General features: G+C 37.4%; 6 protein-coding genes and 4 long non-coding RNA genes across 13 annotated transcripts; 7 read left to right on the top strand and 3 right to left on the bottom strand.

The window, feature by feature from the left end:
• Positions 1-49,502: 49,502 nt before the first annotated feature.
• Positions 49,503-52,373, bottom strand: LOC110888838. Its single transcript, XM_035980166.1, has 10 exons — positions 52,233-52,373; positions 51,880-52,147; positions 51,695-51,791; positions 51,266-51,393; positions 51,082-51,166; positions 50,842-50,980; positions 50,546-50,757; positions 50,128-50,440; positions 49,947-50,024; positions 49,503-49,851 (listed from the first exon to the last, which is right to left on the bottom strand). The coding sequence occupies exons 1-10, from the start codon at positions 52,371-52,373 to the stop codon at positions 49,684-49,686; spliced, it is 1,629 nt and encodes a 542-aa protein (XP_035836059.1). The 3' UTR covers positions 49,503-49,683.
• Positions 52,374-61,589: 9,216 nt separating this feature from the next.
• LOC110891170 (putative receptor-like protein kinase At5g39000) lies at positions 61,590-67,634 on the top strand. Its single transcript, XM_022138842.2, has 3 exons — positions 61,590-62,633; positions 67,424-67,483; positions 67,629-67,634. Exons 1-3 carry the CDS (start codon positions 61,704-61,706, stop codon positions 67,632-67,634), a joined length of 996 nt encoding a protein of 331 aa, XP_021994534.2. The 5' UTR covers positions 61,590-61,703.
• A 3,202-nt stretch (positions 67,635-70,836) lies between these two features.
• On the top strand, positions 70,837-72,164 carry LOC110888839 (probable serine/threonine-protein kinase PBL20). The gene is made up of 2 exons (XM_022136342.1): positions 70,837-70,998; positions 71,751-72,164. Exons 1-2 carry the CDS (start codon positions 70,837-70,839, stop codon positions 72,162-72,164), a joined length of 576 nt encoding a protein of 191 aa, XP_021992034.1.
• A 51-nt stretch (positions 72,165-72,215) lies between these two features.
• LOC118484183 (probable serine/threonine-protein kinase PBL28) lies at positions 72,216-73,706 on the top strand. The gene is made up of 3 exons (XM_035980167.1): positions 72,216-72,740; positions 73,036-73,647; positions 73,692-73,706. Exons 1-3 carry the CDS (start codon positions 72,216-72,218, stop codon positions 73,704-73,706), a joined length of 1,152 nt encoding a protein of 383 aa, XP_035836060.1.
• A 489-nt stretch (positions 73,707-74,195) lies between these two features.
• Positions 74,196-75,661, top strand: LOC118484184 (putative F-box protein PP2-B12). Its single transcript, XM_035980168.1, has 4 exons — positions 74,196-74,288; positions 74,381-74,487; positions 74,643-75,015; positions 75,491-75,661. Exons 1-4 carry the CDS (start codon positions 74,196-74,198, stop codon positions 75,659-75,661), a joined length of 744 nt encoding a protein of 247 aa, XP_035836061.1.
• A 72-nt stretch (positions 75,662-75,733) lies between these two features.
• Positions 75,734-76,401, top strand: LOC110887365 (F-box protein At2g02240-like). The gene is made up of 2 exons (XM_022135051.2): positions 75,734-75,820; positions 75,914-76,401. Exons 1-2 carry the CDS (start codon positions 75,744-75,746, stop codon positions 76,371-76,373), a joined length of 537 nt encoding a protein of 178 aa, XP_021990743.1. The 5' UTR covers positions 75,734-75,743; the 3' UTR covers positions 76,374-76,401.
• A 2,080-nt stretch (positions 76,402-78,481) lies between these two features.
• LOC110891171 lies at positions 78,482-83,651 on the top strand. 4 transcript variants are annotated; one of them, XR_002565068.2, is made up of 11 exons: positions 78,482-79,141; positions 79,325-79,439; positions 79,567-79,661; positions 79,887-79,951; positions 80,207-80,290; positions 80,383-80,490; positions 80,570-80,671; positions 80,780-80,842; positions 80,985-81,071; positions 81,150-81,251; positions 83,378-83,651. It is a non-coding gene; the product is annotated as an uncharacterized LOC110891171 (long non-coding RNA). The 4 variants fall into 4 exon arrangements; XR_002565067.2 differs by lacking the exon at positions 83,378-83,651 and having other exon boundaries at positions 81,150-81,734; XR_004872963.1 differs by lacking the exon at positions 83,378-83,651 and having other exon boundaries at positions 78,486-79,141; positions 80,367-80,490; positions 81,150-81,734.
• Positions 83,652-85,754: 2,103 nt separating this feature from the next.
• On the bottom strand, positions 85,755-89,796 carry LOC110887366. Its single transcript, XR_002563256.1, has 3 exons — positions 89,674-89,796; positions 86,413-86,500; positions 85,755-85,941 (listed from the first exon to the last, which is right to left on the bottom strand). It is a non-coding gene; the product is annotated as an uncharacterized LOC110887366 (long non-coding RNA).
• Positions 89,797-105,633: 15,837 nt separating this feature from the next.
• Positions 105,634-109,218, bottom strand: LOC110887367. Its single transcript, XR_002563257.2, has 3 exons — positions 109,080-109,218; positions 107,694-107,778; positions 105,634-106,593 (listed from the first exon to the last, which is right to left on the bottom strand). It is a non-coding gene; the product is annotated as an uncharacterized LOC110887367 (long non-coding RNA).
• Positions 109,219-140,564: 31,346 nt separating this feature from the next.
• On the top strand, positions 140,565-140,878 carry LOC110887368. Its single transcript, XR_002563258.2, has 2 exons — positions 140,565-140,625; positions 140,701-140,878. It is a non-coding gene; the product is annotated as an uncharacterized LOC110887368 (long non-coding RNA).
• The last annotated feature ends 3,301 nt before the right edge of the window (positions 140,879-144,179 follow it).

Here is a 144,179-nt window from a genome sequence, read left to right on the forward strand (position 1 = left end):
TTATCCCTTGCATCAATGCAAAAATACTTGACAGTCATTATCAATGCTAAATGGTATAGGACGTACCTATTGCTATTATCGATGTGCACTGCCGCAGGTATTCAACCGATAGTCTAGGCGGTTCCTTTCTTATCCTTTCCAGACCTAGCTGCTCCTTTCTTGGCAGCCTTAGGGCAATTAGTACTGATGTGCCCCTTTTCACCACAGCTGAAACAGTTTGCATCCTTCATGTCCCTACATTCGTGGGACTGGTGGCCAGTTCTTTTACAGATGCCACATTGCTTTCTCTTTTGGCTTAATCGACACTGCCCCCAATGTCTTCTTTTACAGGTTTTGCATGTAGGCTTTTTGTTGGAATCCTGTTGGTTATTGTTGAGCTTGGATTTGCTCTTCTTAGGATTCTGAGAGTTATCCTCCTCCCTTTGTCTTTTGTCATTAGTTTCCTTCATGAACGACTTTTGTCTCACTACATCTAGAGTGAGAGACAAGGATAGATCTACAGCTGATCTGTAGTTGATTGGCCTTGAAGCCTTAACATCCCCTTTTATTTCTGGTGCTAAACCACCGATGAAACGCGCAATGCGTTTTGGTTCCGGGGTAATTAAGTAGGGTACCAGTCTAGATAGGGAGTTGAAGTCGGTAACATATTGCTGACAATTTAGGTTTTTCATTGTGAGATTCAGAAAATCTGTCTCCACCTTTTCCACTTCGTGTTGTGGACAGTAGTTCTCTTTGATAAGGTCCGCAAACTTGGACCATCCCATAAGGTATAGGGGAATTTTCCCCGTGGACTGCATCATGGCCTTCCACCATACAAGAGCCTCTCCTTTAAAAGATTGTGAAACAAATTTTACCACGTCCTTATCAGCACAATCGCTGATGTCCACAACCGTTTCCATTTCCTCAAGCCATTCCATAGCATCAATTGCTCCTTTTTCGCCATTGAAATCTCTGGGTTTGCATGAGACGAAATATTTGTAGGTGCACCCGCCCTCAGTTGAACGGGGCTTATCATAGAGTACTAACTCCTGAGGTTCGCTCTTTTCATCTGAAGAGTGAACGGAGCTCTCCTTACGAGCCGATGTATGCGTTTCCGTATGGATCTTTGAGTGAGTGACACTTGGTTCCTTTTTGTTCTCAAGGACCTTATCCACAACTTCACTAATTGCTGCGCTAATCAAGGCCTGAAGAGTAGCGCCATTAACATTTATATTTATACTTGCATTCTTGTTTTTAGCCGCTGCACTGCTGTGCGCTTCGTCGGAAACCTCCATTCTGGAGCTTTGGTACTAACACCAAAAATAACGTATGCTTAGATGCAAGTTATTATGAGATCATCGTAATGGATGATTTATAAAGTCATGGTATTACTAAACCATAATGGCTGTTTGGTTTATAACTTCCTTATAGTATGCTACTAGAAAGTATATCAATTATATTTAGCCTAGGTCAAAAAGGACCATCAATTTTGTTTATGGTTCGGACCGAGTCCATTACCTTTTGACTGGGGGTCACAATGTCACAACTGTCCTTGTCATAACGTCAATCTTTAGATAGTTGGAAGGCTTGCCATGAAGGACATTGATAATCATAGGCCCGAAGGCCTTGTCACAAGGGACATACAAAATATGGCACTTAAGGTATTAATATAAGCTGCAATCTTATTGGATCAGAGATCCTAAGGTTCGAACATAGTTCTTTACCCTTGGGCAGAGAGTCAAAGACTACAACCGTCATCTTGTGGAAGATAATTTATTTTGCCACAAAGGCTAGTCAATGTACATCATTTTGACTAACTAGATGATTGTGAGTCCCAGAGAAGTCAGCCATGGTGAAGCTTTGAAGGCCAACTAACCATGATGTAATAGCTTACTTAATTATAGGGAATTGTCGAACTTGATAATTTAAATAGCCATGGTGCATACAAACCATATAGGCCAATAGATAGTATTTAGTTTATTTGATCATGTTTTGCCTAGATTTTTAAATAAACCATCTTTGGCGTTTAAATGGAATAAATCCTTTATACTTACTAGACAGGGGACATAAGTCACGACTGTCAATGTCATAGCGACATCTTATATAGCACAACGGCTTGTTCCATAGGACTCTTCGATGGCACAGATGCCTTGTCACTAGGGAAATTTTTTATACATAATCAATGATTCCTCTGGATCGGAAAATTTCATAATTCATTGTCTTGACAAGAAGTTATGAAATAAAACTATCGTTTTCATGTATGCATCTTTGCCCGTAGGTATACATCCCAGGTGGATGTTTAGATGTGTACATCATGTTCGACGTTTATTAGCCATGATTCCTATCGATCATATAGGCAAATTAAGGGGTTTGGAAGTTCCTAATATAAAGGTGACAATCGTGATTTTATCGCATCACTGTTGTCGGGAGTGTTAACACGTTTTCAAGTGTTAATCAGGATCTGAATCTCTTCTAAACAGGTCTTACCATCCTAGCCAGGTCCCTAACGACATTCAAGCTAGGTTATACCCCTTTGAGACTCTTTTTTAATATAAATACTGGCAGGAAAGGAATGATATTTATTTTATTCAGGATTATAATTATCCCAAATTTATTGAAAATTTAACGTTGGCATAAAAGCCTAGTCACGTAGACAAGTTTAATTTATAACCCATGATCGTCTGGGATCGAGGCATTTAGTAATAGCACAAAAGGCTTAGTCACGTGGACAAGTTTAATTTATAAGCCATGATCGTCTGGGATCAAGGCATTTAGTAATAGCACAAAAGGCTTAGTCACGAGGACATTTATAAATTATAAGCTAGGATTTCAGAGAATCGAAGCCTTGAGGTTTGAACCTAGTTCATTACCTTTTTCTGACAGGGAGTCATAGCTACCACTGTATTTATTAAAATTTCTGGCCCGTGGGCCTATCAATTAACATCTCGTAAGATGTTAAGACATATAGTCATTGTACTGATGATACGTTCAGCGGTCAAAGTAATGACATGACGTCATGATCAGTGTCATTAATTTAATCAACTGTCGTTCAGTGGTCATAATGATGACATGACGGCAGGATTAGCACTTAATTTATATCAACTGTCATTCAGTGGTCATAATAATGACATAGCGACAGGATTAGTACTTAATTTAAATCGAATGTCATTCAGCGGTCATAATAATGACATGACGACCAGATTATCGTCTAGAGTGCTTTTGAGCATAGCTCACCCCCTTAGGACAGGGAATCTCAAAAGATTCACAACTGTCGATGTCGCAATCGGACAGTGTATTATAGCTCGTGGCACTTCATCCTTAAGGGATGATTATTTTACTTACAGGGAATTTTAAATAAATCCCAATTTTCAAATTTATTACCCGTAGGCACTTCATCCTTAATGGATGGCTATTTTACTTGCAGAGAATTTTTAAATGAATCCCAATTTTCAAATTTTATTACCCGTAGGCATCAAGTCATTATCAGACTTGTATACAGATATAATCTGCAGATAATTTTAAAAAAAAAAGTGGCTTGTGTGATTTTACAGTCACGCTTAGCCAGGAGTGTTAACATGTTTACATATGTTAACAGAGATTTGAATCTTTTCAACCAGGTTTTACCATATTGGCCAAGCCTTTTATTAAGACATTCAAGCTAGGTTTTGCCTTACTAAGATTCTTGTTAAATGGCAAATCAAATAAAAATTGATATTTTCCATTTATTTAATATTTCTTATTTAGAATGAAAGTCCAAACGTAATCATTCCATTATATAAAAGTAAAAGTATAAAGTTGCCCTAAGCGGGACTTGAAAGGAATAATGTTGTCCTCGCAGGGACTGAAAGATAAATATGTCCTTATAACGACTAATAAGGAAACGATCTTCAGTAAAAAGGAGCTTCTTCTTCATTTTATTTTTGGATGCTTTCTCCTTGGATGTTCATTTCACTTTAGCCGTGGCACGAAGCTCAGCATCTCGGGACTCCGGGTGTGGAGAACTCCTATTACGGCTCCTTCGCTTGGCGACGTATCCAATATATAAAATAATTGGAAGCAGTAAATTCCATATTAGAATTGGGAGTATTCCTATGTTAAGTCTAGACTCAGAAGGTTAAGGAATGTGCTATTGTGTCATTGAGATTAAACACTAAAGGCAAGTGTTTAATTCACTCAATGTTGGCTCTGATACCAACCTGTCACACCCCGAATTTCCACGTGTCACCGGTGGGCCCGGTGGGGGTAACGTGACGTAGTTGATAACATCATAGTCAAACAACACAATATATAAATGCACAGCGGAAGCAGAAATAGATTCATTTCAACTTTACATAAACGTAATATTTAATATCACAAGTAGTTGAAACGGATCCACAGGCGGATCAAATAAAATAAGATAAATGTTCAACAGACTTTAGACGCCTAGAACTTGCAAGATTCCTTACTAACGCCCTGAGCAGCTTCCAGCCTATTACGTACTTGTACCTGTCACTTAGACTTTGGAAAATACGTCAGTTTTCACTGGTAAATACACTCAACTGACTCATTTGAAAAGAGTTTATGAAAATTGGTTTAGGCGCACAAGGCACAAAACTATTTTGACACTTGATTAAGATGCACAAGGCAATATTAATCTTTTATACTTGGGACAAACTATATCTCATGTTATCAGTTTTACATAACTTGCTCTACATACGGGGCCCGGTCCTATGCCGGTTCAAGATTAACCGACACACCACTATTCCCTTATTGGGAATCCCATAATGGGTATAATCAAGTAATAAGCATGAAGCATCTGTCAGGTGTATGCCTACACCCCGTGCTTAGGTCGTGGCCATTGCAATTTAATGAGTCAAGGATATCCAGGACACGGTCGCATTAACCCCCAATGTTTCAGTCAAGCAATACGAATTAAAACAGGTTATTTGAATTTCCCGACACATTGGTCTTCGAATCCCATACCTGACCATGCGGTATTTATATTACCGTATCCCAAGCCCGTAATAGGGAAAATAAGTTAAGAGTATTTACCTGGGCTAGCTCCTGTCTTAAGTAGCAAGAATTATAATAACTCAGCCGTATTCACTTAAGTAAGCGTAGGTACAATTTACCGGAAGGCTCTAGTCTGGAACGATGGTATAAATAACCAATTAGAATACTAACGGGTCTTTAATTAAGCATAAGCTTAGACCGGTTAGTTTTAAGGAAATATACGGTTCAAGCGCAAGATTAAGCGAAGACCGGATAGAACGTGATTTAGACCCGACAAGTTTGAATACTTGTATAATATGGGTATACAAAATACATTCTGGATTTTGAGACAAAAATAATAACGTTTGACCCGTTTCGGTCAATTTACACAAACTAGTTACGTAAACCGAACCGAACGCGAAAAGGGCGATACGGGTAGACAAATGATTCAAATGCAAGTTCCCTGATATAATAAGCTTTAAATATGATATAATATCAGTAAGTTATGTTCTATATTGCCCGGAATAATTTTAAACTCAATTTATGCCTTAGAAGGGCATTTTGGTCTTTACAAGATAAAAAAAAGAGTAAAATTAGAAATCTGAGTTCCGGGTCTGGTTCATACAGTAAATATACTTAATATAACATATTATATCAGTAGGGTATGACCCATATACCAAATTTATCATTTAAAACCAAACTATGCACCGTAGGGGTATTTTAGTAAATTCACAAGGGCTAAAACTGCCAAAAACTGGAAATCTGAGATCATATACTTATACTTACTGTTATTATATGAAAATAGGCTAGTTACATCAGTAGGTATAAGTCTTACATGTTTAAAACAAGTATAACGCTTACTATGCGCTTAAAACGCTAAATATGCGATCTAAGGGCGTTTTCGGGTTTTCAAATTAAATCTGAGATTTTTATATTTCCAGAATACTTAAAATAATTTATTCTTCATATAAAATCAGTAGAAAAAGGTTTCGGGTCAAAAGGATGTGAAAAACTCATTTTATGGCTAAAACGGTCAAAACCGACTTAAGCCGAAATGACTAGGCGATCTAGGATCCGTTCAGCCAAAAATTAATTAAAAATCATCAAAATTCCCAGAATATTATATTACATCAGTTGGTAAAAAGTTTTATACCAAAACGTGGCCAGAAATAGGTCATATGCGAAAAGGGCCGTTTATGTAAATTTATAATATAGTTTTACGCTAATGGCCATAACTCACAATCTGGACCACCAACTGATCCGAAATTTTCGGTGCAAGTTTATATATTAGAAATAAAGATTTCTATCCTTTCACTTTTCCAAAAATCACGTTTTATATCAAAAAGGGCAAAATAGTCAACTTTATGCATAAATCGCAAACATGCATTCGAATAGGCTAAGCATAGACCCAATCAAAGAAAATTCCAGAAAGTTTAACTAAAATAAAAATAGTCAAAAATACTTTCCAATACAGATCTCAAACATGCATGTACGAATCCGAATCGATAGTCTACGAAATAATCGTTTTACAAGACTTTCGGTTCCGATTCGTGGCTATACTATAGATTGTCGAGTTGATGATGATTAAAACACATTCTTATATGTGTTACAAGTTATTTATAATGATCAATCAGATTGCATGTCTAATATATTAACATTCAAGCTTATTTTTGCGAAAATCAATTCTGTTGACTTTTTAGAAACATGTTTGACTCGACAATTAGCATGCATATAGTGGGATTCAGATAGTGCCCTTTAGAGGGTTTGTTTCCCACATACATACCAATCTATAACAGGTTTCAATTCGAGAAATGACTGAAAGAAATCCGTTTAATCAGAAAGTCAAAGCTTATGAACAACCAGTTTGACTTTTAGCAATAATCACTACAAGAACGGATTAGGGAACGAATTGAAAGCTTACAAAGGTCCTATAGGTGTTTAGTGAACACTAGAATTCGTCCTTGATGATCAGATTAACTCCAGAAAGCTTGAGAGAGTTCTTGAATGTAGAGAGCTCCTTGTTCACAACTTCAAGTGCCAAGAACAATGATGTTTGATCTGATTTATGGTGTAATTAGATGGTTGGAGTAGGCTACTGTTGATGTAGGCATGCAAGGGCACGTATTGGAGCATTTGGGAGGCAAGACCAGCTGTTTACAACTCAATTTCGGACCCAAATCAGCCCCAAATACGATTTTTGTCGCTGGCAGACCCACGCGGCCCGCTTGGGCTTTACCAGGCGGGTCGCCTGACCCCTGGTTCAGCCAAACAAGTTTCAGTTTTGGCAGATTTGGTCCCTGGTCTTGTACGCGATGTTTCGGCTGCTTTTCTCGACCCGTAAACCCCCAAACTTGGTTTCTAAGAACCTTAGGACTTTTGCCAACATGGAAATGTCCTCGGAACATTTTGCGCTCAACCGAAAAGCCCTGAAATTCGACGTTGACGCTTTTAGTCCTTCAAGTACGGTTTTGGCCATAACTTTCTCATACGTTGACGAAACTTCATGAAATTTTTACCACATATTCTAGTGAGTATACTTTAGCTTTACAAAGCTTCGGGTCTGCCAAAAAGTTCACTCAGAGGTATAAATTAAACATGTTGACACTTTTGGCCCCTATAGTTTGCAATACTTCACTTTTGTGCAATTTCCGCGTCGTATGATCCATGAACCATCCGTTTAAGGTTATAAACATTATGTAAGGTTATCATAGAGCCTATTTATCCATTGTTGACACTTCGGACCCTTACGTTCCATAGTTTCCAATGTTTGTCACTTTTAGTCCCTCTAAAGTATGTTTTCACATACCGAAACCTTATGACACGTGTCAAGACATTATTGGACGAAATTTTTTCGAGGTGTTACAGTTAATGGCACTACTCTTCAGGCCTTGATTAGCGCAGCAATTAGTGAAGTGGTGGATAAGGTCCTTGAGAACAAAAAGGAACCGAGTGTCACTCACTCAAGGATCCACACGGAAACGCATACATCAGCTCGTAAGGAGAGCTCCGTTCACTCTTCAGATGAAAAGAGCGAACCTCAGGAGTTAGTACTCTATGATAAGCCCCGTTCAACTGAGGGCGGGTGCACCTACAAATATTTCGTCTCATGCAAACCCAGAGATTTCAATGGCGAAAAAGGGGCAATTGATGCTATGGAATGGCTTGAGGAAATGGAAACGGTTGTGGACATCAGCGATTGTGCTGATAAGGACGTAGTAAAATTTGTTTCACAATCTTTTAAGGGAGAGGCTCTTGTATGGTGGAGGGCCATGATGCAGTCCACGGGGAAAATTCCCCTATACCTTATGGGATGGTCCAAGTTTGTGAACCTTATCAAAGTGAACTACTGTCCACAACACGAAGTAGAAAAGGTGGAGACAGATTTTCTAAATCTCACAATGAAAAACCTAAACTGTCAGCAATATGTTACCGACTTCAACTCCCTATCTAGACTGGTACCCTACTTAATTACCCCGCAACCAAAACGCATTGCGCGTTTCATCGGTGGTTTGGCACCAGAAATAAAAGGGAATGTTAAGGCTTCAAGGCCAATCAACTACAGATCAGCTGTAGATCTATCCTTGTCTCTCACTCTAGATATAGTGAGACAAAAGTCGTTCATGAATGAAACTAATGACAAAAGACAAAGGGAGGAGGATAACTCTCAGAATCCTAAGAAGAGTAAATCCAAGCTCAACAATAACCAACAGGATTCCAACAAAAAGCCTACATGTAAAACCTGCAAAAGAAGACATTGGGGGCAGTGTCGATTAAACCAAAAGATAAAGCAATGTGGCATCTGTAAAAGAGCTGGCCACCAGTCCCACGAATGTAGGGACATGAAGGATGCAAACTGTTTCAGCTGTGGTGAAAAGGGGCACATCAGTACTAATTGCCCTAAGGCTGCCAAGAAAGGAGCAGCTAGGTCTGGAAAGGATAAGAAAGGAACCGCCTGGATTACCGGTTGAATACTGAGACAGTGCACATCGATAATAGCATTAGGTACGTCCTTTACCATTTAGCATCGATAGTGACTGCCAAGTATTTTTTTACATTGATGCAAGGGATAATAAAACCTTTAGCAAACCATAAGCTTAGCAAACTCTGGATTACATTCATAAGGACTCCATATATTAGATATGAGGTATAATTTACCAATGGAATCTTTAATGACCTCTCTCCCATCCTCGGAGATAATCCTTTCATAAGAATCTGGAGTACTCTTCCCCAGAAAGAGGACGACAATATATATTATTTATTTTATTTTATATTTTCTCATTGTTTTCTATCGTCTGCGAATGCCAAACTATGTTTGATAAAAGTACCATATGAGGATTTGCGTATCCTAGTGTGTCCCATAGATTGCTTCCATGCCTGATCAGTATGGAGGTTTAATGCATGGGATCCCCGAAGATATCCCAATGGTCATATTGTACTAAAGTCGACTAGTAGTATTCAAAGGAGATATCCAATATAAAAATGTCCTTATAAGTATCTCTACTTAGGGCATCTTTGCAATGGTAAAGGGAATGTGTCATTTATCTGACACCGAAGGCGATAGATGAGCCAAAGCCTGAGAATGCGGAAATCTCTGACATCTCTATGTGTCATAACTAGCTTCTTTATAAGAATTACCATGTTTACCTTCTGAGAGGCAAGAGGATGTTAGGACAAACATCCCGCTTAGGGCTGCAGTTATTGTAAGAATCTTACATCTGTTATTACCAACGAAATAGGAAGAACTAAGAGCCAAATAAATAAGTTTTAGATAAGGTTTCGTAAAGCCAAAATTCAAAGTTCTAAGAACTCCGGTTTTTAGTAAATAAGAAAGACGGTTCATTTTGCTTATGCATTGATTATCGCAACCCTAATTAGGCAACAAGTAAGAATTTCCATCAGCCGCCCAGGATCGTCGATTTATTCGACTGTCTGAAGGGATTAGCTATCCCTTAAGATTAGTTCTAAGCAGTGATTGGAATAACCATCACGCCTTAAGATAAGCTTTTCGATAATAGTTGTTATATAAGTATCAATGCTGCTCCTTTGGGAGACCTTGTATAGATAAGATATTAAACATCTATTGCTAGGCAGAGAATTGGTAAGTCCAATTATCAGGATCTAAAAGTTGCCTTGGAAACAACGAATAAGATCGAGCAAATCCATAACCATCTATAAGTTGCCAGTATTCGGCAGAGAATCAAGGATTCATGGAAATAGCAAACCTCCTAAGTTCTTGTTAAGAAATAAGGTTCAACAAAAGATATCACCCTGGAAAGGTGTGCCAATCTGTTAATTGTCAGGCTAGTAAGCTCTGAATATATGAAATCATTCGAAGTAATCGAATATATCAAGATCAAATAACTTATGAGCTAAAACCTATTTAAGGAGCTTGGTGGAGCTCGCAATGTATTACACCCTAAGGATTAAAGGATATGTTTCGCCAATAAGTCAAGAAGCACTATCACATAACGGTTGGCAGACAGACGGACAGAGTGAGCGTACCATCCAAACATTGGAAGACATGCTTCGAGCATGTGTGATTGATTTAGGTGGCAGTTGGGATAACCACCTACCCTTGATAGAGTTCTCCTATAAAAAAAAAATAGCTACCATACTAGTATTAGGGCTGCGCCTTTTGAGGCCTTATACGGTAGGAAGTGTAGATCGCCTATATGTTGGGCAGAAGTTGGAGATGTCCAACTATCAGGACCAGAAATCGTTCTCGAGACGACGGACAAGATCGTTCAGATTCGCGATCATTTGAAAGCTGCCAGGGATAGGCAGAAAAGTTATGCGGATCCAAAGCGCAAAGATTTTCACTTCGATGTAGGTGATAAAGTGTTACTTAAGGTATCGCCCTGGGAGGGGGTGATGCGATTTGGTAAGAAAGGCAAGCTAAGCCCGAGGTACATAGGACCCTTCGAGACTGTTGAGCGTATCGGATCAGTTGCTTATAAGTTAAACTTGCCTGAAGAACTTAGCGCTATACATAATGTGTTCCGCATCTGTAATCTGAAGAAGTGTTTCACTGACGAATCACTGGTTATACCGCATACAGATATACACATAGATGAAAGTTTGAAGTCCGTGGAAAAACCATTGTCGATTGAGGATCGACAGGTGAAGAAGCTTCAAAGGAAGCATGTGCCTATAGTTAAGGTCAAATGGGATGCCCGTAGAGGTCCCGAATATATGTGGGAAGTGGAATCCACGATGAAGGAAAAAAAATATCCTCATTTATTTCAGTAAATCTCGAGGTCGAGATTTCTTTTAAGGGGGTGAGGATGTAACACCTCGAAAATTTACGTCCATTAATGTAATGACACGTGTCATAGACTTTGCATATGCGAAAAACATACTTTAGAGGGACTAAAGTTGACAAACAGTGAAAACTATGGAACGTAAGGGCCCAAAGTGTCAACAATGGATAAATAGACTCTATAATAACCCTACATGGTGTTTATAACCCTAAACGGATAGATCATGGATCATACGAAGCGGAAAATGCACGAAAGTAAGGAATTTCAAACTACAGGGACTAAAAGTGTCAACATGTTGAATTTATACCTCTGAGTGATCTTTTAGCAGCCCCAAAGCTTTGTAATGCTAGAATATACTCACTAGAATATGTGGTAAAAATTTCATGAAGTTTCGTTATCGTATGAGAAAGTTATTGCCAAAACCGTACTTGAGGGGTTAAAAGCGTCAACGTCGAATTTCATGACTTTTCGGGTGAGCGCAAAGTTAACCGAGGACATTACCATGTTGGTAAATGTCCCAAGGTTCTTAAAAATCAGATTTGAAGGTCTAAGGGTCAAAATAAATAGCCAAAACCTCGATTGCGAAGAACAGGGACCAAAACTGCAACATTTGAGCAAAGTTTGGGACTGCAGACCCCAGGCGGCCCGCCTGGGCTGCCTTAAGCAGGCCGCGTGACCCTGCCAGCATCAGAAATTCGCAAATATCAGATTTTGGGTCAGTTTTATGAGTTGATGACAGCTATTTTGCACCTCCCAAACCCTCCAATCAACTCTTATGCATGTAAGGACACTTGTGAACATCTCACAACATCAGAAACACCCTTAAATCTGATCAAAATCACCACAATTGAGTTCTTGAGTTATAAAACAAGAACACTTGAAACTTCAAAAATTTACAAGGCAACTCCTGGAGTTTTCTGGACATCAAGGCACCTTCATAGTGATCCCTAAGCTTCATTACGACTCTTGTAAGCATCCATAACCTTCTCTAATTCGTTCCAGCTTTGATCATTAGCCAAAAGTCAATCCGTCATAGTTATAGTTTGACTTTTCGATTAAACGATTATGGCTCAGCCATTTCTCAAATTGAAAGTACCTATAAGTTGGTATTTATGTGGGAAACAAACCCTCAAAAGGGTATTCTCTGATTCCCACTCTAAGCATGCTATTTGTCGAGTCAAAGTTGTTCTTAAAAAGTCAACAGGAAGTGTTTTTGCAAATTATAGTATAAATGGTAATGTAGATGACATGCAATCAGTTTGATCATCAAAAATAACTTTATAATAAATGTAAGAATATGTTTTATCATGATCAACTCGACAATCTTTAGTATAAACTCGGATCGGAACCGAAAGTCTTATAAAACGACTTTTTCTTTGACTATCGATTCGGATCCGTGCATGCATGTTTGAGATCTGCATTAGAGCTTATTTTGAACCATTTATATTTATGTTTAACTCTCTGGAATTTTACATCTTGAGTCTATGCTTAACCGATTCATATGCATGTTTCTGATTTATGCTTAAAGTTGACTATTTTGCCCTTTTTGATATAAAACGTGTTTTATGGAAAAGTGAAAGAGTAGAAATCTTTATTTCTGATTTATGGACTTGCACCAAAAATTTGATATCAGTTGGAGGTCCGGATTTTGAGTTATGGCCGATATCGTAAAACTATAGCTTTATGTTAAATAAACGACACATTTAGCGTATAACCTATTTAAGGCCACTTTTTGATATAAAACTTTTTACCCACTGATGTTATATAATATTTTGGGATTTTTGAAGATTTTTATTTAATTTTTGGCTGATCGTATCATAGGTCTCTAAGTTTGATTCGGTTAATACCGGTTTCGACCTTTTAAGCCATAAAATGAGTTTTATGCATCCTTTTGACCCCAAACCTTTTCCTACTGATTTTATTTGCTAAATAAATTATGTTGAGCATTCTGGAACTATAAAAATCCTAGCTTTCTTTTGAAAACCCGGAAACGGCTCTAAATCGCCTTTCTAAGCGTTTCTAACGCATAGTATGCGTTATACCCATATTAAACATATAAGGATTATACCTACTGATGTATTTAGCATATTTTCATATAATAACAGTAAGTATAAGTTTTTGAACCCAGGTTTCCAGTTTTGACATTTTAGCCCTTGTGAAATTACTAAAATACCCCTACGGTGCATAGTTTGATTTTAAATGATAAGTTTTGTATATGGGTCATACCCTACTGTTATAATATGTCAAATTAAGTATATTTACTGTATAAATCAGACCTGTAACTCAGATTTCCAATTTAATTCTTTTTAATCTTTTAAGTGACCAAAATGCCCTTATAAGGCATAAATTGAGTTTAAATTTATTCGGGGCATAATAGAACATAACTTGCTGATATTACAACACATTTAAAGCATATTATCTCAGGGAACTTGCATATGACTCTTTTGGTTACCCGTAACGCTCTTTTAGCGTTCGGTTCGGTTTATGTAGCTAGTTTGCATAAATTGACCGAAACGGGTCAAACGTTATCATTTTTGTCTCAAAATCCAGAATGTATTTAGTATACCCATATTATACAAGTATTCAAACTTGTCGGGTCTAAATCACGTTCTATCCGGTCTTCGCTTAATCGTGCGCTTGAACCGTATATTTCCTTAAAACTAACCGGTCTAAGTTTAGGCTTAATTAAAGACCCGTTAGTATTCTAATTGGTTATTTATACCATCGTTCCAGACTAGAGCCTTCCGGTAAATTGTACCTACGCTTACTTAAGTGAATACGACTGAGTTATTATAATTCTTGCTATTTAAGACAGGAGCTAGCTCAGGTAAATACTCTTAACTTATTTTCCCTATTACGGGCTTGGGATACGGTAATATAAATACCGCATGGTCAGGTATGGGATTCGAAGACCAATGAGTCGGGAAATCCAAAATAACCTGTTTTAATTCGTATTGCTTGACTGAAACATTGGGGGTTAATGCGACCGTGTCCTGGATATCCTTGACTCATTAAATGCAATGGCCACGACCTAAGCACGGGGTGTAGGCATACACCTGACAGATGCTATATGCTTATAAATCGATTATACCCAATAATGGATTCCCAATAAGGGAATAGTGGTGTGTCGGTTAATCTTGAACCGGCATAGAACCGGGCCCCGTATGTAGAGCAAGTTATGTAAAACTGATAACATGAGATATAGTTTGTCCCAAGTATAAAAGATTAATCTTGCCTTGTGCATCTTAATCAAGTGTCAAAATAGTTTTGTGCCTTGTGCGCCTAAACCAATTTTCATAAACTCTTTTCAAATGAGTCAGTTGAGTGTATTTACCAGTGAAAACTGACGTATTTTCCAAAGTCTAAGTGACAGGTACAAGTACGTAATAGGCTGGAAGCTGCTCAGGGCGTTAATAAGGAATCTTGCAAGTTCTAGGCGCCTAAAAGTCTGTTGAACAATATTTAAGTTTTAAGATCCGCCTGTGGATCCTCTACTTTCCGTTGTAATACTGGATATTACTTTATATCGGTTTGTAATATATTTATCCTTTGCTTCCGCTGTGCATTTAAATATTGTGTTGTTTGACTATGATGATATCAACTACGTCACTATACTCCCCACCGGGCCCACCGGTGACACGTGGAAATTCGGGGTGTGACAGGTTGGTATCAGAGCCAACATTGAGTGAATTAAACACTAGCCCTTAGTGTTTAATCTCAATGACACAATAGCACATTCCTTGACCTTCTGAGTCTAGACTTAACTTAGGAATATTCTCAATCCTAATCTAAATTTTTGCTTCCAAATTTTTGTTGGATATGTCTCCAAGCAAAGAAGCCGTAATAGAAATTCTCCACGTCTGGAGCCTTGAAATGCTGGGCTTCGTACCGCGACCAGGATTAACGTACGACCAAGGAGAGGACATTCAGAACAAAAATGAAGAAGAGACTCCTTTTACTGAAGATCGTTTCCTTAAAAGTCTTTATAACGATATTTATCTTCTGGTCCCTTTGAGGACAACATCATTTCTTTTAAGTCCCTTTTTGGGCAATTCTATACCTCTTTTAAAACCATTGGGATGTTTTATCTAAATTTCATTTATATCATTATATATGAATATAATATATGAAGTAAATTAAAATAACAATTCTGTTATAAGATCTACCATTAGAATAAAATGGAAAAATCTAAAAAGGACAAGACCTAGCCTCGTGTCATATTAAGACCGGCCAAGATGGCAGTTCCTCAATTTAGATTCAGATCCCTAAAAACAGTTCAATTTAGAAATTGTTCTGCGATAAATATTAAAAGAATCTTAAGAGTGAAACCTAGCCTGAGTGTCATTATAAAGACCTGGCCAAATGGTAAGACCTGTTTAAAAGATTCGTATCCCAGTTAACATCTGAAAACATGTTAACACTCTCGGCAGATGTGATTCGTTGGAAATCACACACGTTATTAAGGATTCTTCAAAAGATTCCTAACCCAGTTTAATGATCTCTGAATCCTGGGTTTACATCATCAACTAAGATGATCATACCTTAACCATACGCGGTAATATAGTGCCTACGGGCCCTGCTCATTTCTACATGAGCCAAAATACAGTGGTAGCTATGACTCCCTGTCAGAAAAAGGTAATGAACTAGGTTCAAACCTCAAGGCTTTGATTCTCTGAAATCCTAGCTTATAATTTATAAATGTCCCTGTGACTAGGCCTTTGTGCCACCTTAATATCCGTAATGTTTTATAACTAGGATAAATTGTAATGCCTCGATTCTCAGAAATCATGACTTATAAATTAAACTTGTCTACTCGACTAGGCCATTTGTGCTATTACTAACTTATAAATTAGGATTCATGATAAAAATCCTGAATAAAATAAATACTATTCCTTTTCTGTTAAGTGTATGTATTAAAAGAGAATCTTAAAAGGTTTGACCTAGCTTGAATGTCATTGAAGACCTTGCTAAGATGGTAAAACCTGTTTAGAAGAGATTCAGATCCTGATTAACACTTGAAAACGTGTTAACATTCCCGACAATAGTGATGCGATAAAATCACGCTTGTCATCTCTATGTTAGGAACTTCCAAACCCCTTAATTAGCCTATATAATCGCGGAATCATGGCTAATAAACGTCGAACATAATGTACACATCTAAACACCCACCTGGGATGTATACCTACGGGCGAAGACGTATACATGAAAAAGATAGTTCTATTTCATAACTTCTTGTCAAAACAATGAGTTAGGAAATTTTCCAATCCAAAGGAATCATTGATTATGTTTTAAAACTTCCCTAGTGACAAGGCGTCTGTGCCATCAAAAAGTCCTTTGGAACAAGCCTTTATGCTATATAAAGTGTCGGTGTGACATTGACAGTCATGACGTATGTCCCCTGTCTAATAAATATGAAGGATTATATTCCGTTCAAACTCCAAAGATGGTTTATCTAAAAACCTAGGCCAAGCATAATCAAATAAATTTAATACTATCTATTGGTCCATATGGTTGAGTTACACCATGACTATTTAATCGCCACGTTCGACAATTCGCTGTATAATTAAACAACTATTATTACATGGTTAGTTAGCCTTCAAAGCTTCACCACGGCTGACTCCTCTGGGGCTCACAATCATCTAGTTAGTCAGAATGATGTACCTTGACTAGCCTTTGTGGCAAAATAAATTATCTTCCAAAAGATGACGGTTGTAGTCTCTGACTCTCTGTCCAAAGGTGAAGAACTATGTTCGAACCTTAAGATCTCTGATCCAATAAGATTGCAGCTTATAAATTTATTCCTTAATGTAACACCTCGAAAAATTTCGTCCAATAATGTCTTGACACGTGTCATAAGGTTCCGTTATGTGAAAACATACTTTAGAGGGACTAAAAGTGACAAACAGTGAAAACTATGGAACGTAAGGGTCCAAAGTGTCAACAATGGATAAATAGACTCTATGATAACCCTACATAATGTTTATAACCTTAAACGGATGGTTCATGGATCATACGACGCGGAAATTGCACAAAAGTGAAGTATTGTAAACTATAGGGGCCAAAAGTGTCAACATGTTGAATTTATACCTCTGAGTGAACTTTTGGCAGACCCGAAGCTTTGTATAGCTAAAATATACTCACTAGAATATGTGGTAAAAATTTCATGAAGTTTCGTTAACGTATGAGAAAGTTATGGCCAAAACTGTACTTAAAGGACTAAAAGCGTCAACGTCGAATTTCATGGCTTTTCGGTTGAGCGCAAAGTTATCCGAGGACATTACCATGTTGGTAAAAGTCCTAAGTTCCTTAGAAACCAAGTTTGGGGGTTTACGGGTCGAGAAAAGTAGCCGAAACATCGCGTACAAGTTCAGGGGTCAAAGCTGTCAATATATGAAAGTTGTTGGCTGATCAGGAGGGTCAGGCGACCCGCCTGGGAAAGCCCAAGCGGGCCGCGTGGGTTGCCCAGCGACAGAATTCGCAAAAAATGGATGGTTTGGCCCGAATTTGATGTTGGTAACAGCTGGTGGCACCTCCAATTTACCCAATAACATTCCTTGCATGGCTATGACTACAGTAAACCTAAAAATCTCAGCTTTAAATCCAAATTGATCACATTTTTGATCATTTACAATTGAAGAACAAGAAGCTCTCTACCAAGAACTTTCAAGCAAGCTTTCTGGAGAAAATCTGATCAACAAGGCCGATTCCTAGTGTTCACTAAACATCTATAGGACCTTTGTAAGCTTTCAATTCGTTCTTTAATCCGTTCTTGTCGTGTTTATTGATAAAAGTCAAACTGGATGTTCATAACCTTTGACTTTCCGATTAAACGGATTTCTTTCAGTCATTTCTCGAATTGAAACTTGTTATAGATTGGTATTTATGTGGGAAACAAACCCTCTAAAGGGTACTATCTGATTCCCACTACATGCATGCTAAATGTCGAGTCAAACCTATTTCTAAAAAGTCAACAGAAGCGATTTTTGTGAAAAATGACATGATTAATGATATAGATGACATGCAACCTGATTGATCATTAAAAATAACTTGTAATACATATAAGAATGTGTTTTAATCATCATCAACTCGACAATCTATAGTATAGCCACGAATCGGAACCGAAAGTCTTGTAAAGCGATTATTTCATAGACTATCGATTCGGATTCGTACATGCATGTTCGAGATCTGTATTGGAAAGTATTTTTGACTATTTTTATTTTAGTTAAACTTTCTGGAATTTTCTTTGATTGAGTCTATGCTTAGCCGATTCGAATGCATGTTTCCTAGTTATGCATAAAGTTGACTATTTTGCCCTTTTTGATTTAGAACGTGATTTTTGGAAAAGTGAAAGGATAGAAACCTTTATTTCTAATATATGAACTTGCACCGAAAATTTCGGATTAGTTGGTGGTCCAGATTGTGAGTTATGGCCATTAGCGTAAAACTATATTATAAATTTACATAAACGGTCCTTTTCGCGTAGAACCCGTTTCTGGCCACATTTTGATACGAAACTCTTTACCAACAGAAGTAATATAATATTCTGGGAATTTTGATTATTTTTAATTAATTTTTGGCTGAACGGATCCTAGATCACCTAGTCATTTCGGCTTATGTCGGTTTTGACCGTTTTAGCCATAAAATGAGTTTTACACATCCTTTTGACCCGAAACCTTTTTCTACTGATTTTATATGTTAAATAAATTATTTTAAGTATTCTGGAAATATAAAAATCTCAGATTTATTGTGAAAACCCGAAAACGCCCTTAAATCGCATATTTAGCGTTTTTAACGCATAGTAAGCGTTATACTTGTTTTAAACATATAAGACCTATACCTACTGATGTGTTTAGCATATTTTCATATAAAAACAGTAAGTATAAGTATATAAACTCAGACTTCCAGTTTTGGCATTTTTAGCCCTTGTGAATTTACTAAAATACCCTTACGGTGCATAGTTTGGTTTTAAATGATAAATTTGGTATATGGGTCATACCCTACTGATATAATATGTTATATTAAGTATATTACTGTATGAACCAGACCCGAGACCCAGATTTCTAATTTTGCCCTTTTATTATCTTTTAAATGACCAAAATGCCCTTCTAAGGCATAAATTGAGTTTAAAATTATCCCGGGCAATATAGAACATAACTTACTGATATAATATCATATTTTAAGCATATTACATCAGGGAACTTGTATTTGAATCATTGGCCTACCCGTATCGCCCTTTTCGCGATCGGTTCGGTTTACGTAACTAGTTTGCGTGAGTCGACCGAAACGGGTCAAACGATATCATTTTTATTTCAAAATCCAGAATGTATTTAGTATACCCATATTATACAAGTATTCAAACTTGTCGGGTCTAAAATCACATTCTATCCGGTCTTTCGCTTAATCGTGCGTAAACCGTATCATTCCTAAAACTAACCGGTCAAAGCTTAAGCTTAAATAAAAGGCCGTTAGGAATCTAATAGGTTAATTATAAACCTTGTTCCAGATTAGGAGGCCCGGTAAAAGCTACCAACACTTATCATTTGTGACTTATACTTACTCAGGTAAATACATTTTGACTTATTTTCCCTATACGGGCTTGGGGTACGGTATTTAAAATACCGCTTGATCGGGCGCACAAGTCCTGCGCCTTATAGGTGTACAGTCTTGAATAGCTTGTGCGACTTCGTTTAAACAGTTTTGTCTTACTTAAAGGCTTTGGGGGGTTTTTGACCGTGTCCCGGATATCCTTGGCATTATCTTACGAGATGGCCACGACCAGAGCACGGGGTGTAGGCGTACACCCGACGTGTATAACTCTTTAATGTGGTGTGTCATTTAATCTCTAGCCCGGACAGTAGATCCCGGGCCACCAGAGATAAAAGTGCATGTAAATCGTTCACAAGTTTATATTATATAATTATCCCAAGTTAATAAAAATATTTATGCCTTGTGCATTTAAATCAATTTTCAATCATTTTCAAAATGAGTCAGTCGATTTGTATTTACCAGTGTAAACTGACGTATTTTTCCCAAAAGGTTAAGTGCAGGTACTATACGGAAATAGGCTGGTTGTTTCCTAAGAGCGTCCGCTATAGTCTCGCAAGCTCGGACGACAATATATCTGTTGAACTATTTTTATCTTATTTTATTTGATCCGCCTGTGGATCCATTTCAACTACTGTGATATTTATTATTGCACTTTATTTAAAGTTGAAATGTTTCTATTCTGCTTCCGCTGTGCATTATTATATTGTGTTGATTGTCTATGACGATGCCAACTACGTCACTGTACCCCACACCGGGCCCACCGGTGACACGTGGAAATCGGGGTGTGACAGGTTGGCATCAGAGCCAATGCTGAGTGAATTAAACACTATCCTAATGTGTTTAATCTCAGTTACACAATTGCACATTCCTCGATTTTCGAGTCTAGACAAAGAACTTAGGAAATGTTCAACATTTCGTTTAATTTATTTTTAATTATTATTAGCTTTGTCTTATATATATTTGTTGTGCAACTTGTTTAATTTTTGACAGGATCATTATGCCGCCACGAATGAGAGGTCGAGGAGGATTTGCTACATCCCACGACCATGAGGCAGGGCCCTCACATAGGCGAGCTCCATCCGCCACGCACAACACAGCCGCCAACGACCTTTGGAGGTCTTTCGCCGAGCCTGCTAGACACTCGGTATCCGCCAGAACTTCACCGTCTTTACCCCACTCGTTTGGGCCCCACTCGGAGAATGGGCCCCATGGTTCGCATGGATCCTACATACCTTTGCAGCAGTCACCGCACCAGTATCCAGCGCCAGTCTACCAGGGTTTATATAACCCTAATGCCTTCGTGGATGAGCCAGTGGGTCATAACCCACTTGGACCGGAGGACCACTTTTCTGGTGGTCACGAGATGGACGTCGACGAGGATACGGACCCCTCGCTACCACCGTCAGGTACGCCTAACCATCCGATTGAGATATCGGATGGGTCGCCATTTAGGGGATCACCCTACAATGGCGGGGACAGCTTTCAGGAGAGATTTAAGCAGCATGATTGGTACTTCACCCCTAGCCACAACTCTCCGATGCTCCAGTCTCACCAGGTTTCACCGGTGCACTCGCAGCACCACTCGCAGCAGCTCCAGCAGCAGCCGCCTCTACCGCAGGACCTATCTGAGGCCCTATGGCGTGACGTGATCACTCCGTCACCACCGCTGCCACCAGTCTTACCTCCTCCGCCTCAGAGGCCTAGGAGGAATGCGCGCATGTCTACGCGCGGAGGGATTCGCATAGGCACCCCTCCACATGTTGGTAGCAGCCGCTACACGTCTCTTCCCGGGGAGTCTGAGACAGGGGAGTCTCAGCATCCCGTATCAGAGGTTACTTCTGTACCGATCCCGCCTCTGCCGCCGCAGAACTACGGAGAGCCGATTCCGGCTTATGCTAGTGCCGCTCAGTTCAACCCGTTCGAGCATGTTTTCCCTCAGGGTTATGATTACACAGGAGACCCTTACTGGCAAGCTGTGAACTACAGCTCACTCCCTCCTAGTGGTCCATTGGGAGACACTTGGACTGCTGGGCAGTCTACTTTTGGTTACCCTCCGGGTTACCAGCAGCCACCGCAGCCGCAGCCGTACCAGCCGCCGCAGCCGCAGCACTTCCAGCCACCGCCACCGGCGCCTATGATGTCGCCGCCGCAGGTTCAGGAAATCCTGCATGGGATTGATAGCATGCGACGGGAGTTGCAAAGTGATCGCCGTCACAACCGTGGCATGTTCAAGAAGGTGTTTGACCTGCTCAAGGGTAAGAGCAAGAGGGATCATTGAATCCTTCGATTTTTGTCTCATTTACTCATGTCCCTGTGTGGACATCTATCCTTGCACTCTACCCCTGTGTGGGTATATCTATCTTATTCTACCCCTGCAAGGGTATGCTGTTCTGTTGACCCCTGCGTGGGTTTGCTTTATTTTATTTTGTTATTGTTGTTATTTGTTTAGCCCCTGCGCGGGCATGTTATTCATGTTATTCATGTTATTTCAAAGTCCCGTTTAGGGCAAATATGTACTGGTATTTTATTTGAAATTTGAAATGGTTAATTTGAATTTCTCATTTTATTTATATGCATGAATATAATATTAAAATAATGGAAAATATCAATTTTTATTTTGATTTGCCATTTTATAAGGATCTTAGTAAGGTATAACCTAGCTTGAATGCCTTATTAACAGGCCTGGCTGTGATGGTAAAACCTGGTTGAAAAGATTCAACTCCCTGTTAACATCTGAAAACATGTTAACATTCCTGGCTAAGCGTGATCTGTAGAATCACACAAGCCACCCTTTTTAATAAATTATCTACAGATTATATCTGTATACAAGTCTATTAATGACTTGATACCTACGGGTTATGACTATGTCATATAGTGGCAGTTGTGGTTTATGACTCCCTGCCTAGTAAAGAAATATCTACAGATTTTATCTGTACACAAGTCTGTTAACGACTTGATACCTACGGGTTATAACTATGTTATATAGTGGCAGTTGTGGTTTATGACTCTCTGCCTAGTAAAGGATTATTTGTTTAATATTACAATTTATAATCCTATAAAAATCTAAATTATAATTTAGTAATTGTCCGTTGTGACTAGGCCTATGGTGCCGATATATATATTTTCATTCCTTGATTGCTAATAAGAGCCTGAATGAAATTTATTAAATTAACTGCTAAGGTTTTTGATACCATGGTTAATAAATCGTCTAGGACGATAATACTGTTAGGTTCTAAATTAGACCTTGTCCTTTATTGTGGCTTAAAGCTACAATGGCCAAATCGGAGGAGACCAACAGTCATTCTGGGAAACACTCAGATAATGCAAAGATTCACGTTACCGGTGCAGAGTTACAAGCACTGATAGATAACGCTGTTGCCAAAGCTATGGATAGGCAATTCAGGGAATCTAGTGGTACTCGGAGTAGGACCCGAACAGAAACGCACGCAAAGCCCAAGACTCATTCTGAGGCTCACAGTAAGCCGCCATCTAAAAAGAGTGAGCCAAAGAAAGCTGAGGAAGATAATCACTCCTCCAACCACAGCAGCGTCCCAAAGCAGGAGATTAAGCTGAAGCATGACACGTACAGCAGGTCCTGTACGTACAAGTATTTTGTGTCTTGCAAGCCCAGGGATTTCACTGGGGAAAAGGGAGCCGTCGATTGCATGACGTGGATTGATGAGATGGATACTGTGGTTGATATCAGCGGGTGTGCTGATAGGGACGTCGTGAAGTACGTGTCCCAGTCATTCAAGGGAGATGCGTTAGCATGGTGGAAGTCACTCCTACAAGCTGCCGGTAAGGCCACACTGTACGGTTTGTCATGGGAACAGTTTGTGGCCCTGATTAAAGAGAACTTCTGTCCGCAGCACGAGGTCGAGCGAATCGAATCGGATTTTGTATCCTTGGTTATGAAGAACCTCGATTGTCAAGCGTATCTTACTACGTTCAACACGTTGTCTCGTTTAGTGCCTTATCTGGTGACCCCGGAGCCGCGTAGGATTGCTCGATTTATTGGGGGTCTGGCACCGGAGATAAAGGCTAGTGTCAAAGCTTCAAGACCTACTACATTTAGATCCGTAGCAGATCTATCCCTCTCCCTCACTCAGGATGTGGTAAGATTGAGAGCCATGAAGAGCTCTGAGGAGAACAAACGGAAACGTGAGGATGACACCTCACGAAGATCTGAAAAGCGACATAGAGGGAACAACGACCACAGGAAAGGGTCGGGGTCTAGGAAAAGTGATCATCAGTCGGGTGAGAAACCCAGATGCAAGATCTGCAGGAGGCACCACTTCGGGAGGTGTCGGTTAGAAACGAAATCCCAGTCTTCAGAGAAACGATGTGGAATCTGCAAGTCCACAGATCACAAAGCTGTGGATTGCAAGAAAATGAAGGATGCAACCTGTTTTGGTTGCCCAAAGAATGCGAAGAAAGCTGATGATGGGAAGAAGACTAATGCGAGAGTCTTCAGAATGGACGCAAAGGAAGCAGTCCTTGACGATAACGTCATTACCGGTACGTTTCTTGTAAATGATGTTTTTGCTAGAGTTTTGTTTGATTCGGGGGCTGATAAGTCGTTTGTAGATGATAAGTTTTGTAAACTGTTGAACCTTCCTGTTAAAACCTTAAGTGTAAAATATGAGGTGGAATTAGCCGATGGAACCATAGAAACCGCCTCAACTGTTCTAGATGGATGTGTTATATCCATTAGGAATCATTCCTTCCCGTTATCCTTGCTTCCCTTTAAGTTAGCTGGATTCGACATAGTGATAGGCATGGATTGGTTGTCGAGTAACCAAGCCCAGATTCTGTGCAATAGAAAGCAGGTGATAGTGAAGACTCCGTCTGGTGAGTCACTTACTATTCAAGGAGATACCCAGCATGGATTGCCGGAGCAAGTGTCCATGCTCAAAGCATCCAGATGCATGCAGAAGGGATGTGTCATCTATATGGCACAAGTTACCATAGATGAGCCGAAGCCGAAGATTGAGGATATCCCTGTTATTTCGGAATATCCTGAGGTTTTTCCTGAAGAGCTACCCGGGTTGCCACCGGATAGACAAGTGGAGTTCCGGATAGACATTATACCAGGTGCAGCACCTGTAGCAAGAGCACCATACAGATTGGCACCAACGGAGATGAAGGAGTTGAGGACGCAGTTGGATGAGCTTTTAGCCAAAGGTTTTATTAGACCTAGCTCGTCTCCTTGGGGAGCGCCAATCTTGTTCGTTAAAAAGAAGGATGGCTCGATGCGTCTGTGCATCGATTACCGTGAGCTTAACAAGGTCACTATCAAGAATAGGTATCCGTTACCCAGGATCGACGATCTGTTCGACCAGTTGCAAGGAGCAAGTTACTTCTCCAAGATTGACCTGAGGTCAGGTTATCACCAGTTAAAGGTCAAGGACGAAGACGTACACAAGACCGCGTTTAGGACTCGTTATGGACATTACGAGTTCCTAGTGATGCCGTTTGGGCTCACAAACGCACCAGCCGCGTTCATGGACCTCATGAATCGCGTCTGCAAACCATATTTAGATAAGTTCGTCATTGTCTTTATTGATGACATTCTTATCTACTCGAAGAGCCAAGCTGACCATGAGAAACACCTTCGTTGTATTCTCAAACTTCTGTATCAAGAGAAGCTTTATGCCAAATTCTCGAAGTGTGAATTTTGGCTTCGAGAAGTCCAGTTTCTTGGACATGTTGTAAGCGAGCGTGGTATCCAAGTGGATCCCGCTAAAGTAGAAGCAGTCATGAACTGGCAGGAGCCGAAGACTCCTACCGAGATTCGCAGTTTCCTCGGATTGGCAGGATATTATAGGCGATTTATCGAGAACTTCTCAAGGATTGTTGCGCCCCTAACTTCGTTGACCCGTAAGAAGATTAAGTTTGATTGGGGCCGTAAGCAGCAGGAATCCTTTGACATTCTGAAGCAGAAGCTGAGCAATGCGCCAGTATTGACATTGCCCGATGGTATAGATGAATTTGTGGTGTATTGTGATGCATCACATACTGGCATGGGCTGCGTACTCATGCAGAAAGGCAAAGTCATTGCCTATGCTTCTCGCCAGCTAAAGGTGCATGAGAAGAACTACACCACCCACGATTTGGAATTGGGTGCGGTTGTATTTGCTTTGAAGCTATGGAGACATTACTTGTATGGAACCAAGTGTATAATCTATTCGGATCACAAGAGTCTTCAGCATCTGTTCAATCAGAATGAATTGAACATGCGTCAAAGGCGATGGATGGAAACTTTAAATGATTATGACTGTGAGATCCGATACCATCCAGGCAAGGCAAATGTGGTTGCCGACGCCTTAAGTAGAAAGGAAAGGGTGAAACCAATCAGAATCAATGCCAAGCGCATTGAGATAAGGAATAATTTGAATGAAAGGGTGTTAGCTGCACAGAAGGAAGCTGTGCTGGAAGCTAACTATCCCGCAGAAAAGTTGGGAGTAACTGAGGAGCAGTTATCCCACGACAAAGATGGAATGCTACGACTAAACGGACGAATATGGGTTCCAGTTTATGGAGGACTTCGGGATGTTATCCTCCAGGAAGCCCACAGCTCTAAATATTCCGTTCATCCTGGAGCTGATAAGATGTACCAGGATTTGAAAACAAACTACTGGTGGATTGGTTTGAAAAAGTCAGTAGCTGAGCATGTAGCTAAATGCTTGACTTGTGCGCAAGTCAAGGCCGAGCATCAGAAGCCGTCAGGTTTGCTTCAACAACCTGAAATTCCCAAATGGAAGTGGGAAATGGTGACAATGGATTTTATCACCAAGTTGCCGAAGACGAAAAAGGGAAATGATACCATATGGGTCATAGTAGATAGACTGACTAAGTCAGCTCATTTTGTACCCATCAAAGAGACGTATAGCTCAGATATGTTAGCTCAATTATACGTCGATAAGATAGTAGCGCTACATGGTATACCTATATCTATTATCTCTGATAGAGATACTAGATATACGTCACATTTTTGGAAAAGTTTCCAACAGTCGTTGGGCACTCGTTTGAATTTTAGTACGGCTTACCATCCTCAGACTGATGGTCAGAGTGAGCGTACTATTCAAACTCTGGAAGACATGCTTCGTGCATGTGCGATCGACTTAGGTGGTAGTTGGGATAAGAACTTACCACTGATTGAATTCTCCTACAACAATAGCTACCATTCCAGCATAAAGGCTGCGCCTTTTGAGGCCCTATACGGTAGAAAGTGTAGATCGCCCATTTGTTGGGCAGAAGTTGGAGATGTCCAGCTGTCTGGACCAGATATCGTCTTTGAGACGACAGACAAGATCGTTCAGATCCGTGATCGTTTGAAAGCTGCCAGGGATAGGCAGAAAAGTTATGCGGATCCTAAGCGCAAAGATTTTCACTTTGAGGTGGGTGAAAAAGTGTTGCTTAAGGTATCACCTTGGAAAGGTGTAATGCGATTTGGAAAGAAAGGCAAGCTAAGCCCGAGATACATAGGACCTTTCGAGATAATCGAACGTGTCGGGGCAGTCGCTTACAAGTTAAACTTGCCTGAAGAGCTTAGTGCCATTCATAATGTGTTCCATATCTGTAACTTGAAGAAGTGTTTCGCTGACGATTCACTGGTTATACCGCATACAGATATACACATAGACGAAAGTCTAAAATTTGTGGAAAAACCTTTGTCGATTGAGGATCGACAGGTAAAGAAGCTTCGAAGGAAGCACGTGCCTATTGTTAAGGTCAAGTGGGATGCCCGTAGAGGTCCCGAATACACGTGGGAAGTGGAATCCACGATGAAAGAAAAATATCCCCATTTGTTTGAATAAATCTCGGGGTCAAGATTTCTTTTAAGGGGGTGAGGATGTAACACCTCGAAAAATTTCGTCCAATAATGTCTTGACACGTGTCATAAGGTTCCGTTATGTGAAAACATACTTTAGAGGGACTAAAAGTGACAAACAGTGAAAACTATGGAACGTAAGGGTCCAAAGTGTCAACAATGGATAAATAGACTCTATGATAACCCTACATAATGTTTATAACCTTAAACGGATGGTTCATGGATCATACGACGCGGAAATTGCACAAAAGTGAAGTATTGTAAACTATAGGGGCCAAAAGTGTCAACATGTTGAATTTATACCTCTGAGTGAACTTTTGGCAGACCCGAAGCTTTGTATAGCTAAAATATACTCACTAGAATATGTGGTAAAAATTTCATGAAGTTTCGTTAACGTATGAGAAAGTTATGGCCAAAACCGTACTTAAAGGACTAAAAGCGTCAACGTCGAATTTCATGGCTTTTCGGTTGAGCGCAAAGTTATCCGAGGACATTACCATGTTGGTAAAAGTCCTAAGGTCCTTAGAAACCAAGTTTGGGGGTTTACGGGTCGAGAAAAGTAGCCGAAACATCGCGTACAAGTTCAGGGGTCAAAGCTGTCAATATATGAAAGTTGTTGGCTGATCAGGAGGGTCAGGCGACCCGCCTGGGAAAGCCCAAGCGGGCCGCGTGGGTTGCCCAGCGACAGAATTCGCAAAAAATGGATGGTTTGGCCCGAATTTGATGTTGGTAACAGCTGGTGGCACCTCCAATTTACCCAATAACATTCCTTGCATGGCTATGACTACAGTAAACCTAAAAATCTCAGCTTTAAATCCAAATTGATCACATTTTTGATCATTTACAATTGAAGAACAAGAAGCTCTCTACCAAGAACTTTCAAGCAAGCTTTCTGGAGAAAATCTGATCAACAAGGCCGATTCCTAGTGTTCACTAAACATCTATAGGACCTTTGTAAGCTTTCAATTCGTTCTTTAATCCGTTCTTGTCGTGTTTATTGATAAAAGTCAAACTGGGTGTTCATAACCTTTGACTTTCCGATTAAACGGATTTCTTTCAGTCATTTCTCGAATTGAAACTTGTTATAGATTGGTATTTATGTGGGAAACAAACCCTCTAAAGGGTACTATCTGATTCCCACTACATGCATGCTAAATGTCGAGTCAAACCTATTTCTAAAAAGTCAACAGAAGCGATTTTTGTGAAAAATGACATGATTAATGATATAGATGACATGCAACCTGATTGATCATTAAAAATAACTTGTAATACATATAAGAATGTGTTTTAATCATCATCAACTCGACAATCTATAGTATAGCCACGAATCGGAACCGAAAGTCTTGTAAAGCGATTATTTCATAGACTATCGATTCGGATTCGTACATGCATGTTCGAGATCTGTATTGGAAAGTATTTTTGACTATTTTTATTTTAGTTAAACTTTCTGGAATTTTCTTTGATTGAGTCTATGCTTAGCCGATTCGAATGCATGTTTCCTAGTTATGCATAAAGTTGACTATTTTGCCCTTTTTGATTTAGAACGTGATTTTTGGAAAAGTGAAAGGATAGAAACCTTTATTTCTAATATATGAACTTGCACCGAAAATTTCGGATCAGTTGGTGGTCCAGATTGTGAGTTATGGCCATTAGCGTAAAACTATATTATAAATTTACATAAACGGTCCTTTTCGCGTAGAACCCGTTTCTGGCCACATTTTGATACGAAACTCTTTACCAACAGAAGTAATATAATATTCTGGGAATTTTGATGATTTTTAATTAATTTTTGGCTGAACGGATCCTAGATCACCTAGTCATTTCGGCTTATGTCGGTTTTGACCGTTTTAGCCATAAAATGAGTTTTACACATCCTTTTGACCCGAAACCTTTTTCTACTGATTTTATATGTTAAATAAATTATTTTAAGTATTCTGGAAATATAAAAATCTCAGATTTATTGTGAAAACCCGAAAACGCCCTTAAATCGCATATTTAGCGTTTTTAACGCATAGTAAGCGTTATACTTGTTTTAAACATATAAGACCTATACCTACTGATGTGTTTAGCATATTTTCATATAAAAACAGTAAGTATAAGTATATAAACTCAGACTTCCAGTTTTGGCATTTTTAGCCCTTGTGAATTTACTAAAATACCCTTACGGTGCATAGTTTGGTTTTAAATGATAAATTTGGTATATGGGTCATACCCTACTGATATAATATGTTATATTAAGTATATTACTATATGAACCAGACCCGAGACCCAGATTTCTAATTTTGCCCTTTTATTATCTTTTAAATGACCAAAATGCCCTTCTAAGGCATAAATTGAGTTTAAAATTATCCCGGGCAATATAGAACATAACTTACTGATATAATATCATATTTTAAGCATATTACATCAGGGAACTTGCATTTGAATCATTGGCCTACCCGTATCGCCCTTTTCGCGATCGGTTCGGTTTACGTAACTAGTTTGCGTGAGTCGACCGAAACGGGTCATACGATATCATTTTTATTTCAAAATCCAGAATGTATTTAGTATACCCATATTATACAAGTATTCAAACTTGTCGGGTCTAAAATCACATTCTATCCGGTCTTTCGCTTAATCGTGCGTAAACCGTATCATTCCTAAAACTAACCGGTCAAAGCTTAAGCTTAAATAAAAGGCCGTTAGGAATCTAATAGGTTAATTATAAACCTTGTTCCAGATTAGAAGGCCCGGTAAAAGCTACCAACACTTATCATTTGTGACTTATACTTACTCAGGTAAATACATTTTGACTTATTTTCCCTATACGGGCTTGAGGTACGGTATTTAAAATACCGCTTGATCGGGCGCACAAGTCCTGCGCCTTATAGGTGTACAGTCTTGAATAGCTTGTGCGACTTCGTTTAAACAGTTTTGTCTTACTTAAAGGCTTTGGGGGGTTTTTGACCGTGTCCCGGATATCCTTGGCATTATCTTACGAGATGGCCACGACCAGAGCACGGGGTGTAGGCGTACACCCGACGTGTATAACTCTTTAATGTGGTGTGTCACTTAATCTCTAGCCCGGACAGTAGATCCCGGGCCACCAGAGATAAAAGTGCATGTAAATCGTTCACAAGTTTATATTATATAATTATCCCAAGTTAATAAAAATATTTATGCCTTGTGCATTTAAATCAATTTTCAATCATTTTCAAAATGAGTCAGTCGATTTGTATTTACCAGTGTAAACTGACGTATTTTTCCCAAAAGGTTAAGTGCAGGTACTATACGGAAATAGGCTGGTTGTTTCCTAAGAGCGTCCGCTATAGTCTCGCAAGCTCGGACGACAATATATCTGTTGAACTATTTTTATCTTATTTTATTTGATCCGCCTGTGGATCCATTTCAACTACTGTGATATTTATTATTGCACTTTGTTTAAACGAAGTCGCACAAGCTATTCAAGACTGTACGCCTATAAGGCGCAGGACTTGTGCACCCGATCAAGCGGTATTTTAAATACCGTACCCCAAGCCCGTATAGGGAAAATAAGTCAAAATGTATTTACCAGTGTAAACTGACGTATTTTTCCCAAAAGGTTAAGTGCAGGTACTATACGGAAATAGGCTGGTTGTTTCCTAAGAGCGTCCGCTATAGTCTCGCAAGCTCGGACGACAATATATCTGTTGAACTATTTTTATCTTATTTTATTTGATCCGCCTGTGGATCCATTTCAACTACTGTGATATTTATTATTGCACTTTATTTAAAGTTGAAATGTTTCTATTCTGCTTCCGCTGTGCATTATTATATTGTGTGGATTGTCTATGACGATGCCAACTACGTCACTGTACCCCACACCGGGCCCACCGGTGACACGTGGAAATCGGGGTGTGACACTTAAGTGCCATATTTTGTATGTCCTTTGTGACAAGGCCTTCGGGCCTATGATTATTAATGTCCTTCATGACAAGCCTTCCAACTATCTAAAGATTGTCGTTATGACAAGGACAGTTGTGACATTGTGATCCCCAGTCAAAAGGTAATGGACTCGGTCCAAACCATGAACACAATTGATGGTCCTTTTGACCTAGGCTAAATATAATTGACATACTTTCTAGTAGCATACTATAAGGAAGTTATAAACCTAACAGCCATTATGGTTTAGTAATACCATGACTTTATAAATCATCCGTTACGATGATTCCATAATAACTTGCATCTAAGCATATGTTATTTTGATGTTAGTACCAAAGCTCCAGAATGGAGGTTTCCGACGAAGCACACAGCAATACGGCGGCTAAAAACAAGGATGCAAATATAAATATAAATGTTAATGGCACTACTCTTCAGGCCTTGATTAGCGCAGCAATTAGTGAAGTGGTGGATAAGGTCCTTGAGAACAAAAAGGAACCGAGTGTCACTCACTCAAGGATCCACACGGAAACGCATACATCAGCTCGTAAGGAGAGCTCCGTTCACTCTTCAGATGAAAAGAGCGAACCTCAGGAGTTAGTACTCTATGATAAGCCCCGTTCAACTGAGGGCGGGTGCACCTACAAATATTTCGTCTCATGCAAACCCAGAGATTTCAATGGCGAAAAAGGGGCAATTGATGCTATGGAATGGCTTGAGGAAATGGAAACGGTTGTGGACATCAGCGATTGTGCTGATAAGGACGTAGTAAAATTTGTTTCACAATCTTTTAAGGGAGAGGCTCTTGTATGGTGGAGGGCCATGATGCAGTCCACGGGGAAAATTCCCCTATACCTTATGGGATGGTCCAAGTTTGTGAACCTTATCAAAGTGAACTACTGTCCACAACACGAAGTAGAAAAGGTGGAGACAGATTTTCTGAATCTCACAATGAAAAACCTAAATTGTCAGCAATATGTTACCGACTTCAACTCCCTATCTAGACTGGTACCCTACTTAATTACTCCGGAACCAAAACGCATTGCGCGTTTCATCGGTGGTTTGGCACCAGAAATAAAAGGGAATGTTAAGGCTTCAAGGCCAATCAACTACAGATCAGCTGTAGATCTATCCTTGTCTCTCACTCTAGATATAGTGAGACAAAATTCGTTCATGAATGAAACTAATGACAAAAGACAAAGGGAGGAGGATAACTCTCAGAATCCTAAGAAGAGCAAATCCAAGCTCAACAATAACCAACAGGATTCCAACAAAAAGCCTACATGCAAAACCTGCAAAAGAAGACATTGGGGGCAGTGTCGATTAAACCAAAAGATAAAGCAATGTGGCATCTGTAAAAGAGCTGGCCACCAGTCCCACGAATGTAGGGACATGAAGGATGCAAACTGTTTCAGCTGTGGTGAAAAGGGGCACATCAGTACTAATTGCCCTAAGGCTGCCAAGAAAGGAGCAGCTAGGTCTGGAAAGGATAAGAAAGGAACCGCCTGGATTACCGGTTGAATACCTGAGACAGTGCACATCGATAATAGCATTAGGTACGTCCTTTACCATTTAGCATCGATAGTGACTGCCAAGTATTTTTTTACATTGATGCAAGGGATAATAAAACCTTTAGCAAACCATAAGCTTAGCAAACTCTGGATTACATTCATAAGGACTCCATATATTAGATATGAGGTATAATTTACCAATGGAATCTTTAATGACCTCTCTCCCATCCTCGGAGATAATCCTTTCATAAGAATCTGGAGTACTCTTCCCCAGAAAGAGGACGACAATATATATTATTTATTTTATTTTATTATTTTCTCATTGTTTTCTATCGTCTGCGAATGCCAAACTATGTTTGATAAAAGTACCATATGAGGATTTGCGTATCCTAGTGTGTCCCATAGATTGCTTCCATGCCTGATCAGTATGGAGGTTTAATGCATGGGATCCCCGAAGATATCCCAATGGTCATATTGTACTAAAGTCGACTAGTAGTATTCAAAGGAGATATGCAATATAAAAATGTCCTTATAAGTATCTCTACTTAGGGCATCTTTGCAATGGTAAAGGGAATGTGTCATTTATCTGACACCGAAGGCGATAGATGAGCCAAAGCCTGAGAATGCGGAAATCTCTGACATCTCTATGTGTCATAACTAGCTTCTTTATAAGAATTACCATGTTTACCTTCTGAGAGGCAAGAGGATGTTAGGACAAACATCCCGCTTAGGGCTGCAGTTATTGTAAGAATCTTACATCTGTTATTACCAACGAAATAGGAAGAACTAAGAGCCAAATAAATAAGTTTTAGATAAGGTTTCGTAAAGCCAAAATTCAAAGTTCTAAGAACTCTGATTTTTAGTAAATAAGAAAGACGGTTCATTTTGCTTATGCATTGATTATCGCAACCCTAATTAGGCAACAAGTAAGAATTTCCATCAGCCGCCCAGGATCGTCGATTTATTCGACTGTCTGAAGGGATTAGCTATCCCTTAAGATTAGTTCTAAGCAGTGATTGGAATAACCATCACGCCTTAAGATAAGCTTTTCGATAATAGTTGTTATATAAGTATCAATGTTGCTCCTTTGGGAGACCTTGTATAGATAAGATGTTAAACATCTATTGCTAGGCAGAGAATTGGTAAGTCCAATTATCAGGATCTAAAAGTTGCCTTGGAAACAACGAATAAGATCGAGCAAATCCATAACCATCTATAAGTTGCCAGTATTCGGCAGAGAATCAAGGATTCATGGAAATAGCAAACCTCCTAAGTTCTTGTTAAGAAATAAGGTTCAACAAAAGATATCACCCTGGAAAGGTGTGCCAATCTGTTAATTGTCAGGCTAGTAAGCTCTGAATATATGAAATCATTCGAAGTAATCGAATATATCAAGATCAAATAACTTATGAGCTTAAACCTATTTAAGGAGCTTGGTGGAGCTCGCAATGTATTACACCCTAAGGATTAAAGGATATGTTTCGCCAATAAGTCAAGAAGCACTATCACATAACGGTTGGCAGACAGACGGACAGAGTGAGCGTACCATCCAAACATTGGAAGACATGCTTCGAGCATGTGTGATTGATTTAGGTGGCAGTTGGGATAACCACCTACCCTTGATAGAGTTCTCCTATAAAAAAATAGCTACCATACTAGTATTAGGGCTGCGCCTTTTGAGGCCTTATACGGTAGGAAGTGTAGATCGCCTATATGTTGGGCAGAAGTTGGAGATGTCCAACTATCAGGACCAGAAACCGTTCTCGAGACGACGGACAAGATCGTTCAGATTCGCGATCATTTGAAAGCTGCCAGGGATAGGCAGAAAAGTTATGCGGATCCAAAGCGCAAAGATTTTCACTTCGATGTAGGTGATAAAGTGTTACTTAAGGTATCGCCCTGGGAGGGGGTGATGCGATTTGGTAAGAAAGGCAAGCTAAGCCCGAGGTACATAGGACCCTTCGAGACTGTTGAGCGTATCGGATCAGTTGCTTATAAGTTAAACTTGCCTGAAGAACTTAGCGCTATACATAATGTGTTCCGCATCTGTAATCTGAAGAAGTGTTTCACTGACGAATCACTGGTTATACCGCATACAGATATACACATAGATGAAAGTTTGAAGTCCGTGGAAAAACCATTGTCGATTGAGGATCGACAGGTGAAGAAGCTTCAAAGGAAGCATGTGCCTATAGTTAAGGTCAAATGGGATGCCCGTAGAGGTCCCGAATATATGTGGGAAGTGGAATCCACGATGAAGGAAAAAAAATATCCTCATTTATTTCAGTAAATCTCGAGGTCGAGATTTCTTTTAAGGGGGTGAGGATGTAACACCTCGAAAATTTACGTCTATTAATGTAATGACACGTGTCATAGACTTTGCATATGCGAAAAACATACTTTAGAGGGACTAAAGTTGACAAATAGTGAAAACTATGGAACGTAAGGGCCCAAAGTGTCAACAATGGATAAATAGACTCTATAATAACCCTACATGGTGTTTATAACCCTAAACGGATAGATCATGGATCATACGAAGCGGAAAATGCACGAAAGTAAGGAATTTCAAACTACAGGGACTAAAAGTGTCAACATGTTGAATTTATACCTCTGAGTGATCTTTTAGCAGCCCCGAAGCTTTGTAATGCTAGAATATACTCACTAGAATATGTGGTAAAAATTTCATGAAGTTTCGTTATCGTATGAGAAAGTTATGGCCAAAACCGTACTTGAGGGGTTAAAAGCGTCAACGTCGAATTTCATGACTTTTCGGGTGAGCGCAAAGTTAACCGAGGACATTACCATGTTGGTAAATGTCCGAAGGTTCTTAAAAATCAGATTTGAAGGTCTAAGGGTCAAAATAAATAGCCAAAACCTCGATTGCGAAGAACAGGGACCAAAACTGCAACATTTGAGCAAAGTTTGGGACTGCAGACCCCAGGCGGCCCGCCTAGGCTGCCTTAAGCAGGCCGCGTGACCCTGCCAGCATCAGAAATTCGCAAAAATATCAGATTTTGGGTCAGTTTTATGAGTTGATGACAGCTATTTTCACCTCCCAAACCCTCCAATCAACTCTCATGCATGTAAGGACACTTGTGAACATCTCACAACATCAGAAACACCCTTAAATCTGATCAAAATCACCACAATTGAGTTCTTGAGTTATAAAACAAGAACACTTGAAACTTCAAAAATTTACAAGGCAACTCCTGGAGTTTTCTGGACATCAAGGCACCTTCATAGTGATCCCTAAGCTTCATTAGGACTCTTGTAAGCATCCATAACCTTCTCTAATTCGTTCTAGCTTTGATCATTAGCCAAAAGTCAATCCGTCATAGTTATAGTTTGACTTTTCGATTAAACGATTATGGCTCAGCCATTTCTCAAATTGAAAGTACCTATAAGTTGGTATTTATGTGGGAAACAAACCCTCAAAAGGGTATTCTCTGATTCCCACTCTAAGCATGCTATTTGTCGAGTCAAAGTTGTTCTTAAAAAGTCAACAGGAAGTGTTTTTGCAAATTATAGTATAAATGGTAATGTAGATGACATGCAATCAGTTTGATCATCAAAAATAACTTTATAATAAATGTAAGAATATGTTTTATCATGATCAACTCGACAATCTTTAGTATAAACTCGGATCGGAACCGAAAGTCTTATAAAACGACTTTTTCTTTGACTATCGATTCGGATCCGTGCATGCATGTTTGAGATCTGCATTAGAGCTTATTTTGAACCATTTATATTTATGTTTAACTCTCTGGAATTTTACATCTTGAGTCTATGCTTAACCGATTCATATGCATGTTTCCGATTTATGCTTAAAGTTGACTATTTTGCCCTTTTTGATATAAAACGTGTTTTTTGGAAAAGTGAAAGAGTAGAAATCTTTATTTCTGATTTATGGACTTGCACCGAAAATTTGATATCAGTTGGAGGTCCGGATTTTGAGTTATGGCCGATATCGTAAAACTATAGCTTTATGTTAAATAAACGACGCATTTAGCGTATAACCTATTTAAGGCCACTTTTTGATATAAAACTTTTTACCCACTGATGTTATATAATATTTTGGGATTTTTGAAGATTTTTATTTAATTTTTGGCTGATCGTATCATAGGTCTCTAAGTTTGATTCGGTTAATACCGGTTTCGACCTTTTAAGCCATAAAATGAGTTTTATGCATCCTTTTGACCCCAAACCTTTTCCTACTGATTTTATTTGCTAAATAAATTATGTTGAGCATTCTGGAACTATAAAAATCCCAGCTTTCTTTTGAAAACCCGGAAACGGCTCTAAATCGCCTTTCTAAGCGTTTCTAACGCATAGTATGCGTTATACCCATATTAAACATATAAGGATTATACCTACTGATGTATTTAGCATATTTTCATATAATAACAGTAAGTATAAGTTTTTGAACCCAGGTTTCCAGTTTTGACATTTTAGCCCTTGTGAAATTACTAAAATACCCCTACGGTGCATAGTTTGATTTTAAATGATAAGTTTTGTATATGGGTCATACCCTACTGTTATAATATGTCAAATTAAGTATATTTACTGTATAAATCAGACCTGTAACTCAGATTTCCAATTTAACTCTTTTTAATCTTTTAAGTGACCAAAATGCCCTTATAAGGCATAAATTGAGTTTAAATTTATTCGGGGCATAAAAGAACATAACTTGCTGATATTATAACACATTTAAAGCATATTATCTCAGGGAACTTGCATATGACTCTTTTGGTTACCCGTAACGCTCTTTTAGCGTTCGGTTCGGTTTATGTAGCTAGTTTGCATAAATTGACCGAAACGGGTCAAACGTTATCATTTTTGTCTCAAAATCCAGAATGTATTTAGTATACCCATATTATACAAGTATTCAAACTTGTCGGGTCTAAATCACGTTCTATCCGGTCTTCGCTTAATCGTGCGCTTGAACCGTATATTTCCTTAAAACTAACCGGTCTAAGTTTAGGCTTAATTAAAGACCCGTTAGTATTCTAATTGGTTATCTATACCATCGTTCCAGACTAGAGCCTTCCGGTAAATGGTACCTACGCTTACTTAAGTGAATACGGCTGAGTTATTATAATTCTTGCTATTTAAGACATGAGCTAGCTCAGGTAAATACTCTTAACTTATTTTCCCTATTACGGGCTTGGGATACGGTAATATAAATACCGCATGGTCAGGTATGGGATTCGAAGACCAATGAGTCGGGAAATCCAAAATAACCTGTTTTAATTCGTATTGCTTGACTGAAACATTGGGGGTTAATGCGACCGTGTCCTGGATATCCTTGACTCATTAAATGCAATGGCCACGACCTAAGCACGGGGTGTAGGCATACACCTAACAGATGCTATATGCTTATAAATCGATTATACCTAATAAGGGATTCCCAATAAGGGAATAGTGGTGTGTCGGTTAATCTTGAACCGGCATAGAACCGGGCCCCGTATGTAGAGCAAGTTATGTAAAACTGATAACATGAGATATAGTTTGTCCCAAGTATAAAAGATTAATCTTGCCTTGTGCATCTTAATGAAGTGTCAAAATAGTTTTGTGCCTTGTGCGCCTAAACCAATTTTCATAAACTCTTTTCAAATGAGTCAGTTGAGTGTATTTACCAGTGAAAACTGACGTATTTTCCAAAGTCTAAGTGACAGGTACAAGTACGTAATAGGCTGGAAGCTGCTCAGGGCGTTCATAAGGAATCTTGCAAGTTCTAGGCGCCTAAAAGTCTGTTGAACAATATTTAAGTTTTAAGATCCGCCTGTGGATCCTCTACTTTCCGTTGTAATACTGGATATTACTTTATATCGGTTTGTAATATATTTATCCTTTGCTTCCGCTGTGCATTTAAATATTGTGTTGTTTGACTATGATGATATCAACTACGTCACTATACTCCCCACCGGGCCCACCGGTGACACGTGGAAATTCGGGGTGTGACAAATGTGTTCTCTTAAGTTAAACCTCCAGGTAGATTTAAATGAACAGATTAAAGAAGCACAAGAATCAGTAATCAAGGATGATATTGAGAAATTGAAAGGAATGATTAAGGAATTAGAACAGGGAACAAACGAAATTTGTAGATTCCATAAGAATAGAATGTGGATACGTAAATTAGGAAACCTACGCTACCGTATATTAGAAGAAGCCCATAAGTCTAAGTATACAATGCATCCTGGAAGTGATAAAATGTATCAGGACATAAGAAAGAATTTTTGGTGGATAGAAATAAAAAAGGATATATCAACCTATGTTGCCAAGTGTTTAATCTATTCACAAGTCAAAGCTGAACATCAGAAACCCTCAGGTTTATTGCAATAGTTAGAGATGCCAGTTTGGAAATGGGAATTGATAACAATGGATCATGTTACTAAATTACCCAAAACAAGAAAAGGTAATGATATAATCTGGGTGATTGTAGACAGGTTAACTAAGTCCGCTCATTTCCTACCAATGAAGGAAACTTTCAGTATGGAACAATTAGCTAAGTTATATGTAAATGAAATAGTTTCATTACATGGAATTCCTTTATCAATTGTTTCTGATAGGGATAGTCGTTTTACCTCTCATTTTTGGACAAGTTTCCAAAACGCAATGGGAACGAAGTTGAATCTACGCACCGCTTATCATCCTCAAACGGATGGGCAAAGTGAAAGAATAATTCACACAATGGAGGATATGCTTAGAGCTTGTGTAATTGACTTTGGAGGTAATTGGGATGATCATCTGCCATTAATAGAATTTTCTTATAATAACAGCTACCATACCAGTATCAATGCTACACCATTCGAAGCACTTTATGGACGAAAGTGCCGAACGCTAGTTTGTTGGGTAGAAATTGGAGAAAAACAACTATCCGGACCAGAGATAGTGGAAGAAACAACCGACAAGATCATTCAAGTCAAGGAGCGATTGAAAGCAGCACGTGATCGCCAAAAGAGCTATGCTGATAACAGACAAAAACCGTTGGAATTTCAAGTAGGAGACAAAGTGCTATTGAAAGTTTCTCCTTGGAAAGGAGTGGTAAGATTCATCAAAAGGGGAAAGCTAAGCCCCATGTATGTTGGACCTTTTGAGATTATTAGAAGAATAACGAATTTCTGCCTCGTTGTAAGTATCATAACCCCGGTTACGTATTAGATACGCTGCCCAATTGATCTAGGGTTCCGTAACGGCTGTCGAGTTTCTGCCCGACGTAGTCATTGGAATGCCTTCTCGGGGAGGGTATTACTAATGTAAATATTGGGTTATTATACTAACGCGTGTGCATTTGTGTAATTAATAGATAATCACCAGGAAATCCTAAAGGAAAACCCTAAGACAGCAATGTGAGTAATCCTCCTTTTTGCAAACTGTTTTTATAAAACCTCAAATGATTTACATTATATTAAACAGTGATTAAGTATTTGTATTCTACAATTATCGTCGATATGTTGGGGTTTTGTATACAAAATTTGTTACTACACTGTGAGTAGTAACATGACCACAAGTCGGGTTGACAGTACCGTGGGTGGTAATTAAAGTAGATGGAAACATATATAATTGCGCGACTGCCCTCAATGCTGTAAAATGATTTTACTTATCTTGATTAAATTGGGATTCACTCACTAGTATTTCCCACTGACAAAATGTTTTTAAACGCGTTTCAGGTAACCAAATGTGAAAGCCAAATAGAAGCTAGCTGGACAGCACTGAACGCTTGGAAAAATGGCTATAAAGTTACCTAAAATAAATAGATGTTTTTATTAAATAAAATAGGGTTTATCCCTATGAAAATGTGTGTACTGGAAACTTGGTATTTTCCCACGTGTTTAATATTATAAAAGTGTGGTATTTTACTCTGATAACATATTTCCTAACTACGGTCCTGATGTAATCTCCGTTGCCAAATTGATAAACACCAATACCACTGATACTTGGCGCGGCCGCCCGTTCCCTGGTAAATAGGGGACGGGGGTTGCGACAGCCTGAGCCGATGGTGTTGAGGGGCCAGCACCATGGTTTGGCATTTGAGTTCCTGGGGTTGTCTGGTTGATTCCCCCTGGAGGTAGCAAGTTCATGTGTAAGTCTGTGCAACGAGATCAAGACCTCTCATCATTCCCAAACAAGTAGCCATTTGTTGAGTGTCTTTTTAGGAGGAAACAATAATGATACCAGGATAAAAAAAAATTCAATCGTTTTTCTGCTTGTGTTTGGAGGTTGGCCCCGTTTGTTGTTTGGTTAATAACTCTGGAAGTGCTTCCAAAGATATCGGGTATTTCGTTGTTTGGTTAATAACTCTGGCCTTCTTTTACGGTCTCTTTCCCGAGTGTCTTTGGACGTGAGCAGTGTCCGTGACCAGCTCGAAGGAGGAGCTTTCTACGCCTACGTGAAGAGAAGGGTTTGGTTCAGCCATTTAGAGAGTGTTTTTTTGAAGAGAAAAGAGATAAGAATGGTTTGCAAAAGATGAGGTGGGCGCCAACGATGAAACACTGGTTAACTCCAAGGTTAATGAGCCGGGTTGTCTCGTATGTGGGTTCAATCTCCTTCTCTACTCGCCAATGACTGATGTCCTGCAAAACAGCAACACCGTTAGCTCGTTAAAAGGGGAATATTGGGGTTTCTCTCTTAACCGGGCTCCGACGTGAGAGTAAGTATTGTTCCGAGGAGACAAATAGTGTGTGTTGTGGGTGAAATGTGAGGAGAACAGAATAAATAACCTGAATGATGAAGGGTCCTATTTATAGCCAGAGGGTGAAAGAAGGAGGAGAGACCTTGCCAGCTGCTACCGGGCGCCAGCTGTCCAACCAAAGGGGAATATCCTTTTGGTCTCCTCTACCGTGGTTAGGATAGTGGTACACGTGGCGCGCCGTTATCTGCCCATGCAGGATAATTGGTAATGCAGCTGTGGGTCTGCCCCAGGTAGTGTCGCAGGTCCACATGGCGTCCGATTATTGGTGACACGTGTTGTCCTTTTTGTCTGGAAGAGTATCTTCGGTGCCACCTTGATGCCTTCCAGAAGCTTCTAGAAGCTTCTAGATTCGATTGCTGATGTAGGCGCCATGTTGAACGGAAAAGGTGGTGCGCTCCCTACCATGTGTGCATGGAATTGGGACCATACCTCTTCATGAACACTTTTAAACAACCCGAGATTATAATAATTAAATAGGTTATGTCATTACGTTAGGAGAAATGTATCTTATTTTAATAATTGCAATTTTCTAAATCCAAATAGATTTGACCACTTCTAAACAACCAGAGATAATAATAATTAAATAGGTTATGTCATTGCGTTAGGGAAAATGTATCTTATTTTAATAATTCTTACTAGCGGTAAGACCCGTTTGCAAACACGGGTCGTTTCTTAGAAAACCATGCATAGCCCATATTGACAGAGAGTAAAAAAAATAATTAATGCAGACTTATAAAAGAGATATACACTAATGGTCAATAGGTTTATTCAACAGCAATTCCATTATGTTGATAGCAAACTACTGTTGTCTATTAACTGTTAAAAACTTCAGTTGCTTTCCAACAGACTTTCCTAAAAAATGTTATCCATTGTCTCCAACAGAGCTTACCAGATGGATAGCTTAAAGTGAAACCACTGTTTTCAAAACCATCTGAGATACTGTATTTTATTAAATTTAGATCGAAGACAATTCTTGCAATAAGAATAAGAAATATACGGTAGTTGTAATTTAAATTCAAATAAAGTTAAAACCAATTTTTGCAAATAAAGTTGACCAATTCCATTGATGATTGCTTAAAGTGAAACTACTGTTTTTAAAAACTCTTTTTGACCAAAGTCAAACCACTGTTGGCAAAACTATGATTCTTAGTGGTTCAAAATCTGTTTCACTTTTGGTCAACATCTGTTTATCTGTTGGTCAACATCTGTTTGATTTTTGGTTAACAACTGTTTGACTTTTGGTAAACATCTGTTAGACTTTTGGTCAACATCTCATTTAGAATTCAACAGAGAGTAAAAGAATAATTAGTGTAGACTTATAAAATTGATATACACTAATGGTCAATAGATTTATTCAACAGCAATTCCATTATGTTGATAGCAAACTACTGTTATCTACTAACTTTTAAAAACTTCTGTTGCTTTACAACAGACTTTAATAAGAACTGTCATCCATTATCTCCAACAGAGCTTACCAGATGGATAGATATGACATATACATATGAGTATTTCTATTATCTCCAACAGAGCTTGCCAGATGGATAGATAACAGATATTGATAGAACATATACATATGTGTAGATATTGTACCAAAACGTGTTATCTATTATAGCTAAAAGACATCTATTATAGGTAAAAGACAACTATAGACATGCATCATCAGGTCATATATAACATACATATGAGTATTTCCATTGTACTATCCACAAAAAAAGGTAGCACCCACCCATTGACAATGAAACTTGTTTATAGACATAACTACATATAGAACATGTCTAAGAAGCAAAATTAGTACCAGCAACGAACCAAATGTACAACCACAAACAATCATGACATGAAACTAAGAGGACTTTATCTTTGTCATGATATGCACAACTTTTTTTAACTTCAGCAATTGAGTAGATTTGCGAAACTCTAACGAAAGTTCATCACCAAAAGCAATATTGCAAGATCTCAGATAAGAAGACCATCCAACAACAGCATAGTTAAATCCAGTATTGGTTTTTTGAGATGCTGTAAACAGTTCCTGGACTTCACATTTAAGATTTTGGATCTTGATAGGCTTAGGATTATCAGTATGCAGATCCAACGCAGAAGATACATCTGATGGCAGTTGCTAAAAAACAGAAAATTGAACCGTGAATTTTATAAATATTGATATATAACTGAAGTTATTGAAATAACGAAACAAAGCAATGACTGCAAAAGCTTACAAGTCTGTCTTCAGCATGTGTGGTGAAGTGTAAGACTGATTCTGAAGTGGATGATACTAAACGAACCTTTCGAACTTTACATGGTCTATCACCACTTGAAGAAGCAGAAATATCACAAACAGTACAATCTTTAGACTGTAGTTGACGACCGTTAACATCATCAGCTATTTTTACAGAATGATCTTCAGGCTACAACAAAATTTAAAAAAAAAAACTTCTTATACTTATAATACAATAAAATATATGCATAGAAATTTATAAATTTACAACATTTTTAACATCTGACTCATCCACCAGACACGCAATCTTTGAATCAAATAGCCCATCATCAGCAAACTATATTTATAAAAAGAATCATATATAAGAAACCATATTTTAAATCATAATAATATAAAAATATTACATATGTATATATACATTAAAAATATCCTCAAAACTCATAAGCTGCTTAGGATTACCAACCAAAGCTCCAGCATCCTCATCATCCAAAGCAACTTTCCCAGAATCCAAAAGCTGTTTGTGTTTAACCTACAAAATGAGATTTCAAAACTTATTAGCATAATATAATAAAAGTCACTTATCACCGTCATGTTATCAAACAATGTATTATATCATCAAAATTTTATACCGCAGCCAATAAATCAAATCCATCATCTCCATAAACTGAATCATCCAAAACAACTACATCAGCCTTCTTGAAAGAAACCTCAGTTCCAGTCTCAGAATGAAAAACGGAAAGCACAAATGTTTTAGATGCAATCATGGTGAAAACCAACCAAGATTCAACTGGTATGGGAACTTCTTCAATCAACTTTGACCATCCATCAGTAAATCCGCATCCATCAGTCCATCCTTTCATCATCACATTCCAAAACCTTTCGCCAACATAGATAGTTGCCATCCCATACTCGTAATTTTTACCATAGAATTGTTTCCAAAATTTGTCAGCAATTAGCTATAGAATAAGCAAAGGAATATTTAGCGCAGACTTACAAATTTGAGATGAACTATTGAGTAACAGAAGTTACAACGTATTAGTCAACAAAAGTTAAAATGAGAATTACTCAACAGGGTTAGTTAACAGTAGTTACAGTATTTACACACAACCTAACCACTGTTTGGCTATCAACTATTACATACCTCTGTTGCTATCCAACAGAGGTTTCGTAACAACTGTCATCCATTATGTCCAGCAGATGTTGCAACGTGGACAGATCTTAAATATCAGATGTTAGTCAACCAAGGTTAAAAGGCTTAGTCAACAGAAGTTAAAAAGGTTAGTCAACAGATGTTAAGATTATAAGGAAACAGACGTTAAAAGGGCAAATAGATGTTAGCAAGCTGTTGAGATAGCATAAAATATTTAGAGTAAGTAACGAAATAATATATCGTTACTTACAGTCATTCCAACTTCAGGGCTAATATTTGCTGAAATGTAAGAGTTCTCGTACACTTTTTCTTTAAAACATGAGACAACGAACGACAAATGTCCAATAGCTTTCACCAATACATCATCCATTGTTTTCAAACAACAATCTCTAACAAACTTTGTCCATCCATCTGTAAATATACAATGATCATCTCTCTTCTTTACTCGTACTAACCATGATTTGTCACCATCAAGTAACTCTACGAGTCGCCCATACGGGACCTCTTTGCCCCACAACAGAGTATGAAAATCAAGTGATATATTCTGCAACAGTATTTAACTAACATCTTACATCAAAAATTAACATAGATTCCTAATAGTAGCAAGAAAGTTAAAAAACATACCAAAAATATAATATCATCTTCATTAAGGAATTGTAAAAAGGATGGTGTTTGATTGGATAGATTCATATCTGCAAATAAACAATTTAAACTTACAAGTTATTATAAAAATCAAGTGGTATATTCACACACTTAAGGTATTATAAAAACAAAGCACAAAACGAAAATCATCATCTCTCACAACAATTAAGCAAATGAGCGTTAAGCAAAAATTATATAGTTGATTTATCAATCGTAATGTAGAAGACAACATCACGAAGATCCATGCACAAAGTATGACAGAGAATGCTATCAGTAACTTCATTTAAGTTAATGCAATACTTAATCAATAAAAATACACATGATTACAGAAACTATTATTTGCTTCAAGAGAGAATATGAAACGCCGTCAGTGACAAACACATACTCATAACATCAAATAATGATTAATCTAACATATATAATACAAATAATAAATTCAAAAAACAATACTTGATTTTATAGCGTGTAATCTATAATATGGAATAAAACCTTACCGATTTTGATAAGAAAGTTATTTGAGAAAACTTCCGAATATATTTTCTGGAGCTTATATTCAATAATGGAGTTCAAAAGTATATTAAATGGAGTTAATACAGATGTTACATTTACACTGGTTGGTTGAAATTAAATTTTGTAAAATTTATACTTTACCCCCTTTTACATTGAAACATCGCAATTTTTAGACAACAATAACCACTGTTTGAATATAAATTTATATTGGTAAATACGGAAAACTTATCTATTAATTTAATATATTTATATTTATATAATTAAAATAGTTTTTAAATCCCGATATTAAAGATTATTATAAGTTAAATAAATAAACAATTAGAAGTTAATAGATAAATATCTTATTTTCAACAATCCCAATACAATCTCACCTCTTTTTCTCCGGCGAAAAAACTCTACAATTTCTTCTTCCTCAGAGTTGACGATCAGAAGTTTGAAGTTTTAGATCAGGTATTTTTTTGTTCTCTTGTGTATTTTATAGGTATGCTTTAACATGTTCCTTTCAGTTTCCTCATTTCAAATTATATAAACATCAAAATCATAATATACTAATGTTAAAATAGATAAACTTATATGAACTTATTTTCTTTATTTTATAATAAGATTTATATCAACCTATTTAGTTACATTTTGATTCATTCGATTTAAGTACACAGTGTTAGATTCAAATTGTTGGTTGTAGGGACCATATTGAAATACACAACATATAAGTTTGGTCATAGACAGTGTTGGATATTTTTTTATACCTTAAATACAATGCTTTTCAGATACAATTGATTTTATATTATAGTATTTGACTGTTATTGTATTTTTTACTTTCAGATGGAGTTTATGATAATTATCAACGTCTCTCAATTGGCAGACCTAAATGAGGGATTGGTAAGCTATATTCTTAGAACAAATTAGCTCAAATCACAATTGTATGCTAAAAATTGTATTTATATAATTAAAGATATATTAAATATTGTGTATTTTATATACATAGATACTTCCAAAGATAATGGCTAACCAATTACCAAGAAAGTGTGAAGTGATAAAGTTGGTTGATTATACGGGTTTTAAGTATAAGATTGCAGTACAGAGCATCGGTCATAAAAGTAAGAGGATAAACGGGCCAGAATGGACCCGGTTCGTTGAAACTTATAGAAATAACAACATAGACAAGTTGTGTTTAAAAAAAATTGAAACAAGCAAAATTTGAGATAAATGTTTTAGACAGTGAGGGATTGGAAATTAGAAAAGATGGATCGAACAGAGATTATGTTCATGGATGCTTGATACAGGCTGAAGAAGAAACATACTACAAGCAGGTTAAAAATTCCTACTTATTTTTATATATTGCCCGTGTATATTTTGAACTGTTACCAAAACTTCTAATTTATATTTTGTATACTATATAAAATCTAATATGACATTTCTAAAATTTATGAAAATTATAGCATTTACCACACGATTTCCTGAAGCTGTTGTCGCAAAGGAGATTAAAAATTGATAACTTGGTTGGCAAAGTACATGGACCAAAGCAGAGTAGTAAAGTTGATGTCCATTATGTTTTCTTTCCTGAAAACAAAAAGGGATTAGCTGCTGGTTTTATAGGACCAGGATGGACAACTTTTTGCTTCGAAAATGATATTGAGGAAAGCTGCCAACTGCTGTTTCCATGGATGGGAAGTACTCCTGAAGACGACTTTAACTTTACTGTGAAGGTTTTTAAAAAAGATGGGATTGCACTTCACGGAGAGACAAAACATCACTGCAGCTGTACCAATCACCAACACCGCAAAAGGCGTCCACATTATAAAAAACAGTTTGAATACCATGTTTTACAGACACACAGCTTGGTATTTACATATCCACTTTTAATATAGTTGATTTTACTTATAATCTTCGATCTATCTGTTATTACTTAAAGTATATGCTATTTTGAATGAATAACTAAAGAAAAAATTTTCCTTTACAGGCAATACCGGGGAACTTTGTTCGAGAACACCAGCTAAATGATTACCGTAAAGCTGTGCTGTCATCTGGTCATGTGAAGTTTTTGGTACAGCTGGTTGTTAGGAGAGATCCTAGAACACCTGACGACAACAACCATCTAGTGATGCATACAGACTGGCAGCGTATCATGGATGAAACAGGAATATCTGTGGGGAAAAAGCTGAGGTTTGAGATAATCGAAGAAAAAAGTGTAAGAGGAGATAAAATACACTTTGAAGTTTGTTGACATGATCTTTGAACACCTTTTCAGCCTTTTATAATTTATGTTTTAGTTGACATGTTTGATGGACAAATTTCTTGTTTGGAAACTAACTTAGGAATGAAGTTATGTACTCTTAGTATATACATTCAAAACTGTGGTTTTACCTTTTTATATTTTTTTAAGTAAAAATTACTATATTTTGCATCTAAACATTCCTATTTTCAATTACATTTCCCGGTCACTCAACAAAAAGAAATATAACACTCAAAATTAATAAACTAGTATATAAATTGGAATTACAAATAACAGTGTTTTAAAAACTGCTCCTACCAAAGGGACAAACTCAACATCTGTTTCGCTAAACTTTGCAAACCAAAACATCTGTTGAAGACAACCACTGTTAAAAGAAAAGTCTGTTACTTAAACGAAACAACCTCATCACATGAGGCAAACAAACTATGTTGATGAACCGAAAGGTATGTTAACACAAAGACTGCTGAAGCAAAAGTCTGCTAAAGAGAAGCTCTGCTGATGAAGCAAAATGTATAATGAACCTAAGTTCTGTTGTGCACCAACAGATATTAGACAATTCAACAAAAGATCTATAATATAAGATCTTTAACAGATGATGATCAACAACTCATAAGGTCTGTTAATACACGCTATAACAGTGCTTAGCCTTTAACAGATCTTTAACAGTGCTTAAGTGTTAATAGATGTTTGCACGTTATAGCACGCTATACCCTCTGCTGATGAAGCAAAATGTATGATGAACTTAAGTTCTGCTATGCACCAACAGATATTACACAATTGAACAAAAGATTTATAATATAAGATGTTTAACGGATGATGATCAACAGCTCATATAGTCTGTTGAATCACCCTATAACAGTGCTTAACCTTTAACAGATATTTAACACTGCTTAGGGGTTAACAGATGTTAGCACACTATAACAGTGCTTAGCCTCTAATAGATGTTAATGTATCTCAGACACCAACAGTTTTCCGACTAAACAATTGATTAAATTTTCATTCATCAATCTTACAATAATATACAGCCCTACTACTTATCTAGTCCATCAATATCACCAAACATGTATAATAAAGGTTAACCTTACTTGTTTCATAACATATTCATCATTGTAGCCATTACAAACAAAACTTTTAACCACAGTTTGTTAAAACAACAGTTAACAGACATAAATAAAAACCACAAGGATTCTTCAAAAATAAGTGGTTTCTACTTATCTCTCATAACAATTGTTTTTTCATAAGCATCTAATAGTTAACCTTAGTCAGCTTCTTCCGGGTTCTTCTCACATTAGTGGATAGCTCACCAACGTTGGTAACATCAGCATCTTGAGCCATCCGCTTTTCATTCGGACTTGATACAGAATCCTTTTCAACTTCAACGACTGAAGAGTCGGCCGTAACAGAGACAACATCCTTCCAACAGATCACAAAACAACTATTGATCTCATTTAAAAAAATAATGAACTATTTTTAAACATACTAAACATACTTTAATAATAAATACTCACCCTTGAAGTTCGTTCACCAGACACCTGAGAAGAGTCTGAAAGGTTAACGTCTTTAACGTCAGCTACCTCTTGAGTATCCTAAAGGATCATAATATATGATATCATATAAAAAAGTACAAAATTCAGTGTTTAAAACTCAAAAGAAAAATAAATAGATTGAAAGAGTAATTTTATATGCTACCTCATCAGAATTTTCATCACCATTACCATCTCTACCAACCAACTCAGCAATTATTACTGGATCCTCAGTTGTTTTTTGCACAGTATAAACACGATAGTCATTTTTAAGATTGAACTCTGAAACATCAATCTTAAAAGCAGCCTTCTTATCAACCAATCGAAATATCTCATGAAGGAATCCAGTATCATTGGCCTTAACCTGCCTCTCTTTTATGTCACTCGCCACTAATCCAAGAAGCTTCTGAACATCTCTATCAAACATAACAAAAGAAACACTACCACTCTCATCATGCACCCGCACTTGCACCTTGAACCTGAAATATACACAACTAACTAAGTAAACTGCAAAACTATATTCAAATATGAGTCTTAGAATGTTACTTATATAAATATAACTCTAATTAATCATCATTGCTTACTTTGTGGTGATCGATGTACATTCAGTATGACATCTGATGCAAACCAAAGAAGTCGCAGGCAATCGAAGAATATCATCTGAAACATTCTCAACATTATGCAAATATTCACTTTTACCCATCACCTTCTTGAAACACTTACGACAAGCAGCATAAAACCAACCATACTCTTCTTGCACAATCTTAATTGTCGCAACCACAACACAAGACATTTCCTGTAAAAACACAACACACTTCATGTAAAAACACGCAGGTGACAAACCAAAAAAATAACCAAACTATATACAAAGAAGTGAAACCTCTTCTATCTCGCTAATCTCATCAACATGTTTCTTCACACCTTCAGTTACATATTCTTTATGTAATGGAAAAATACTCTGAGACGATAGTATCGTCTGAGAAGTATAACTACTCCCTTGTCCAAACTTCAATATATGCCTTTTGAATACCACAAATGATTAGAATTAGTATACAAATGACACGAAACCAAGTATTTGACTTTACCATCTATATATAATAGAAATTATATTAACAATTACCTCCTCCTTAGCTCATCAACTTCATGAATTTCTTGACTCAGAAAAATTTGTGTTGCAAACATGTCACTTTGAACTGTATATTCACCTACACGGAAAAGTATATAGATATTTAATGTATACCTGTCTTTATATTGCCAGAAATAAACAATATAGTTATGATTTGCAGAAAGTAACAAAAAAATACCTTTCCATTCCTTACACTTTACATGTTGTACAACGGCCATCACATGCTCATGAGGTGGGACTTTAGAAATGAAGTCCTTAATCTGCAGCGCATAATCATTCCATACAATAACCCGCAAAACCTTACCACTACATGAAAAGAATACTCATATCAAAACAACATTGAATGAATAAAAACAGAAAATAAATCAGGAAAACTATAACATTTTTTTAAGTAGCAAATGGTTTCAATTTCAGTACTTTATTCACTAAGAATAAACTGTAGACCTCATTTATTACCATGATTCAGCATTACATACAAACAATATAAACCTCATTTATTACCATTACATGATCCCACATTAAATACAAACATTCTTCATCTTATTTATTAACATTAAATATAGAGCTTTTGATCACTACATGACTGAACATATAAACAACAACTTACTCCAAATCTTCAATATCGAAATTCAACTTCTTAGTCTCCTTTGGAGGTCGATCAAAGATTTCAAGATCTCCACAAGAAATCACAGATCCAGCAACATCTACATGATCACATTATATTATACAAGAATATAAGTAAAACTCTCAAATATTATACAAGCAAGACATGATTACAAAAATATACATTACCAACACTCAAAGCGTTTAACGCCTCTCCTTGAAGAATATCTTCATAAGCTCTGAAATTGAAACCATACTCAACACCTTGCCAATCTCTCACACGAGTAACAGTTGTGCATCTATAAAAGTTGATTTTATAAGGCTGCGCTACTACTTTATATAAATCTTTATTCTCACCAACACCAAACTTCGAAAGAATGACAACAGCATCTTCTTGCAGCTGCCCATCAAAAACAGGTATCAGATGACTCTTAATACCTCCTTGAATCTTAGCACCCTGAAGAACATTTAAAGAAATTATGTTTTTAGCATACAACACTACATTTTCTAAAATAAAACGGAAAAGCAGAGATATAAATTACCTTCTCATCAATGAAGATGATCTCCATTTTGTAACTCTGATTCCATTTTCGTATAATTCTCGCCTTCATGTTCCACATATCCTTAGCATGATTCAAATCGTTAACAAAACTAAGATTATTACTGTCAACTGATATTAACATGCTTCTAATTCGGAATTCGGGTTGTGATTAGATTTCAAATTTCAAAATCAGAGAAGATGAAAGCGTGATGAAACATGAAGAGGGAAATGAGAAGAAAAGCCTTATATAAGAAGGATGATTGACAGGAGTTTGAATCTGAGTGACATGCATTAATTGCTAATTACTTATTCCCATGCATATTTATATTTGAATTTCTCGGTAATTAGCATTAAACATCCGCTGATCTAAAAGTATTACGGAAGATAACAACATCTGCTGCTGCTAAGTATACATTTGCCAAAGGAACCAGCTGCTACTTTCTCGTAGATGGGCAGTGGTTGCTTACTTTGTGGTTAGAATGTGGGCCAGACCTTTAAATTTTGAAAATACACAAGGCAGTGGTTTTATGCGGGCCAACTTTGAATTTTAAAGTCTTTAATATTAGGCTTTATGATGTAATAATGAGATATAAAAAGCATTGTTGGACACCATATCCTGCTGACACATCAGCTTTTCTTATGTCACTTGAATTTCTTCTTTTATAGAAAATATAGATTAAGCTGTACATTATCCCTGTATTAATTTACACTTTTAGTTTTACTCACACAATTACTATTCAATTTTGAATGTTTTAGTTGGTTGTAGATGACTAGGTACCATACCACTCCACCAACCCCTATCTCTCTCTCTCTCTTATAATTATATTATATTACTAACGTGATGGAACTAGCTCAAAAAGTTAGGGATGTTCTAACTACTTTTTTAAGCTCAGGGGTATTCTTTATATAACGGAAACGGAGTTGAGAGATATTTTTACACTACGGAAAGGGAGTTAATGGGTATTTTTACACTACGAAGACGGGGTTGAGAGGTAGCCCGTGCTACCCCTAGTAACACTCTAAGTCCGCCTCTGAATTTACTAAACATGTGAATTTTACTAAGTTTAGAGAAGAATAACAAATCTAGATGCATATCTTATTATACTTACTTTAATTATTATTGTTGTTGTTTGAGTTACAAGAAATTTTTAGTTTTTTACTTGGATTTTTTATCGTTTCGACTTAGTTATTCTTTTTTTCCCGGATAATGAATTACGGTTCGGTCTAAATTATGTGACTTAACATGCTGCAACAGGCATATGAGGTTCAACATTTTTATGTTTATTTTTTTTGTAGTTTAATGTCCCCGTCACAATGCATGAGTCTTAAGTCAACTTAGTTATTTTATTCTATAATTTACGTTTATCTAAATTTTACGAGTTCACATGCCTTAACACCCATGCGTGGTTTAAAGTTTTCAGGTATACGTTATGTTATGTTTAAGGTAATCATAGACAGGTCAATTAACCTTAAATACGTCACCTATTTTTTTATTTGAATTCAAATTTAATTCCTTCATTGCCCATATGTCATGTTTTAGCTTTTTTTTTTTTTTTTTTTGTTTGTTTTTTGTCAACGATCATAAATAGAGAGAAGATTATAATTTAATAAATAACGTAAATAATGACGATGAATGGTTATATTCAATATGCAAGTTGCGTATTTTTATAAACTAGTGACCATAATGGCTAATCAAATAAAAATGATGTCCACTAACAGTTATTTATAATATATTTCACATGTAGCAGGTAGGTTAATTTTTACAACACTAATTAAAATATTTAGAGAGTTCGATCACCCAAATGGAAAAAAAAATATCATTAGTTAAATACACAAGTAATAAGCCCAAGTTGGCTAATTTTGTAAAATAATGACCAGTAAATTCTAACAAAAAAGTGTACTAAGAATTGTTTATAAAACATAATTTTCTACTAGTCGGTCACCGCCTAACAATCATTTAATTGCGTTTCAGTTAAGTTGGCCAAGTCTCGGTTAATTCAGTTATAGTCGTCGTCGTCGTCTTGATGATGATGATTATTATTATTATTATTATTATTATTATTATTATTATTATTATTATTATTATTATTATTATTATTATTATTATTATTATTATTATTATTATTATTAATATTATTATTACTATTATTATTATTATTATTATTATTATTATTATTTTTAGTATTATTGTAATTATTATTAGAGAAAAATGCACGGATAGTCCCTGTGGTTTGCTAATTTTTCACTTTTAGTCCCTAACTTTCTAAAATTACAAATGTTGTAGAAGGCGCTAGGCGCTAGTCGGGCGGTGAGGTACCGCCTAGGGATTAATCGGGATTAATAGGGATTAATCGGATTGGAATTTTTAAGTATAATTTTACATATATATATACATATATATATATATAGAGAGAGAGAGAAAGAGAGAGAGAAAGAGAGAGAGAGAGAGAGAGAGAGAGTTTAACATACTTCACGGCTTATCATACTTCACGTAGGAGATAATGGTAACCGTTTGATCAGGGGTATAATCACGCATGGGATCTAAAATCACGCACGTTATTTTGGTCAAAAAAATAATTACGCATGTTATATATTTCGTGAAGTACGTTAATGTACGTTAAGACGTGAAGTACATTATACTTTCTCTCTCTCTCTCTCTCAATATATATATATATAGGGGACCGCTAAAATGAGAACCACCTCGAGTTGTAAGAACTGTGAGAACTACACCGTACGGGCGCGAGGTGGACCAAATTTTTTTTTCACAAACGTAGATGCGTGTATTATAAACACATTTGTAAAAAAAATTCAAAAAAAAAAGTTTTTGAGCACCACAAGTGTATGTTTACGGGTACCGTAAATTTTCCGGTAGGATTTACGGTACCCGTAAACACAAACTTGTGGTGCTCAAAACTACACAAACGACATTTTATTTTTGATTTTTTTTTTCAAATGTGTTTATAATACACGCATCTACGTTTATGAAAAAAAAATTTGGTCCACCTCGACCCGTACGGTGTAGTTCTCACGGTTCTTACAACTCGAGGTAGTTCTCATTTTAGCGGACCCCTATATATATAACTTTATACTTTTTGTTAATAAATTTACAAGTTTAGGAGATAACTTTATACTTTTTATTAATAAATTTAAAAGTTTAGGAACCATATGTAAGCTAGTGAAAGATAGAGGGGGTTAAATGTTAAAATACCTAAACTTAAATGTTAAAATAGGTTTATAACTAAAATTTGGGTTTTAAACCATGGGCCAGGTTTTTAAAATTAGGTTTTTTGGGTCAAAAAACATGGGCCCGATTAGTCCGATTTTTACCGATTTTGTCCGACTTTGACCGATTTTGACCATAACCGATTTTTTGACCGACTAGCTTAAATTTAGGCAGTAACCCACCGACTAGCGCCTAGACGCCGATTAATCGGCCGCCTAGGCCGATTTTTGCAACATTGCCTATAGTCCCAAAGTTATTGAATTTCGTTACCGGATAGTCCCTGGCGTGGATGGAGGTTAGTTTTTGGTGTTAGATTCGTGTGAAATGACAAAAATACCCTTACTGTCAAATGAATAACTAAAAAACTAAAAGAAATATAATTAATATTTTAAAATTTATGTGGGATTCACAACCACTCTACCCACTTCATCTTCCCCACTCCACACCACCACCACCATCTCCATCTCCACCTTCAACCACCACCCCCCTCCCCTCACCGTATTCATCTCTGTGGCACATAATTTTAAGCTGACTTTTATCATTATTATTATTTGAAATATCTGTTGTGTTTATGGTTTAGGCAGGCATTGAGAAAGTGGTGGAAAGTGTGGAGAATTCGATTCCAAAAGTGGAATGGAATTACGAAGGGATTCACTACTTTGATAAGGCTGCTCGGTATGGTGGCGTCGTCCACCCCGTCTCCGACCGGTGCCGGCGTCACCCCATCCCGCCCCCCTCCGTCTCAGCTCCGTCCCCGTCTTCAACGTCGGAATATTGACGTTGAGGACGATCCAAATGGTGGGCCCCCTTTTTCTCTCTCCGGCGTCCTCTCCGTCACCCCATCCCGCCCCCTCCGTCTTCGTCCCGTCGCCGTCTTCATCTCCGTCACCATACCCAACAACCAAATGGTCCTTTAACTGTCCAGTATTTGTTTGTTTTATTGGCCAGGTAATATTGCTTCTTTTCTATTCAAGTTTTAATTTAAAACCTAAATATTTTTATTTTGTATGCCAATAATAATATAGAAGGATATGGTGTTTACCTGCAAGAACTAGGGTAGATGGTGGTGGTGGTTGAAGGCGAAGATGGTGGTGGTGGTGGTGACGTGGAGTGGGGAAGATGAAGTGGATAGAGTGGGTGGTGGGTCCCATATAAATTGTAAAAGATTAATTATATTTTTCTTAACTTTTTAGTTATTCATTTAACAGTAAGGGTATTTTTGTCATTTTACACTCACCTAACACCAAAAACTAACCTCTATCCACGCCAGTGACTATCCGGTAACGAAATTCAAAAACTTGGGGAGTATAGGTGTAATTTTAGAAAGTTAAGGACTAAAGGTGAAAAATAGGCAAACAACAGGGACTATCCGAGCATTTTTCTCTTATTATTATTATTATTATTAATATTATTATTATCATTATATGTTATTAGAGAAACAGAATGAATAGTGCCACGCATCTCCTGGCAACTATTCATTGGTCCATGTTGTGGTGGTGAGGGCTCGTTGGACCTTTGGGAGGTGATGGCCTCGTTACCAAACCCTCAACCAAGTGTTGATGAGATTATCATTAACCATCAGGCAGGCAGAAAATCTTATCAACAAAAATGTTCTTCTCTTTCTTTCACCACCCACCAACATCCCATAACCACAACCACCCTCTCAGATCAAAACGGCTATTTTCACAATCACAACCATCTCAGATCAAAACAGCTATTAGTGGATTAATAGTGTTACGTAGCAGTGTTTCTTTTCAACATACGAGCACACGTGTGTTGATCATTCAACTTCTTTCATCCCCATCTCATCTGGTTCTTTTTTATTTTTGTCACAAATCTTAGTACCGAAGCATCTATTGGGGAAAACTGTTCAGGAAATCGTTATTATTATTTTGATAAATTTAGTTCGGTTAATTCTTTTGAACCTAAAAAAGTTTTATATACTTAACTATACTATTTACTTTGAGTATACTATGCTATATTTTAATAACACGTTTTCGTTTAAACATTTATATATTGTTGATTATAATGGTGTGTTTAACCTAGTTACAATGGTATGTATTGGTTGTTCAATCTTTAACAATGTGTTTAAACTAGCTACAATCATCTGTATAAATCAATTATAATTGGTTCGTATAACATGCAACCATGTGTATTAGTTTTCAATTTCATTATCATACAATATGGTGTTCGCATAAGTAACATTTAACATCTACGGTTTCTATTTCGTTGAAGCTTCTAGCAATTATTTTTTTTCCCAAACAATCTCAAATTGAAACGAGTATGATCCAAACAAAATATAAATATAATATTATTTGTAGATATGATTATAAAAGATAAAAGTTTTTAATAGTTACATAATATCAGATTTTCAAATACAAGTACATTGTCTTCAAAAATCAACACATGAATCACTGTGACTCTTAAAACAAATTACGTACTAAAAAGAAAAACACAAGATTTTAACACTTGGACTTAAATCAAACACGACTTTTAGGAAGGCCCAGACTATCCGGACACCTTCTCCGTCTAATTTCACACTTTTTGTGCCCTAGACGCCTCGTATAGCTCTATACGAGGCGTATATGCACTGAATTCGAGGGGGTCTCAGAGGGTGTCAGGCACGATGTTTAAGGAACCCTATACGAAGGGTATAGCCCTATACGAGGCGTCTATGCTTGGTTTTTTTTTTTTTTTGCTGAAATGAGGGGTGTTTTGGTGGGTTTTGGTATGGTTTTTTGGATAGTTTGGAAGATGTGTTTTTTTATTGAAAATTTTTTTGTTTTTAAAAAAAGTTTTTTTTTTCTTTTCTACACTATAAAAAGTTTTTGTTTTTTAAAAATCAACTATTTTAAAAATCGTCCTTTTTTGGTTTTAAAAAAAGTTTTGTTTTTTTTTTTTTGTTTTTTACACTATAAAAAGTTTTTGTTTTTTTTTAAATCAACTATTTTAAAAATCGGCTCTTTAAATATATTATATCGATTAAATATTATATTGTTTTTAACATTTTACTTTTTTAAATATTATTCTTTCGATTAAAATTTTATCTCTTTCAAATATTGTTTCCGTATTATATTCAGGGGGTTATATTGTTTCCGTATTATATTCAAAACATGTCGGGCATAGTCTCATCATAGTCAATTCGGTCAGCCCAAGACGCCTCATATAGACCTATACGAGGCGTCTAAGTACCCTCGTATTGACCCCTCGTACAGGGCTAGACTCCGCGTATGATGTGACTGATGTGACGTTGTACGAGGTGCAGAAGCTAGTCGGGAAAAGCAAACCTATACGCCTCGTATAGGGCTATACGAGGCGTCTAGAAGGGTGTGAAAATAGGGAATAAGGTGTGTGAATATGTAGACCCTTTAGGAAACAGACAACAAGACAATCGATAGAAGATCATGACACTCAGATATGAAAAAGAATACAATCATTTGTTGTCGACATGAGTAACAACACCTCGACGTTGGCTTAGCAGGGGTGTTTCCAGCTTCTTTCACATGCTAGAGGCTTGACTTATTTAGAGTATTATCCGCATTTGAAAGTGATGGAGCGTTTTGTTGTTCTATGTAGTGTTGGAACGATACGGGTTTATCTTTTAGTGTTTTTTTTTTTCTATATTTTCTTTTTATTCTTGTTAGCGGTTACGTACGCAACAAACTCATAGTGATTTCAAAACACATGTAAACACAAACTAAATAGCAAAAGAAGTTCGCCGCAACGCGAGGATTGTTAAAAACCTAGTTAATTTAAAATTAATATAAAATTAAATTAAAAGTGAAAGGCAAGTTGGATTTAAATAATCTCAGTTTTCTCAATTTGGCCGATAATAATCTCAACTCGTTTATTGGCCGATAATAATCCGACCTGGTCCACTTTTGGCGGATAATAGTCCGCCGTTAAAAATAGCTTAACGGAGTTAAGGTTTTTTCCGAATTACCAACTGATGTTTAATGGATTTTGATCAGAACGAGGATACGTAAAACTTACCTCGAAATGATGCTTCAAACGGCTTGATTTTTGTTAATTAGAAGTTTAAACACCTGAATTGAAGCACCGTTTTCGTCGTTTGGGGCAGTATTTCGAGGTAAATTTTACATCAATCAATTCGTATCCTCGTTCTAATCAAAAACCTTAAAACATTAGTTTTTAATTCGGAAAAAACTTAACTCCGTTAAGTTATATTTAACGCAAGCTATTATGGGCCAAAAGTGGACCAGTTCGAATTATTATCGCCCAATAACTGAGTTGGGATTATTATTGGCCAAATTGAAAAAGCTGAGATTATTTAAATCCAATTTTGCAAAGTTAAATAATAAAAAACTATATACTATAATACATCACAATTTTCTTAGACGATAATATGAATCTTAGAGCAACTTAATCTGAATATCTCTTGTTTAGATATAAGAATAACAAAAAAAAAAAAAAAAAAAAAAAAAAAAAATAATAATAATAATAATAATAATAATAATAATAATAATAATAATAATAATAAGTGTCTTCATAAACCAACTTGATCCTTACTAAAAAGATTACTTGAAGTGACCCATTAGGAGCAAGAAATTGAAAAGAAGGCACAGTCTTTATGGGTCAACTTGACCCGACCCACTATTGTAACGGCTCACAAAGAAAGTGTCTTCCACTCTTCCCCACCTTTATCAAACTTTTAGAACAAAATGAAAAAAAGATGGCACAATGGCAAACAAACTTTGTACTGGTGAGTCAGTTAACAATCAAACAATGTCATTTTTAGTACGTGTTGTAAGGCTATGGTGCTTGGCGGGGTGTTTCTAATTGTCTATTACTAGCAATAAGACCCGCTCGCGTTGCGACGCAGCTACATCACAAACATCAAATGAATTAGTCCAAACATTATGTGATGCGATAACCATATAAAAACACACGTTTAGAAGTAATCGATTGAGCTCAATTTAACCTATATAAACACTGTGATTGGATCAAAATATAAAGTAAATCAAATTTGTACAATACAATCATAACGTATTACATGTGACCCTAGTCATACACAGAAAATGTAACATGTATAACGGAAAAGTTGACACATATACTTAAAAGAGATTAATTAGAGCATTTAAAAAAGGGAAAAAAACCACAATTTGACTCTACTCCGATCGAAACAAAATTTAAATAACATCATAAAATAATCACGAAAACATATTATATTTGACCTGACTCGTTCCCCAAAAAAAGTTTATGTCGGAACATACACCAACTTGAGTTTATACCGAAGCGTACATAAAAACGTGCACGAAAAAATGGTTTTCTTGTTAAATGAAAATGTATTATATTTAACCTAAATCGTTTCCAGGAAAAGTTTACATCGAAATGTAGAGCAAATCGAATTTATACTGACACGTACACAAAAATATGCACGTAAAAAAATTAGTTTTTCTTAAGTAAATGGGTATAGTGATAAACTCGAAACAAATTACTAGTAATAACTTAACAGTATAAATACGTTCTAAAAATCGTGACCAGTAGCAATAATGCCACACCACTAACAACGATTACCAACATTAAAACAACTCGTAAAAATAAAATAAAAAAAGTAAGAAAATAACAACGAACAAAAACATACGTAAAATCGTTGAACCACGCCCGCCCGTTGCGACATGTTAATGGGAAGAAATTAGTCATAAACATTAAACGTTGAAGATAATAACTAACTCGATCTAGGACCCGCACATTGCAACGAACTTGTTAAACGAAGAAAAATATAAGCGTTATGACTGGTCTGTCAAACGGGAAAAACAGACGAAAAATGGTTGAATCTCACACGCACGTTATGGCGTGTTGACTCACAAAATTTAGAACTAAACGTAAAATGAAAAACTTGCTAAACATGAAAAGTGTTGGGGTTAAATTGTAAAAGATGAAAAATTTTGAGTTAAAAATAAAAAAAGTCAAAGGGGTTAAATGCAAAAGATAAAAATGTTTGGGTAAGAAATGAAAAACACAAAAACTTTTTTGAAAAACTCCTAATAGATAGATTAGGACAATGTAGAGCAATGTTCCTAATTCATATTTTGTAAATGTTCCTAATTTATATTTTGTAAATATGGAGGAAATTGTATTATTAATTTGAATCTTAGACGATAATATGAATCTTAGAGCAATTTCCCACTGACCCAAGTGTATTATTAAGTTGGTATCCCCTTCCTTCCTTCAGATTCGTTTCTTTCTATCCCCTGTTGACTTGGTGAACACAGATCGATCATCATCATGTCTTCCTTTGACGATAAGTTTAATCACCTAAAACTTCCCCTCATTGACATACAAACCGCTACCAACAATTTTGCCCATGAAAATATCATCGTGAAAGGTGAATTTGGAAACGTCTACAAAGGACAACTCTTGAGTTCCGGAAATTTGATTGATATTGCTGCGCGGAGGTTAAATCGTAAGCTTGGGTATGCAACCCCAGAGTTTCAGACAGAGATTATGATGTTGGCTAGTCTGAAGCATCAAAATGTGGTCTCTATTGTTGGGTTTTGTGATGAGGATAATGAGAAGATCATCATATACAATTACGAGGCCAAGGGAAGTCTTGAGCAATACCTAAGTGACCCAGTTACACTCACTTGGACTCAAAGATTGCACATCTGTCTTGGTATCGCTCGTGCACTCAGTTACATTCACTATGACAAGCAACGCAGTTTTAGCGTCATACATCGTGACGTCAAAAGCTCTAATATCTTATTAGGTGACAATTGGGAAGCAAAACTATCTGATTTTGCGCTATCCATGATGCAACCTGCAGCTAAAAGATATGATCTTCTCTTCGACCAACCATGTGGCACTCCTGGGTATATTGACCCAGCATATCTAGAGTCTGCAACTGTGAACCACAAGTCGGATGTGTACTCCTTGGGTGTGGTTTTATTTGAAGTCCTCACTGGGAGGAAAGTACACTCAGACGACAGAGATTGGTGGTTATTTGCTAAAACAGCCAAATCCCATTATGAAAATGGAAATCTCAATGATGTTATCCATCAAGATCTACATAAGCAAATGGACCAGGGCTCGTTAAAAAAGTTCTCAGAAGCAGCATATTGCTGCTTGAAGGATCAACCGTCACAACGCCCCAATATAGATCAACTGGTCTTTGCACTTGACCAAGCATTGAAACTTCAACTGGCACATGAAGACTCTGTAAGGCCAATTTTATCCCTTTCTCTCTTTTTGTTGTAATAACATATACATTTATAAATTATTATCATTCATTATCATAGTTATGAAAAGCACACGTTTTGGCGCCTAGGCGACTTTTCTGAGCGAAGCACATTCAGTTGGCACCTACTTCCCAGCTATATTTATTGTGCAGATTTTTAATTTGTAAATTTCTAATATTCTGCAGTATTTGTAGGCATATTACTTATTAGCGCTGATATATTATATTATACTAGGGGGAATACCCGTGCGATGCACGACATGCATAATAGTTATTGTTTTTTTCTGGAACGACGACCGATATAGATAGTGCGTGACACGGTACGAAAGTGCGAATATAGTATAGATTTTTAAAACAAAAACCGGGTTTTTTTAAAGTTAGCCGTTTGACCATGGTTATTTTGACCAAAGTCCACTCCTCATTCGGCGTTTTGTGGTAGCACCACCAGTCAAAAAAGGCCCAAAACACCCGAGGGTACAGTGTTCCCCCACGTTTTTAAGACGCTTTGAGAGAGGTTTGCGCCCCACCACATGTGGTATCACAAAACTTCAAATCTATGGACGTGTGGTTTCTCAATCCTCTTCAAAAGACGTCACAGTTTTCAAATTTTTTTATTTTTTCTTTTTCATTGTGTTTTAAATGGTGTAAAATAGATGTTATACATATATATATTAATATATATACATATTATACTACATACACATACACATATAAATTTAGTTTTAACATTTAAAAGTCAAATTGCAGGTTTTGTTACCTTTTATAGATCAGAAAGCAGTTTATAAACCAACAAAATTAACAAATCCTAACAGTTCTTCAAGTGTTTAGTTATATAATCTATATATTTATTTACTAAAATTTATTACAATTAACCCAATACTTAATAAATAGGGTATGCAGGACTTAAAAAGTGTTATCTGGACACGTATGTCACTCCAGCTTGCCAATCTTGTGTACCGACTCAAGGGTAACATTTTTAGATGCCTGCAACACATCTGGTTATAAAAGTAAAAAATAAACAAAAATGACGTTTTAGATTTTTACCCTGGTCTCAAACTTAATGTAGTTGTTTAGTCCATTTAATTAAATTTTATTTTTAGTTGGCGCATAGGTACAATGTAGTCCTCTATTTGTGACAATTGCCATTGTGCTTATAGTCATGTGATGTTGTTTTAATACCCGTTAACCAACTCGTTTCGCCTCTATTTCTCAGTTATTTAAAGAAGCAACATATACATCAGAAGTAAATTTCTAAAGATAATGGTGAATCGTCAATGGTACAATAAACTTACCTCAAGACTACCATTTGCTAAACTGGTAGTGTATCTCAGAGTCCAGAAATCCCGTGCTAGAGCTATTTCAATTAATATATGGAGAAAAGGAAGAGCCGCATTGATTAAACATGGTCATAAAGGCTCGTACTATTTCATTAAAGTTAATTATAATATTAAGTATTAGTTATCTAATAACCAATCAATCCTTTAAGGTGAATTGTTATGAAAAGTCTATAAACCCTAACTTAAACATTAATATATGGAGAAAAGGAAGAGGCTCATTGATTAAACATGGTCATAAAGGCTGGTACTATTTCATTAAAGTTAATTGTAATGCATTTAAAGCAACCATAAATTTTGATTTTAAATATAAGATATAGCTAAACTTAGAAATTGTTTACTGAAAGTTGAAGTTGAAATAAATCATATTCAATATAATTATTTTTTATATGCAAATTCAAACAGACCTATCAAAATATGTAGGAAAACTCCATGCAAGTCTAACTCCGTCACGCTTAAATTCATGTAACCTGAATGCGGTTCATTACTTATTTAACCCATTTATTTAAATAGGCAGGCGAGTAGTAATCGGGTTGGTGGGTTGTAAAACTGTGTTAATTTTACCAGCATGGTGGAAGTCAATATTCTACCAGTATCATTACATCCAAATTTTTAAAAGTAAACAAATGGTTTGATAATATGAAAACTATTTCAAATGAATATTAGTAATGTATAAATTTAAACGAACATTCAAATGAAAATAAAGAATGGTTACAAACAAACGCAAATAAGACAGAGGACAGACATAAACGAAAGTCAATCATCGAACATAAATGAACGAAAATAAACGAACATAACATTGAACCTCCAATTCGTTTACGGGTTGCACCTACTTCTGTTTAAAGTAAGATGTATAGATTATGCAACGTACCTTAACCACGTGCGTGTGTGTGTATGTGAATATATGTTTTTAACTTGATCCGCATAAATAGTTTTGAGCCAATAGAAAGCGAACCGGGGACTAAATAAAAAATGGAACCCAACTAAAAGCGAAAACCAAGGAAACTGAAACCAAACCTAAACGAACCAAAAAACAAACCAGACCGAAATGAACCTATACAAACTGAATAATTTTACCGAAACAAATAAGCCGAGACAAATAATGTTGCTGAAATGAAAACCGAACCTGAACAAAAAACAAATAAAGCGAATCTAACCGGAAAGGAAACTAAATTTACACAAAACTAAAAAAAACTGAAAACGGAACAAAAAACGTAAAAGTTCTTACCGAAACGAACTCAAAAAACTTAGATCGAAACAAAACAATTCCTGGGAAAAATCAAAACCAAAACGATGCAACTAATGAGATGTCGTACGGAGGCGAAACTAATGAGGCGAAACCGAAACCTCTGGCGGAGGATTTAAAGCTTTTCCGGCGAACCTCCGATGACTCGCCTTCTCTTTCTTCTGGTTAGGTTTACGGCCGCGACAGTTAACCTGTTCACTACTGGTAAAGTTTTCTTCAATAGCTTCAATTACTTAATGAATTAGCTCTCGGTTAACAGACGTGTCCCACCGGAACCAGTAGTTCGTGTAATAATCGAAGCAATCGCAGTCGAATATCGGAGATTTGTGTGCGGCCGGAGCTTTCTTCTTATTGTTATTATCAGATGATCCAGGGTTTGTGGAATTATTTTTGTGGAATTATTTTTGACACAAATGATTAAAGTAATGTAATTTGTGATTATTAAACTGGAATTGTTTTTGACCCAAATGATTAAAGTAATGTAACTTGTGATTATTAAGTAAATTAAATGAAATTAATAGGATTCTTATAGGCTGGTGCATTTAAAAGGAATTTTTACATATATCCCCTTATTAAAAGCCCTTATTACATATTTGTCCAATCTTTAAAATCAATTACATATTTCCCCCTTTCTTTATGAAATTACTCTTTTACCCTTTTTCTTAATTTCTTATCTCTTAACTTCAAAATCAATCAAGTCAATACTCTATATGTTGTGATAAAATCTTTAAAATATTTCTTTGAAAAAAAAACGGTCATACCCATTTTAAAAAAACAAGTGACCTTTTTACATATCTAGTTACTGGTTAAGTTTAAGTTTACATATTTTTTACAACCGACCCATTATACATTTAAATTTTAGTTAACTACACAAACAATTTACGTTAAAATATTGATTATCTAAAATATCTTATATAAAAAAACATATTGTTATACAATATACGTTTGTTTTTTTCAAGTCGTAATCAATTTTTCTTTAGCCTAAATCTTAGTTCGATCATCAACATTTTAATTGTTTTGAAGCAGGAGCTAAATTTCCATTTTTTTGTGTAATGCTATTTCAGACATATAATTGTCATGTTTTAAACATTCAAAATAATATTGAAAAAACTGTTTTACAGCAAAAGTAAATTTTTAAACCATGGTCGCATGATTGTTTTCTTTAAAAAAAATAATGCTTAAGAGCTATGAGGTATTATATATAAGCAAAACTTTCAATTTTCACATAACAGAGACAGAAGCTTATAAAAAAATAGGCAGGGCTTATAAAAAAATGAATTCATATCATTAGGTTAATATCTTATTTGTAAACAATTATATTACACATTAAATCATAAAATATGTAAGTAATGTTATTAGAAAGGGGAAAATGTAATAATCTTGTAATAAGTTCATTAAGAGTAAAATAGTAATTCAATAGGAGTGATTTTAATAAAATGGGTAAATATGTAATATGTATGGTTTAAAAGGGGGAAATATGTAATTGATTTTATGGGTTGGGTATATATGTAATAAATGATCTTAGGAGGGGGATATATGTAAATGACCTCATTTAAAACAACCATAAATTTTGGTTTTAAAATAGAACATATAACTAAACTTTAGAATATATATAGATTATATATCTTCCTATACTAATAAACAAAAATCTTTTTGTACACGTGTCACTCTCTGGTGCCTCCTCTCTTTTAATAATAATATTACATATTAATTTTTATACACAAAATATAATATAATATTAATTGATATAGTTAGAGATAAACGTATATATTCAATTTAAATTAATAATTATCTATAACAAATATAAATGTATCAAATAATTAATAAGTATAATATTAATTGAACTTTTTGTTTTCAAGTTTGAACGTTTTGGTTTTGGAGTATTTTGGTATTTGAGATGATTTTGGTACTTTATGTTGAAGATTATGGTATTGTAATATATTGGTATTTGAAGAAAGTGTTATTTTCCATAACATAACCAATCTTCTAGCGAGAGTTAGGAACTCTTATGAACGAAGAAATATATTTTAATTTTTTTTTTATATAAGTGCGTTTTTTTTTTCAGGCCCACGCTTTTTTGCGCCTTTCGCCTAGGCCCTAGGCGGTGCCCAAACTCCTTGAGTGCTCCTTTCACCTTTAATAACTATGATTGTCATAATAACACATGTTAATTCATTTCCTATTGTTGCAGTTGGCACTAAAGGAACATTCAACACTTGCGGTTGAAGGTACATCATCCGACTACTGGAAGGTAATTAAATTCTTTTTCTTTAGGTAGTTATGATAAAGAAAAGTTCATGTGAACAACTTCTAAAATATGAGAGAGGAAACGGGATACTGAAAGAGACAATAATGTGCCTAAAATTATCAACTTAATCTGAATATCTCTTGTTTAGATTTAAGAATACATATACAACTTGAATCAAACCTATAGATCTGGAAGAACAGACATAGAAATTGTTGCCCAGAATCTTCTTAACGAACATTGAATATAACAATGAACGAATAAACACAAACTAACCTTGATTTCTGAATACAAATCGTGAATGTATGTACAAGTGAATGATAAGAGATAATTTTACAATAGAAATCTAACCCTATTTATACTAACTGAAGAGGTGCGAACCAATAGACGTGTCTCTTCGCGAATGGTTGCGTCTTTTGATCTTGTGGCTCTCAATTGAAGATGAAAGGTTGCGTCCCTGTGTTCTTGTTTCCTGTCGTCGATCAGTGAAGGGATACGTCCCTTGGATGTGTCGATCCAAAAACATGTAGGTTACTAACTTTCTTTTTGTCTCATCTAGTCCCCGCACTTCTATCACTAATCTAACTTTAATAAACTAACTATTAACTAATTACATAATAAACCCTAATACTTATAGGATGTGAAGAGATTATGTTTTCATTCACCCCCTAATCTCGAACATCCTTAAGTTGCACCTTGATCTTTCTCCATGTCTTGCTTGCCATCATGCGCTTCTCCATTTTATCATAAGCTTGTTGTAGTAGATCATTGCAGCCTTCTTTAATTGCCATTAGGAGAGTTGGTTCCTCGTCTTCCTGTACCAGATTTGTTTCTTCTCCTCTTTGATTTGATTCAGGACAATCTGAGGCATAATGACTAAACTTTTGGCAATTGTAGCATTTTATCTTGCTTAAATCCTTCCCGAATTTCCTTTGGTTGCTTCTATTCTTGTAAGCATCATGTGATGAATCTTCATCATCTTCTTCTTTTTGTTGTTTGAACTTTCCATCACGCCATTTGTCTTGCGATGAGTTGTACCTTCCTTGTCCATTCTTCCCAAAACGCCTTCCACGACCATAGTTCTTGTCGCGTCGCGTATAAATAAGTTTCTCTTGATTATATACCGGATTTTCATCCACCAAACCGGTCCTTTCTTCATAGGCTTTCAACCTTCCAATTGTCTCGTCTAGCGTCGTTGTTTCTAAATCAGCGAATTGTTCAATGGTTGCAACAATTTGAACGAACCTTTTTGGTACAGAACTCAGAAGTTTCCGTACTAAAGTTGGTTGATCAAAAGTTGATCCAAGACCACTTGCCCTCGTGAGAATGCTATTTAGTCTTGCAGTGAACGAATCGATAGTGTCTTCCTCCTTCATCTTTAACATCTCAAACTCTGTTTTGAGCGTTTGAAGACGTGCCTTTTGCACTCGATCTGCACCGACGTGTCTAGTCTTTAATGCATCCCAAATTTCTTTTGCACTCTTGCAACTTGCAACTTGTATTATCATATCTTCCGGTAGTGCTTGAAATAAATAAGCAGTCGCCATCATATCCTTCTTTTCATCCGCTTGCGTATTTTCTTTTGGTTCTATCATTTCCCATAAACCGTTTGCCCTCAAAATGGTTTTTATACGGATTGCCCATACCGTATAGTTTGTAGACTTTAAGATAGGACACTGAAACTGGGAAAACGAACTACCCTCTTTAATTACTACCGCGTTTGACGGAGAGGCTCCTCCTGAATCCGCCATAATTTCTTTTCCAACAATTTTCACTTTCTAAACTTTGGTTTTCTCCTAAAACCGAAGTCTATGATTCCAAAAAATTCACAGTAACTTTCTAACGTGGAATCAAACCAATTTCTAAACCTTATATAAATTCCAGAAAAAAAATAGAACGTAGAACCTGGAATTTGCGAACCGACCGACTTCTCTTATCGTGATTCACCGCACGGTTTTCTGACTTTTCTTAACAACCCTCTTGGCTGCGTTTTTTTTCTTCCTTCTTGATTCGCGACTCTCTAAACACAAACCAAAAAATCAGCCCCAAACCCGCTTGATTTGCGACTAACCTTCTCAACCGAACACCCTCTTGATGCTTTGATATCACAAAACTTCTCAGATTTTGTGTCTTTAACAACCCAAACTTCTCAGATTTGCGATTGCTTCTTCAAACCTTACACCGGAATACAAACTTCTCAGATTTGCTTCCGTCTTCTTAAGCCGAATCGTAGCCTCTTGCCGTGATTTGAATTAACAAAAAACTCAGAATCTAAACACCCTCAGTGATGATCAGATAAAAAATCGAACACCCTCTTGATGAACGATTAACGAACGAACAACAATCGTACCCGCTTGATGCGATTGATGTTAAAACTTAACAAAAAACAACCTAATCGACGCCTCCTGCGTGATCAGAATTGTTAGGGGAATTCAACCACCCGCCTGATGATTGTTTTCCGAAACGAATTTGAGCCCTAGGCTCTGATACCACTGTTGCCCAGAATCTTCTTAACGAACAATGAATATAACAATGAACGAATAAACACAAACTAACCTTGATTTCTGAATACAAATCGTGAATGTATGTACAAGTGAATGATAAGAGATAATTTTACAATAGAAATCTAACCCTATTTATACTAACTGAAGAGGTGCGAACCAATAGACGTGTCTCTTCGCGAATGGTTGCGTCTTTTGATCTTGTGGCTCTCAATTGAAGATGAAAGGTTGCGTCCCTGTGTTCTTGTTTCCTGCCGTCGATCAGTGAAGGGATACGTCCCTTGGATGTGTCGATCCAAAAACATGTAGGTTACTAACTTTCTTTTTGTCGCATCTAGTCGCCGCACTTCTATCACTAATCTAACTTTAATAAACTAACTATTTACTAATTACATAATAAACCTTAATACTTATAGGATGTGAAGAGATTATGTTTTCAGAAATCAAGATTAAGAAAGGGAAAAGTGAATATGGTGCTGTTAGGCATCCAACTTATATGCAAAACCAATCAAAATTACGTCATTTTGATTAAATTCAAATAAAATGATTTTTAATCTCTATACTTTTTACAATTGTTTCCCTTGATATGCATCTTTGTTACTTAAATTAGAATGAACCTTTAATTTAGGTTTTTTTTTTTCAAAATATGACAACCAAGGCAGCATGAATCAACATATAGAAATCCAAATAATGAAACAATACACATCTCCAATACATTCTTAATTCTTTTTCTTTAAATCTTTTGTGTTCATCATGTATAACAAAATAAAATTTTGTTTCTGGCATTAGAAGTTCAGAAGCATAACACCTTACCAGAGGAGTCAGTTTTAGGGAGTACTAGCAGAAAGTATATTAAATATGTACACAATTTATGAAATTGAAAAATCAACCAAAAGGAGCATGAAAGCGTCATCTACTTCGGCAACATTGGGGGTTGCATTGAATGCATGTCTATCAGAAAGTATGCCCATTACAGGGATTGCTAAGAGAAGATACTCTAAAAGAAATGGATTGAATAGGGTATCACGATGGTACAAAAACGATAAGATATTTGGTGTAGGTTTGGATTGCAGTGTGGGAAACTATAAAGAGATGAAAAGTGATTTATATTGCATTTAATCAAATGGATGTGGTTTTGATAGGTTTTGCTTCTAAGTAACAACACTATATTCACTTTCCTCTATTTTTATTATTCCCATTTATGTTAGATATTTTAGTGTAATCGGGATTGACGTGGTGATCAAAGCGAATAATAATACACATCAAGCAAGTTAGGAGGTGTGGGAGTGCACGCTTGTTTGAGTTATCATAATTCGAAGTGTACGGACGGAGCCCGTACTCTACGGGGGCAACGTCCCTGGGCGCAGGTCCAAGGGGCGGCAGCCCCTGGCAGGGTCCAAGGGGTAGAGCCCCTAGCTGGGGTCGAGCTGCCATTTGGCAGTTAATCATCCCCAACCCCCAAAATTCGTAGACAGTTTTTTTATCACAATTTCCTGGTTCAAACGAATTCCATACACACATACAATTGTTCAACTTTCTCGAAAATCAGAGTTGTATTGATTAAATTATTCGGGTGAACCACCGAAATAATTTGATCTGAGAGTGATTACACGCCTCTCTGATTATCCGGTTTTCTGAAAATTCCCCAAGAATTTACAATTTACACTTTATATTTTATTTGTTTCTAAATTTGGTCCTTTGCTCCTAGCATTTATAGGATATAAACTCTACCTTTCATTTGACACTTGAAGATTTTGGACATAATATTGCAGGGCAAAAATTTAGACCACTTGAGGATTGGATTTGATGCTATAAAGTCAGCGACAGAGAATTTTGCTGAAAAATATATCATTGGGAAAGGCGGGTATGGTAGGGTGTACAAAGCAGAACTTGAACATTTTGATATCTATGCAACAAAAGGCAATAGGGAATCAGAAATGCCTAGGAGACGCAGCACTGTAGCTATAAAATATATTATCGATAGAGAAGACGCGCAAGGAGAACAAGGATTCATTGCAGAAATTGAAACACTTAGTAGTTGTAAGCATGCAAACATAGTCTCACTTCTTGGTTTCTGTCATGAACATCCTCATATGATCCTAATCTATGAGTTTGTTTCTAATGGAAGCCTTGATGATTATTTGGGAACAAAAGGAAAGATGACTAATCTTACTTGGGTGCAATGAATAAAAATATGCATTGATATTGCACGTGGATTGGATTACATCCACACCACCATGGATAACAAACAAAAGATAATCCACCGTGACATTAAAAGTGCCAATATCCTGTTAAGCGAGAACTGGGAAGCGAAGATTGCTGACTTCGGACTCTCAAGATTCCACCCTATAAATCATACTAAGAGCACTATCATAACAAACAATGTTGTAGGCACAAGAGTGTATTGGGATCCAGAATATGAGAGAACGGGTAATTTGAAAAAGGAGTCGGATGTTTACTCTTTTGGGGTGGTTTTGTTTGAGGTCCTAACCGGGAAACTGGCTTATGATTCAGTATACACCAACGAAAATGAAAAGGGTCTTGCACCCATTGTGCAACAACATGTTAAGAAGGGAACAATAACGGAAATGATAGATCCTAATTTAAAGGAAGAGAATACTTTTACACTAAGTAAAGGGCCAAATCAAGATTCTTTGAATACCTTTTTATTAATCGGGCACAGATGTTTGGCTGAAAAGCAAGCCGAGCGTCCTACAATGAAAGTCGTCATCAAGGAACTTGTGAAAGCATTAAAGTTTCAGGTAACTCAGGACTCTTATGCAATGTCATCTTGAAATGTACATTAATACCTTTAACTCACAATTTACTAAGACCGTGAATATTAACATCTACAAAAGCCAGAATTTTTTTGTCTTATTATCAATTTGTCGTCTATAAGTTGTCTAAAATTCATAGAAATATATACACTCTCTATTATTTACCAATGCATTCATTTTAGTTTGATTCTTTAAGTGTCAAACGAATTTAATGAAATTATAGATAAGAATTCCATTTGCTTTTAAATAGTCCCCAGATTGATTATCTAGTGATTAACAGGAAACCTACAAGGACAACCGCCGAATATCACTTGAAGAGATACTAAACGCCACACAAGGCTTCAGTGATAAAAATATAATAGGGAAAGGAGGATTCGGAAAGGTTTATGGAGGAGAAATTATACGCGCTAATGGACCTACCCCCATTGCTGTAAAGCGGCTTGATAGACAGTTCGGGCAAGGAGAAAGAGAATTTCTGATTGAAGTTGAAGTTCTTTTTGAGTATAAGCATGAGAATATCATTGGGCTTGTAGGCTACTGTGACGAAAATGGCGAGAAAATCTTAGTTTATGAGTATGCCTCTAATGGAAGTCTGGATAGGCATTTGGGAGATGCTAGCATAACATGGACGAAACGACTTAAGATCGGTATCGATATTGCAACTGGGTTGGATTTCCTTCATGGAGGTGGTTATCCTGTGATACATAGGGATGTAAAATCTGCCAACATTCTACTAAATGATGATTGGAAAGCCAAAATTACAGATTTCGGGTTGTCAATGATAACTCCATTAAATAACGAAATTGACTTTGTGATTGATAATGTTGCCGGCACACCTGGGTATTGCGACCCGCTGTACATTGAAAGGGGTTTCTTAACAAGGGAATCCGATGTATATGCACTTGGCGTGGTATTATTTGAGATGATGTGTGGAAGATTGGCCTACAATGAGGATGAACAAAACGCTCTTGTCATTTTGGTTAAACAATGTTATAAAGAAAGGAAACTTGACGAGTTGGTGTTTGAGGGTATAAATGATAAAATCGTGCCAAAGTCATTGACTACTTTCCAAACGATCGCGTATCAGTGCTTAAGTGATGAAAGAGAGAAGAGGCCAACAGCAAGTGAGGTGGTCTTACAACTAAAGAAAGCATTGGAATTCCAAGTAAGTAATTTTCATTTTCACACGTCACTATTTTTCCTCATAAAAGAACTAGAATATTCACTAAGGAAATAGTGAATCAAGAAATTTATACACAAATTAAGAAAAAAATATTATCAATCGACTTATTGACTGTTTTCTTACGGATAGTTGAATATTTTATTTTTTCATAATGGAAAATTCCTCGATCACATACCAAAATGAAAATGAATTTATTATAGGAGGACATTGAAATATGGGAGGCCAGACTACCTCGAAACTACAAAGAAATAATCGATATGTCAAAAACCCCGGAGTTCTACTATAACGTAAGCAAAAAAGATCTCTACGTCATGTTCTCCAAAGGAATCCTTCTTCAAGATGCTAAAGTGGTAATTTAACAGCTCATTCTTATGACTTGGTCAAACAAAAAACCATACACACACTAATAAACAACGAAAATTGCATTTCATTTGTGCAACAGTGCTTGTATATAGGCAGTAATGGAGAAAGAAGTGAAATGATATCAGCGACAACGTTTTCATATGAAAACAACAGATCACATAAGCGGAGATCTATTCAAAAATCAAGGTATGTGTATTTGACTGTGCGGACACGTGTGTCATTTTAAGAGGAAGCAGACTTGCAAAGCTAAACTTGATTTATAAAATAAAAACAAAATGCTTTGAAGTGTTTATATGGAAACAGTTGGTGTGAATAACTTTGACAAACTCTTACATGTACAGATTTCAAAGAGTGTTGAGGATTACAGATATTACAAATCTAAAGACTCATATCAAGATTAAAACCCAGTTCTTATCTCCAAATGTGATTTATGGGGCTTACCTTATTTTCAAATTTTGTGAGCCAAGAAAAATTTCAAATAAACCAGTGTATGTAAACCTCAAGTACAAACTCGGAAGTGAAACCTTGCATGCATATTTTGCAACATGGGGAGATGACGACTGGTTGATGATAGAATTGAGTAGGTTTTCGCCTTACACTAAAGATGTCGATTTTGAGGTTCTACTTGAGAGCATGTCACGACCCTATTGTGGGAGTGGTGGAATCTACGTTGAAGGCATCCATTTTCGAGCCATCACTAATACAACTTTGAAGGTACTATTTGTTTCGCCTAACTTCTTGATCTTTTTTATTTAACATTATAGATTAATTCAACTACAATTGTACAAAGATGATACATTTTATGAACTAAGATAATGTAGTCTTTGTGATTATGAGCATCAAGTTAGGAATTCGCCTTCTTTATTGTTCACTAAATTTACAGTAATAACACTGCAGCCCTCCACAATACGTCCTTTCACCAGATCAACCCCTACACATAACTTTATTAACATGTTTTCCCTATAAGACAACTAAACAAAAGCGTACCACACAAACGGGGTGCAACTTAAATTAATATATTTTTTTTTATCAAAAAAAGCAAACATATACTCATATACAACTTCCCTTTTTTGTTTGTTTTACGTTTATATGATTATATCACGTAACATGGATAAAAGCATAAGTGGGTTACATTTTCATGTTTTATGGTACTAGTTTAAGACAAGATCTAACATTTAATTTTACACAGATGAGGCCTGAAGTACATGAGAAAGTAACTGGAGTAAAAGGAATCTTGAAATCGGACTCAGATCCTGCGCTACAGGTGTCTGTTGATTACGATGGAACAACCCAACCAGAATGTGATGAAAAGGTTATATATTTTGAACTAATTGTATACACGCGTACAGGAAAACTATAATATTGTGCGGTACTGATGCACTTGTTACCTCTTTTGATGAACATTAATCTCACTAACCAAAGTGAAGGAAAAGAGATGCCACATGCTTCCAGCAAAGATGGTTTTATACGAGTCTTCTAACGCGAAGTGTTTCAAATGGAAATCTCTTGTTGAATCCAGGTTTGAATTTTGAGCCAACTTATGCACTTTCTTATATATAACAGCTGTTTCAAATATTTTGAACTCGTTAGCTAACTTATTTTCTTGATGAAGCATAAGTGATGCATCCATGGGAAGAGGAAACTTTCTTCACAATACTTACGAGCGGGTTTCTCACTTTGAAGAGGTGGCTGAGTTTATATCGCGCCAAGTATTGGAGATCAAATGTGACATTGAAACCCAAAAGTTATCGTCGGATACAGATTATGCATGTCATCTCGTATTCAAGCTATCACAAAAATGTCATGGGTTGCAATGTCCGGTGAAAGTGCAGGATCTACTCCATAGGAAAAACAAAGAGTTTCAATATATTTATTTTAGATCTCCAAGATTTGTATATTTACAAGGGAATGGAAGGGTTCCGAAGTACAGAGCAGACGGATTAATGGAAGTTATTGTGTGGGAATTCAACTCAGGCAACAATGATCATGTTCCCATGAGTTTGAAATTGAGATGTTACGAAGGAAATATGTCCGGTCTTATTGTATATGGCATCGAATTTCGACCCACATGAGGTTTATACAAAAAACAAACTTTGACCATTTTATGTTCTTATTATTCAAAGTCTTGTGAATTTTGAATGTTTGGTATTTCTGATAACCAAATATCCAACAATCAGCCTTCTATACAAATTACATTGTTTCGGGCTGCCCTAAACTCACTGTAAGATCGAGTTAAACAGACACAAATGCAAATCAATCATTGAACATACGCCAGATAAGTTGATTCACCAAACCCTTATAAAGATAACTAAATAAATTCATCTTAAAAAAAGAAACATACTTGAGGCAAGATAAATTAAATTAAAAAGGGTTCCATTGACGGGATTCGAACCCGGGTCTCCTGGGTGAAAGCCAGATATCCTAACCGCAAGACGACAATGGATTTGTTGAAATGTAACAAATTGTCTAACCTTTCTCATTTTACTTATCTCTCAAGTTAGACTTTATCGTGCTATATTATGAAATGAGTAAATTACAAGTTTTGTCCTTTATGTTTGTCCCAAATTCCTTTACCTTTGAAATTAATGACTTTTGTACTTAATGCTTAAAAATGTTGCACGTTATGTCCTTTAGGGCGAACCAATTATAATTTTCAGTTAAGTTATGTCATGTGCACTGCACATGAGAGTAGAACGGTAATTTCACCTCCCCACTTGTCTTCAACACCGATCATACACATGATAACCTTCAGATCTTGATTTCACTGAACACTACACTTCCCCTTTTCTCCAAATTTCCGCCATCTTCCTCACCATTAACAACAATCCTCTTCACAACCACCGTCTCCCAACAACACCACCCTCTTCCTCACCATTAACAACCATATCCATCATTTGCCCCAATTCTTAGGGTTTCAACTACAGTCGAAGTCTCAAATTAATCTAGTCCCCAATCTAGATCTGTTTGTCATGTCGGTTGGGACTGGGGTCTCGATTGCAACCGATTCGGCCATTAATCCAGGTACTAATCATCAAAATCCCTCCAATTTACATGGTGTTCCTGTGCCTCTTGCTTCACATGGTGCTTCTTTGGAAGGGAACAAACCTGATGTTATCTTGATGGGTACCAGTTCAGAGCTGGAAATTGCGGCTAAAGTTGCTGATGAACTTTTTGAAGTTGTGGGAACTGTTTGAAGCTGTGGTTGCTGCGACTAAAGAAGTTTGTTAGGTTAGTTTGAAGCCGACATCAAGTTCTCACTACTAGAAAAGGGGACAATTTGCTACAAAAATTTCCTACACAATTTTTTTCGTCACAGATTACAACACCTTTATGACGAATTTCCTACAAAAAAAAATTTCATGATTTTGTTACAAATTTTTGATGCATCCATGACGAAAAACAAGAAAACCCTAATTAATTGACAGTTGCGTCACAAATCTGTCAGAAATAACCTACAAAAGGTTAATTATTATTCTTTACCGAATAAATATTTATATAAGCCAAATAAATAAGGGAAAATAATATCGTTTCCTACAAATTTGTGACGAAAAATAAAGAAACCCTAATTAATTGACAGTGATGTTAGTTTTCTGTATCTTGATTCAAGATCTGAAGGTTATCATGTGTATGATCGGTGTTGAAGACAAGTGGTGAGGTGAAATAACCGTTCTACCCTCATGTGCTGCACATGACATAACTTAACTGAAAATTATAACTGTGTCTGACCTAAAGGACATAACGTGCAACATTTTCAAACATAAGTACAAAAGTCATCAATTTTAAAGGTAAATGATAGCGTCTAAAATTTGGAACAAACATAAAGGACAAAACTTGTAATTTACTCAAATAAAATAGAGTTGATATGATAATTTTATTTTTCAGACATCTAAATATTATTATTCCAAAATTGCTAATTTCATAATTAGATAATGAGTTGATTTAAATATTATTATTCCAAAATTGCTAATTTAAATACTATTATATTTTGAAGGAACTTTAGGTCGAGGAAAATTCGAAAAGAAAGAAAACACCTAACTTCATAATTAATAATTATATATATACATTAAACCCATTAAGTCTAACTGCTTTCTAAATCGATATCCACCGTCAGATCATGCTAAGATGAAATCTCAGCCGTTTAAACTCCCAAAAATAACCGCTATGATAGCGGTTCAGGGCGGTTCTCGGTGGTTTTTTTTGCTAGCATTTTTTTCTGCCCACATTCCCACGTCCATCCACAAAACTAGGGCAGATGATTATCAACTGAACAATTTTCTCTTCCAAAAATAACTGTAAATTGGGTAGTTTACGGCAGTTGCTAAAATTGTTCCTAATTTCCAGGCTTTTAGCTAAAAAATAGCATCCACTCTCTCCTAATTTGCGGTGGTTTACGGTGGTTTCCTGATCGTGGAGACTTTCTCCGTCTTTCTCTGCTACTGCAACCGTATACTATCTCCTTTATATTCCACAAAAATTTCAGTATTTCTATTTCTATTGAAACGCATCTTCTCCACCATTACTCCCTCCTTCGTGACGGCATGACAGTGATTCCAGAGAGAACATAAATGATGACACAGACATTGATCGTCCAACTAATAGTCGTTCTGAATAGTACAAACGACCTAATCCTTCTTCTTCGCGGCCACCTTCAAAGTGATAACAAGCGTCGTGGTACAAGCCCTAGCCCTCCTCTACCTCCGTATCTTGACCGTCATGGTGGACACTCTTCATCTCCTCAAAAATCATCTCCATTTACTCCGTTTAAGCGGTTCTGCACAGACAATCGCGGCTACAATGGTCGTGGCAGGCCTTGCTAAGGTTTCGGATCTGGTGATAAAAGGTTTGATAACGATTTTAACCATTTTGTTCTAGTATTACATTATCTATTGGTAGAAATTAGTAAAATTGTAGTTGCTATATCCAGTTGCCTCGAAATGTGACCAATCTTGCTTGGAAAACTGATATTTTCTTCTTTATATATTTGATTATTTTCATAACAATGATCGTTTATGTGGTTGTTCAGTTCTATTCAACTCAAATTATCTGAATTCTGTAATATGCCTTACAAAATTCGTACTCAATGGAGCTTAATATTGAAGAGGGTTACCGCGGTGAAAACGGAGATTTATCAACATGAGGTAGATTCTTCTCTAATTTTATCATTTATTACTTTAATCAGTCAACTTGAATAGTTGATTAGATAATTAGTTGGTTGTTTAACAAATTCAATACTGTATTGCTATAATTTAATGATTTCATTTGCAGAAACATGGATGTATTTATAATGGAAAGAATTGATGGAGAACAAAGATTATAGAAGAACTGAAATGAAGATGACGATTTTGAATTCAAAGCTTGAAGTATGTCTTTTGCTCAGTTTCTCTATCTTTATCAATCCTCGACCATCCATTTCAATTTGATTGTATATCAAGATAATAAATGACTTTTGAATTTTATGTGTACCAAATGTGTTTGATGAAATGCCTTGAGATTTATTATGACCAATAGTTTTAAGTTACATTAGTTGCTCATTTTTTTTTCTGTTTTGTCTTAAAAGCTCCTGACCAGCAATTTTTGAATTTCAGTTGGAGAAAAGTGTCACGCTTTCAAACGTCTCATTCAGGGGCGGTTTAGCATGGGAGTCATTCAGGTGCACTGTATCTTTCGTATTTGCCTTTGATGCAAGTTTTAGGCAGTGAGTTGTTTAATTTTAATGATACGTTCTCTTATGACATGAATTTGGGTTGTTTTAGTATCTATTGTTGAGAAATGTGAATTTTAGTTTAATCTCTGGTGAGTGAAGAGAAAGTATCATGTATGTGAGATGAGTTTGATTATTTGAATGATGATCTGGCGTATTGCTTTATATTGTTTTTGAGTTAATGTGGTGTCTTTATTATTACAGATTCATAAGAGTAAAAAGGAAAAGGAGGTCTATGCTGAAATGATATACAAGAGTAGATATTTCAAGGTTCTTATCAGTGATCATGTAATTATTCGTTATTATTGTTAGAAAAATTTTTTGATTGTTATAATTAAGATATTTGCATTACTGAATAACATAGATTTTTGTCTTTTAAGTGTTGATATATTAGTAGGCATGGAAGCTAGGCACAAGGAAGAAAATGATCACTAACTGATCAAAAAATTGGATGAACAGTTCATAGAAAAGAAGTAGAACCTGATCAGGTAAGAATTATAACTCTAAATTAGATGTTGATTTTTTGCAATTATATTTATTAACTAAAATTTAATCAATTAATTGTAGGAAAAAGTTGATGCTTGTGATATGTGTGCTCGCCCATCAAATAGACTAGAAACACATGAAGAACTTGCATAAGACGACAAAGAGCGATTAGAACATTTGGAGGTATTTAATTTGACATCTAGATTAAAAATATGCCCAACATCACTGTTCAGATAAAAGCAAATGTTGTTAGACCATTTGCTAAATTATCAAGATTTGTGTCATTTTCAGGCAAAGACGTTAATGGCATTTCTGCAACTAACTTGGGTAGATTCATCTTGGTTAGAAAGAATGGTACGTTGTTTTCTTTCTTGCCTTACAACCGGGAATGTGATGGTGTATCTTAAATCTATTTTACCCATATTTATTTTTTATTTTTGATAGGTATGAGAATTGAAAAATTAAAAAAGATAGTGATTAACAAGTTTATTGACAGGTATGTGATATCATCCACTGGGCAGCCATGGGAACTATCTTCATTAGTTTCTCTTGACACAACTGAAAGAATGTCACCATCTTATAGGTATGTTATCAACAATTTATAAAAAAGTGTTAAAAATAAAAATAGACATGACTAAACACACGTATTTGATTGTTGCAGGACATATGAAAGAGAAACTCATTGATGCGGTTCATATTGGTGACATGAAAATCCTCAAGATCTTGCTTAATCTCAGGAATGACCCGCTGCGACTTGTGTAAGGTTAGAAATAATCATTCCTCTAGATTGTTATTCTCTTTAATGATCATGCATACCATATCTAAAGCATTTGCAGTTCCACAACTTTTTAGTATGTTCAGTTATGATACAAATATGTGTTTGTTTACATGTTATGAACATGTGAAGTGTTTTGCTTAACGAGGTATTTCAGTGTAGTACATTGAAATACCAGACAAGAGACGGGTCAAATGGTTGGTAATTGCAAAAGTTATCAAAACTCTTTGTTGGGTTAATCGGTTTGTTCGCGGGTCACAGGTTAGCAGGTTAGCAGTGAGTTTTAACAGGTCAGTAGACCTAGTCTTGGTCTCGGTTTGACCTGGTTCTGGGGGGATATGGACCAAGTTTTTACATTTGATGTTTATGTGTTTATTACAAATAGGATAGCAGTGGTTTTTCTATGGTACACTTTAACTCTGGCTGTATTTGTTTCAAGCAATAAAGGAGTAATAAATTCATTTTCATTCTTCTGCCTATTTACAAACAAATAGTGATGTGTATTTTGGGACCTGAACCAACATTTTTGAATACAAGATATGGAGAGTTTTGTCAAGTTATGCATCATGATACATACTGTATGCATTTGATTTGTGCCTACTGTTAAATTATGCATCATGGAATTTGTTCTTAAACTCTGTTAATGTTTGTTCTTTAATTCCATTAGTGCTTATATTTTGACTTATAAATTGTGGAATGGTAGTTTCTTGGGTTTTTTTTTTCTGTTTTGAATTATAATATGCATTTAGTTAATTGCACGTTTGATCACATGGCTGGTACATTCTTTCATAAATTGTTAACGTACTTATCCTTATCTTCTGAAGAAGACAACGATGATGATCTTAATGTGGATGTCGAAGGACAGTGTATTCGCAAACGTCCTAAGTTTATTTAACGCGATCATATTCAAGAATGAGTTTTAGTGTTTTGAAAAGAAAAAAAGAAAAAGTTAGATGGTTGCAACCTTTTCAAAAATGGATATGGAAAAGAAGAAAAGGAGAAGCGTTCCCGAACACCCTCAATATACATTATCTTTGTTTGTTACGTTGTTGGTGTAAGCCGTCCAACGGACGGGTATTAAACTAGTTAGATAATGAGTTGATTAAACATGAAAACGGCTAATTAGTGAACAGCCGGCTAATTAGTGAACAGCCAACTTGTCTTATTTGGCACGTTTTAAATAGTCACAACTTTTGCTTTTTTTTTTTCTCGTATTTGCAATCGCTTTTGACGGTCGCAATTTTTTTTATATAGTTCTGGAATAGGGATGAGCAAATCCCCGTCCCGATTCCGAGAATCCCGATTCCGAATTTCGCCAAAACCGGGTACCAATACTGATACCGAAATATGTTGGAACGGTATGGTATCGGTACGATAGCTGTATTTGAAGGTAAAATTCGGTATTTTACTAGTATTGTACCGTACCGAACCGGTAGCGATCCCGAAAATACCGATACCGAAAATGCCAAAAAGCGAATACCGTTTCCGGTAACGAAAAAATTCGGTACGGTATTTTCGGGATCGAGATCGGGACGAGATCGGTATTTAATACCAAATGCTCTGGAAACAGTCTCTCTAACCCCAAGAGATAGAGGTAAGGTTTGTCTACATCTCAACCTTCCCTGACCTTACCACTAGCTCTGCTATTGGTGGGATATAGTAAGTACGATTGTTGTTATCGTATTTCCTTCCGATTTAGACAGTCGCAACCTTTTCTTTTTTTATATATTTCTCGTATTTGCGACCGTATTAAATGGTCCAAACTATTGCTTTTTTATTTCACGTATTTGCGACCGCTTTAGACGGTGGCAACTTTCGGTTTTTTTTCTTGTATTGTGACCGTTTTCCGACCATTATTCAACTGATTTGTGACTGGAAAAATGTGGTCACAAAATTTGCGATAGTTCTGCGACTGAATCTAGGTTGGCCTTTAATTTTGCGACTGTTTTGATTTTTGTCGCAATCTGGTTGCTATGTTTTGCAACCGCCTTATGTAGGTCGCAAGGTTTGATCACAATTGCTTAGTTTTCTAGTAGTGGTAATAAACATTATGTATTTTAGTTGATATTTATATTTTACTATATCAATTGGAAGTAACCTTCTTTCTCATGCAGGTGAATGGTAACGTGGAACCGAAATTTGGTGATGTGGAGGGTAAGTGAAGATTTGGGGTTGAGGATATGTCTTAAGTTCAAATCCAATCCCAACCGGGCTTTACTGTAGTGAACCTTCGGGCGGCGGGTTTTCCTTGGAAGTGGAGATGGCAGGCTTGGGTTAATAATATTAGTTTTTATAGATTTATGAATCATATTGTTTTCAACATAATAATATTAAAATTTGAATAATTAGTATTTCTTTAATTTATATATATATATTATTATTTCCCTACACATCGTACATTTTAAATAATTTTTTTACATTCGTTGTTTACCATTTAAATGATCCAACTCCATGAGTATTCACGGGGATAACCTAGTTAATGTATGGAAAATTATATCTGAAGTGATCTAGTGGTACCAAGTGTTTACTAGTACTAAGGTGGTGCTAGTTCAAGTATCATATAAAAAACTAGAAAGCAGATAAATATTTTCATTTCTTTATTCCTAGGATGATTTTGGGCGTATTTCTACTTGTTAATGGGCAATCATGGAAACTGAAAAGTTAAGGGAAAATAACAAATGAGTTAATAAATGGATTGTAATTTACTGGTACCAAGGTGTAGGAAATGTTTCTTTCCTCATGGTGTTCTAGTCTTATAGTGGACAAAATATGTAGAATAATTAGAACTAGGATTCGTGCAAGAAATCTAATCTGAAACGACCACCCTATCCCGACGACCTTCTGCCATTGGTATAGGTAACCTTTGCAGACTACAAATCGTCAGTACCATCGTCTACCATCGCTATCTCTACCACCATCTCCAATGTCTTTAGCGCTACCACCACCATCTCCACTCTCTTCCTCTCTACTACCACCGTCTACCTTCGTCTTTGTCGACTCCACCACGTCTCCTCCGCCATCATGCATTCTTCACCATGTCCACCGTCTACCACTTCCACCTACCACCACCATCTCCAGCGGGTATCACCATAGCTTACATTTTTTTTTAATCTGAAGTAATTTCTTAGTTTAGTTTTGATTTTCATCCAAATTTGTAATATTGTGTATGTGTGTATGTAATATAGGAATTTGAAGGTTTTGAGACGAAGCTATCCCAACATCATCTCGTTTTTGAAGGTTTTGAGAATTTTCCTAACGACATCTCATCTTTGAATAAGTTCGAAGGAAAAAAAAATATTTAGTTATTTTTTTGGTATTTGTTTAGTTATATGTGTATTTTTTAAAATTTTTATGAGCTTATATGTGTTTCTTTGTGTATGTAATGGAGAAATTCGAAGGTTTTGAGTCTTGTCACAACCACATCTCAACTTTGAAGTGTTTTTTTTATAATAAATTTGAAGGTATAATCTTTATCTAGTATGTATGTATGTGTGTGTATCTTTAGGTTTGTTTAAATACACACACACATATATATATATGTATATATATATATAGTATGTTGGTTTAAGTATATATATAGTCGAAATTTATCCTACACACTTCGAAATTTAAAGTGTAAAATAAATTACTAGTTATATACCAACATGCGATTTCATTATATTTACCAACATGCAAAATTGCTACAAAAAAAACCAACATACGATTTCATTAAAAATACCAACATGCGATTTCCAACATGAGATTTCATCAAAAATACCAACATGCGATTTCATCCCCCTATGCGATTTCATCCATGCGATTTCTCAGATTTATTTATTTATTTATGAACGCGCTTTTTTTATAACATGTGATTTATACTTGCGTACGTAATGTACGTTAAGGGCAATTGTACGTTACACTTTCACTATATGGGGTTAGGTTAATGTACAAATGCTCTTATCGTACAATATGTACGCTATAATCTCAGTCGTCCGATCCGTTGTGAATTCAATTTTGAACATGCGATTTGTGCTGAAAAACCAACATGCGAAATTGCTTTATATACCAACATGCGATTTCATCATATTTACCAACAAGCGAAATTGCTACAGAAAAAAACCCAACATACGATTTCCAACATGCGATTTCATCAAAAATTCCAACATGCGATTTCTTAGATTTATGAACGCGCTTTTTTTATAACATGCGATTTGTGCTCGCGTACGCAATGTACGTTAAGGGAAATTGTACGTTACACTTTCATTATATATAGAGGAAGTGTAGGATACAAATGCCCTTATCCTACATTACATGCGCGACTTCTATAGCCGTAGATGTGACACCCGGTTTTTCAGGCCGTACCATACAATTGTAACACGTGTCGTGAATAGATAAAAAGGCTGTATGTGACTGATTATGATATTTATATATGATATTTAATGTGTTGGTGAATCCATACATTGGTGTAACGCCCTAAAACGCTTTAACCTAAGATTCGCAGCGGACACTACATAACTAGAAATTTCCTTCATGATATTCTTTCTTTCATTTAAATACATTAATCTCTTTTATAATTTAATGCAAAAACTAACATACATGACTCAATTAAGTGACTACGTATACACCCACATACAATCCGTGTCTTGACTCGATCTTCAACCGCGTACGCTTCTAGATGAAACATCCAAACATGTATAGCCTGCAGTCACCACATTCAAACACATTATTAGCAACCGGTGACATAATACAAAAATCTTAGCACAAGCATAATAGCGCGTCAACATTTCATGCTTTTTCTTATACTAGCCCCTTCATCCATCCACTCGATTACTCGCATCAGATTGTGGAGTCAACCTTCACATCCTTTGTTACCATGCCTATACTTCACATTAATTCTCAAGAGAAAAACGATTAGTACATTAGCTTCCATTTACATGATCATGTCCTCAAATATACATAACTCATTTTATTCATTCAAGCATAATTTCATTATGTAAGTTCCCTTTCTTACCCAAACCAAATCGAATCTTTTTCTTAACCACTTCCAACCTATTCCATTAAAACTTAACTTACTACTTGCATCAATCCATATCTTCTTACATTGCATTCAACAATAATCACATATCATAAATACATTAACAACTAAAGAGTAAGTTCGGAGTGCACTTACCTTGCGCGTCCGTATTCTCGTTCGCTTACTTGATTGAGTTTCCATAGCCCGTTAGCCTCCAAAGCTCCCATCCATCTTGACATGATTCCTATATACTCATGTCATCACGTTCACATTCTTATTAGCATATATGCTCATACATATGAAAAACCATATCAAATTCACATCTAACATACGACCCACTTGAAGCATACTCCACATCATAAATTCATTTAAACAAGCATAAGGTATACTCGACATCATCCCTAGATAATCTTCACATGAACTGTCACACCCCCAAAATACCACATGCGGAAACCCCCGCAAGGCGTGTGACGAACTAAGATCTAAGCCACCAATCACATTGAACTCATAAATGTATTTAAATAAAACTTTCATTCATTAACATAAATTGTTACAAATGTTACATGTCATTCATTGTATACAGCGGAAGCATAATTCATTTGTTAAGTATTTCGCAAACCATGTGTACATAAACCATTAAGCTTGTATGGAGATTCTTTGTTTCTCGACCCATGACCACTCCAGCCTTCCAAACAGCAAGTTCCACAAGATATAACCCTATAGACCTGCAAGCATGCAGACAAGTGTGTCAGACGACGCTGGTGAGTTCAAAGTTTTGTTAACGCGTTTAGTTACCAGATGTGTGTTTAAAACAGTTCAACATTTTGTTTTGATGTTGTTATTACTCGATTACCGTATGTGGCGACTAGATGTGAATGCCCAACCCCAATGCCTCCATTTAGGCATTGGTCATGAGGTCAAGGTATCAAACAACCTTGAATAGATGTAAGGGGTCTTATATGAACACGATGAGAATGCCCAACCCCAATGCCTCTAACTAGGCATTGGTCATGAAGTCCAGGTAATTAGTTCACGCCCGTCCTTTCGGCCCGGTGTGAGGGTGTCAAACTTTATAGCGCTATCAACTAAATACCTCGTTGCTTCTTCAGCAACACGGTAGATGTATGGGGTCTTACATGATTTATACTGTGTTCAATAACCAACATCCCAAATAAACAGTTTACCCAATATTCCCTTTAGAAACGTTTACCAGATGTCCCAAACCACCGGGACACATGCTTAGAAAAGTGCAGTGAACTCACCTTAGATTTGCTCGGTTAGATTAAATGCTCGTTAACAGTTGATCAATCAATCCTATCGTGTTAACAGAGACAGTTAGTTCCATGAATTCACGCATTTATTCACATGTAATGCTCAAACAGTAACCATGAAACATATATTGTCACGTATGTCATGCAAGTATCCTGATCATAGTTTATTCACAATACCAGTTAACATAACACACCAATTCACATTCGAATCATATGGGTTTCGTGTTGCCACATCACTGACTAACATCACAATGTATTATTTAGACTCGACCCATTCCATAACTCCCAAACCAACCGGGCCAGCCATTAAACCCGTTCGGCCCACCATAAAAATAACCCACTGTTATGTTTTATGAAAATTATGGGTTGTTTGATCATGTCCCTAGTGGATTTCATTGTACTTACCCAAGCCATGGTACCCGACCCATTAAATCAACCCAACGGATCAAACTACTGGATTTGTTTCGGACCCCCTTTCTATCATTTAATCCACAACAAAAACATTAGCAACCCAATTATTCATATTTCTAATTAGCATTAACCACATGACAAAGTTACAACTAGTCATTTATTTGGATCACAGGATCATGATGATTCCTGGAACGAATTAACAGTCCGACCACCAAATCATATGCTATCAACTAATATGGATCTTAACCATCATCATCGAGCAATTATGTATTCAATTTAAATCTGATCATAACATGCTTTCGGCCAACACTATAGACGATTAACAAGCATACCCTCGGTCAGCATTATGAACAATTAACAAGCATACCAAATCAATTAACTCAAGTAATTCGTATCAGGTCACAATAATCATAGCCACAAGTTTTATGTCAATCTCATGCTCTAGTTTACTAAATCAAGTCATAACCAATGATTAGCATAGATCTAATGATTCAATAACGCAAAAAGTTATAATTAACTAACCACAAAAACATTCGCTTCGAATCACGCGACAACAGCACATGAAGTTTGTATTCGGTATCCCTGCACTCGTAATCGTACCGGTACTAGCACACCTTAATTCACAGTTATTGTTTTTCAACTAAATTAATGCCATGATCATGTATTCTTAAATCCTATACGTACTCTCGCATGTGCATCGATCATGAGTCTACTTTCTAGCACACAATTAAATTAATAGGGAGTGCAATACAAAAGGAAGGATGTACATACCGAGGAGGTGTAGAAACACATGCTAGATTGTAGATTGAACGTGGGGGGGGGGGGCTCCACCAAATGGTTGGGCAGCCGTCAATATCAGGTGGAGAGACATGAGGGTGCTAGGGTTGCTATCTCATCCTATTCTAAGATTATAAAATTTACCCACAACCGCCTATAAGGGTTTATGTTCGAGTGATGTGGCTGGGCCTATTTAGGTTCCGTTTTGGGCTCCAAAGAACTGGGCCGAGACCCCTTGTCCACGAAACACCAACTTTCGCCGGGATTGGTCTTTTGTCGGGGTTTAGGTTGTGAGACGAAGGGCATTATTATTAAACTCTAGCTATATAATTTTAACACTTAATAGTATACAATTAAAATCCACCAACCAATTAACATAATCCCATACACATAAAACTCTAATATTTCGAACAGTACATACACATTACCAAACCTAACACATTGCCAATAGAGATTTCGGAACAGGTGATACATAAAGGAAAGAACTTGAAGTCTTGGGTTGTCACATGAACTATATCTATTCACCCATTACTTGCATACAATTTCACTTGTTGTTGTCTTTTAGACATTTCATCAAACACTTGGTGTGCGTACTACTTCCTAAGCATAATGTACAAGTGCTTTAAGCATGTTCTTCCTTATTTCATCTTATGAACTATTACATTCAAGCAAAATCTCACAATCATAATTTCCACATCAAATTTATCTATCTTAGCCTATCATACAACACCCTATACATCACAAGATCACACTATAACATCTTCAAATTCATCATGATCATCATCTTCAAACTCATGCAATGGGTTTTATTCTAAATCACCCAATTACTTAAAATTATTCATAACACAAGTTCTATTTAGTGTTTCTATCACCTCTACATGCTTAATTTCATACAAATTCATAGATTAATCATAACCCACTTCAAACAAGATCATCAAATCTGAGTTTTAAGACATACCTTATGATCCCCTTGTGAAGGTGATCGTTAATTCATGTTCGGTTGTGAATTTGGACTTCATTCCACCCTTCAATTTGAAGATTTATCAAGAACAAGGGTTTGAACCCTTGTTCTTCTTCCTGATCGTTCCACGCACACCTTGTGTGTGTGTGTGTGTGTGTGTGTGTGTTTTCCTTTAATATAATAAATCATGTTTCCCTTTTTAACGGTTTTGGTCCCTCAAATTTCGTTTCAATTAATAATGAGACTTACACTCATTATCTTGTTACTCATATACATGTCACCACTCGGTTAAATATTCCTAGTCAGCTTTAATTTTACGGTTTCGCTTTTATCCTAAACGGTATTTTACCCGATTCCTTTATATTAACCGAGTTTAAATTATCAAACCCATTTTGGGGTGTTACAATTGGTAAAAATTATATTGGCAATGATAAAATAAACGCTTATCGCGTAACGATTAAAATGCGAAACGAGCGTCGGTGACCACCCGATCAGTGTTAAAATCCTAAAAATAGTCTGTTATGATTAGAATGGTAATTTTAATCATGTTCATGAGGAAAAATAAATTAAAACGCTAAGAAACTCTATTTTTCGAGTATGAGCGCGTACCGCGTGATACTTCGCGTATTAGACAAAATACTATCAACGCAGTCTGTTAAGGCAACTGATAATTATTTCAGTAATAATTTAGTGTGATTATTTTTATAGAATATTATTTCAGTAATAATTTAGTGTGATTATTTTTATAGAATGATAAAAAAATTTAAAATGCACTAAAACGGAAAGCATCTCTCTTTTGTCCCTCCTGACCGAACCCGCAAAAAAAGATAAATAGATCTCTTTCACTTTATCTTCCTGGGAGCCGGCTTTCAGGCATGAGGGCTTGCTTTCCTCGATGTCTTGACACCCTTATTTTCTTTTCTCATTTTCGAATGACTGTCAACGCTTGGTAAAATACCCGGTATCCAGTAAAATACCTGTTTTTACACTATATTACATATATGTATATATATATATATATATATACGTGTGTGTGTGTGTATGCGTGTAGTATGTATATAGAATGAGAGGTGGCCGCTGATTGGAGCTCCCCTCTCCTCTGTCTTCCAATTGTAGGTATTGGAGAAATCACACAATGATTATACTTTTTATAAATCCTTCCATAAATCTTTCATTCTCCAAGAAACCCTTTCAAAAATCACCTCCCTTATCTCTCTCATACCAAGCTCGGCCGAACACCCTCAACAACACATCCATTTTCATTTCCAAAATTGTTCTTGAGGATTCACACTCATTTCAAGGTGTTTTCAAGTCCATTTGGTGGTTTAGAAGTGATTTCAAGGTGTTTCAAGCAACAATCAAGTCCCATACCATCAGTCTTTACTAAAAATCAATCAAGAACTTGAAGGTATAAAATTTATTTTAAAAACCTTGTTTTTGATTCTTGATGATCTTGATGATGATGGAGGTTTCTCTTGTTCTTGAGTTTAATCACAAACTTGAAACAAAAAAAAAACAAATGGGTTTTTGAATGAAATAAAAATGGGTGTATCTATGTATGTATGTGTGGCCGTGAGTGTGTGAGTGTGTGTAGGTGATTGTGTTTTTTATTTTTATTGAAAGATTCTTGAGTTACATGATTACTTGAAAAGTAGGATGCATGTAAGAATCAATATGTGTCATAAAGGAATGTTCTAAAGGTGATTCAAGATTTGAAAGTGACATGATAAAAAGTGAACTTTTGGAAGTTCATATGTGTATATGTATTTCATGATGTATGTATATATGTATGCATGCATGTAAAACTTTGTCATATATTCATAAATGTGTAGGATACTTGCATTTATGTATGAATGATTGGATGATCATGATGATTATATGTTGTGTTTTGTAAGAATATGATATTAATGTGTTCTTGAGTATGATTAAATCATAAATGATGATGATGATGATGATGTTGTATGAGTGCATTAGGTGCACATATGTGAACATACGTGATGATATGAAAGATGAAATGGTCATTTGAGCATGATTTGATAAAAATCAATTTTGATCAGAATATAAACACTAAAATATGATTATTTTGAAGTTTTTAATTGTGACAACTCGAGTTTCCAAGATTCCATCTCCACGCTAATTGTACGTTAACTGTTTAGTTGTTTGTTGCATGACTTGTTTGCCTTGTAACCATACGTGTTTGATATATGTTGAGATGTTTTGTGATTGTTGCATCTATATGTTTGTTGATATGACATGTAGCCTGTTTGAAAAACATAAACTATTTGAAACCTTAAATGGGTTCGGCGAAACCCACGGGTTTCGCCATTAACCACTTCGACGAACCAGAGGAGAGTTTCGTCATAATCCTCACGACGAAACATGGGGTTTCGTCGGCCCAATTCACCGCGAAGCCCAGTAAAGGCCCAGCTCACATACGCGATTATATAACAATATAGGGTAGCACAAGGACACGTATTTGGCTGATCTGCAAACCCTAGCTTTCTCTCCCTCTCTGTTAACCGACGGCAACCATCACTATCATCCTTGGAAACTTTCAACTCCTTCGTTCTAATCCCTATACCTTTCGGTTAGTATTTGCTAATATCTAAGTGCTTATGGATTATTTATGTATATCGCGATGATCCATGAATGCTTGAATCGTATGCTTGCTTGTTAACAGTTCAATATGGAATAGGGTTTAATGATGATAGATAGTGACGAATGTTTGTGATCACGACGATTTGATTATAATGATTGATTAGGGTTTCTTTTTATTGTTGATCCGAATAGGATGTTGATCGATGAGATAGGGTGTTGATAATGATGAATCCGTGAATTTGTTCTCATGTAATGGCCATCGTATATATTAGATCGTTTAGGATTAATGCATGGTTCTGTTGTGATTGAATGATTGTGGTATGATTTCCGTATGATGATGATCGGCGGTTAGGGTTTCTGGGTAATCATCAGTTACACGACGTAACTGAGTTACACGACGTAACTGACCAAATAGATGAAACCCTGATGTCGACGAAACCATGGGGGTTTCGTCGAGGGTAATCACGACAAAACGGGTGGGTTTCGCCGAAGGGATGCACGACGAAACCTTAGGGTTTCGTCGAGTGGGAGTCACGACGAAACAGGGGGTTTCGTCAAGGGTGGAACGTGCACAGTAACTCGGTTAGGTCAGTTAAGGGCTAACTGGGTTAGTTAGTTGTTGTTAATGATAAGCATGAGTTGCATGAGTTTGTTTAACTGTTAAATGCTATGTGTTTTTATTACTATGAATAAATTATGTGATGTATGTTTTTCATGGACATGAATAACTGCTATATCTATACGTAAACCTTGTGAATGAGAACTGATTGAGTATACGTGCACACTATAGGACTTGACTGATTACTTGTGAGCACATAGTTTAGCATACCGAGCAAACCAAGGTGAGTTCACACTTTCTACAAGGCATGGGATTCCCAAGGGTTGGGAATGGGTTAAAGAACTAAAACGGAAAACTACATATTCTCCTTGGGTAGAATATGTACGGCCATCCTCCTTGGGTAGGATGCCACTATATATCCTGCGTATTCTCCTTGGGTAGAACTACGTACGTTCGTCCTCCTTGGGTAGGACAACAATCTCAAACTTACTAGACAAAACTCTATCATGAAGTCCCTCACTTTATATCGACTTAATCGCCGAGGCCGATGGCGAGCGGGTCATTAGTTAATAGCGCTATTAGGTTTAACAAACCTCACACCGTGTCGTTCGAACGGGCGTGTACTAATGGACTGTGGCAAACTGTCAGTGATGATAGACACTGATGTAGGGCACAACTTATATTTCATTAGTAGTCGATATGGTAACGGTCTAGTGGTTCACATGGGAAGCCCCCACTGATTATGGTTATGGTTTGCGAAACAGAAGTACTGGTTAACTCGTGGTTTACGAAACAACTTATGATTTCAAAAAAAAAAAAAAAACTGGTAGAACTAAACAACCAACTGTGAACTCGCTCAACTTTGTTGTTGACTCGCTGTTACATGCCTTGTAGGTCGTTAGATACTCATGGAGCTTGCACGGGGAGGCGTGGTCGTTGTGGGATATGGATAGTCTTATGCCATGTTAAACATTTTTCATACATTTGAACTTATACTTTGGTTTTAGACATTATGCTTCCGCTGATTGCTTAAACTATGTTTTGTTTGGACACCAAATATATTGTGTATGGGTTTTATATTACTTATACGCTATGTTCAATATGATTGGTGGCTTGATCCTGGTCATTCACGCCTCCAAGCGGTGATACTCCGCATGTGGATTTTGGGGGTGTGACATTAATGATAAAAAACTTTTTCATAAAGTTTACTAGTCTTGCATGTTGTACATGGTGCATTAGAAGTTCTAAAATACGTGAAATCGCATGATTTATGTGACTTACCAAAAACTACACTAATCTGATTATAATCACTATTTTAATCAGTAAATAACATGTATTGTGTTAAAATATCAAGTCATTACGAGTTGGGATGGTTATAGTAACGTTTAACGTAAAACTATGGGTAAAACGGTCAAAAATCGGCTTTTCGAACGATTTTTATGAAAATGATTTAGATCAGTAAGTAAACTGATATTTTTAGTTTAAAAATAAGTATTTTAACTAATTTTAAGTTTACTTGGTGTTTGGTTGGTCATACGTTACTTCCGACGCCCGAAAACGTTACCGAATCACTAAAATACGTGTTTTTTCTATGAACACTGGTATAGGTTATTTTTGGGTGAACCTTATGTGTTAAAATGTGTTATGTGATTTAAGTATGTGAATGTGATAATATGATAAGTGTTGACATGATAGTGGGGAATTTAGACTATGCATGTACACTTGTGCGTTTTATGTGGTAGAATCGGTAAAATCGCGTTAAATGTGTAACTTATTTGTCGAGCATGAAAATTGATACATATAAGTTATAATATGTATGCATGCCTTAAAAATGACAAAATAAGTAATTTAACGAGTTACAATGTTAGATTATGTGTACGTATATGTATATATATTACGACGCGCAAATCATAGATGTATTACGTATAAACGGGTGTGTTAATGGATTTACATGATAACGGTCACCAATAAAATCATTCAAGTCGCAAAATTATAAAAATATAAATATACGGACTCATATGTATATTAAAGTGCCAACATAATCTAAAACTATAACTTTTCGAGAAAATCTCAAAGTTATGTGGAAATTCTAAGAAACGGAGAAACTTAGGATTTTTATGATATATGGATTTATAAATCGTTCCTACATATAATAGGACATGTAGAAATCAATCTGTGGGATTGCGCTATTTAAAAAGACGCACCCAAAGGTGAGTGTCACTAAACCCCCTCTTTTTACTGTTTTCTATATGTTTTGCGGGAGGAACATGCCTAGAAGGGTTTAGTAATGTTTTTTGAATAAAACATACCTTTTTGATATAAATTATATATTTTCATTGAAAATATATGGAATTTGATAAATTATATGTTCCGGGATGAAACGGTTTTGGTGAATATATGTTTCGGGGAGAAACTGGGATTGTACGGTGTTTCAGAGAAAACGACCGTGTAGTTGGGACGGGTTCGCTTGGTCCAAGGGATTTCAGTAAATTCTTACAACTGTTTATATTAAATTTGTCATATTAGTAGGACGTATATATATATATATATATATATATATATTGTACGTGAAGCAAACATCATAGAGGGTCTCAATATGAGCCATGCGCAATTGATGTCGTTTAATCATTTAAGTATTGCACACGAGGAATTGTTGGTAGATCTATCGGGTTGACAACCCTGTCATAACCGGTCGCTCCGTGTCAAGTCAAACGACGAATTAATATTCTGTTTATTGTCTAGCTTTGATTATCCCTACATTGTAAATATATAGTTTGTAATGTCTAGCTAACATATGAGTCCGAACATTTGATGCTATAAATTTAATATGTAAACTTGGGAAGATGCCATATTCGGAGGTTTCGGGGAAACACCTACGACGGTTGACCCATGGATTTTATTAAGGAAATGAATTGACTTTCGAAAATTATATGGATGTTTTTAGAGTAAATTTCAAGAATTGTCCTTTATCTTTATACCCATTTTCAGACGCTGTCCTTTATGTTCAAAATTGACGAGTTTTGTCCTTTATGTTTTCATATCATACACGTTTTGTCCTTTAGGCCTAACCCAGTTAGTTTTTTCAGTTAAATTTGGTCATGTGCTTTGTACATGAGGGCATTTTTGTCGATTCAAAGGTAAGTTCAACGGCAGATTTACTGCTCAAAGTTTCTGCAACCTTTGAATTGACAAAAATGCCCTCATGTGCAAAGCACATGACCAAATTTAACTGAAAAGACTAACTGGGTTAGGCCTAAAGGACAAAACGTGTATGATATGAAAATATAAAGGACGAAACTCGTCAATTTTAAACATAAAGGACAGTGCCTGAAAATAGGTATAAAGATAAAGGACAATCCTTGAAATTCACTCATGTTTTTATAATAAACACATAATTAGAAAGCTTTTTCCTTGAGATCAAATTGTTTAAATTTGAATATGTGAACTCACCTTCCTTTGTGTTGACACTTGATTTTAACGTGTTCTTCAGGTTCTCGAGTTCGGCTTCGAAAATCATGGCGTATCTTATGGTCGTTGATGCATGTTTTGTCACTTAATATGTTGGACTAACTTTTAAACTTTTTGGGACAAATGTAATAAGATCCGTGAGGATCAAAACAACTTAACTATGACGTGGTTGTGTCATGTTTCGAAACGTTATGTTTAAAAACTTATGTTTTAATTAAGTTAATATGTCCAACAATTAAATGCATCGTTCAACAAGATATTAATGGGCACCAACTTCCGTCACCACTACGTTTTTTATTCCGCTACGACCTTTATTGGGGCGTGACAAAAGTTGGTATCAGAGCCAATGGTTGTTAGCGAACTAGATGTTTTCGGGGAAAACTCTAGACTTCAACCGAAGAATTTTGAGATTTAAGCCCAAAATTCTCGAAGCCAAAATTTTTAAATAAACATAGAAAATTTTATCATGTATGAAAACCATTGCATGTTTATGTGCATACGTGATTTTCTGTTTATTTGGGCCTTATGTGTTATTATTCAATTGATCACACACTTACTTGTACGGTTATATATGTGTCACAGATGTCGCACGAACACGAGGTCATCGAGATCCATGACTCAGGTAGCGAGCCAGATTTCGAGACTTCACGCAGATCCATTCTACAAGAGATACCTATCACGACTCCACAGATGGTTGGTATTGCCGAGTTTGCTTCATCTTTCCACGTCGACCCTGCTGCTTTTGCCAGCCAGGTAGACCCCCGATACGCTTTCACTAGCAACGGGTGGATAGATGATGACTATGATGCTCCTCTCTCGATTCATGAGACGGGACAATCATCTGGCGTTGTACCAGTTATCGATGACGTGATTAGAGGTGTCCCTATTATCGGAGGATCTCTCAGTATCGCACCAGTGGTGGACACCACTATTTCACGGCTCGACCGTTAGATACATCAGTCGTCCCATCTGCTGCTGTGATCGAGCCTATCGCTGAGATCCCTCCACCTCTTTCATCTGAGTCATCTTTACCTGTCATTGAGTCACGCGCTCTTACTACGCCTCTTTTGGTCTATTACCGTCGTTGGAAAAGGATTAGGTTTGTTGGGGAGATCGCATCTACGTCACACGCTGAGACGACATCTGCTTCCAAGAAGTAGATAGGGGTTTGGGTAGACCGATGTTGCCACTGCAATCGACAGTTTGCCACTCTGTGCGGAGACCTGGATTCAGCCAAGGGTAAGATGAAGGACCTCGAGGGACAGATGGATTGGTACGATGAGTTGAAGGATGTCACACCCCGATATTTCCACGTATTACCGGTGGGCCCGGTGGGGAGTATCGTGACGTAGTTGATATCATCATAGTCAAACAACACAATTTAAATGCACAGCGGAAGCAAAAGATAATTATATTACAACCAAATGAGAATATCAAAGTATTACAAACGATATGTAAAGGCATCCACAGGCGGATCAAAATAAAAGAAAAATGTTCAACAGACTTTAGGCATCTAGAACTTGCAAGATTCCCTATTGACGCCCTGAGCTCCCAGCCAATTACGTACAGTACCTGTCACTTAACCTTTTTGGAAAATACGTCAGTTTTCACTGGTAAATACAATTTAACTGACTCATTTTGAAAACGTTTAGAAAATTGATTTGAATGCACAAGGCACAAAATACTTTATAACTTGGGACAATTTTATTAATAAAAATCTTGTATCCGATTTACATGTTTGTCCAACATTTAGGGCCGGTGATAAAACAAGCCGATCAAAATTAATAGACACACCACAAATATAATCTCACAAGAAGACACCCTTACGAGTGAGTATATGCTTTACATAAGCAACAGGAGGTGTTATGCCTACACCTTGTGCTTACGTTGTGGCCATTCACTTTTTAAATGAGCCAAGGATATCCAGGACACGGTCATTAACCCCCAATGTTATTTGTTATCAAGCAATACAGATTAAAACGGGATTATGCAATTTAATCATCTCCGATTAAAAGGTTTCTACACCCGACCAAGCGGTATTTTTTATAATACCGTATCCCAAGCCCGTATAAGGGAAAATAAGTTAAAAGTATTTACCTGAGCTAGCAATGCAATTTATACTCAGCCGTATATCCTAATCAGCAAGCACAAGTACCTTTACTGGGGCTCTTAATCTGGAACGAAGGTTTTTAATAACCTATTAGATTCCTAACGGGTCTTAATTAAGCCTATGCTTAGACCGGTTAGTTTTAAAGGAGGATACAGTTCAAAACGCATGATTAAGCGCAAACCGGATTAGAATGTTATTTAGACCCAACAAGTACAAAGACTTGTATAATATGGATAAACTAAACACATTCCGGATTTTGAAGTGAAAATGATAAGGTTTGACCCGTTTCGGTTATTTTATGCAAACTAGTTACATAAACCGATCCGAACGCGAAATATGCGTGACGGGTAGCCATAAGAGTCATATACATGTTTCCTAAGTTAATATGCCTTAAATATGTTGTGATATCAGTAAGATACCTTCCGTTATGCCCAAAACGAATTTAAAACCAATTTATGCCACACAGGGGTATTTTGGTCATTTAAAAGGTTATAAGAGAGTTTGAATAATAATCTGAGTTACAGGTCTAATGTAATCAGTAAAAATACTTAATTTAATAAGTTATAACAGTAGGGTATCATATGTATGTGAAATTTATTAATTATAACCATACTATGCACCGAAGGGGCATTTTGGTAATTTCACATAAGGTTTAAAGGTCAAATTTGGAAATCTGAGTTTAAAACTTTTCCTTACTATTAAAATATAAAAATTTACTGAATATATCAGTAGGCATCAACCCTTATATGTTTAAAATAGTTTTGATACATACTATGCGTTAAAAACGCTTAAAAAGGTGATTTGGAGCCATTTCCGGGTTTTCAAAGGAAAGCTGATGTTTTTTTTATTATTCCAGGAGGCTCAAAATAATTTATTTATCATATTAGATCAGTAGAAAAAGGTTTGGCATCAAAAGGATTTGTAAAACTCATTTTATAGCCCAAAAGGGCAAAACCGACAACTACCGGATCAAGCTTAGAACCCTATGTTATGCTCAGCCTAAAAATAATTAAAAATCTCCAAAAATCCCAAAATAATATGTTATATCAGTGGGTAAAAAGTTTGATATCAAAAATTGGGTTTAGATAGGCTATACGCTAATTACGCCATTTATTTAATAAAAAGCTTTCTATTTACGCTAATGAGCATAACTCTTAATCTAGACCTCAAACTGATGTCAAATTTTAGGTACAAGTTTATAATTCAGTAGTGAAGGTTTCTATCCTCTCACATTTTCAAAAATATCGTTTTAAGGTCAAAAAGGCATAACGGTCAACATTTAGACATTTAACGGAAACATGCATGAACTAGGATTTCTATGGAACCAAGTTGTATAACCTTGGAGGGTTATACTAACTTATAATACGGTCCTAATGGAATCCTAAAGCATATCTAAATTAATCTAAATCGGGTCAGAACTGAAAGTCAAAGCAAAAGTCAACTTTTGCGACTTTCGGTTCCGGACCGAGCCTATACTTAGAATTGTCGGGTTGAATCATGCTTAGGCATGTTCAACTAATATTTACCAAGTTATTAAAGTGACAAAACTGATTTTATAGCTTCTATATTATTAGCTATCAATTTTATTTAAACTAACCCGATTGACTTTTATTTGACCCGACAATTAAACTAAGTAAACGTGGTAATTAGGAGGTGCCCTTTTGAGGGTTAATCACCTACCTAATTACGGTCACGTAGCCATGTTCGTTACGAACATTGGCTCAACCGTTTAAAAGTCAAAGCGTTTATCGCAAACGCTTGACTTTTCGGCTATAACCGCTAAACATTTAAACTAAGCACGAAAGGACACTTACAAAGGGTCCAAGCAAGGAGGTTTTGATCCTAAATTCTCAGGTATGAAGAGCAAGGTCTCCAACTTAGAGAATTCATAAAGCAAGTGTGAGTTGGGGGTGAAATGCTTGGGGGTATTTATAGTATTCGGTCCACCGTTAAGATCGTTCCTCGATTCCCGAGCTTTGATCATGGGCTTACACTTGCACCCACTGATTTTTAAAACCATGGGAGCCCCCAAACCAGCACATAGGATCATAAAAACCATTTGCACAAGAGGGGAACAGCTGGAACAAGCTGGAATACATTTTTGATGACTGGGGAGTCCTTACGGACCGTATGGCTTTGTGCTTACGGTCCGTAAGCCTTGTGCAAGCCAGCAAGTTTCAAAAATGGCAGTTTTAGTCCCTGAAGCCCCAAACTTGGTTTTTGATGCGTTTTTGACACGTTTAAGCCCCGTTAACCTTATTTCAAAGCTCTAAAATGAAGTTAAAGTATAGGGAACTTAAAATATGTTCAAAAACATCTCGGATGTCGGTTCGTTTGGTCGTACGGTTGCGTTGTTCGGTTAATTACGACGGAAGTCGTAATGAACGCAAAAACGATCCAAATTACGCGACGAATGGAATTTTATCAAGCCAAACACTAAAATAAAATATTTTAGTGCTTACATAAATTTTTGGATGTCCGGAGATATTTAGAATGTGAGTTTTGCGCGAAAATGCAAACTTGTGCACTTTTGACACTTTTAGTCCCTGCATGACTTAAAAGTTTATTTTTGCGCACCAAACACCTCTAAGCCTATATCTAAGCTATATAAAGGATAATTAGGGTATAATTAACTCATGTTCATATTCCGGAAGGTCCGTTACCATACGAATCGATAGACTTTTGCAGTTTGACGCAAATAGTCCCTCTAATGCGCAAACTTACGCATTTCATCGTTTAATAGTATCGAAGCCTTATTTAATCCATATTAAACATTTTTAGGAGTATTATTAAATATCACGATACTCCAGGTTTGCTAAAAGGTCATTCAGAGGTATAATTAAACATATTGACACTTTTAGTCCCTCTAACTTGCAAAGTTGCGCGTAACGCCACTTAAAGGCATAAAAGCCTTGGACGGCCAACGATTGGCATTCCCGAGAGTATAATAAAACCATATGAAGCTCTCGGTTTGTTAAAAGGTCACTCAGAGGTAAGAATTAACATGTTGACGCTTTTAACCCTTTATTGCGCAAACTTTCAATTAATTCCGCAAACGGCTATACTTGATCAACAAGTGGCTCATTTGTGAATATAAAACCGTAAAAGGTTATTTAGAAACTTATTTTAGGTATGTTAATACTTCCAGTTCTTTCATAATTAATGTTTTTCGATTTTTCGAAAAAATTAGTCCCTTAAATTAAAGGTTTGACTATATTAGGGTTTATTACACGTGTCAATACTTCATTGGACGTGATTTTACGAGGTGTTACAAAGGATTTAGATAACAGTGCTATGGATCAAATGCACTGGAGGATAGTGGATCTAGAGGAGCTTGTCAGGAGGATGTTAGATTTCTTGGGGTTTGAAGCGTTGATGTTGTTTGTTGTTGTTTGTTCGTTTTTGTCGGTTGTTTTGTCAGATACTCTTTGCTTGGGGCCTGCGTGCCAGTTATATTTTTGGGATATTATGTGAAAATTTTGTGTTAACTTGTTTTGGGTGTCGACGTAGACATGCCAAGGGTAGTCTGTATGTACTAGAAACAAGTTTGTTAATTTCTATGATAATATCAGTTGAATTACTTTTGGTTTAAAAAATTTATTCTCATTAATATGTGGATATTATGCATGTGCAATGTTTGGTCCACTGGCATTTAATGATTGAATTATTTTTGGTTATCGTCTCATGTGATTATTATTGTTGTAATAATAGAAACGACGAAATGCCACCAAAAGCAAGAGAGGGTTCTGGACTACCTACCACACCGGAAGAGTTGGCTCAACTCATAGCCCAACACATTAATGCTGCCATGGAACATCATAATGCTAACCAAAATAATGGCCAGGGACGTGGACGTGGTGCTCACGGGTATGGTTTTGGTGGGGTACAGATTGGAAACCCTCCAGGTAAAATATGATCGGAAAGTTTTAGTAGTTCATGTGTTATGACATAATCGGAACGTATTCCTAATTTTCATTAACCTTGTGAACAGTACATAGGTGTACACACAAAACAATCCAGGGTTGTAGCCCAAGATCATTTACTGGTGCTCTATGCAAAGATGTGGCAACAGTATGCGTGATATCGGGCCGTCATAACGAGTCAACCATTCAAGTAGTTCAGTATTCCGAACCTAGATCTGGAGATTCGAAGAAGCACAAGCCTGAGAGCTCAAACAAGAATCCCGAAGAGGAACGTGAGAAGAAACGCAGTTTGGAGAAAGCATGTGTAGCTAACTCGAGAGAGTTGGGAAAGGATAATGCTAGAGATGGCAGGAGTGGCCCTGAGAAGAAGACTCATGGTGATGAGCAGAAAAAGTGCGCCAGATGTTGCCGAATAGGACATATGACTCGTGAGTGCTATGCTAAGAGTAAATCGGAGGGAGTTACACTCGAGGGATGCTATGAGTGTGGTGAGTAAGGACACTTCAAAAGAGATTGCCCGAAACTGAAGGGTCAGAATGCCAAGGGCAAAGCTTTCGAGATGAATGCTGGAAAGGCACGTGACGATCCTGCTGTTGTTACTGGTACGTTTTTTTTTATCAATAACCATTTTACGTTTGTACTTTTGATACCGGAGCTGACTTGCGTTTTGTTTCGAAAATTTTGAACCATTTTTGTGTTCACCAACAAGTAAGCTAAGTAAGAAGTACTCGATAGAACTAGCAAATGGTAAACTGATAGAAACTAGCGAGGTCGTTCGCAGTTGTAGTATTCAGTTAGATGATCATAGTTTTAGTATCGATTTATTATCAGTGGAGCTGGGGAGCTTTGATGTAGTTGTGGGAATGGATTGGTTATCTAAGAACAAAGCTGAGAATATTTGCTCGGAGAAGCATGTGAGGATACCTCTTCTCGATGGTGGTGAAGCGATAGTTGTTCATGGAGGCCGATCGAGTCGAGTGTCGAGTGTCGTCAGTGTTATGAAGATGCTTAAGTTGTTGCGAAAGGGTTATCCTGCGTTCTTAGTTAATGTGGTGGATACGATGGCCGAATGTAGGAAAATCGAAGAGATTCCTATTGTTCGTGATTATCCAGAAGTTTTTCCTGAAGACTTACCTGGATTGCCCCCTGCGAGACAGATTGAATTCCGAATTGTTCTGATACCCGGTGGAAGTGATGATCGTGGTTGTGTCATGTTTCGAAACGTTATGTTTAAAAACTTATGTTTTAATTAAGTTAATATGTCCAACAGTTAAATGCATCGTTCAACAAGATATTAATGGGCACCAACTTCCATCACCATTACTGATGCGGGCCCAAGCGTGGAAGAGCGGGCCATCTTGTATTTGGAGGCCCAAGATCGGGTCACTAAAGGGGCTTCACTGAAATGGCTCTAACTTGGGCTACGGGGGTCCGTTTGGGGCGTGTGACCAGTCAAAATGAACGGGAGAACGAGCTCTATCTTGCTGCAAACGCCTACGGCGGTTTGGGTCATCGTCCGAGCCGAGAAAACGCTTATTTCTATTAGTTTTTTCCATTTTTATGTTTTTTCAAGTATTTTGGGCATTTTGTTTTTGGGCTTGTGTTTGGCCCGTTGTCTTTTTTAGGCCCGTTTCGAATTTCTGTCATTATTTATATGTCCCTTTAGTGAATGAAACAATCAGACTTGAATTTTGAGAAAACTTATTTTTCACTTCAAATTCCGTGGCCTTTGGGTTGCAATTTGGGGTTGGGGAAGAGACACACGGGTATTCGTAGAATCAACGTGTTGAACTTCGTTTATCGTATCACTCACTACATCAATTACGTTTTGTATTCCGCTGTCACGTTTTTGGGGTCTGATAGTAGACGTTTCATGATCCGTTTTTTTTTTCGTAAGGTTAAATCATTCATTCAATCAGCTGCGGGCAAATTAGTCTATTTATTCAATCAACGAGAAGTTCATTATACCACTATCGCGGTAATTGTAATGAAGTACAAAATTGTATTTCTTTCCATTCATGCTTACATACAAGTACTTTATTACATCCTTTCCGTTCTTCTTGCAAAACTTACCCTTCCCGTCCTTACTTAAGTTATTGTTCGGGTCGTAGCCCGCCATTCATTCTGACCCACAAGAGTCATTTAGTAATATACCTTTCATGTAACTTGCTCACAGCTTATTTCTTTCAACTAAGGGGCTGTTTGTTTACCTCTTAATAAGCCTCTTAATGGTTCAGACCTCTTACTGGTTCAGCACTTAATGGTTCAGACTGTTTGTTTCACGAGCAGATGTCTGAATGGTTCAGACATTTGCCTCTGAATGGTTAAGATTTATACAAAGTCTGAATGGTTAAGACCTCTAATCTGAATTGGTCAGACATTTGACTCTGAACGGTTAGGCATTATACAGGCTCTTAATGGTTCAGACCTCTTACTGGTTCAGCACTTAATGGTTCAGACCTCTTATTGATTCAGCACTTAACCATTCAGATGTTGCCAAACAGCCCCTAAGGTTTCTTGCTACTACAATAGCTTACATCGGTTTTACCTACATAGTAAATCAAATACTTCATGCTAATTTTACTGTTACTTGCTTAATAACTATCACTTGCTTTATTTAACTGTTCAGAATCCAATTGTAAAATACATTCTGACCATATGTCCACCAACTACCCATTTCTGCCGTATCCTTCTCTAATCGAGCTATAAGCCCCTACTTAAAAGAAAACATAACCTTTGTACATACATACCTTGCACGAATCAAAACCTTTTGACTCGGTATCCATAACTTACAATGGTTATTTCTTTCCAATTGTGACAATGCATGCCATTCATTACACTTATCTATAAGCATAAAACTTGTCAAAATAAACATTAAGTACAAGGTTTAAATGGCGATTACCATTTGACCCGCATGACTCATTCGTCCCTTTAACCATTCTTGCATACAATCATATTTGTATATATATATATATACATATATTTAAGACGTAACTTAGATAATATCCGCTTTTTAAAGAATATGTAGTTGCTTAGTCTATAATCACTTACACATTCGAACTTTTATTTATTTATTTTATTTTTAATTTTAATCGTTCCTTTCTATGTTTCGAATCCGTCTCGCAGATTCTAACATATCATTCATACTTTCAGTCCTTTCATGTTTCAAATCCGTCTAGCGGATTCTAACATATCATTCATACTTTCATTCCTTTCATGATTCAAATCTTTCTCGCAGATTCTAACATATCATTCGTACTTTCAAATCCCTGAAAGTCTTACCTTTCTCTTCACCCTCATGTCTACCTACTACCTAATTCTAACAGACATACCTGCAACAATTATAAAGGTCTCACGAACGTCATATGCTTCTTGAGTACTGGCCATGTACACAATCCACATACTAGTTTCGTGTCTTCGTGTAATCGTCACCTTATGCCCGAAGAATTAGGTTTCGGCACGTGTAACATTTTCATAACTTCGTTTCCATCCTATTATTATATTTCATTAACAATTTTCCTTCATTTGATAAATTTTACCATTACATGCACCCATATGCTAAATTTACGTACCTGGGTCAATATATCTTATTACATGCCTTGGTGCCGGTCCTAGACCACATTCACAGATCATCCCTTCCAAGCAATTGCGCTTACCCTTCACATAACATACTATTAGTTTCCTTCAAATACATAATTTAATACATACTTACATTCGCTTTTAACTTTAGGCCTTGATCGAGTCTTGGATTGTACGGGTTCCTTGTCACAAGAGCACACAGGTTTGAGTTCAAGTATTCACCTCCTTCTACTTGATTTCCCTCAAACCAAGTCTCTAATACCAACTTATAACGCCCAAATTTCATATTCCAAAAGGGACTATTATCATACTATTATTTAAAAAAGTTCGGGCATGACCCGTTCATAATAAGAACAATTCCGTGTAAGACTAACGTGTAATAACTTAAATTACGATACAGCGGAAAATAAGAGCCCAAAAATTTCGTTCTTTACTAGACATAATACTTACAGGAAGGTTCAACTACAAAAATTCATACACTCGTTAAAAAGGATTTACCACGTCCTGTTATATTAATACTTCAAGACCTATATATATATATATATATATATATATATATATATATATATATATATATATTTTTTGGTCAAATTATGTGACCGATCCTTCCCGTACAACCCTCGCTCTTGACTCGATCTTCAAACCTTCTTTTCTTCGTAAAGATGCTAAGTCCACGCCACCTGCATTTACCACATACATATACATCGGTTAGATACAATGACATCATTCCTAAACTAGACATACGTAATCAATAGCCAGTCCGCATTCCTTCTTCCCATACTAATCCCCACAAATAAGCTTTCCGTGTACATTCATGCATTCCAAATTCTTTAACCCTGATAACGATGTTAAAAGAATACCTGCATTCTTATTTCATACTCAAGACAATGGTTTAGTAACTTATTACTTCAACTGGTTTAAACTGTATAAACACATACACAAGATTAGTTTGCTAATAAGCAATAAATCCTATTTCAATCACATTCCTATGCATGGGACTAAATGCTCAATTTGACAACCCATCCCCAAATCCTTTAATGTACTCGCATTCTCGCTTCAACTACCGGCTTGTGTGTTTAATGTTTCTTTACCCGTAACCCCGGGCTTAGCACTTATGGAATTTTGCACCCATTTACCCGGTTTGCACCTGTTATTGCTCAACTCGTTGATATTCTATCATAAATCCTTATTATAGACAAATCAAACATTTTTACATCTCGAACTTTCATATATCATCAATGTATAAGATTTACGTATTAACAATTAACAACAACAAAACGTTTCGTCGCGTACTTGGCTCGAGTCAACGCATAGACCCGTTTTTATACCTCGCTTTATTAGCCGAAACTTTATGGCGACGCAATTATCCAAATTGCTATTCGCTCCTATGAACAAGTGACTTGCCAACCAAACATTAGTTGAATTTGTCAAATGGTATTATCACTACCATTTGACCCGTGTGGTCTAACTGACCAAATATTGATGTTTATAAAACTTGATATTTTAATTTCAAATTCACGCATCCGACCCATTTCGGATTTTACCCCGCTATCTCTTTTATTAGTTACACTATAAGGTAACCTTAACGAAAACTCATTAATTCTTAGTCATTCATGACTAAATTACCAATTTGCCCCTTTTTACTATTAACCATGGTTTATATCGTTTCTATCTACTCCGACATGTATCATATCGCGTCGGAAACCACATTTCGATTTTATCGTATTTATAGTTCATAAAAACAAATTCATATTCTACAAAAGATGTAAGCTTTACTTACTTTGTGTCCTTTAGAGCTTCTTTGCGTACTTGATCCGTTTAACCCATTCTTCTCCAAGATCCCATATAGCTTGTCAAGAGTCAAGCTATTACATCATATCCATAAGATGATTAGTTTAGCCATCAAATATCATAATAATTAGACCTTATGGATTTTATTACCACATTTATCAAGATACTAGTTTTGGGGACTTTTAGAAGTCAAACCACTTATAGATAAGTATATCTTCCAACTATTACATACAGACGCTTTAAACACACCTTAACAACTGTAAACATTCACGCGAAGCAATATTTACTGTTTAGTAAATTGGTAACTAGAAAATCATATGTTTTAAGTTCATAAAACACATTATTTTTATTGCTGCATTTTTCATGCAGCAGCTGTTCGGGGTCACTTTCCCCCTTTTTAATCACATAATCTGACTTCGACTTTCAAATAAGAATTGTGCTTCATTTAAATACCTTTCCAGGCATATAAAGAACACCTCCATACGATTTTTCTATGATTTTATACGATTTTTGAAATATCAGGTCAGAAACTAAATTATGTGTAAACAGCTTGCTGTCAAAACGAATTTACTAACTTTTCATGCTGTTTTGACCCACTAACTCTCATAACCAGCCTCTTATGACCAAATATGAAATGTAATATGCGAAACAACCTTTTCAACGATATAAGGCTCGTTGTCTAACTCTTAATAACGAATGAGATACGGCCTTTACAAGATGACTATCTAGGGCTGTCAAAAGTGACGAATTTACCAACTTTTAATGTTGTTTTGACCCATTAAATCTCATAACCAGCCTCTTATGACCAAATATGAAATGTAATATGCAAAACAACCTTTTCAACGATATAAAGCTCATTGTCTAACTCCTAATAACGAATGAGATACGGCCTTTACAAGATGACAATCTAGGGCTGTCCAAAGTGACGAATTTACTAACTTTTTAACACAAACTTCAATCAATTCAAGTTTCATGTAGGCATTTTATCAAACACTTAATGTGCAACCATTTAACACATGATTCTTTAATATGTCAAGATGGTTCTTAACCCTTTAAAACGTGCAGTTTTCCCTAGGATTTTCACCAAGTCTAAGCACCCTAGTAATTATTATCATCAATTGACATCAACTAACATAGATTCAAGCTAGGAACAAGTACATCAAACAAGGATTTGGACATGGGTAGAACACCCAAGTCGCCACCTTCACTCACCATTATGGGTTTCACCTTAAATCACTAAATTACTTGAACTTATTCATAAAACATAACCTAAATGGTGATTTTAACACCTCTACATTCACAATTTCATACAATTTCGTAGTTTGATCATAGTCTCACTTCACACCAAATCATAAAATTAACTTCTACAACTTACCTCATGTGTAGAAAGTCTAGATGATTAAGAATCTAGGTCCATGCATCTGATTAGAGCCAGTTTCCCCTTTCAATTTGAAGGTTTATCTTGAATTAGGGTTTGTGCCCCTTTCTGCCTCTTCTCATGTGCGATCGTATGCACCCCCACACACATTCAGTGTGTGTTTTTGAGTTTTTATTTTTATTTTATATTTCATCTTTCCATCTTTTCCAAATCAACCCCTCAAGTTTGTCATTTGTTCATAGTTAACTTAATTTCCTATCCTTATTTGTTTTAACCAAACATATAACTAGGTTTAATAACCTAGTTATTTCATTTCCTTCTTTTAAACGTGGTACATACTAGTAACTGAATAATTCGAGTTTTTGGGGTGTTACAGGTTTTGCGCTTGCTGACCTAATGGACGAAAGAAAACACATTACAGGGGTAAGAGTTGTGCACGCGACACAAGAACAAAAGGTAATTGGCACATATCGTACCAGCTTGGTAGGCTGCCAAAGCCTCAGCCACACGTGTGTTGATTAAGTTTGTCAGCTCAGCTTGGGTCATCGCGATGTGACCACGTCCATGACCTCGTCCACTCATGATTCTATATAAGGAGAGGGAACAAATTTAAGAGTCGAGATGAGGTAAGAGTCAGGTATCACGTTGAAATCTACGAACTACCAAGTTTACACACAATAAGGCAGAACCCTTCTCACACTCGTTAAGCCTCACTGGGACTCGCATACACCTCACGTTCTTATTATGTGTGCACCCATAATAATAAGGCAATTTGCATGCTCATCTCAGTGCCTCTTAACTTGCGCTAAAAGTTTCCCCCGAAATCAAATAGCAAAACAGAAGGTGCTACAGGTTTACGAATCACAACAGTCGAAGAGTAGTGTCACACTTTCAAATCACCATAGTATCTAGTATGTTGTTTCATGCAAGCTGTGAGTGTGTGACTACTAAACGAATAATGCATAAAGTAAACCGAAGACGAACCTTGCAATCAAGAGCTGAGTGTCATGGTCGATTTTCGAAGTTGTTCGGTTATACTCTGGTTTAATAAAATCGTTTTAAAACCTAGTTCACTATAACCAGTGGCTCTGATACCAAACTGTCACACCCCCAAAATACCACATGCGGAATCACCGCGGGATGTGTGACATACCAGGATCCAAGCCACCAATCACATTGAACTACGCGTAATATTTAAATAAAACATTCCATTAATTGCAAAATATAAATCAAAAGTAGTTATTCGGCGGAAGCATAAGGTAAATAGTAAATCCATTGTTTCAAAACAAGTGTTCATAATCAACGAGCATATATCCAAGAGTCTCGACCCATGACCACTCCAGCACTCCCAGATAGCAAGTCCATGTCAAGAACCTAACGACCTGCAAGCATGCATACAAGTGTGTCAGGCTATGCTGGTGAGTTCAAAGTTTTGTTAACGCGTTTTGTTACCAGATATGTGTATAAAACAGTTCAACGATTTGATTTGATGTTGTTATTAACTCAATTATCGCAATGGCTACAAGATGTATTTGCCCAACCCCAATGCCTCTATCAAAGCATTGGTCAAGTGGTCAAGGTAATTAGTTCACGCCCGTCCTCCCCGGTACGGTGTGAGGGTGCCAATCCTAATAGCGCTATCAACTAATAACCTCATTGCCTCCCCGGCAACTATCGGTAGATGTAAGGGGTCTTATATGATAGAAACTGAGTATAATAACAAACATCCCAATCACCTGACATTCCTCCCTGGAACGTTTCCCGATATCCCTCCCCGGGTTGCATGCTTGGAAAAGAGCAGTGAACTCACCTTGATTTGCTCGGTTTGATTAGTTACTCGTTTACACTTAGTTAATCGAAGCCTATGGTGTTTAAGTACTCGTAGTCAGTTTCGCATGAATCGTTATCATATTGTGTGTTCAAAACAACAATCACCAAATAGTGCATAAACAGTTATTCAACTTCAACGAATCCGGAATTCACATGAATGGTTTACAACAATACTCAACAGTTAAGCGTGTACTACTCATAATAGTCAAATTATGTCTTTCTCAGTCATAACTTACATTGTTACAAACAAGGTTCAATCATATAGTCCCTCATTATCATACCCATTCCAACTACAGTCTGTTGTGAGCCTTTGGTCCTAACGGCGAAACCCTAGGGTGACGAATCATGACTTTCGTCGAGGGTCCTTGTGACGAAACTCTAAGGTGTTTCGTCAGGATGTGCATGGCGAAACTCATGGGGGTTTCGTCGATGAATGTGTGGCGAAACTCTAAGGAGTTTCATCCTGACCATAACAGTTACCAATTTTTCTAACAGTTTCATGTTTCTTCCAAGCCCTAATGTTTACTGTTACCGTTATCTAATCGGTTCATAGGTTTATTAAGCAAAAATCACAGTTGTTATGATAACAATTACATTCTATTCATCAATTAATCATTCGGTTCTCAATTACCAATCATCATGCAACGAGTGCCTTATCAATTTGTATATACATATGATCATGATCATGATTATTTCAACAATCATTAAACCAACATCTGCTCATCATCTAAATCAAACAGAAATCATGAGAAAACACAAGACATCGAATCTTTAACATACATGTTCCAATCTACCGACTTAAACGTTAAGATGTTAAAGCCCTAATCAACACAATATATGATTATAATTTCTAATACAAACCCTACATTCACCATGAATTACAGAAAACACATAACCATTATCCGCAATGAATCAAGCAGATCAAGTCAGGTAATCTAATTGTGTACTAACCGGTTGTAAGGTGAGACTGAAAACAGCTTCGAGGGGAAAGATGAATGATGATTGTCGTCTAGTGTAAAGATGAGTCTAGGGTTTCTCACTTATGATTTACGCTCATTATAACGTACTGGAACTAGGCTTACTTGGGCCGAAAGCCCATCTTGGCGAAACCTCCATGTTTCGTCGGCCAGGTGATGACGAAACTCCCTGTTTCGTCGAGTTCATGTTGGGGTTATAGTACCAAGGTTTCGTCGGGTATGCTTGTGGTTTGTGAACAGTATAATTTTTTATAATAAGTTTGTAACAAATAACTAATTCATAGTTTACACATACTCAATAATACACATATTCAAATAGTACACATATTCGAATAAATTTCAAAGACAGAGTTTGTAACAAATAACATGTCAAGGAAAGGTCTTGGAAACTCGGGTTGTCACATCATCACCAACTTGAAAGAAATTTCGTCTCGAAATTTGATAAGCAATCCAAAACTGTACAGTGTTAGATCAAGATGAGATCAAGATGACTGGACATTTTCCACGGGTGCTACATCATCCCAAATTCCCGAAATTTGATAAGAAATCCAAAACTGTACAGTGTTAGATCAAGATGAGATCAAGATGACTGGACATTTTCCACGAGTGCCACATCATCCCTAATTTGATTGGGAGTTTCGTCCCGAAATTCACTAGTTGGGTCACACTTAGACTTGTCAGCTAGGAATAGATGTGGGTACTTGAGCCTCATCTGATCCTCACATTCGCACGTGAACTCCGGTCAATGTCTTGAGTTCCAACAAACTCTCACTATCGGAATACAGCTGTGCTTATGGACCTTGACCTCCCGGTCCATAATTTCTATTGGTTCTTCGACAAACTGCAACTTATCGTCAATTTTCAGCTCTTGGAACGGTACGACCAGTGTTTCATCAGACAAACACTTCTTTAATTGCGACACATGGAACACATCATGGACGTTACCTAACTCAGCAGGTAACTCTAGCTTGTAGGCCACTTCACCAATTCGCTCCAGAATTCTGAATGGCCCTACATAACGAAGGTTAAGCTTGCCGTGTTTTCCAAAACGCACCACACCCTTCCAGGGTGAGACCTTCAACATGACACGATCATTAACTTCGAATTCCAACGGTTTCCTACGCTTATCAGCGTAGCTTTTCTGACGGTCGTGCGCTGCTGCCATTCTATTCCTGATCTGAACAATCTTTTCTGAAGTTTCCAACACAAGTTCAGGACCTGTGATCTGACTGTCACCCACCTCAGCCCAACAGAGAGGTGAACGACACTTTCGTCCGTACAATGCTTCGAATGGAGCTGCCTAAATGCTGGTGTGGTAGTTATTGTTGTAAGAAAACTCCACCAAAGGCAAGTGTTTCTCCCAACCCTTGCCAAAATCGATAACGCACGCCCGCAGTATGTCTTTTAGCGTCTGGATGGTTCGTTCACTTTGACCATCCGTCTATGGGTGATAAGCAGTACTCATGCTGAGTTGTGAGCCAAACGATTTGTGCATCGACTGCCACAATTCTGAAATGAAACGTGGGTCACGATCAGAGATAATAGAAGTTGGCACCCCGTGCCTAGAAACCACTTCCTTCAGATAGACGACAACTAACTGTGAGAACTTATCTGTTTCCATGATTGCAAGAAAGTGCGCTAACTTCGTGAGAAGATCAACGATCACCCAAATGGTATCGTTTCCGCTTTGAGTTCTAGGTAGCCCAGTGACAAAATCCATTGCTATCTGCTCCCACTTCCACATGGGAATTTCTGGTTGTTGCAGCAATCCAGACGGTTTCTGATATTCCACTTTAACTTTCGAACAAGTCAAACACTTACTTACATAAGTCGCGATGTGAGCTTTCATCTTCGGCCACCAATACATGACTTTGAGATCCTGATACATCTTATCCGAACCTGGATGAACAGAGTATCGTGACTTGTGCGCTTCATCCATCACAAGTTCTCTAAGGTTACCAAACGAATGAATCTATACACGCTCCATGAAGTAGAGAATACAATCCGATCTCTCTACAAGTTGCTTTTCCATGCCCCTTAAGTATCCTGCTTCAATGTTTTCCTCCTTTAACGCTTCGGTTTGAGCAGAATGAATTTGATCAGGTAGGTTAGAATGAATGGTGAGCTGCAAAGCGCGAACGCGCTTTGGTTTCGTTTCCTTCCGACTGAGGGCATCAGCTACCACGTTAGCCTTACCCGGGTGATACTTGATGGCACAATCATAGTCGTTCAAAAGTTCTACCCAACGACGCTGTCGCATATTCAAATCCTTCTGGTCAAAAATATGCTGGAGGCTCTTGTGGTCGGTATAAATAGTGCATTTAGTACCGTACAGGTAATGCCTCCAGATTTTGAGAGCAAAAACTACGGCTCCTAACTCCAAGTCGTGTGTCGTATAATTCTTCTCGTGAACCTTCAACTGTCGAGAAGCATAAGCTATCACCTTGTTGCGTTGCATCAGCACGCATCCAAGACCCTAAATAGACGCATCGCAATATACAACAAAATCTTCTGTACCATCGGGTAGGGACAAAATCGGTGCACTGCAGAGTTTCTGTTTCAGCAACTGGAAAGCATCCTCTTGTTTCGTTCCCCAAGAATACACAACACCTTTCTGTGTCAACAAGGTAAGAGGTTGAGCGATCTTCGAGAAATCCTTAATAAATCTTCGATAATACCCAGCGAGACCAAGAAATTGTTGCACCTCCGAAGGATTCTTTGGTGTCGCCATATTCTTGACAGCTTCAATCTTAGCTGGGTCCATGTGTATTCCTGTTTCATTCACTATGTGCCCAAGAAAGTGTACCTCTCAAATCCAGAAGTCACACTTAGAAAACTTTGCATAGAGTTGCTCCTTCCTCAGGAGTTCCAAAATGAGACGTATGTGCTACTCGTGATCTTCCTTGTTCTTCGAGTAGATCAAAATGTCGTCGATGAATACTATAACGATATCGTCGAGATATGGTTTGCATACACGGTTCATGAGATCCATGAAGACCGCTGGCGCGTTTGTCAATCCAAATGGCATTACTAAGAACTCATAGTGCCCATAACGCGTTCGAAAAGCCGTCTTCGGGGCATCCTCCTCTCGGACTCTCATCTGATGATAGCCCGATCTTAAGTCGATCTTCGAATAATAACTTGACCCTTGCAACTGGTCAAACAAGTCATCGATACGTGGCAATGGATAACGGTTCTTGATAGTCACTTTTTTGAGTTCCCGATAAGCAATACACATACGAAAGGACCCATCTTTCTTCTTTACGAACATCACTGGGGCTCCCCAAGGTGAAGAACTGGGTTGAATAAAGCCCCTATCCAGTAACTCTTGTAGTTGATTAGACAACTCCTGCAATTCTCCTGGTGCTAGATGGTAAGGAGCACGAGCAATTGGGGTCGCTCCTGGCGCAAGTTCAATCTGAAATTCCACTTGGCGGTGAGGAGGTAAACCAGGAAGTTCCTCAGGGAACACGTCGGCAAATTCACGTACAACTAGCAGATCCTCGATCTTTCTTTCCCCTGACGGGGTATCAGTAACAAGTGCCAAAATAGCAGGATACACCTTTCGTAGACATTTCTGCGCTTGCATAACTGAGATGATACCAACCATCGCACCACTGCGATGCCCCTGAACAGATAATGACTCTCCATCAGGGAGAGGGATACGCACAATCTTCTCCTTGCATAGAATCTCAACTTGATGTTTAGACAGCCAATCCATACCAACCACTATATCAAAACTACCGAGGGTAACCAGAAGGAGATCAATATCAAACACTTGACCCACGAGATCTAGTTTACACCTAAAAAGGACATGCGAAGCTCCTAATGTTTGACCATCGGCTAATTCTACTACATGCTTAACCTCTAAAGGTGTTGGAGTTAACCCTAATCACTGACTAAACTCTAGGGACACATAACTCCAATTAGCACCGGAATCAAATAACACAGAAGCAATAAGATTGTTCACAGAAAACGTACCGGTCACGACATTGCCGTCGTTCCTAGCATCCCCAGCACCGATCATGAATACCCTTCCACGAACACCGTTGCCCCCATTATTGCCATTGTTGTTATTGTTTCCAGCATTGTTGTTGTTCTGGCAGTTGTTGTTATCGTTAACATTCTGATTCAACTGAGGGCAATCCCGCTTAAAGTGGCCCTCTGTGACAACTGGCACCAAACCGGTAATTTCCGTACACTTTAATTATTATTTAATGACTGCAATTATGTGCTTAAAGGTAACCGTTGTTTGATTACATACTATACAAGTGAATTCATGCACGTTTTATACTACAAATATTGCTTTATGCATTAATGAAAGCGTTGCGTCAGAAATACTAGTAAACTCACCGGTAAGACACATTGTGTCAACAATTCTGCAGAAAGCAGTCGGGCAATAGAATTGGGGCCTAGGTGTAGGTCCAACGTCAAGAATACATTAAAACCCAAGAGTACATACAAGGGTTAACATATAGACTTTCCGGAAGCTAAAATACACACTAAAAAGCACCCGAAGCACACTTTAAATGCTGAATATTACACATTTCAGCAAAATTCAGCATTGTAACAAGTTAATGACTTGTAAATATACGACTAAATGGTCCTGAATGCTTTCCCAAGTGTCGGGAATTAAAAGGATCACAAAAGGGTACATAACGGACTCTAAACGGAATAGTTTAGCGCTTTAACGAACCGGTATTTAACCGAACAACTAGACAATACCCGGAACACCAAAATATTGTTAGAAGCGTTGTTTTATTATTTTTGAACTAGTTATGGTCCCCGAACACCCTAACATACTACATAATGCAAAATACACATAAACACTTGACTTTTACACTTAACTTCCACTAATTACCTACATTTGCCTTCAAAGTTACACTTACCCCCCCCCCCTTGATGTTTACGGCCCAAAGAGTGGCCCACTCCAAGATTACACAATCCCCTCTAAATCTTTCCATAATCCTTCTCTTGGATTTGATGAGATTAGTTTGTACTTTGAGGAACATAATGACCTTTGGATATTAGAGAATTATGGATATAAATGGACTTGAATCACCAACACTTCACAACATCTTCATCACTCTCTCTTCCTCTCCCTCTCTCGGCCGTAAGACACTCCACCACCATCACCATATTTTGATCACCATCCATCCATTCCAAGGTTATCTCAAGGTGTAAGAAAATCACTAACGAAGCTTGGAGCTTGTGGATCATCAAGGACCTCTTTCGTTTGCGTTTATCCACTCCATTTTCATCACTGTTTTCCTAGCTTGAAGCTAATAGGAAGACCCTCTTGATCCGTGTTTACTTCCATTTTTGCTTGGTTAAAAGACATATCATGTTGAGAATCACTAGAACATTAAAAGACATACACATAAAACATGAACATAAAGCTTTCATATGATGAAATCTTGTTAAAATGGTGTTGTTTAGTATATGTATGATGATTACTTGTTGATTACTAGAGATATTGATGTTGATCACTACATGGAGCTTGCTAGATTGTGATTAAACACATGATCTAGCAAGTTAGAGGATGATTATGTGTTAACACAAGAAGATCATCCTCATACATAGACATAAACTTGAAAAAAAAATGATTTCTTGAAAAGTAATAAACGAAGTGAGCTAGTAAACTTATAGATCCAAGATTTACAAATGATTTTCCAAGCAAACCAAGTTCAAAATTTGATTTTTTTGAAAGATCATGGCTTTTACTTAAACTTACACTAATTTTTAGTGGAAAAACAAGTGTAAGGAGACTAGAAAAACAAGAATATGTTATAAATAAACATTTTTGTGAAATATGATTAAAAGTTGTAAACACCTAGTTTCTTCAAGGATGAGATTTTTAAAGGAATAAACACACTTTAAAGGGGTAACTAAACCTACTAAATAACATGGTAGTTACTACAAGTTTTTACAAAAACTTCAAGTTCATGATGTAGTGTAATTTACATAATCTTGGCTTGTGGTAAGTCTTGATTGTGTTGTTGATGTTGATGATGATTTTAAAAGGAAATAAACACATGTTTGAAAACATGGGAAACCTCCATTTTTAGGGGAAACTATGTCAAAATTTCTATAATTTTAACACTTAGAAAAATATAAGTTTTGGTGAAACTTATCCCCTAAAAATGTACCTAAAAATACTTACCAAGGTTTCCCTAATTTTTTTTTAAACTTCAAGATAAGAAATGATGATTTCTTGAAGATAAAACTTGATATTAAGTGTGTATATATTTGACAGAAATATATATATTTATTAATCACCAAATTTTGTGCTAAGTGTATGTAGTACGTATTACATGTAATATTGTATTAGGACCTGAAAATACACTAAACACTCCTAAGGAGTAAAAAGACAAAACACACATACAACATGCATAGACAAATACAAGAGAATATATTTATGAAAATATATTACTTGATAGATTATATAACTTGGACAAGTTATGAACATGAAATGAAGTTTTGGACAAAATACATAACTCGGGTGAAAAATACAAGACACTTATATTTATTTTCGAGAAAATAATATAAGTAAGATACAAAGTTAAAAATATAAATTATTTTAACACACAAAGAATTCATACATAAAAGATGGTGACTTGTACTTGTGCGATACAAGTCTAGTGACTAACGTTAATAAAACACGTATAGGTCACGACGCTATATAAACAAAGCCCAGTGAAGTTTACGGCGCAAGGAAGGCAAAGTTGTGAGTTCATGTCCCCACTTTTAAACTTTTACACACTTTTTAAACTTGGGAAAAATACATGTGTTATGGTATGCTAGATACAAAAACTAAGGAATGATACTTGAAATCGTGTCACGAATAGGGTACCAGAAGCACCATTAATCATGTACATACTAAGTACGCAGAACAAAAGGTTAGATCTAATGGGTTTTCGGGCAGCCACACTCTTGGTGAAAACTAGTACCAAGTAGTGCTTTTGTGTCTCAATCGTGAATCGGCAACTAGAAAAATGCCTATGGTTTGACTGCTTCCTATGTCGTGTCACATGTTAATGGCCTTGCAACCCATTAACAAACTTGATACATACAAAAATACTTGATTTATACAAATTACATACCATGTTTTCATACAAAGTATACAAACGTTCAATACAAAAACTACATGAATTCACACCAACATTATGTTGATGATTTTCCAAAAACTCACATGTATTTCAGGTAACTAAAGTGGATGTGCGTGCGGTCATACTCTTGCTCTGGATGTTTTTTATGTTTGTCTTTGAATAATGTTGTAGAATTTTCAAACAACGTGTTATGATGTGATGTAAACTCCAACTTAAACTATGTTTTCAGTCATGTAATGTTATCGGTATTTGAAGTTATTTTTATGAGCATGTAGTATGTTTACCTTTCATATGCAATAAGAACCTTTCATGATCACACCTCGTGCTTCCGCCTAAGAAAGGGGTGTGACACCCTCATCCCCACACTGGAAACACCCCTTCTTGAAACCCTGATTCTGATGGGGTTGTTGCCTTTGCTGTCGCTGATATTGCTGATTTTGCTGCTGCTTTAGCTGCGGGGCTCTACAGTCTTTGGCCTCATGGCCCACTTTCTCGCACCTATGGCAAGCCCGGACACACTGTCCATAATGATGATAGCCACACTTATTGCACTGTAGCTTCTTCCTCACATCGGAGCCCTGATTCTGATTGTCGCCCTCGCCTTGATTAACTGAGGACGACTGACTGAAGCTATGGTTATTGTTGTTATCAGGCCTTTTCTGAGACTGACTCGCACTGGTTGCTTTGTCGGTATCATTCCATTTCCACTTGTTATCACTAGCAGGCGTGGTAGCTGTGATTGTAGCAGTAGTAGTGGCAGAAACGTGCGGTGGTAGAGAACCACTCTCCACTTCCTGATCGATGATTTTGTGAGCCAACCGGACAATCTGAGGTAAGTTGTTGAGGTTAGCTGCAGTAACCAAACCCTTCACTCGTGGAGCTAATCCCTTAATGAACAGTTCTATTCTTCGGTGCGGAGGTTGGGACAAGTTCGGGCACATGATAGCCAACTCATGAGACCGCTTCACGTATGCTTCAATCTCGGATCCCACCATCTTAAGATCATAATACTCATTCTCCAGTTTTTGAATCTCATCCCGAGGACAATACTCCTCCCTTATCAACTCCTTGAAATCGTCCCAAGTAGTGGCATATGCCTCCTCGATGCCTAACATCTGAACCTGGGCATTCCACCATGTTAGGGCACCATCCTCGAGTGTGCCCGTAGCATACTTCACTCTGTCCCCAGCAGGGCAGTTACACATAGCAAATACCGATTCTGCCTTCTCAAACCATCGCAGGAGTCCTACAGCCCCTTCAGTCCGCTGAAGGTCTGTGACTTACAATCCATGAACATCTTGAACATACAGGTAGGTGGATTGTTTTGGTTTTGTGCTTCCTGACCTAATGGATGAAAGAAAACACATTACAGGGGTAAGAGTTGTGCAGGCGACACAAGAACAAAAGGTAATTGGCACATATCGTACCAGCTTGGTAGGCTGCCAAAGCCTCAGCCACATGTGTGTTGATTAAGTTTGTCAGCTCAGCTTGGGTCATCGCGATGTGACCACGTCCATGACCTCGTCCACTGATGATTCTATATAAGGAGAGGGAACAAATTTAAGAGTCGAGATGAGGTAAGAGTCAGGTATCACGTTGAAATCTACGAACTACCAAGTTTACACACAATAGGGTAGAACCCTTCTCACACTTGTTAAGCCTCACTGGGACTCGCATACACCTCACGTTATTATTACGTGTGCACCTATAATAATAAGGCAATTTGAATGCTCATCTCAGTGCCTCTTAACTTGCGCTAAAAGTTTCCCCCGAAATCAAATAGCAAAATAGAAGGTGCTACAGGTTTACGAATCACAAACGTCGAAGAGTAGTGTCACACTATCAAATCACCATAGTATCTAGTATGTTGTTTCATGCAAGTTATGAGTGTGTGACTACTAAACGAATAATGCATAAAGGAAACGGAAGACGAACCTTGCAATCTGGAGCTGAGTGTCATGGTCGATTTTCAAAGTTGTTCGGTTATAGTCTGGTTTTATAAAATCATTTTAAAACCTAGTTCACTATAACCAGTGGCTCTGATACCAAACTGTTACACCCCCAAAATACCACATGCGGAATCACCGTGGGATGTGTGACATACCAGGATCCAAGCCACCAATCACATTGAACTACGCATAATATTTAAATAAAACATTCCATTAATTGCAAAATATAAATCCAATGCATAAGTTAAATCAAAGTAGTTATTCAGCGGAAGCATAAGGTAAATAGTAAATCCATTGTTTCAAAACAAGTGTTCATAATCAACGAGCATATATCCAAGAGTCTCGACCCATGACCACTCCAGCACTCCCATATAGCAAGTCCATGTCAAGAACCTAACGACCTATAAGCATTCAGACAAGTGTGTCAGACGACGCTGCTGAGTTCAAAGTTTTGTTAACGCATTTAGTTACCAGATATGTGTATAAAACAGTTCAACGATTTGATTTGATGTTGTTATTAACTCGATTTCCGCAACGGCTACAAGGTGTATTTGCCCAACCCCAATGCCTCTATCAAAGCATTGGTCAAGTGGTCAAGGTAATTAGTTCACGCCTGTCCTCCCCAGTACGGTGTGAGGGTGCCAATCCTAATAGCGCTATCAACTAATAACCTCGTTGCCTCCCCAGCAACTATCGGTAGATGTAATGGGTCTTATATGATAGAAACTAAGTATAATAACAAACATCCTAATAACCTGACATTCCTCCCCGGAACGTTACCCGATATCCCTCCGCGGGATCATGCTTGGAAAAGAGCAGTGAACTCACCTTCATTTGCTCGGTTTGATTAGTTACTCGTTCACACTTAGTTAATCGAAGCCTATGGTGTTTAAGTACACGTAGTCAGTTTACATTCGCATGAATCGTTATCATATTGTGTGTTTAAAACAACAATCACCAAATAGTGCATAAACAGTTATTCAACTTCAAAGAATCCGGAATTCACATGAATGGTTTACAACAGTACTCAATAGTTAAGCGTGCACTACTCATAATAGTCAAATTATGTCTTTCTCAATCATAACTTACATTGTTACAAACAACGTTCAATCATATAGTCCCTCATTATCATACCCATTCCAATTACAGGCTGTTGTGAGCCTCTGGTCCTAACAGCGAAACCCTAGGGTGACGAATCATGACTTTCTTCGAGGGTCCTTGTGACAAAACTCTAAGGTGTTTCGTCAGGATGTGCATGGCGAAACTCATGGGGGTTTCGTCGATGAATGTGTGGCGATACTCTAAGGAGTTTCGTCCTGACCATAACAGTTACCAAGTTTTCTAACAGTTTCATATTTCTTCCAAGCCCCAATGTTTACTGTTACCGTTATCTAATCGGTTCATAGGTTTATCAAGCAAAAATCACAATTGTTATGATAACAGTTACATTCTATTCATCAATCAATCATTCGGTTCTCAATTACCAATCATCATGCAACGAGTGCCTTATCAATTTGTATATACATATGATCATGATCATGATTATTTCAACAGTCATTAAATCAACATCTGCTCATCATCTAAATCAAACAGAAATCATGAGAAAACACAAGACATCGAATCTGTAACATACATGTTCCAATTTACCGACTTAAACGTTAAGATGTTAAAGCCCTAATCAACACAATATATGATTATAGTTTCTAATACAAACCCTACATTCACCATGAATTACAGACAACACATAACCATTACCGACAATGAATCAAGCAGATCAAGTCAGGTAATCTAATTGTGTACTAACCGGTTGTAAGGTGAGATTGAAAACAGCTTCGAGGGGAAAGATGAATGATGATTGCCGTCTAGTGTAAAGATGAGTCTAGGGTTTCTCACTTATGATTTACGCTCAATATAACGTATTGGAACTGGGCTTACTTGGGCCGGAAGCCCATCTTGGCGAAACCTCAATGTTTCGTCGGCCAGGTGATGACGAAACTCCATGTTTCGTCGAGTTCATGTTGGGGTTATAGTACCAAGGTTTCGTCGGGTATGCTTGTAGTTTGTGAACAGTTTAATTGTTTATAATAAGTCTGTAACGAATAACTAACTCATAGTTTACACATACTCAATAATACACATATTCAAATAGTACACATACTCGAATAAATTTCAAAGACAGAGTTTGTAACAAATAACATGTCAAGGAAAGGTCTTGGAAACTCGGGTTGTCACATACAAGACTAAACAGATTGCTCGCGAAGTCATGTACACAGGGGAGTATTTTTTTAGCAAATTGATTACCGACCTTGGTCAACTTGTTTTAGTCAGGGATCAAACGAAGCAAATTAAAGAAAAAGTTGATCAAAGCCGTATAACCAAGTAGCTTGATCCAAAGTTTGACCGGTTTTCAAAGTTGATTGGTTATCAACAACCAGTAACTAATGCACCTCCTACTGTTCGTGTGCCAGCTGGTATAAGAAACAAAGGTCATGGCTCGCATAAAAGGATTAAATAGAAGAAGAACAAATGATCAGCCGCAAAGGAAAAGGTCAAGGACATGTAGTTTATGCAATGAAAAAGGTCATGATATTCGAACTTGCGAGATACTGAAAGGCAAACAACAAAAGAAGATTAAGGGAGTCCAGATTAAAAAAGATCCCAGGCACAAAGTCAACGAGGTCGAAGACGATGAAGAGGAAGATGAGTTCAAAGATTACAGTAGAGGGAGTGATGATGGCATTTAAGAAGATGATTGGGAAGAGGTTTCAGAGGAGGAAGATTAAATTTTTTAATTGTACATGCTACTTTACACGAGAAACATGTGATTTAATACACATGACTTTTTATTATACAAACATGCGATTTTAGTATGTAAACATGCGATTTCATATGCATCAATTTATAAGTAGTTTAACATGCGATTTGACTGTGTTTTTCATTTTATGACATGCGATTTTGAGTTATCTTGTATTTGTTAGGAACATGCGATATATATGTATTTCATTCATGCGATTTATATAATAACTAACCATTAGATGTTTTTCAAAAGATGTATACAAAACATAAACATAAAGTTATTGTTATTGTTTAACACAACTAAAGACTATAAAATGACAAAGAGAAATCTGGCTACTTGAAACAAAGATTTTGTCACGTTCAGCCGAGCTGAACTCCATCTGCTCTTTCACTGTGTTCAGAGCATCACTCAGGAAAGAGAAGGCTAAGTCATCAGCTCGAGACTGTTCCTTGATGTGATCCAATGCGGCGTCTCTGAAGCTCGATGGTGGTTCTTCAAGGAGTCTCTCCCACATGCTTTGATTTTTCTTGATTTCTACAAGAATCTTCCCCTGCACATCAAGAATCAAGTGAGAAGAGTTGACATCGGTGCTTATTTCTGTCAACGTGCGAGTTGACAATAGTTTCTTTATTGCAATGTTCTTTATTTGTTCTGAATCTTCAGAAGACACTTTTGTGTGTGTTTGTGTTCGGTGTCTAAATATGGAAGGTTGTTATCCCTGGGTATTTTATATTAAAATAGTAAATTTATTATGTAGGTAGGGTGGTATAAGTTCAGTTATGTTAAAATTGATCATTACTAGTCACATTACAGTCACATCGATATTAAATTCATTTTTTATATAAAATAGTAAATTTGTATTGTTTTTAATTATCAATTCATAATTTCTTATTTGTGCATTTCAATCAACGTGGACATAGTTACATGAAATCATCAGCATCATTTTTTTAACTCGCATGCGTTCCGAAAAAGAATTTGCACACTATAAGAAACCACAAACAATATCCCTTTTTTTAAATCGCATGTGTCTAAAACAAGAATTCGCACACTATAACAAACCACAAACAATATCACTTTTTTTATAAAATCTCATGTGTCTAAAAAATTCGCACACTATAACAAACCACAACCTTTCTTTTGTTATTCAATTCTTTTTCGCATGTTCAAAATGCGTTTCACATATTATAATGTTCATCATGGATCATCTTCTTCGATAGACGGTCGATCGATGTTGTTAAAGTTCAGAACTTCCAAATCAGCAGATATGAAATCGCAGAAGGGAGAAGGTGGTTTGTGAATAAGAATCTTACGTTTTTTGTGACAACTCGAACTTTAGGCTTACTTTGATGTAACGTTTGTGCACGATATGTGATTTTATAAACCTGAATGATTAATTGATTTCATGATAGATGTTATGTTATATGCATTATGTGCGTACGTATGTCGTATGTATGCGGACCGAGTACACGAGCCCTTTGGGTCACTCCTTGTTCTCGGGTCCATTAGGTAATCGAGTGGGCTCGGCCCACTCCCCACTCGCAACACACAAAACTGAGTTTAGGGGTTTTGTTTTACCACTTTTGCAAATCACAAACACACACACAAACCCTAGAAGCTTTGCTCTCTCTCTCTCGTTCGTTTGGAACCCGACGGCACCAAGGAACACCCTTGCTCGGATCACACTCTCCTTCTTGTAATCGGTTAGTATGATGTTTTATGCTTGTGTGTTAAGTGATGCTTTGATTACATGCTTAAATCGAACCGATTAGAATTTGCATGATGATGATCTAGGGCCGGTTAGATTATGTGGTTATGTTGGTCCTTGAATGTATTGTTATATAATCAGTTTGTAGTTGTGATTAGTTTAGAACCGAATGTATTGATATATAGAAATCGGCTGTTTTGATGATCATGTAATTGGCTTAGATATGAACCGGATATATGTGCGAATGTATGAATTGCATAAGGATCGATGATCTGGTAGTATTACCGAATGAACAAGTAATCGGCTATAGTATGCATCGGGTTAACTTGAATGTTGGTTTGTCGATGAATTGTTGGTTGTTCATGCATGTTATAATTAGGGTTCTTATGAATTTGTGTTGCAATTGTTCTGTTTGATCGATATCATGCTATTGATTTGTTGAGAATTTTGTTAATTGATCTGGTTACCAAACTGACCAAACTGTTAGCTGAAATCACGGATAAGTCAATGCAGGATTTATGGAAACCGGTTACACACACACGTCACACGGTTGCGACTCAGATTGCGAGTCGAAACCTCGTGGTCACGACTCGAAACCACAACAGCACCAGCCGAGACCACGATTGCGAGTCCCGTTGCGACTCGCAACCAGCACATGACCACTCGTAACCAGACCATGATGAACCGAGACCATCATTGCGACTCGCAACCAGCTGTTGCGACTCGTAATCTCTGGTTACGACTCGAGATCTCCGTTGCGACTCGAGACCACCGTTGCACGCACACTGTTGGGCCTTCACTGTCATGGGCCCAATCTATTGAGCCCAACGATTTGAATTGTGGACTGTTTGCTATTGGACCGATATACGTTTACTATTTGGGCCGATTGAGAATCTGGACTGTTTTGTTATTGGGCTGCTTATGCTATTGGGCCGGGTATTGTTGGACTTAGACAATTGGATCCTCACATGCTATGTCTTATCTGCTTACGTGCGTACATGTTTGCCATGACTATACGTGATTGCTATATACGTACTATATACGAACCTGACTCGTATAATAACCATGATAGGACGTGAGTGACCATTTACTTGCTACTTATATTCCTTGTGTATCTGCCGAGCAAACCAAGGTGAGTTCACACAGCCAAGGCATGGGATTCCCGGGTTGGGAATTGGGTTGGATATGTTGGATATGGAATGATTACTCGTACTTACGCATATACCAGACTATAGACCATCGTCCTCAGGTTAGTCAGGACACGTTACGTAAAGCCTACGTAACCCAGTATATTTGCCATATGTCTCCCGGGTCGGGAGGACACGTTACGTAAAGCCTACGTAACCCAATACCATCTACTGGCTTCCAGGTCGGAAGGCCACGCTGCGTAAAGCCTACGTAGCCCCCACGCGTACCACTGTCCTCGGGGAAGGGCACGTCACGTAAAGCCTACGTGACCCTGTACGTTTTCCTGTTCTCGGTAAAGAAGAACACATGGTCGGAAGTTAGTCTAGTAAGTACCGTTAATGAGACGCCCTCATTAGCCAAGATAAACATGGGAAGCCCCCACCTTTATTACACACTAGTATGGGAAGCCCCCACTAGCTATACTTATGCATTACATTATGAACTTACTTTCTGTGAACTCGCTCAACTAGTTTGTTGATTATTTGCTGCATGCCTTACAGGACCTTAGGTAAATTATGGAGCTTGCACAAGGAAGGAGCAGGTCGTTGTGGCAGATGGATCATGAACATTATTGAACTTATAACTTTATTTGGGTTTACTTTACATTGCTTCCGCTACTTAAAACAGTATTTGGTTTTGAAACATCAATCATGTCATGGAGACTTACGTTAATTACTTTTATATTAAATGCTATGTTTGATATGATTGATGGCTTGATCCTGGTCAGTCACGCTCCCAAGCGGTGGTATTCCGCGGGTGGATTTTGGGGGTGTGACAGATTGGTATCAGAGCCATTGGTTATAGAGAACTTGGTTTTAATATGGGGAAAACGTTTTTATTAAAACCGGACTATAACCAGAACAGTGCTCTCAATGATCCACAACGACGCTTCGCTCCACGTGCAAGACTCGACATCTTAGGTAATAAGGTTTATGTTTATTGCCTGTATGCTAGAATTGTTTAGAACTTTGCTCGCATTACGCTTAGATACACATGCTTTGATTTCATGAGAACACCTATATGCCTACGCTTTTCTGTCATCGCCCTACCCGCGAACCATTCTTACGTATGCTACTTGTTACTATGAAGATCATGTCTGGACGAATCAACATGACACAAGCCCAGCTAGAGGCTCTTGTTCAAGCTCAAGTTGCTGCGGCAGTTGCAGCAGCTCAAGCAGGTAGTATATCCTGCAGTATAGGCACACACTAGGATCTTTAGATCCTACATTAACGCTCGTATTTAACTCTCGTCCTATTCGTACACATTAGGTCAACACGCGCAGCAGCCTGTCTGCACGTTCAAGAACTTCATGGACTGTCGTCCGAACTCTTTCAGCGGCACAGAAGGAGCAGTGGGACTCCTCCACTGGTTCGAGAAGCTAGAATCAGTATTCGAAATGTGCGAGTGCCCTGAGGCTCGCAAGGTCAAGTTTGCTACCGGTACTTTGGAAGGGATAGCATTGACTTGGTGGAACGCCCAAGTCCAGATCTTAGGGTTGGCAGCTGCTAACGCCACCCCATGGAACGATTTCAAGGAACTCATCAAGCGTGAGTATTGCACGCGGGAAGATATTCACAAGCTAGAAGACGAGCTGTATAACTTGAAAATGGTTGGATCGGAAATCGAGGCGTATACTAAACGGTCTAATGAGCTGGCCGTTCTGTGTCCAACTATGGTGGACCCTCCATACAAGCGCATTGAGTTGTACCTCAAGGGATTGGCGCCAGAAATTCAGAGCCACGTGACGTCGGCTAACCTCGAAAACATACAGGAAATTCAACGTCTCGCTCACCGTATCACCGATCAGGCAGTTGATCAGAATAAACTGCCCAAGCGTGTTAACGCTACTGCTAACGTCACCACCTCAGTTACTCCTGCTACATCTGGTGACAGTAAAAGAAAATGGGATGGAGATTCTAGTAAAGGTTCAGCGACCGTTCAGCCACAAGCTCAGCAACAGAAAATCGACCACTATCAGAGTCCCAGTCAGCAATCCTCTGGTGGTCACAGACAGAGGAGATATCAGGGTAGTCAACCCAGGTGCCACAACTGCAACAGGCATCACCACGGCCCATGTAACAAGGGTCGCTGTCAAAGGTGTCTTAAGATGGGGCACGAGGCCAAAGACTGCAGGAGCCCTCGTCCTGCGAATCAGAATCAGCAGCCTCAGCAACCAGCTCCACAAAACCAGCAGCAGCAGCAGCAGCCACAGCGTGGGAACCGAGGATGTTTCCAGTGTGGGGCTGAAGGTCACTTCAAACGCGATTGCCCTCAGTTGAACCAGAATCGCAACAACAATAACCAGGGCAATGGGAATAACAACGGCGGGAACAACAACAATAACGGCAATGAAGCTCGTGGTCGTGCATTCGTGCTAGGTCGAGGCGACGCAGTGAACGATCCCAACGTTGTTATGGGTAAGTTTCTCCTCGACAATATTTACGTTACTGTTTTATTTGATTCGGGTGCGGATACAAGCTATATGTCTGTGAAAATGTGTCAACTGCTAAAACGTGCACCAACACTTTTACCCACCAAACATGTAGTCGAGTTAGCTAACGGTAAAAGTCTAGAAGCCACGCACGTAGTTCAAGGTTGTAATCTTATCTTAGCTGGTCAAGCCTTCTCTATTGATCTCATTCCCATAGTTTTGGGTAGCTTCGACGTCGTGATTGGGATGGATTGGTTGTCCCAACACCAGGCAGAAATCTTATGCAGCGAAAAGGTTATTCGCATTCCTCGTTCGGGTCAGGAACCTCTAGAAGTTCAAGGCGACAAGAGTGGTGCTGTGGTTGGCGTCATCTCTTTCTTGAAGGCTCAGAAGTGCTTACGAAAAGGTCACGCAGCCATTCTGGCTCTCGTTACAGACGCATCAGCAAAGGAAAAGAAATTGGAGGATATTCCAATTGTACGCGATTACCCTCAGGTGTTTCCTGAAGACTTACCTGGCTTACCGCCTCATCGTCAGGTCGAATTTCAGATCGAGCTCGCTCCAGGAGCAGCACCCATAGCTCGCGCACCATATCGTCTGGCTCCATCAGAATTGGAGGAATTGTCAAAGCAACTGCAGGAACTCTTGGAAAAGGGTTTCATACGACCAAGCTCTTCGCCTTGGGGAGCTCCAGTGCTTTTCGTGAAGAAGAAAGACGGTACGTTCAGGATGTGCATCGACTACCGTGAACTCAACAAGGTGACGGTGAAGAACCGTTATCCTCTTCCACGCATAGACGACTTATTCGACCAATTGCAAGGGTCGTGTTACTACTCGAAGATAGACTTGAGGTCTGGGTACCATCAGTTGAGAGTCCGGGATGAGGACGTCTCCAAGACAGCCTTCAGAACTCGTTACGGTCACTACGAGTTTCTCGTCATGCCATTCGGGTTAACGAACGCGCCTGCGGTATTTATGGATCTTATGAACAGGGTGTGCAAACCCTATCTCGACAAGTTCGTCATTGTGTTCATCGACGACATCCTGATTTACTCCAAGAGTCAGGAGGAGCACGAGCAGCATCTTCGCCTTATTTTGGAACTCCTTCGGAAGGAACAGTTGTACGCCAAGCTTTCTAAATGCGACTTCTGGCTTCGTGAAGTCCACTTCTTAGGCCACGTGGTAAACAAGGATGGGATCCATGTCGATCCATCCAAGGTAGATTCGATCAGGAACTGGCCTGCACCGCGTACGCCAACGGAAATACGCCAATTCTTGGGTCTGGCAGGTTACTACAGACGGTTTATTAGAGACTTCTCGAAGATTGCTCAGCCGCTTACGCTACTGACACAGAAGGGTGTTACCTATCGCTGGGGAGAGCCCCAGGAGACTGCTTTTCAGCACCTAAAGGATAGACTTTGCAGTGCACCTATCCTCTCATTGCCAGAGGGCACAGATGACTTCGTGGTTTATTGTGATGCATCCATTCGGGGACTTGGATGTGTGTTAATGCAGCGCGACAAGGTTATCGCTTACGCCTCTCGTCAACTCAAGATTCATGAACGCAACTACACGACGCACGATTTAGAGCTGGGAGCTGTTGTTTTCGCGCTTAAGATATGGCGACACTACCTGTACGGTACCAGGTGCACGATTTACACCGATCACAGGAGTCTCGAGCATATCCTTAAGCAGAAGGATTTGAACATGCGTCAACGGCGATGGGTCGAATTACTAAACGATTATGAATGCGCTATCAAGTATCATCCAGGCAAAGCCAATGTGGTGGCTGATGCCCTTAGTCGAAAGGACACTTTACCGAAGCGCGTGCGAGCACTACAGCTTACGATTCAGTCTAGCCTTCCTGCTCAGGTACGAGCTGCTCAGATAGAAGCACTGAAGCCCGAAAACGTCAAGGCTGAAGCCTTACGCGGCTCACGGCAGCAAATGGAACAGAAGGCAGACGGCGCCTACTATGTAACGGGCCGGATTTGGGTCCCACTCTATGGCGGTCTACGCGAACTTGTGATGGATGAAGCACACAAGTCTCGCTATTCGGTACATCCAGGGTCGGATAAAATGTACCACGATATCAGCACTACCTATTGGTGGCCTAGTATGAAGGCCCACATTGCTACGTATGTTGGAAAATGCTTGACATGTGCAAGAGTCAAGGTCGAATATCAGAAACCAGCTGGTCTACTTCAGCAGCCTAAGATACCTCAGTGGAAATGGGAAGAAATTTCCATGGATTTCGTTACAGGCCTACCTAGATCCCAGCGTGGGAACGATACGATATGGGTCATAGTTGATCGACTCACTAAGTCTGCACACTTCCTGCCGATTAAGGAAACGGACAAGTTCTCCACACTTGCAGACGTCTATCTTAAAGAAGTTGTCTCGAGGCACGGGGTGCCCACGTCCATCATTTCGGATCGCGACGCACGATTCACGTCAGAACTTTGGCAAGCAATGCATAAATCCTTTGGCTCACGACTAGACATGAGCACAGCATACCACCCTCAGACGGATGGACAGTCTGAGCGTACGATTCAAACTCTTGAAGACATGCTTCGGGCATGCGTCATCGATTTCGGCAACGGCTGGGAAAAGCACCTCCCTTTGGTGGAGTTTTCTTACAATAACAGTTATCACACCAGCATTCAAGCCGCTCCATTCGAGGCATTGTACGGGCGTAAATGCCGGTCACCTCTCTGTTGGGCAGAGGTGGGAGATAGTCAGATTACGGGTCCAGAGATTGTAGTGGACGCCACAGAAAAGATTGCACAGATACGACAACGCATGGCGGCAGCACGAGACCGTCAGAAAGCCTACGCAGATAAGCGTAGAAAGCCATTGGAATTTGAGGTCGGGGACCGGGTTTTATTGAAAGTCTCACCCTGGAAGGGTGTAGTTCGTTTTGGCAAACGGGGTAAACTGAATCCGCGATACGTCGGACCATTCGAAATCATAGAAAAGATTGGCAAGGTAGCCTACAAGTTGAAATTACCAGCTGAACTCGGGGCAGTTCACAATGTCTTTCATGTATCGAACCTAAAGAAGTGCCTATCAGATGAAAATCTTATCATTCCTTTTAAGGAACTCACTATCGACGAGCGGTTGCAGTTCGTCGAGGAACCAGTCGAAATCACGGACCGGGATGTGAAGGTCCTCAAACACAAGAGAATCCCTCTTGTCCGAGTTCGTTGGAACTCCAAACGTGGCCCAGAGTACACCTGGGAACGCGAAAACAGGATGACAGAAAAGTACCCCCAGTTATTCGGGAACCAGGCAACCACTACTGAGGCTGAAGCTACTACTTCGGAATTTCGGGACGAAATTCCAGATCAACGGGGGGAGGATGTGACACCCCAGGAAAATCAGTGAACAGTACAGTTTACCTAGCTTCCTCAGTGAGTGCATACCAAATTTCGGGACGAAATTTCCAATTAGTTGGGGATAATGTGACAACTCGAACTTTAGGCTTACTTTGATGTAACGTTTGTGCACGATATGTGATTTTATAAACCTGAATGATTAATTGATTTCATGATAGATGTTATGTTATATGCATTATGTGCGTACGTATGTCGTATGTATGCGGACCGAGTACACGAGCCCTTTGGGTCACTCCTTGTTCTCGGGTCCATTAGGTAATCGAGTGGGCTCGGCCCACTCCCCACTCGCAACACACAAAACTGAGTTTAGGGGTTTTGTTTTACCACTTTTGCAAATCACAAACACACACACAAACCCTAGAAGCTTTGCTCTCTCTCTCTCGTTCGTTTGGAACCCGACGGCACCAAGGAACACCCTTGCTCGGATCACACTCTCCTTCTTGTAATCGGTTAGTATGATGTTTTATGCTTGTGTGTTAAGTGATGCTTTGATTACATGCTTAAATCGAACCGATTAGAATTTGCATGATGATGATCTAGGGCCGGTTAGATTATGTGGTTATGTTGGTCCTTGAATGTATTGTTATATAATCAGTTTGTAGTTGTGATTAGTTTAGAACCGAATGTATTGATATATAGAAATCGGCTGTTTTGATGATCATGTAATTGGCTTAGATATGAACCGGATATATGTGCGAATGTATGAATTGCATAAGGATCGATGATCTGGTAGTATTACCGAATGAACAAGTAATCGGCTATAGTATGCATCGGGTTAACTTGAATGTTGGTTTGTCGATGAATTGTTGGTTGTTCATGCATGTTATAATTAGGGTTCTTATGAATTTGTGTTGCAATTGTTCTGTTTGATCGATATCATGCTATTGATTTGTTGAGAATTTTGTTAATTGATCTGGTTACCAAACTGACCAAACTGTTAGCTGAAATCACGGATAAGTCAATGCAGGATTTATGGAAACCGGTTACACACACACGTCACACGGTTGCGACTCAGATTGCGAGTCGAAACCTCGTGGTCACGACTCGAAACCACAACAGCACCAGCCGAGACCACGATTGCGAGTCCCGTTGCGACTCGCAACCAGCACATGACCACTCGTAACCAGACCATGATGAACCGAGACCATCATTGCGACTCGCAACCAGCTGTTGCGACTCGTAATCTCTGGTTACGACTCGAGATCTCCGTTGCGACTCGAGACCACCGTTGCACGCACACTGTTGGGCCTTCACTGTCATGGGCCCAATCTATTGAGCCCAACGATTTGAATTGTGGACTGTTTGCTATTGGACCGATATACGTTTACTATTTGGGCCGATTGAGAATCTGGACTGTTTTGTTATTGGGCTGCTTATGCTATTGGGCCGGGTATTGTTGGACTTAGACAATTGGATCCTCACATGCTATGTCTTATCTGCTTACGTGCGTACATGTTTGCCATGACTATACGTGATTGCTATATACGTACTATATACGAACCTGACTCGTATAATAACCATGATAGGACGTGAGTGACCATTTACTTGCTACTTATATTCCTTGTGTATCTGCCGAGCAAACCAAGGTGAGTTCACACAGCCAAGGCATGGGATTCCCGGGTTGGGAATTGGGTTGGATATGTTGGATATGGAATGATTACTCGTACTTACGCATATACCAGACTATAGACCATCGTCCTCAGGTTAGTCAGGACACGTTACGTAAAGCCTACGTAACCCAGTATATTTGCCATATGTCTCCCGGGTCGGGAGGACACGTTACGTAAAGCCTACGTAACCCAATACCATCTACTGGCTTCCAGGTCGGAAGGCCACGCTGCGTAAAGCCTACGTAGCCCCCACGCGTACCACTGTCCTCGGGGAAGGGCACGTCACGTAAAGCCTACGTGACCCTGTACGTTTTCCTGTTCTCGGTAAAGAAGAACACATGGTCGGAAGTTAGTCTAGTAAGTACCGTTAATGAGACGCCCTCATTAGCCAAGATAAACATGGGAAGCCCCCACCTTTATTACACACTAGTATGGGAAGCCCCCACTAGCTATACTTATGCATTACATTATGAACTTACTTTCTGTGAACTCGCTCAACTAGTTTGTTGATTATTTGCTGCATGCCTTACAGGACCTTAGGTAAATTATGGAGCTTGCACAAGGAAGGAGCAGGTCGTTGTGGCAGATGGATCATGAACATTATTGAACTTATAACTTTATTTGGGTTTACTTTACATTGCTTCCGCTACTTAAAACAGTATTTGGTTTTGAAACATCAATCATGTCATGGAGACTTACGTTAATTACTTTTATATTAAATGCTATGTTTGATATGATTGATGGCTTGATCCTGGTCAGTCACGCTCCCAAGCGGTGGTATTCCGCGGGTGGATTTTGGGGGTGTGACATTTTTGTATTTGATTCAGGGTTCATTTTTTTATTCAGGGTTGGATTTTTGAATATAAGATTTCAATCTCCGTCAGTTACAGAGATTATGATATCATAATGACGATTTTAACCTTTTTGTATAAGATTTGGATACATTAGTATGATTAATTTGATGATTTAAATTAGTTTGAAGGATTGAAGATCCTATGGCTGAGAATATCGCGTACGTAATATAGCATAAGTGGTATTGTACGTTAACTGGCATATATATATATATATATATATATATATATATATATATATATATATATATATATATATATATATATATATAGAGAGAGAGAGAGAGAAAGTATAATGTACTTCAAGGCTTAACCTACATTAACATACATGACAAAAAATATAACGTGCGTTATTATCATAAAACGTGCGTGATTATAGTCTCATGCGTGATTATGTGGTCCCATGCGTGATTATGTGGTCCCATGCGTGATTATACCCCTGGTCCAACGGTTACCATTGTCTCCTACGTGATGTATGATAAGGCTTTTTGTATGTTGACCTTACTATATATATATATATATATATATATATATATATATATATATATATATATATATATATATATATATATATATATATATATATATATATATATCTATACTACTTTAATAAGGATATGTGAAGGACAAGATGGTAATTGAACAAGGTGTTGAAAAAACACTTAATGCACAATGTACAACTGTTAAGGCACAAGAAAACACAAACCCTTTTACCCTTTACAAGGGTATACATCTGCCGTCCAAATGTTTTACTTTCTCACACGGATCAACATCGGGACCGTCCATTTGACTTCACACGGATCACCATATGCTTTCTCTCTCAATGCTCACACATCTCACAAAACAACATCAGATCTTCTTCTCTCTCTCTTCTCTCTCTCTTCTCGGCGATCTAGGGTTTCATGAGATCTATCACCAGATCCGTTTGAATCTATCACCAGATCCGTTTCATGAGCAGATCTAGGGTTTCATGAGATCTATCACAAGCTTTATCTGGCAAGGGATCCGTTTGATGTTCTGATGTTGTTGCAATGAGTGTTATATATCTTACCATGTTCTTTTGTGATTCTTACTTTTCTGGTGAAGCGGTTGACGGATGTTCGAACGACGAAATCTGAGGTTTACGAAGGATTTTCGCATGTGTTTTGTGATGAATCGACTCAGGTTAGGTTCTAAATGTTGATTTATCTTTAATCTTGATGTGGATTTGTTAGTAGATGCGGTTATTTCAAATTAGGTTGAAAGTTTTGTGATATTTGAATTTGTATTTTTGGTGATGATAGTTAGGTTAATTTCAGATATGACATAGTGAAAGGAAAAATTGTTTTTGTAGTTTTGATTTTACTTTATTCTGTTATATTTTGATCTTTTCCTTCATTTTTGGGACTGATAAGTGTCATGGTTTTGTGAAAATCTGAGGTTTACGAAGGATTTTCGCATGTGTTTTGTGATGAATCGACTCAGGTTAGGTTCTAAATGTTGATTTATCTTTAATCTTGATGTGGATTTGTTAGTAGATGCGGTTATTTCCTACATCTGATGTTTTAGTTAGGATTTACCTTTTTAATTTTTTTATGTTTACTTGTTTGTTTATATGTCACATGCAGATTAGTAAGACAAAGGTGTTTCTAAGGGCCGGACAGATGGCAGAGTTTGATGGTTGTCGGACTAAGGTCCTAAGTTATACGACCTAGATGGCTTGGATGTTTCCCAAGTGTTCTATGATGCATAAGCTGAGCCTGTGAGGCTATGATGCATAAGCTGAGCCTGTGAGGCTATGATGCATAAGCTGAGCCTGTCGACTCTATGATGCATAAGCTGAGCTTGTGTTCTTAATATGTCTGAACTGAAACTGTTAAGGCTATGATGCATAAGCTGAGCCTGTGAGGTTACATATGTGTTTCTTGTGCTTAAAACACTTGTACATCATGCTTTAAAGGTTGTTTAAGTTTAGTGGAAAATTACTCTTGTACATCATGCTTTAAAGCGGGGTTACATAACACAATAGACTGTGATGATGATTTTATTTTGAGGGTACATAGAAGATCCGAGTAGCATCTTGGCGGGGCAATATCCAGGTTGCATAGTTCTCACTTTGCAACCGTGTGTTGCAGCCATGGCTTTACCCGTAGTTGTGTTCATCTCTCAATTACATGTCTGAGTCTTCCAGTTGTAAAAGTATTATCACAGATTCACAGATCTAAAAGTACATGTCTGAAAGACAGATGTTGATTTATCTTTAATCTTGATGTGGATTTGTTAGTAGATGCGGTTATTTCAAATTAGGTTGAAAGTTTTGTGATATTTGAATTTGTATTTTTGGTGATGATAGTTAAGTTAATTTCAGATATGATATAGTGAAAGGATAAATTGTTTTTGTAGTTTTGATTTTACTTTATTCTGTTATATTTTGATCTTTTCCTTCATTTTTGGGACTGATAAGTGTCATGGTTTTGTGAAAATCTGAGGTTTACGAAGGATTTTCGCATGTGTTTTGTGATGAATCGACTCAGGTTAGGTTCTAAATGTTGATTTATCTTTAAGGCTATGATGCATAAGCTGAGCCTGTGAGGTTACATATGTGTTTCTTGTGCTTAAAACACTTGTACATCATGCTTTAAAGGTTGTTTAAGTTTAGTGGAAAATTACTCTTGTACATCATGCTTTAAAGCGGGGTTACATAACACAATAGACTGTGATGATGATTGTATTTTGAGGGTACATAGAAGATCCGAGTAGCATCTTGGCGGGGCAATATCCAGGTTGCATAGTTCTCACTTTGCAACCGTGTGTTGCAGCCATGGCTTTACCCGTAGTTGTGTTCATCTCTCAATTACATGTCTGAGTCTTCCAGTTGTAAAAGTATTATCACAGATTCACAGATCTAAAAGTACATGTCTGAAAGACAGCTTGCTTGCTGCAGTCTCTATAAAGTACTATACGATATATCACTTGGATGTTTCCCAAGTGTTCTATGATGCATAAGCTGAGCCTGTGAGGCTATGATGCATAATAGACTGTGATGATGATCCAGGACAAGATGGTAATTGAACATCCGTCAAGCTCTTCCTCACTGTGATGATGATCAATAGAGAAGATCTGATGTTGTTTTGTGAGATGTGTGAGCATTGAGAGAGAAAGCATATGGTGATCCGTGTGAAGTCAAATGGACGGTCCCGATGTTGATCCGTGTGAGAAAGTTAAACGACCTTTAAAGCATGATGTACATCATGCTTTAAAGGTTGTTTAAGTTTAGTGGAAAATTACTCTTGTACATCATGCTTTAAAGCGGGGTTACATAACACAATAGACTGTGATGATGATTGTATTTTGAGGGTACATAGAAGATCCGAGTAGCATCTTGGCGGGGCAATATCCAGGTTGCATAGTTCTCACTTTGCAACCGTGTGTTGCAGCCATGGCTTTACCCGTAGTTGTGTTCATCTCTCAATTTATCCGTGTGAGAAAGTAAAACATTTGGACGGCAGATGTATACCCTTGTAAAGGGTAAAAGGGTTTGTGTTTTCTTGTGCCTTAACAGTTGTACATTGTGCATTAAGTGTTTTTTCAACACCTTGTTCAATTACCATCTTGTCCTTCACATATGTTTGACGGATGTTCGAAGGACGAAAGCTGAGGTTTACGAAGGATTTTCGCATGTGTTTTGTGATGAATCGACTCAGGTTAGGTTCTAAATGTTGATTTATCTTTAATCTTGATGTGGATTTGTTAGTAGATGCGGTTATTTCAAATTAGGTTGAAAGTTTTGTCATATTTGAATTTGTATTTTTGGTGATGATAGTTAGGTTAATTTCAGATATGACATAGTGAAAGGATAAATTGTTTTTGTAGTTTTGATTTTACTTTGTTCTGTTATATTTTGATCTTTTCCTTTAATTTTGGGACTGATAAGTGTCATGGTTTTGTGATAATTATGATATTTAGGTCATTTTTGGGGATGATAAGTGTTGTAGTTCAATGAAAATTATGATAGTTAGGTCAATTTTAGATATGGAATAGTGAAAAGATAGATTGTTATGTACTTTTGATTTTAGTTTGTTCTGTGGGATGTTTTGATATACTTTTTCATTTCCCAAGTGTTCTATGATGCATAAGCTGAGCCTGTGAGGCTATGATGCATAAGCTGAGCCTGTGAGGCTATGATGCATAAGCTGAGCCTGTCGACTCTATGATGCATAAGCTGAGCTTTGTTCTTAATATGTCTGAACTGAAACTGTTAAGGCTATGATGCATAAGCTGAGCCTGTGAGGTTACATATGTGTTTCTTGTGCTTAAAACACTTGTACATCATGCTTTAAAGGTTGTTTAAGTTTAGTGGAAAATTACTCTTGTACATCATGCTTTAAAGCGGGGTTACATAACACAATAGACTGTGATGATGATTGTATTTTGAGGGTACATAGAAGATCCGAGTAGCATCTTGGCGGGGCAATATCCAGGTTGCATAGTTCTCACTTTGCAACCGTGTGTTGCAGCCATGGCTTTACCCGTAGTTGTGTTCATCTCTCAATTACATGTCTGAGTCTTTCAGTTGAGTGTAGTTGAGAGTTTGTAAAGTGTGAGTAGAGTGTAGATATCTCTGAATTATTTATAGAGACTGAAGCAAGCATGCTGTCTTTCAAGCATGGTGTCTTTCAAACAGTGTATGGAAGAGTGTTGATATATTATAGAGACTGCAGCAAGCAAGCTGTCTTTCACACAAAATTAAAGTGTTGCTTTTTCCTGAACTGAATTTAATTAGTTATACCTTTGGTTAACGACTGTCACGATCACTATTATTACAGAACAAGCTCACTCCGATCTTCTGGCAGCCGGAGAAAGTGTATCTGCTTGGAGAGTCTCGGAATCGGCTTTAGTGACGCTGAACGCTGCTTCATTAGAATAAAGGTTTTTATATTTGCAACTTGACAAAATGTGATTTATATTAAATTTATTTTAAGTTAATAGTGTACTGGTTATAACGGAGCTTGTGTTCTTAATATGTCTGAACTGAAAGTGTTTGAGGCTATGATGCATAAGCTGAGTCTGTCAGGTTACATATTTGTTTCTTGTGCTTAAAACACGTGTACATCATGCTTTAAAGGTTGTTTAAGTTTAGTGGCAAATTACTCTTGTTGTGTACTCCGGATTTTGTGTTCTTAATCTGTCTGAACTGAAAGTGTTTGAGGCTGTGATGCGAAAGCTGAGCTTGTGTTCTTAATCTGTCTGAACTAAAAGTGTTGAGTCTATGATGCATAAGCTGAGCTTGTGTTCTTAATCTGTCTGAAGTAAAAGTGTTTTGAGGCTGTGATGCAAAAACTGAGCCTGTGTAATCTATTTGAACTGAAAGTGTTTGAGGCTGTGATGCAAAAACTGAGCCTGTGCAAGGTTCGCTCGGTCCAACAACTCAAGCAAATGTTTACTTTGCATTTTAGGGGGAACATGTGTGCTTCTCTCCCAGGGCATACAAAACATAGGTTATTGGCGGCAGCTCGCCATATTTAACATATAAAAAAACTTTATATGTTAAATTTGGCGGACTGCCGCCAATAACCTGTGTCTTGTATGCCCTGTGGAGAGAAGCACCCATCTTCCCCCTAAAAAACATAGAAAACATTTGCTTGAGTTGTTGGACCGAGCGAACCTTGCATAATGCGTCAAGGGAAACTATTGGTCGAGCGAGACATTTGTTCAGGTATCCTTATTTCATGATAAAATGATTATGAATAGCTGTGCATAAACTAATCGCAAGTTTGTTTGGTATATGCAGGGTAATAGGGAACAGAGGTTGAACCTGTGGTTTGACGCAACAAAGAACTTCCGTACTTACTCTATTCTATGACTACTGCAGTGACACCGGTCGGCTTGAATCGAGCCCAAATCAGTTTTCTGGATTTGAAATGATAGCCATTCAAGTTTATAATAAAAAGCAATCATGCTGTAGTGAACTACTTTTTAAAAAAAAAAACAGATGTATGTATGTATGCATGTTCTGATTATATATTAGAAACCACCTACATATTTCTGATGCTTGAATGGGAACGACTATTGGACCAACAAAAACAAGATAGTTTCATATTTATGATGCTAGCTACCAATATGTATTCATTATTGATTATCTTGTATACACTTGTACGAAGTGTCATGCACAGCAAAAGGTAAAGTTATTCTTTGTGTGCATTGCCACTCAAGTTCATTGTTTGGGTCAACTAACGGGTCAAAATAGGCTTTCGAACTCTAAAAATGGATCTTCGGAATCAGTTAGTTGTAGCAAGAAAATGGTTGGTTGGGTTATGTGGTTAACTTTTCAACACTTAACATTTTAATGTTGTTTTTGTAGTTATGTTTAATACAAGTATAAATAGTTGGACAAAGGAACCTAAAATCTTGACCCGGATTACAATTTAAATTACATAAGGTACTAATAGATCCTACTTGACCCGGATTACATCTCTAAACAATGAAACCCTAAAATCTTGAGCCATTTTTCTCTCTAAATTCACTTGCTACAATTTATCGCGCCATATTGAAATCGAAGAACAACAAACCTATAGGTGATAAACTAACGGTAAACGAGTATCCTATTGTAAATCGTCACTCCCGCCAAACCTATAGGTGATAAACTAACGGTAAACGAGTATTCTATTGTAAATCGTCACTCCCGCCGCATCGCGCGGGTAAATGGCTAGTATATATATATATATATATATATGAGTTAAAATGAGAACCACTACAACTTATGAGAACCATGAGAACTTTTTTTCCGGCGCGAGTTTGGCCAAAATTTTTTTGCACAAATGTAGATGAAAAATTATAAACACATCTGTAAAAAAAAAGTAAAAAAAAGTCGTTAGTTTTGACTGATTCAAGTCTTTTTACGCCCTGATAAAAAATAGTTTATCAGCTTTAAATTTTTTACACCAGCGTGTTAAAAAACTTGTATCAGTCAAAATTAACGTCTCGACAATTTTTTTTTTACTTTTTTTACAGTTGCGTATATAATGTTTTCATCTACATTTGTGAAAAAAATTTGGCCCAACTCGCGTCGGATCAAAAAGTTCTCACGGTTCTCACAACTCGTATTGGTTTTCATTTGAACCGTATCCTACATATATATATATATATAGGGTCAGAATTTAGGAAAAACGGTAAAAAGTGTGGGAACGGTGAGAACGCGTACAGATCGTCAGATCAAAACAATCTATGGACAAGATTGGCGCGGTGGCATTTTCGTAAATAACATCAATTTTATTACATGGACGCGCTTCATTATGGGTAAAAGGGTCTTTAGACTTCTCTAGGAAAAACACCAAACTCATGAATAAAACACCATTAAATTCCCGCCTTAAACTACAAAGCACACATCATTCTCACTAAACGCCATTAGATTTAAAACGCCAAACTTTGTGTTTAAACGATAAAGCTGAACAAACAGTAACTGAAATGAGGGAAGCTTCATTACTAGCATTTATTATAATAAAATTCCGCCTAAAATACACGCAAAAAAACATCCTATATAAACAACGTCTCAGACTTTCCATTGTACACACCAAAACCAAACGCCATATTTTACTAAATACCATTCAATTTATAAACACCAAAATAATCAAAACCCACAGATTCCAAACGACGTTTCTTTGATACTCAGTTTTGTTCTTGGTAAAGTTTCACTCAATGTGATGGACAAAATCCTTAAGTCACATACGTTAAAATAAAAGTCAATACATAAAATAAAGGTGAGTACACAAGTTTGCATAGATATAGTATAAAAGCGTTTACGCATAACCAGCATGTCACACGTAATGGGCAATGCATGTAAACTACCAACAATGATACATCCTAACCACGAGACTGCAAGTAGAGTAAGCGTAACACATGTTCACCGAAGCAAACACGTGAAGTAAAGTATATGATCCTTAGCAACCCCTGACAAATCAAGTGTTGAGTCCAAACTATAGTACTATCGTTGCTAAAGGCGGTCTAGCAAATATCACTGTATAAGCATAGTAACAAGCATTCAACTAGTCACCTATAGCATGCGGGAGCGGTTAGCCTTAAAAGTTTTTGTGTTGTGTGTTGTGTTTCGATAGAGAACGTATGTAACACCCAAAAGTGCGTTAAACGAAAATAGGTTTGAGTATACTCACAGTGCGTGTTTAACAGAATAACACGATCTGGTTGGATTGAAGGGAGCGCTGAGTCAGCCTGTGTACGAAAACAGATGCATAAGTCTTCCTCAGGGATATATGGTCGTAAATGGGGTGTCGAGCGGGTTCTGTATTCAACAGTGCATTCGGACAGGTGGTCTCCATTAGGATCAGCAAAGTCCATTCGGATGGGCAGGGTACATCCGGTCGGATGAGCTTAGTCCATCCGGACGGATGGGCTTGGCTCATCCGGAAGGATGGTTGTTCTGTTTGGAGAGAAAAGCATTCTGGTGTGTGACCAATGCATAAAATATAGAAGGAAAGGTTCTAGTGTGGCAACAGAGTCTATCCGGACGGATGGACATTGTCCATTCGGACGGATGGACTGCGATTGCTTGTGAACCAGCAAAATTTGTTAAAATGTTTTAATTAACGGAAACAGACGTGATGACGAAATCAAACAACGAAAATCGTCAGGGCCAATTCATCCGGACGTATGGGCTGAGTTGAAGTTTTTGTAAAAAAAAAAATTCTTGAATAAATGATTTTTTTTTACGGAGACGGACGTTTTGACGGATTCAAACAACGGAAAACACCAAGCCCAGTCATTTGGACGGATGGGCTTTGCCCATTCGAGCGAATGTTCTGTTCTTGATGAAGATTCATGTTTGGCCCGTTAATCGGTCCATCTCTTTGGTGGAAATCAGTTTTCAAGTCGGCTCTTGACTATGGAATGAGTCGAGAGTCCGATTGTGTCCCGATTCCACCAATTGTTTTATAAAAATCGAAGAGAAGTTTCATAAATAAGTTGGAAAATGTGAAAATCCTTTAGATCTTGAACCAATCTCTATTGAATGATGCTCTACAACAGTTTGCCTAAGCAAAACGAGTGGAAACCATCTTCGAGTGGTCTAAAATCAATGATTTTAAAGTAAAGTTGAAGGATGTGTGCGTGTATTTGTGATTATAAAGAAAGAAGATGGAGTAGGTGTGGAATGGATGTTGAAATTGGAGCAAAAACTTACAAGAACTCTTGAATCGCAGCTGGAATCTCGGGTGCGGATGAGAGGAGATGAAGAGTTGAAATGAAGACACAAGGCCC

Source organism: Helianthus annuus, chromosome 11, assembly GCF_002127325.2.
Source record: "Helianthus annuus cultivar XRQ/B chromosome 11, HanXRQr2.0-SUNRISE, whole genome shotgun sequence".
Lineage (NCBI taxonomy): Eukaryota > Viridiplantae > Streptophyta > Magnoliopsida > Asterales > Asteraceae > Helianthus > Helianthus annuus.

Bases quoted from the DNA above. Each gene is read 5' to 3' on its own strand.
- LOC110888838 (XM_035980166.1), bottom strand. From the start codon at position 52,373: ATGTTAATATCAGTTGACAGTAATAATCTTAGTTTTGTTAACGATTTG. The intron at 52,148-52,232 runs GTAATTTATATC...AATGTTCTTCAG, and splicing joins TCATCTTCATTGATGAGAAG to GGTGCTAAGATTCAAGGAGG. The intron at 50,025-50,127 runs GTAGCATATAAA...ATGATCCTTTAG, and splicing joins GTGATGAAAATTCTGATGAG to GATACTCAAGAGGTAGCTGA.
- LOC110891170 (XM_022138842.2), top strand. From the start codon at position 61,704: ATGTCTTCCTTTGACGATAAGTTTAATCACCTAAAACTTCCCCTCATT. The intron at 62,634-67,423 runs GTAAGGCCAATT...CTATTGTTGCAG, and splicing joins AACTGGCACATGAAGACTCT to TTGGCACTAAAGGAACATTC.
- LOC110888839 (XM_022136342.1), top strand. From the start codon at position 70,837: ATGTACACAATTTATGAAATTGAAAAATCAACCAAAAGGAGCATGAAA. The intron at 70,999-71,750 runs GTATCACGATGG...ATAATATTGCAG, and splicing joins AAAGAAATGGATTGAATAGG to GGCAAAAATTTAGACCACTT.
- LOC118484183 (XM_035980167.1), top strand. From the start codon at position 72,216: ATGGATAACAAACAAAAGATAATCCACCGTGACATTAAAAGTGCCAAT. The intron at 72,741-73,035 runs GTAACTCAGGAC...AGTGATTAACAG, and splicing joins TGAAAGCATTAAAGTTTCAG to GAAACCTACAAGGACAACCG.
- LOC118484184 (XM_035980168.1), top strand. From the start codon at position 74,196: ATGTCAAAAACCCCGGAGTTCTACTATAACGTAAGCAAAAAAGATCTC. The intron at 74,289-74,380 runs GTAATTTAACAG...TTTGTGCAACAG, and splicing joins TTCTTCAAGATGCTAAAGTG to TGCTTGTATATAGGCAGTAA. The intron at 74,488-74,642 runs GTATGTGTATTT...TTACATGTACAG, and splicing joins AGATCTATTCAAAAATCAAG to ATTTCAAAGAGTGTTGAGGA.
- LOC110887365 (XM_022135051.2), top strand. From the start codon at position 75,744: ATGCTTCCAGCAAAGATGGTTTTATACGAGTCTTCTAACGCGAAGTGT. The intron at 75,821-75,913 runs GTTTGAATTTTG...TTCTTGATGAAG, and splicing joins AAATCTCTTGTTGAATCCAG to CATAAGTGATGCATCCATGG.